This window comes from Rhinolophus ferrumequinum, chromosome 22 (genome assembly GCF_004115265.2).
Source record: "Rhinolophus ferrumequinum isolate MPI-CBG mRhiFer1 chromosome 22, mRhiFer1_v1.p, whole genome shotgun sequence".
Taxonomy (NCBI): domain Eukaryota; kingdom Metazoa; phylum Chordata; class Mammalia; order Chiroptera; family Rhinolophidae; genus Rhinolophus; species Rhinolophus ferrumequinum.
Genome location: NC_046305.1, coordinates 14,975,659 through 15,107,664, shown reverse-complemented (window position 1 = coordinate 15,107,664; position 132,006 = coordinate 14,975,659). Strand labels below are relative to the sequence as shown.

The following is a 132,006-nucleotide window of genomic DNA, read 5'->3' as shown; positions in this document are numbered from 1 at the left end:
AAATACCAGCATACTATACATAGTGCTTTTTCATTAACAATAGATTTTGGCAATAATTTCCTATCAGTATATAAAGAACTTCCTTATTTTTTATGACTGCATAATGTTCTATTGGAAAAATATACCATAATTCACCTAACCCTTTCCCTGTCGATTTAGGTCGTTTCTGATTTTTCGCATTTACAAACAATGCTACAGTAAATAACATCATACAACATTGCACAAGCCATCTTACAGATGTTGTAAGCCCATTTGTAGATAAATTCCTAAAAGTGGAATCTGAGGTCAAAGGGTGTGAATTTATAATTTTGATTGATAGCTATTGTCTTAGAAGTTCTATCAATTATGCTTCCTCTGACTATGTAGGAAGAGCGTGCTTGTTTTCCAACCCCTTCACCTTCCCTACGTGTTTGTCATCAAACGTTTTTATCTTTCCATATCTGGCAAGTTAAAAAAGAGTATCACATATATGCATCTTTTTTCATGTAAGTGAGGTTGAGCATCTTTTCATATGTTTAAGAGCCAGTTGTATTTCTTTTCTATATTTCTCTTATATTTGTTTGTATTCCTATGTATTTTTATATTTGTATTTCCAATATATTTCTATCTTTCTTTGTCCATTGATGGCCTTGTTCTTATTGATTTGTAGGAGCCCTTTTTATCATAACGATATAAGCCTTTTGCTTATAATACGAATGTCAAATATTTTCTCGCAGTTTATCTTTTGACTTTTTGATGATTTTTACTATGAAGAAAAATGTATTTTATTTTTATATAATTGAGAATTAATTTTTTTATAGCTTTTAGGGTCCAAGTCATGATTAGTTTGTCCTCATGCCGAAGTCCGACTCCTAATTGACTAGTTGCCTTTCTCAGAACTTGAGGGTATTTTTCTTAAGATATACAGCTAAAACTACCCAAAATATTTTATATGCCAAGGTAAAATTTCACTGTCATTCAATCAAATATCTACATGCCAGGGCTACTTAGAGTGTATAAAACACAATTCCTATTTTTCAGGACATAGATTCTAGGGAACAAACACACAAGCAATGACTAACACTCTGTAGGGAACAAGCTAGAATAGAGAAAGAAATAGTCAGGTAGACTATCAGATGGGGAACAGCTTTCTCTCCAAGAGTGAATGTCAGGGAAAAGCTGTGAGACTATAACCATGTCACTGGGTTTTGAAGGCTATATAAGAGTTTTCCAGATAGACAAGAATAGACAGGAAATATCAGGCAGAGGGAATAACATGATACCAGAAATCATATAATTAGTCAGCATTCTGAATCCTGTTCATTAATGGCATCAAAACAAGTAAATTAAGTGATACCATGGTACCACTAAGTGATTGAACACTGGTTCCAAATTTTCTTGGTCCTCAGATAAAAAGCTAAAGTTTTCTTTAGCTTGGATATAATATCCAGTGTTTATTCTAGCGAGAAGGAAAGCATCTGCTGCTAAGACACAGTCACTTATGAATGACATGCCACAGATGTTAGGCCAGGAAGTATGTACGCAAGGCACATGCTGCTTGCTGGTGACTCTCTGGAGTGCTATGCTGGGTAGGACACAGGGGGCCCAGCAGGAAGGCAGACCATTGTGGTCACGTCTGCCATGGGTTTTAGAGGGGTACAATTACAGCACACACGTCATTCGGGTATATTCTATACCTGAGTTAGTTGGGCCTGGCCTTTATCTACAGCTCCATCCCCAACTAAAAGAAGGACTGTCTCCTAGCATAATGCCAGGGGACCCATTCATGCCACGCAGTCATGTTCTAGAAGTGCCACTCATAGGGAATCGGTGTAAATGGTGCTTCCTGATACTGTACAATACAGTATCGACTAAAGCTCTGCTTCACTTTACATGACAAACCACCTAAAACTCATACCTACATTTCTCTACAGGCCTGTTCCATTCTTGTTTTTATTAAGAGCCAGCTTCCTCAACTTTACCAGTCACATGACAAAACACGTCCACCAGAAGTCCCCTCAGTTTCCCATCTTGAAGTTCAGGCACCCAGACCAAAACTGACTTCTCTCAGTTTCACGTCCAAAGCCCCAGGGAAGGATTCTGATTGGCCCAGCTTGAATCTAGACCCACCCTCTGGACCAATCAACTATGAACCACACTTTACTAATATGGAAACTTTCATTGTAATTCTGTGGATGGAACATAAAGGAAGACAAGTTCTCAGAAATGCGATTCTCATTACACAAAACAATAAATGTATATTTTGTATACAGTCACCTGTCACTTAAGGACAGGGATGCTTTCTGAGAAATGCTCCTGTAGGTGATTTTGTCACTGTGTAAACAGCATACAAAATACACACACCTAGGCTCAATGGCAAAGCCTATTGGTCCTAGGCTACAAACCTGTACAGCACGTTACTATAGTGAATACTATAGCCAATTGTAACACAATGGTAAATATCTGTGTATCTAAACATATCTAATCATAGAAAAGGTACAGTAAAAATGCAGTATAAAAGATAATGGTACACCTGGATAGGACACTTACCATGAATTCTGATTGGCCCAGATTGTATCTAGACCCACCCTCTTGCAGGACCGGAAGTTCTCTGGGTGAGTCAGTGAGTGAGTGAGCAAGTGAGGAGTGGTGAATGGCTGTGACGGCCGAGGACACAACTGTCCACTACTGTAGACTTTATAAACACTGTCCACAAGCCTACCCGCTGCTTCCTGCCGATAGGATCAGGAATAGAACATTGAAGCTGTCCATGCTGCTCCATGAACAGGGATGAGGGCTGGATTGACTGGCTGAGTAAGGTGTAGATCACCGTAATAAGTTGACTGTCAGGAAGAAGTGAAAGTGACCTGAGGGTCAGTAGGAATGAAAAATTAAGATGAAGAGATACAGGAACATAGGGGATTGTCATGACAGTGTGGTTTGGGCTATTGCATGTTGAAGCAGCGGTCAGATTAAGGAACTTGGTGGTAGTCATAAAAATATTTTTTTTAAAAAAGAGGGTGTTTAACATGGAGAAGGTACAGAACTGAGGAGTCCATATGCTGACTTTGGAGATTTGTTTTTGGTCCCATTGACCCTATTTGGCACAATGGGCTCTCTCTGGAATTGACATGATGGATGAAATAAAACTTATCGATGCTTTACATTATTACAACCTGAAAATATTTCCCAAGTGCAGGGACAGGCTGGCTCCGCACTGCCCCAGAAAGCTTTGACTCAAGTGGCCGTGGCACTTAAGGTAGCTCCTATGGACCCGTGTCCTTGTTATGGGATCTTAAGTCCTCAACAAAGAATGTCCACGAATGTTCTCTGCACAACCTCAAGTTACATGCGGGGGCTATAGTGTCCTGTGGGTATCTAGTGCCGTGGGTGGGGTGGATGGGGAGGCAGGGTCCTCTGCCTGAAGCGGGGCAGTGGCTGGCTGACAGGGATGTAATCTGTGCACTCACAACTGAGGTGCTGGCAGGGACAGAGAATCTGTGCTAGGCGCCACAGACATTGCTCCCGTCACAGAAAAAGATTCCCCCTGAACCCCGTATTCTTCCATTTCTTACAGGAAATTCAGCTGTATTATAATCTTATGGGACCACCATTGCATATCCAACTCATGACTGCATAGGTTCTTCTAGGGCAGGGTCTATGGATTATTTATCTTTGGTCACTTTATAAAACTTGCACATAAGTGGGGCCCCTCACATATTTTATGAAAGAACCAGGCACCTTTTGTTGGATGGTGAATGAATGAATATAGGTATTGTTGTTCCCATTTTAATGAGGTTAGCTCAGAGAAGTATATTGCCTGGAGAAATATATAAGTTATAGGGATCAACTAGAATTTAGGTTGCTGGTTATAAACAAGTCTTTTTCCACTACATGAAGGATGTCAAATGGAGTCTTATGAAAATGTAGGTGATATGGTAGAATCAAACGAGCTTATACTTTGGAACAAACAGACCCAGCAGCTGGCTTCCGTCAAGTCGCTTAACCTTTCTGAGCCTGTGTATTCATCAGTAAACTGAATGCAGCGTCCTCTACAGCATGAACATGTTATGGGGCACAAATCAATACGGGTGTCAGATGTCTGGCACAGCTATGAGAATTTCAAGAAATGTTCATTATGTTTCCTTTACGTACTAATTGACAGATTGATCTGGGGCTTGCCTGGAGCTATTTCTCAATTATCCAGCTATCCTTTATGTCTACAGGTCGTCCTAATTTGACCCTCCCATTGTTGATTTTTTTAGAAGGTAGACTCTGAGAGGCCAAAAATTATGTCTGTGTAACCTACTCTTTTTTAAAGAATACTAAGAAAAGGGACGGACAGTGCTTTGTGAGCACACTGTTTGATGATTCCAGCCCATTCTCTACAAATGACTTTAAATCAAAGATTTTTAAATCAAATTTACTATGTTTCTCTACTTCTTAAAAGGCTTCAGAGGCTTCTCATTGCTCTTAGTATAAAATCCAAAGTCCTTAACACGGCCACAAAACTCTGTGAACTGGCCTGTCTCCCCGCCTCGCTGCTCCCCGTCAGTCTCTGAGCCCTGGCCACAGTGGGCTCCCATCAATCCCTCTGCCCTGCTCCCTCCAGCACGGGGCTTTGTCACAGGCCACTTCCTCCGCCTGGAATGCTCTCCTCCTCCAGACCCATTCACCTAACTCCTCATTCAGCTTACTTCCTTAGGGAAACCTGACCTAATCCCTTTTCATCTAAATTCAGTCCCTCTCATAGCCCTCAGTAGTTTATAGCCCCTTTCCTGTGCTACTGTAACTTACATTTATTTATCTGATTACCTGTGTCACTACTAAACGGTCCACTCCATGAAAACAGGCACTGTGTCTGTTTTTTCTCACCGTCTGTCCCCCACATCGAGCACAGTTACCCGACACATCACAGATGTGCAGAAAATATTGGTTGAATACATGAATGTTGAACCAAAACATGACCACCAATGTATTAGTTACCTATTGCTGCATAACAAAATACTCTAAAACATGGTATCTTCAAACAATAATAATCATTCCTTACCTCTCGTAGTTCCTGTGGGTCAGGGATTGGGTAGTGGCTTACTGAGTGTTTTTGCTTTGAGTCATGGATGAGGTTGTAGTCAAATGTCAGTGGGGACTACAGTCATCTGCAGGCTCGTCTGAGGCTGGAGATCTGCTTCCAAGGTGGCTCCCTCACCAGGCTGGCAAGTTGATGCTGGCTCTTGGCAAGAAGTCGCAGTTCTTCCTCATGTGGGCCGCTCTACAGAGTTTCTTGACGGTCCTCACGACATGGCAGCTGGCTTCCACCAGAGAAAACTATCCAGTGTGCAAGCCAGGAGCTGCAATTTAAAGCCACATACACTGACCGCTGCAGTATTCTATTGGTCGCGCGGGTCAGCTCTGCTTCGTGGTAGGACTACGCAAGGCCATGAACACCAGGAAGCTCGGATGACTGCAAGCCATCTTGGAGGCTGGCTGCCGCAAATCCCTCTGCTCAACACTCACATTTTAAGACCCCTGATGTATGAAACAGCTGTACAAAGGAGGCAGGGCATCATTCCATTAAGCTTCTCTACCTCTCCTAGAACTACCCTTCCAGATTCAGAAACTCTAGGGAAAGTCTTAAAAGGTGACCTTCTCATACAGGTAGAGCTAATTAGGTTGGTGCAAAAGTAATTGCGGTCTTTGCAATTATTAACCTTTTAAACCACAAAAACTTTTTTTCCCATAGATAAATCTTTTCATTTATTTTTTAATTATTATTTTCAGGTGTACAAAACAATGTAATAGTTAGACATTTATACCCCTCACAAAGCGATAACCCCCTCCCCCAATCTACCACCCCTCTGACATCATACACAGCCGTTACATTTCCACTGTCTCTATTCCTTATGCTGTACTCCACATCCGGAGACTGTATATATATATTAAATTATAGTTGACATTCATTATGATTCAGCTTCAGGTGTACAGTGTAGTGGTCAGGCACCTACACAGTCCATAAAGTGGTCTCCCTAATAAGACACGTGTCCATCGGACACCCTACAAAATCTTTACGACAGTCGCAAACTGTCCTTCGTATCCCAATGGCAATCTTGTGGTTACCGATTGTGCTTTCTAAACCCCTCACCTTCTCCCTCATCCCCACCCTGCCTCCCGTCGGTAAATGACTGGATTAAGAAACTGTGGTACATTTATACAATGGAGTATTACTTGGCCATAAAGAAGAATGAAATCTTACCATTTGCAATGATATGGATGGACCTAGAGAACATTATGCTAAGTGAAAGAAGTCAGACAGAGAAAGGCAAATACCATATGATCTCACTTATATGTGGAATCTCAAGAATAGAAGAAATGAACAAACTAATCAGAAAAGTCTCAGAGACATAGAGGGAAAACTGAGGGTTGCTAAACCGCAATTACTTTTGCACCAACCTAATAACAAGTTGCTGCCCGCCAAAGCCTCTGCCCCATTAGAGTGAGTAGGAGGTCACATTCATTTTCCTACTATATCACTTATCTGCTGCTGCATAACAAATTACCACAAAGCGTAACAACACACATTTATCATCTCACAGTTGCTGTGGGTCAAGAATTTGGGCACAATTTAGCTGGGTCCTCTGGCTCAGGGTCTGTCTCGAGGCTACGATCAAGGCGTGGGGCTGGGAGCCACACTCATCTCATGGCCCCAGTAAGGCAGCTTCAGTTTTGCACAGGCTGTTGGGCGAAGGGCCTCAGTTCCTCACTGGCTGCCGCCCAGAGGCTGTCGCCCAGAGGCTGTCCTCTTGGCCACATGGGCCTCTCAATATGACACATCAGGACAGCTGACTTCATTAAAGTGAGCAAGTGACAGAGTGCTAGCACGAGGGAAATCACCAGTCTTTTGTGACCTAATCTTGGAAGTGATATCCCATCACTTTTGACGTATTCTCTTTCTTTTTCTTTACTGGCTTTTGTTTTGTTTTGTTTTTTTGTTTTTTAAGTTTATTTAAAATTCTTTTGTTTTGTTTTAGTTATTATTGGTTTTTCCTTATTTTATTTGCTGTATTCTCATCATGAGAAGCAAGGCAGTAGGTCCAGTCCACATTCAAGGAGAGGGGGTTATACCACAGAGTGAATACCAGGAAGCTGGGATCACTGGGGGCCACTACGACACCCACAAAGCTCCCTGAGTTAAGGAGAGTCTCCCTGCTTAGCAGAGACTTCCATTTCACATGTCATCCCAGTTTTACTCTTTCCTTCTCCTTTGGGACCGACTCTATAGATAGCCTAACCTAGAGTTTCAATTGACATTCAATATTATTTGATATTAGTTTCAGGTGTACAACGTAGTGGTGAGACATTTATATAATTTATGAAGCGATCCTCCCTGTTAGTCTGGTACCCACCTGGCACTACATAGAGTTATCACACTTCTTCTCTTTTCTTACAAGAACAGACCAAAAAAACTATAGTTTTTCTGACTTCAAACGTAATGCAGGCTCATGGTGCGATTCCAACAAGGCCAAGATATAAAAGCTATAAATACAAGTCCCCTAGCATTCCTCCCGTATCCCAGAGATAAGTGATATCAATACTTCCAATGCAGGTGCTGATAGCATATTATTTTTAATTTACCAAAACTGTATCAAACTCTTCAGGTTTTTGTTTTGTGTTGTGTTGTTTTACTTCACGTAGTTCAGCCATCTTGTGACATCATCACATAGATCTACCTCATTCTATTCCTGTACACATATATCATTATTTACTCACTCCTTTACACGGGGTCCCTTAGATTAAAAAAAAAAAAAACTCTTACCTATTATAATATAAACATTGCTGCAATGTATATATGTGCACATGTGTGTGGGGAGGGGGTATATTTGTATATTTGCATAGTTCAGCAGAACAGTTCTCTAGAAGAAGTATGCTGACTCAAAGCATATTACGAGTGTATTACAAGATGTTCTCCAAAAAGGTTGTACCAATTTCAACCGGTTCCAAAGCTGACAGTGAGCATTTCTCAGAGGGAAAAGTCCCTGGGTGAATTGGTCTGTTGCCTTTTGCAGGGATCCAAGACCCTATTGATTGTGGGAACATCTGAAAGCAGTAGAAGAAAAATTCCTCTGTCAAAGGCCACGGTTACAAACATAACACCTCAGATCAATTCTCAGCTGATTCTGATTCTGACTCTGCTTGGTGTCTCTGGAAGTTCCTGACGAGGAAATGAAGCTGTGTGGGCCTCATCTATGTAACTCAGCCCACACCACGAGGAGAGTGACACTGAGATGGCTGGGTGTCACAAGACTCCTCATCCAGGGCAGGACACTCATGTGACCAATGAATCTGGAACAGACCCACTGATATTCCCATCTGGGTCTTACAGACGTCATTTGGTGAGGAAGTTCTCTCCCAAGCAGATGGAGGGGACCCTGCCGGATCTCTGGGCTGGGCAGGTTCCTTGGTGGAGACTTTCTGACCCACAGTCTGAGCCAGAGTGGGAGGAGCTGAGGAATTCAAAAGCCAGAAACCCCAATAAACAGCTGGCACCTAAAGTGAGACCATTCTGTGTGCAAATGCAGCTTCTGTGGGTCCCGGTTACAAGAGTATACTCACCATCTCCCATAAAAAGGGAGCACTCTGGTGGTGGTGACACGGGGGGACACACGGGAAATAATTCACTGAGCTGTACACGTCCTATGTGTATATTTTACTACATGTAAATTATGCTTAAGAGACAGGGGGAGAAGGAGGGAGGGAGGGAGAGAGCATAAAAGAGAAAGAAAAAAGGGACGAGAAGGGGAGGCAGAGTCAACAGGGGACAAGGTCTCACAGGGCATCCTATCTGCCCTGCCCTAGCGCACCTCTCCTCAGGATGCGTGAGAACAAAGGACCTATAGACCCTCTGCCCTGAGTTCCAGCCGCTCCTGTGGGCCCTGAGTCCTTTACTCAGCAATGGTGCACCCATCGTCCAGTCAACAGTACTGGGGTGGAGTAACAGAACATGAGCATTGCACAATAACAGCACGGGGTTATGTAACATGGTGAAGTACTGATGGATCATATCCTCCGCTCATCCTCCTTTGTCTTTTGTGACCTTCACCTCCACCCACCCCCACCCCATGCCTGTAGGGAAACAGGAGGCTGCCATCAGTCTCGTAGGAGAACTGCCATGGTGGAGCCAGAGAAGAAAGACCAAATTGTTGGCTTTTAAATTCAAAAGCAACGGTCCTGATGTAACACTGAACGATAGGATGGAGGGAGGGAGAACGTTTGTTGAGCCAGCGGCCTCCACTCTCCACCATCCTCCCCCTTCCAAACACCTTCTTCCCTGCTCCCACCCTCCCCACCTGAGAAGATAAAGGGAGAGAGACCAGCTAGATGGGGACTCATAGGAGAGATGCTGAAAGCCATCTTCTCCAGGAAGTAGCTGGCTTCAAAGGGAGAAGATGACAGACTCTTAGAAAAGTTTGGGAATTTCAGAGGAGGGACACTTGAGCAAGTTTCAACTGCACATGTCTAAGTATGCCTAGAACTGAATAGGTTTATGCTTTCTGCCACCAAAAGAAAAAGAGAACTAAAAGTAGCGAGTTTGGAAAAATACAAACTTCTTTTTGCCTATCTGTATTAGTGGGAAGATGCATATTTGCTACAGAAGTACAATTCTCTGGAGTGGATGTTTTTGTGTTCTGTATCACCTTGATCACGAAAATGCATTTTTATAAGCCTAGAAACCATACATGTGTTCTAACTGGACAGTTAAGGGGGCAAAAGGGGGATAGTTATGGCTTAGCTCCTCTGGGGATTTTCATCCGGTGTCAGCTCAGACCCTGAATGGGAAAAATAAACGGCACTAGATTTTCCCCGCTACCCCTGCCAAGAAAGACGTTTCCCAGGCCCCCGTGCCCAGGCCTGCCAGACCAAATCAGGAAAAGAGAACCACCGGACAATGAGGTTCATTTCACAGCCCCTTTTCCTTCCTCATCCCCGAACGTGACTCAGGGCACACCCAGGAACTGGATGAGTGACAGAGGGTTCTGTTTGTTTAACAAGTGCCTCCAGATGGCCTGATATGGATGAAGCAAAAAGAGAGACTATGCATACGGGCTCCCCTAAGCTGAATCCACCACTTGGGCCCCTGGACCCCTTCTCCCCCTCCCTATCCCACATCCCAGCCTAACCTTGGCCTTCCTTATAAGTGGAAATGTCTGTCTTGTTCAACCTGGGCATGGATGGTTCAGTTCTGAAAGATGAACTAGGGGATCAATTAGCCAAAGGTAACAGCTAGGGCGTTTTTTTGTTGTGTTTTTTCAAGTTCACAGGGAGCAAATGAACTTAAGAGTGTATGGTTTTCCCCTCCCCAAATGTGTGCTTGGTGAACGGAATGATGGAGTAATCAGCTGGAGTGCAGAAACCTTACCTTAGATAACTTAAATGGTTGCGAAATAGTTTCTAAAGCAAGAGCCATGATGATAAGCAATCGAATGCTGGCTGGAGAGTTAGTAAACTTGACTGAATAGAGAGAATCATTTGAGGCCAAGACAGGGGTTTTAGTTTCACACCTTACAAGAGGCACAGAACAACTTATTGAAAGCCAGGTGGCGGCAAGACAGCCAAACAAGAAAATAGACTCCCTTTGGTTCACCGAAGATGACACATTGGGAACAGCCAATCTGCTGGAACACTTTAATTCCGAAAGAAGCCAGAATTAATTTGAATATATTTGCTCAGAGTCCTAAGAATTGAAGCCTAAATCATTTTCATATTCTGGAAATGGTGTCCGGCCCACACAAGGCAGAGCTTCTTTTCATATGGCCTGGTATGGTTCCGACTGTTTTATCCTAGCGCTTCTTCTCATCGCCAATCACAGATAAGCTGTTTTCAGGGCAAGGACCTTGACCTAGCCTTTGCTTATGAGGCCGCTAGAGTATGCAAATTGGGCTTTGTCATTATTGGAGGACTTAACTAACTTGACATCAACCCAATTTCAGTTCTTCTTTTCTTTGCCTCAGTTAAAACAACAACCAGTGTGAAGATTGATAAGAAAAGGATGATAATGTGGTTTAGAAGACAGTTAATGCGGAGATTCAGCGTCGTGACTTTTTTTGCCTGAACAAAATGAAAGTGAATTGCTGGACCTTAAATTGCTTAATTTAGAAGACGAGTAGGAGAACATGAAGAGCCAATTTGTTCATCATTTGCCTGGAACTGAGTAGAAAGCATCTGGTTTTGAAAGCTACTTTATGGTCATCTAAACACATTTTTTTATTCCTCAGAACTCTATCTTAAGAAAAAAACAAAAAACAAAAAAAGCCCTCTATAAAATAACACTTCCTCTTTGTAAACTGCTCACTCCTCTACCTCAGGCCTGGACGGCAGGACTCTGCTCAGTTTCTAGGTCTTCCAGCTGGTACCCAGGTTGCTATAGAGATCCTAGGAGTGGATTCCAGAGTGAACAGTTGTCTGAGGAGTCTTTGCTTGGGGCCTGAAAAAGAGCTCAGTGGGAGCAGCAGCAGATGACACAGATTTTTCCAGAGTTAAAATGAAAGCCTCAGGGAGCAAGGATTTGCCTGCTTCTTCCCCAGGCAGAGAAAATCTAGTTAAGAGTTGGTCTCCATCTGACTTTGGCAAATGATCTCAGCAGTACTCTATTTGTAGTTTCACAAATCATCTCAGGAAAGTCCCACCAGCAGGGATAATCTGCTCCCCTGCCCACCCTTCTGTCAAAGTACCTCAGCCTGAGCCAGGGAAGAATTCTGGGACCCCTCGGTTAACCCCAGGGTATTTGAGAAGGCCCTTGGGCCCAGAGTGATGGCTAAGGGGATAGACGGAGCTGCAGGCCCGGTTCCCTTCAACTAAAATGTGCTTAAGGCTGAAGAACATGGGACCAGCTCCTTGGGAGCCAAAATCTCCACAGTTGTCGAAGGAAGAACACAGGACTATGCCAGGGATTCCAAATTCCAAATGTCTCAGGTGTTTTTTTAAAAAGCTGCCTATTTTTGTATCTATTTTGATATTTATTTGCCTTTACAGAAACTTATTTGGGGATCACAAGATGAAGAAATATTTCCAGTTTATTTAAGTATTTAAAAAGTTCAGAGAACAAGGCTGTAAGGCAGAGTGTCCTGGCCGGCCCTCATGCTGATGGAAGCCCTCACCTCCCTGGCTCCCAGCCTCCTCTTCCCCAGCTGCTGAGGTCCACCCTTACTCCCCTCTGCATTCTGCCCGCTCCGGCCCAGCTGTTTTTGACAGGACTTGCTTGTCCCATGATCAGTTTTATGTCAGGGGAGACTCAGTTTTTGGTGGACTGACAGGTCCCAGACCAGTAACTTTAAAGCAGAAAGTGACAGCTTTTGTATTTGTGTCAGCGAAACTTGAGTCTATCACATTGTGGGTCAGAATTTTAGGAGACCTCTAAAGAGCAAATCATCCACTACCTCTAAGCAGCATAAAACCATTCCTGAAGGAAAAGATCCCTGTTTTTTATTGGTTTTGTTTGTTTGTTTTTTATTAGGAAAAAAAACAAAACAAGTTTACAGCTGAAACCTCTTTGATATCCTTTGGATTTTGAGAAAGAAAAAAAATTGCCCAAGAGTCTTCAGAATAGGTAAAAGGCTGCTGAGGTGGCAATTTCTCTTTCCCTCTTCTGTACTGAGTATAAATTGGTTTGGAGTCAGATAGACCTGGGTATAATCCTGGCCATTTATGAGCTCTGCTCCTTGAACAAGTTACTTAAACTAAGACTCAGCTTCGTTTACCATCAGTGGGTTTCTGTAAGGAGTAAACGATGCACGTCAAGTGCTTAAAGCTTCCTTGGCACATAGTAGGAACCCCATAGAGAGGAACTGTTAGTATTATAGTTGCTAGCACTGCTCCTACCTCTGAAGGATGTCAGCCTCTGCACCTACAGCAATTAGATACATAATTGTCCTTAAGGTGAACCTTGTGGACTCCTGCTCATCTCTGGTCAACCACAATGGCCGATAGGTAGTAACACGGAGGAGAGGTTGTAGGAGAAAGAGCTGGGAGGGTCCAGCTAACTTCTGATGAAGATCTGAGAACTATATACTCCCAGTTGGCCATTGGTTTCAGCCCTCTGTTCCCTAACTTTCTCTAAGATAACGTGGGAATGTGGTTGGACCCATGCCCTTCCCACTTTTAGATACCTGCTAGGGGAAGACTTTTGCTGGTTGGTGGCAGACATTAATTCTCTCCCACGTCTACACTGCCTTTCAAGCACTTCCGCCATCGAAACTTTGTGTTCACAGAAGAGGAAGTGCAGGTGGAAATATCTGGAAACCGTTTCCCTCAGGTCTCAACCCCTTGCAGTTGGAGTCTGAAGAACTCAGTGTCCCTGCTACTTGACACAAACCCCTTCCCTTGGACCCCAGGTGTATTTGACTTATTTGGTGAAGTTTAGGAAATGAGTTGGGATTTAGCCTAATTTGGCTGCTTAGTTCTGTTCAGGAGGAAGGCAGTTAGAGCTTATGCAGAAAGGAGAAGAAAAACACATTTCATCAGTGGGAAGCTGTTACTACAGACCAAGGTTTCAGAAAGACTCTTGAACCTGCATGGGGTTCAAGGCCAGTCAAGGAGTCACTCCAGCTGGAAACACCAGGGACTCCAGAGACTCTTATCTTTGATTCCTCCTCTCCTTTATCTCCATGTGCAAGACCTCCTTTATTCACACTCTTCCTGTCTTCCTGTGGCTGCCTTAGCGTTATTTCTTGTCTGAAATATTGTAATATTAATAGGTTCTTAATTTGTTTCATTGCCCTAAGAACCATATCTCTACCCGTTTGCTCGTCTGCTTTTCAGGATTTGGTGTCCCAATAGACAGGATGGAAGGAGAAAGCAGGAGAGAGTCTGGAAGAACCGTGGTATAAGAAATATGAGGTATAACCAAACAATGCGGTGAATGTTTAAATAAAAAAAAAATGATTACAGTAAAAGACATATTGCCATTAATCCCCCTCAAAATACTCCCCCTCGCTTCAAGCACACTTATCCTATCGTTCTTGCCACTTTCTGAAGCAGTTCTGGAAGTCCTCTTTCTCATGAGTATCTTTCGTTACGCTGTCGTGGTGCCTCGATGTCCTGAGTTGATTCAAAATGTTTCATTTTGACTTTGGGGAAGAGCCAGAGGTCATACGGTGCCAGGTCCAGTAAATAAGGTGGATGAGCACACCCGTAATGTTTTTATTTGACAGAAATTGCCGCACCAGAAGCAATGTGTGACATGGAACCTTTCTGTTGTGATCACAAAATAGGGTGAATGCTGCTGCCAAGTGCCATCCCAACAGAAAGGCAGGGATCTTCAATACGGGAAGCGGTGCATCGAAACTTAGTAACAGTGTGACAAGTTTCAACTTGTTCAGTGAAATCAGCTGGGTGTGAGCTATGGTTGAGAGAAGGTGTGTTTCAAAGTGTGCTGTAAATCATGGATCATGAACAACTCATTAACATGAAGTGGACAAATGGTTTCATCCTCCATCATGACAATGCTCCATGTCACACATCGCTTCTGGTACAGCAATTTCTGTCAAATAAAAACATTACAGTGTGTCCTCATCCACCTTATTTACTGGATCTGGCACCGTATGACTTCTGGCTCTTCCCCAAAGTCAAAATGACTATGAAAAGTAAACATTCAGAATCGACTCAGGACATCAAGTCAGCCACGACAGTGCAACTACAGACACTCATGAAAGAGGACTTCTAGAACTGCTTCAGAAAATGGCAAGAATGACAGGATAAGTGTGCTTGAAGCAAAGGGGAGTATTTTGAGGGGTATTAATGGTAATGTGTCTTTTACTATACTAATTTTTTTTAAATATTCACCGCATTGTTTAATCACACCTTGTAGATGTCCGCCTACGGTTTGTAAGCAGACAATCTGAAAAGATAGACAGGGAAGTACAAAAACTCTGGTTAGTGGAAAATTACAATAGATTCTAAAGCAGGAAGTTCAGTGTTTTGTGTAAAAGGGGACTTCCACAACACTTAACAACCCTAGACCGAGTGTCATGAATTTTATGTTTAATTGCACTCCAGTGTAATAAACCATCTGCAAAGCTTTTATGTGCTAGGAATTCTAAGAAATAAATGGCTACAAACTTGAGAGCAGACAAACCAGAAGCCAAGAAAAAACTGAGTGGAGCTTGAACAGAAATGGAATTGAGAGTCCAAGGATCTGGCTGAGGAGGTGGAACCCAGCATGCGCTGAGACTTTTGCTCAGAGCAGCCTGGAGTAGGAGGGTAGGAATGGCCAAACAGAGAATCAGCACCCCATGAAGCAAACAAAGACTACTTGTTCATTTTTCTGTCATAAATTTGGAAATCCAAAAGCACCCACTGCATTCAGCAGCTGGTTGACACTTTTATATAACATTTTATTTCAGTCTCAGGGTAAACCAACAAGTTAGGCACCGTTCTTATAACTATTTTGCAGATAAGGAAATGGAGGGTCTTGAGAATTGGAGTGACTTATGAAAGTTTGCTTAGGAAGTCCATGATAGAGCCAAGATGTGAATCCAGGATTTCTGGCCCCATGATGCTTTCTTGGTTAAAACGGGATGAGAAAGGACCACAGATGGCTAAGTGCTTCCATGGCACTCAGGGGCATGGCTGGGGGCCGAAGTCACTGAGGCACCTCCAAACCCTGACTCTGACCAGCGAAGGCTCCCTGGAAAACCAAGGGGGACTTGGAAACAGGCTCCCCAATGCTCTCCTCTGGAATGATGCTGGAATGTCTGCTGAGGAAGTCTATGATAGATGTAGGACAAGGACAGAAGGTGTCAGCAGAGGGGGCTCCAGTCCACAGCAGATGTGACCAGGATTGAGGCTCCATAGATGGCCACAGCGATTTTCCGGAGCAATAGGACATAATCTGTCAGGGGTGGTAGGAGGAGGGAGAGACCATCTGTGTCTGACATTTAATACAGGACTGATTACGGAATTTGCAGGGCGCTATGCAAAATGAAAATGTGACCTCTTGCTCAGAATTATTAAGAGCCTCAAGATGGTGAGAGCAGAGAATTAAATTAAACCAAGCATGGAGACATTCTAAGCCTGGGGTCCTGTGTGACTGCACAGGTCACATACCCTATTATATTTGCATCTGGCTTCACTTCCAACTGCCATTGTAACTGTGTTTCGGGACGAGGAGTGTTGAAAGGAAGAGATGCCAAGCAGAACAAAGATTCTGACTTCTCTTTCTTCCCCAAAGTCACACAAAATAGCTGAATTATAACAGCCACCTTTATCAAGAAGGCACTCTGTTCTAGGCACTTGACTCCTCCCACAAAACACCTTCCTACATAAGAAAAGTGAGGCTGCAAGAGGCAGTAAGACCCACAGCCAGCTGGAGGAAAGTCAAAATTCAAACACAGGCCTCTGGACTCCAGGTTTCCCCCACTCTGGCCATTTCCTCTACTTTTGAATTCTGAAATAAATGGAGATTTTAGGAGCTTCTGGCAGGGACACAAAAAGTCCCATACTAGGTCAGTGTTTATATACCTTTATATATAACTTTAATAATTTTTAGCCATATTTTCAATCCATATATGCTACTATTTACTTAATATTTTCCTTTCATTAATTTTAAATTTTTAAATAAACTTTAGCTTTCTTATAAAATATAGTAACTGTGACATGGTAGGTTTGGTGTGCCAGCTATACAATTTTTTTTCTTATACACATTAAAATAAATAAACTCTCTGTCCCATCTATTCTACTTTAACAAATACTTTCACAGATGCGTGAGCTGATATATACACAAGAAGATTCATTGCAATGTCGTTATGATAGCATATAATTGGAAAAGGCCTGACTACCCCTCAACAAGGATATATGAAGGAAACTACACAGCCATAGAAAGAAGGAGGAAGTTCTTTAAGTGCTGATAAGGAACTATTGTTGAGAGAAAAGAGCATAGTGCAAAATTGTATATGCATGTAAATGGGGAAGAGACAGGAGACAGGAGACAGGGTCTCCATTTTACATGCTTAAAATCTTTTCTGAGAGGAGAGTGCCAATAAACTAATATAAATGGTTCCTGTTGGGTGGGAAGAATTAGGCAGCGATGGAGGAAATTTTACCATATTTGTGGAACCATGTGACTGTACTATTTGTCCAAAATATTAAATGAATTAAAATAATACAATAATTGTTATGATAGAAATGTTCATCCATGTATGGCCTAAAATCATTTTAGGAGTCATCAGAAGTATGTGTCCCAATCTGGGGAAATTACTGCTCTGGTGGGTTGGACACTCCACTCCACACTCCACCCATGTGCTCACATGATTGGGGCGATAGCTTTGCTTTATCAAGCATGTGAAAAGTCCTGGACAGGGTAAGCCAACCCTAGTGCTGAGAAGAAAGTGGAAGAACCCTGCTACTAAGAAAGACTCTTTAGGACAGAGATCCAAATGGCAGAGCAGATAAACACTGTGCCTGCTTTCTTCCATGAACACATCAAAATTACAACTAAATTATAGAACAGTCAACCTGGACAGCAATTTGAAGTCTAGCTGAATAGAAATTTTATAACTACAGATTTAAAGAAGAAGCCATGTCGAGACTGGTAGGAGGGGCAGAGACAAGGAACAGGCTGGTCCGAAACCTCTGTGTGGCCATTGAGAAGCAGGAGGAATATTTCAGCCATGGAGGTTCTCACCCCTGGAGGAGCAAGGGACCCCAGCCCCACACCAGGCTCCCCACCCTGGAGTACTAGTACTGGGAAGAGGAGCCCTCACAACATCTGGCTGTGAAAAACAGTGGGGATTCCCACCATCTGAGTGGGATGGAAGGCTGCGGGAAACCCAGATGTCCCCTTAAAGGGCCCGAGCATAGACTCACTCGCTTGCAGGCACTCACCTTGGGCTCTGGCAGAGGGATGGTGACTCAGGGGGCATTGGAGGCATATCGGGAGCAGACCGAGGTGTGTGGCTGCAGTAAGAGGGCTGGAGGCCATTTTCCCTGTGTGGGGTCCTTCTCCCGTGCAGCTGGAGAGGGGTACCATCTTTCCTGTATTAAGCCCGCCTCACATGACTAAATCTGAATCAATCTGATTGGCCTGGTGAGCTCCACTCTTCCGCCCTGCTAACTTCGCTGGGATCACACCCCACCCAACTCGTGCACTGCTAGAGGCACTTTCTCCTAAGCAGCCAACGCCATCCTCATTGAACTTTTTCTTGGGAAACTATCGGAGCCTGTGGGCCCCAGTCAGGTGGTGACTGACTCGGTATGCACTGAGACTTTTGCTGAGTAGCTCCAGGCTCAGCACTGGCACCAAACCAGAGTCTACATTAACCTGGTAACCACAACTCTTCCCACTCTAGTGACTACCTGAGACCCTGCCTCATACAATTTGCATACTACAGTAGGCTTTATCAGTGGCTGAATCTTAAGGGAACCAGCAGATGGCAGCAGGTCTTGGGGTGTCCTGATATTTTGCAGAGCTAAAGTGAGGCTGAGTACTGGTGGTATCTGTCCTTGGTTCAGAGCATGGCCTCTCCCACACACCTCCAACATTAGCACAGGCAGCAAACAACTGCGGATCGCTTTGTAGCTCCTACCAGATAGTCCACAGCTGGTCACAGGCAGTGGCTGACCTGGGGCTACACCAGAGGCCCTCCCAAGAGGCCCCAGAAACAACATACTTATAGGTTGGCTTCAGACCACAGCAGAACATTGTCCAATTAGCTCCACAAGCAGCACACACAAAGGGCAGTCTCAACAGGCACTAGAGTTTGTTGGGGCGAATCCAAAAGTGGGGTAAGCTGCCCCTCTCCCCCAGCAACCCATAAGCTGTAGACATGGCCAAAACCACAGCCACTCAGCCTGAGGTTCAATACCACCCACTGACATGCCAATAGAAATCAAGGCTCAACTATAACAAAAGGGTACACACAACCCATACAAGGGACACACCTAGAACACCCAGAGCAGGTGACCAGGGGGACTATGCTAGGGCCCCACAGAACCCCTACTACTTAGGGCCACCAAGCAAGACTGGGAGACATAGAAGAGCTATCTATCTACTTAATACTAGAAACAAACACAGAGGGGCAGCCAAAAATGAGGAAACAAAGAAATACATCCCAAATGAAAGAACAGGAGAAAATTCCAGAAAAAGAACTAAATGAAATGGAGGCAAACAACCTACCAAAGAGAGAGTTCAGAACAATGGTTATAAGGATGCTCAAGAAACTTAGGGAGAACTTCACCAAAGAGATAGCAAGCATAAAAAAGGACATAGAAACCATAAAGAGAACCAGTCAGAAGTGAAGAATACAATAACTGAAATGAAGAATGCACTAGAAGGAATCACCAGCAGACTAGATGAAGCAGAGGATCAAATCAGTGATTTAGAAGACAAGGTAGCAGAAAACACCCAATTGGAACAGCAAAAAGAAAAAAGAATCCAAAAAGCTGAGGAAAGCTGAGGACAGTTTAAGAGACCACTGGGACAACATCAAGTGTAACAACATTCACATCATAGGGGTACCAGAAGGAGAAGAGAGAAAGCAAGGGATTGAGAACCTAGTTGAAGAAATAATGACAGAAAACTTTCCTAACCTGGTGAAGGAAATAGACATACAAGTCCAGGAAGTTCAGAGTCCCAAACAAGAGGAACCTAAAGAGGCCCACACCAAGACACATTATAATTCAAATGGTAAAGGTTAAAGACAAAGAGAGAATCCTAAAAGCAGCAAGAGAAAGACAGCTAGTAACTTATAATGGAGCTCAATAAGACTGTCAGCTGATTTCTCAACAGAAACTTTGCAGGTTAGAAGGGATTGGCACAAAATATTCAATGTGATGAAAAGCAAGGACCTACAACCAAGATTACTCTACATAGCAAGGCTATCATTTAGAATTGAAGGACAGGTAAAAAGATTCCCTGACCAGAAAACGCTAAAGGAGTTCATAATCACCGAATCAGTATTACAAGCAATGTTACAGGAACTTCTTTAAGGGGGGGGGGGGGAATAAAAAATATGAATAATAAAATGGCAATAACTGCATATCTATCAATAATTGCTTTCAATGTAAATGAATTACATTGAAAAGACATAGTAGGGCTGAGCAGATAAGAAAACAAAACCCTTACATATGCTGCCTAGAAGAGATTCACTTCAGATTGAAAGACACACACAGATAGAAAGTAAAGGGATGGGGAAAGTTATTTCATGATAATAGAAATGAAAAACAAAACAGAAAAGGCTGGGGTACCAGACAAAATAAACTATAAACCTTTTTGAAAAAGGCTATAACAAGAGACAAAGAAGGACCCCAGTAATCTCACACCTGGGTATTTATCCAAAGAAACCCAGAACGCTACTTCGAGGGAACATGTGCATCCATATGTTCATTGCAGCATTGTTTACAATGGCCAAGATGTGGAGGCAGCCTGGGTATCCATGATGGATTAATGGATAAAGAAGAGGTCGTACATATATATAATGGAATATTGCTCAGCCATGGAAGCGAATGGGTTCTGGCCATCTGTGGTGGCGTGGATGGACCTGGTGGGTATTGTGCTAAGTTGAGTGTCAGACAGTGTGATTTCAATTACATATGGAATCTAAAGAACAAAATAAACAAACAAAACAGAAGCAAACTTATACATACAGAGAACATTTTGATGGTTGCCAGGAGGGGGGTTGGGGGTGTGGGTGAAAAAAGGAGAGGGGATTAAGAAGTACAAATTGGTTGTTACAAAGTAGTTATGGGGATATAGGGTATGGCATAAGAATATAGTCAATGATAGTGTGATAACTATGTATGGTACCAAGTGGGTACTAGACTAGTCGGGTGTCATTTCTTCAATTATATAAATGTCTAACCACTATGCTGTACACCTGAAAGTAATACAAAATAATATGGAATGTCAACTGTAATTGAAAATTTTAAAAAGGGAGGAAAAGGTGAAGGGGAATAAGATGTCCAAATTTCCAGGTAAAAAACAAATAATTCACGGGGATGTAATGTACAGCATGGGGAACATAGTCAATAATACCGTGATAGTGTGGTACCGTGTCGGATGGTTACTGGACTTATCACGGTGACCACTTTTTTAGGTATATAAATATTGAATAATTCTGGTCTACTCCTGAAACTAATATAACATTGTATGTTAGCTACATTTTTAATAAAAATCTTAAAAAAACAAGAAATGTTCATCAGCCATATCACCTGCTGATGAAGCCCATGTTGCTGACCGCCCTGAAGCCCAGAAAAGAATCTGAGCCCCAAAGAGAAGGGACTGTGTTTCTTTATGAAGAATGTATGAGCTATATCTGCTCTGGCAGTTGAACTATGTCCAGATAAGAAAAAGGACTTCAATAGGGGCCGTCCAAGTAGTGTTTCCTCATCTCAGCCAAGGGTTCTGGGAAAGAGATGTGAACACCAGCCAGGTCAGGATGGGAGCCCTGGATGAGAGATACTAGTTCCTGGGGATTGTAGAGGATGTGTGAAAGTATGTTCTGAGTTGGGGGCTTGCTGCCAGTCCGCGGCTGGTGACCAGAGAGATTAGTCAGATCACTGCGTGAGTGGCTGAATCAAGAACCATCTCACAGAAGAGTTGGTTGCACTTCTGTTAACGCAGACTGCGATTGACTGCGTTAGCTATTTTAGCAACCATATGACTCTGTTAATTCATATTAAGCTTGCAGTCAACTCAAATGGCTAGGCTTCTCCAACACCTCCCTCTTAAGAGTTGTCTTCTTCCCATATTTGAGCAGTTGAGTTTTTAATCCTAGGGGTAAATCTTTACATTGATCCCTACCAAATTTCAACTTGGAATTTGGGTTAATCAGTACAAGTCGGGCAACATTTTAATTCTGATTCTGTTTATGATACATGTGGACTCCAGGCTTTGAGTCCTTTGTAAATCTGATCCAAGTTGTTTAGAAAAAGGTTAAAAACACAAGTTCACATTGATACATCAAGAAAACTGTGTGGACATAATATTTAGCCAAGAAAGTCACCTAAATTGTCATCTAAGGAATATCTTGGCCAAATATCTTTCTGGTCTTTGCATATGGCAACTTCCTGGTCTACCTACCAGTGAAGTTTTCTCAAAAAAGCAAAAGAGTTTGCTTTGACCCAACTTGTTTTAGTAAACTCACGCTAGTTCCTAAAGGTCCCAGCTTCCATTTTGTTTTTCAGTGACTTTGTTTACTAATCTATATTTTAGAATTCTTCCCAGGGATTAGCTGGCAAATCTTTGATATCGTTCTTTAGAATTCATGCTTTTTAGAAAAGTAAAATCACGCCATGCTGGCTTTCTAACGTCTGTCCCTGAAAGGTGTTACTGAAAAGGTTTTAGGGGTCATACTTCCAAAATCTTTGGGTTCCTGGGACTTAATGAATCTGGATTTGATAACTGGAATTTCTTTAAAAGAGCTATCAGCTTTCCCACCATCTCTGACTGCCTGTTCATCCCCTGTGCAACTCGGGAACAAAGTACGAGCTCGGGAGTTCTGCTTTCTCTTTGAGATCTACTAGCATGACACCATCTGCTCCAAGCAGTGACCCTCCCTGCTCTTCCTCTGACACTAAGGAGCTCTTTGTGTTGTTCTTGGTATTTTTTACAGCCTCAGTTCACTCTGGGCTTCAGTTTTCCCTATACTTTGCCTTTGATCTCTGGCCCGCATTTGGACTTTTCCTTGGTCAGGAGCCATGTCCTCCATCATTTGTGTTTGTCTGGCCTCCCCATGTCCTTCATCTCTGGGATCCCTGAGTACTACTATCTGGTTATGTTTGTTTCTGAGAATCTCTCTTAAGCAATCATTGTTTTAGAGCTATGGGCCAGGGACGCACATCTATTTATCTTTTATTAGCCAAGGATTGCTTTTTTGTTTTATTGGGGGAGGGAGTTATTTGGGTTTTTTGTTGTTTTGTCTTGTTTTGTTTTTTTTTTGGGGGGGAGGGCATACAACAAAACTAACTGAAACAAACTTAAGCAAACACTGAAATTTATTCTAAGGGACTACAAATGTCTCTCAGAGGCTACAGGCAGGAATTCAGGTGGGCCTCAAGAAAGGTTGGAATTAGGGACTGGAATGTCACTGGGTTTCACTGTCTCTGTCTTGTTTCTGATTCTCACAGGGCACCTGCTTCATTCTCTCTCTATGCAGACTGCTTTCCTGGACCTCATGGCCGGACATGGTAGAACCCTAGCTCCTAAGTTGACATATCCTGATTCTAGCTCCCCAAAGAGATGAGCCTGCTCTCTCTCAGTTTTAAATCCCGATTGATAGGAAATAGAACCTAATTGGTCCAGCTTGTGAGATGGTCCAACCAGTCCACCATGGTCCAATCAGCCGGGAATCATGCAGTTCAAATGTGACCACAGGGCCTACTCTCCTGCTATGGGTTAGATGGACAATTCCTAGAGAAGCAGGGGGAGGAATACAGTCTCACTGAGTGTCTACTATTCATTCATTCATTCATTCATTCAAGTATTTATCTTATGTCCAGACACTGTTTTAGTTGTTAGAGACACTACAGGGGAAGCAGAAGAGAATCTTCAAAAATCCTCTTTTGTGAAATATTTCTAACTCTTCTGTACCCTGCCCCTTTTTTATATTATGACATGGTCAGTTTCTACTTTTTTCCATATCAGTAACTGTCTTGTTTAGATCAGCATTTCTCCTTGGATACCCACTGACTCGGAAATCTGCCCACCTGCGGGAAACATGCTGAAGAAACACATAAATGAATTATCCAGTGACCTGACCTTCCTAAGGAGAAAGACCCATGGAGTGTTAAGTGTGTCCAAGGGAGACGCAAAGTGCAGCGCTGGCTCTGCGACTACAGCAAATTTAGTGGACGTGGACTATGGAGAGAAGACACAGGAATGAAAAGGCCGATCACATCCAAAAAGAGAAAGTGACAAGATGGGCAGAACTAGAATCAAATCAGATCAGCCATAGTGTTTAAAACATTTTTTAGATCAGTGCATATTTACTAAGCTTTTAATATACAATGTTAGGTGCTAGGCTCTATGGGAAATGTAGAGAAATAGCATACTCCATGCCTTCAGAGAGCTTTCAGCTAGCTTTCAGCTAGCTGAATAAAGTGGAAAACAGATAATGTAACACAGAGTGCTTGTGTTTTGGGGTGTGATCATAAATACTATAGGAATTCAGAAAAATGAAAATTGCTGAGACTTACAGGTCAGGGATGGCTTCAGGTAGGAGATGAGTCTGAGCTGGGCTCTTAAGGATTGGCAAGATTCCTATGTGCAGAAAAAAAGTCAAAGAACAATTTTATAGGGACGATCTTGTGTATTTACCTGTCCTACTCAGGGTTCAGAGCTTTAATCATTGTGTTCATGCATTATTCATTCATCAAACTTTTACTGAGTGCCCACCCATGTAGGTGATAGATATTCTGTGTATAAAGGGCACAAAGATGGAAATGATCCTGGTCTCTAGTGAGCTTTATGTGAGGGTTCTTTAAAAGAACAGGCATTCTACATGCCCTCATTTTGATGAGAGGATGGATACATGTAACCAACCCAATTGTGACAGTGACTTTAAAAGCAGCATTGATAGTTAGCACATATTTTGAAAATCTACCATAATTTAGGCACAAAGACAGGTTGGGAAAATCAGACATAAGTCCTGTACTCCTGGAGCTTACAGTCTAGGTGAGAGACAGTCACTTGAAGAAGTAATTACAATCGTGTATGGTTAACACACCTAAGAGATAGAGAGAGGCTGCTCTGAGAGCACAAGGCAGGAATAACTAACGTGGCTGGTAACTCACGGAAGGAGAAGACTGAAACTCTACAGCTGTGGCAGGCAGAATTCTAAGATGACCTCCCATGATCACTGCCCTTGTGAAGTCCCCTCACCGTGAGCGGGCAGGGCCTGTGACTCACTACTGACCCCAAGAATATGGCAAAGTAAAGGAAATTTTGCAGACGTAATTAAGATCCCTAACCAGCTGACTTTAAATTAATCAAGAAAGAGATTCATCCTGGGTGGGCCTGACCTAATCAGGAAGGTCTTTTAAAAGTAGGTCTGAAAGTCAGAGACTCAAGGAAATAGAGACTCTCTCTCCATTGCTGGCCTTGAAGAAGCAAGCATTGTGAATTCTACAGCTACAAGGGGATGAATTCTACAAAACAACATGAGGGAGCTACAAAGCAGGTCCTTCCCCAGTCCGGCCTTTGGATGAGAATGTAGCCTGACCAAAACCTTGGTCTTAGCCTTGTGACCTTGAGTAGAGGACAGAGCTAAGCCATGCCTGGACTCCTGACCTCTGAAAACTATGAGATAGTAAATGTGTATTATTTTAAGCATCAAGTTTGTGGTAACTTATTACACAGCAACAGAAAACTAATACAATGATAGATTAGACAGGACTAACTTATGATGTTTTCCTGGAGGAGGAAGACTTAACACTGAGGCTTTCAACTAGCATTGCTGACCAAGAGGACCCACATTGAGTTTTCTGTATCTTCCCTGTGAAATCCAGGCCAAGTTTTTATATAATAAATGAGGTCTCCCTGCCCACCTCCTGAGGATTTCCTGTGTGGTACCCAATGTAAATATCTACTTAATGTTAGAATTAAGGGCATAGAAAGTAGCGTATACTTTCCCCACCATTATAAATGTACCTACCTCACTCTATGCAAACAATATGATACAGACAAACTCTATAATTTTTTTCAGGTAGGATTCAATTTTCATCATTTTTGGTTCATTTAACCAATTAGCAAAAGCCTACAGGGCACCTGCCATGTGCTAAAAGTACGTTATGTGTGATGAAAGACTGAAGGAAACGACACATGTCTCTACTCTTTGAGGAGCTCGAGTGAGAAGCTTCACGTAGAAAAAGTTAAATAACAGGAGGTCCAAGATGGTGGAGTAGATAAATGTTGTGCTTGCCTCATCCCGTGAACACATCAAAATTACAACTAAATTATAGAACAATCATCCTGGAGAACCATCTGAAGTCTAACTGAACAGAAATGTTATAACTAAGGATATAAAGAAGCCATGTTGAAACTGGCAGGAGGGATGGAGACGAGGAACGGGCTGGCTCCAAACCTCCGAGTGGCGGATGAAAATTGGGAGGGATCTCTCAACCACGGAGGTTCCCCCCAGAGGAATGAGGGACCCCAGCCTCACACCGGCCTCCCCAGCCCAGAGTATTGGCGCCAGGAAGAAGAGCCCCCACAACTTTTGGCTGTGAAAAACAGTGGGGATTCTGACCTTCTGGGAGGGATGGAAGGCTGTGGGAAACCCAGATATCCTCTTAAAGGACCCGCACAGGTACTCACCCTGGGCTCCGGCAGAGGGACGGTGACTGGAGGCATCAAAGACACATGCGGAGAGACTGAGTTGTGTAACTTCCAGGCGAGGACTGGAGGGACAGTCCCCTTTTTCCCCATGTGGAGTCCGCCCCCAAGCAGCCGGCAGGTGAGCGCCATCTTTCCTGTGTTGATCCCGCCCCCACAGGCCAAATGTGAATCTGATTGGCCTGCTGAGCTCTGCTACTCCACCTTGCTGACTCACTGAGACCCTGCCTCACCCTGCTTGAGTACCACAGGTGTCTTTATCAGAGGATGAACCTTATGGCAGCTGGCAGGTTACAGCAGGCCTTGGGGTGTCCTGATATTTTGCAGAGCTACCCCAGACTTGCTGCTGGTGGCAGACAGTCCTCAGTTCGCCGCGCAGGCTCTCCAATGTACCTCCAGGGTTAGCACAGGCAGCGACCAACCATTGTAAACAATGCTGCCAGGTAGTCCGCAGTCAGTCACAGGCAGTGACAGACCTGGGCCTGCACCAGAGACCCTCCCAAAAGGCCCCAGAACCAACATACTTGGAGGTTGTCTTCAGACAACAGCAGAACATTGCCCAGTTAGCCCCACAAGTGGCGCACACAAAGGGCCGTCTCAACAGACACCAGAGCCCACTGGGACAAATCCTGCTACAACCAAGATCACTCTATAGCAAGGCTATCATTTGAAATCAAAGGACAGATAAAAAGCTTCCCAAACAAGAAAAAGCTAAAGGAGTTCATCTCCCCCAAACCAATATTACGAGGAATTTAGAGGGACTTCTTTAAGATGGGGGGGAAAAAAAGATAAAAAAAATATGATAATAAAGTGGTAATAACTACATATCTATCAACAATTGCTTTCAAAGTGAATGGGTTAAATGCTCCAGTCAAAAACATAGGGTGGCTGAATGGATAAGGAAACAAAACCCTTACATATGCTGCCTGCAAGAGACTCACTTCAGATTGAAAGACACACACAGATGGAAAGTAAAGGGATGGGAAAAGTTGTTTCATAGAAATAGAAATGGAAAAAAAAAGCTGACATAGGAATAAGTATATGATACAAAACAAACTTTAAAACAAAAGCTGTAACAAGATACAAAGAATGACCCCAGTAATCTCACACCTGGGTATTTATCCAAAGAAACCCAGAACACTACTTCGAGGGGACGAGTGCATCCATATATTTATTGCAGCATTGTTTACAATGGCCAAGATGTGGAGGCAGCCTCGGTGTCCGTTGATGGATAATAGATAAAGAGGAGGTGGTACATATATACAATGGAATATTGCTCGGCCAGGGAAGGGGCTGGGATCCTTGCCATCTGAGGCAGCATGGATGGACCTGGAGGGTATTGTGCTGAGTGGAGTGTGTCAGATGGAGAAATACAGACGCAATGTGATTTCGCTTATATGTGGAATCTAAGGAACAAAATAAACAAACAAAACAGAAACAGACTCATAGATACAGAGAACATTTTGATGGTTGCCAGATGGGAGGGAAGTTGGGGTGGTGGGTAAAAAAGGGAAAGGGATTAAGAAGTACATATTGGTTGTTACAAAGTAGTCATGGGGATGTAGGGTATAGCATAAGAATTATAGTCAATAACACTGTAATAACTACGTATGGTGTCAGGTGGGTACTACAGTTATTGGGGTGATAGATGGGAGGGGGGTTGAGGGTCAGGATAAAAAAGGTGAAGATGTTAAGAAGTACAAATTGGTATTTACAAAATAGTCATGGGGATGTAAAGTAAAGCATAAGGAATATAGTCAATAATATGGTAATAACTGTATAGTGCCAGGTGGGTACTAGATTAGTCAGGGGGATCACTTCTTCACTTATATAAATGTCTAACCACTATGCTGTACACCTGAAACTGATATAAAAATAATATCGAATGTCAACTGTAACTAAAAAATTCAGAAGTGAAGGGGGCAGGGTGGAATGAAAGGCAATAAGGGGTCCAAATTTCCAGGTATAAAACAAATAAGCCGTGGAGATATAATGTACAGCATAGAGAATAGTCAATAATATTGTGATAACATGGTACAGTGTCAGAGGTTGCTGGACTCATCATGGTGATCACGTCTTTAGGTCTATAAATGTTGAACAACTATGGTGTACCCCTGAAACTAATATAATATCATATGTTAACTATATTTTTAATAAAAAAATCTTTTTTTAAAGTTAAAGAACAAGGAAACACTAAACTCTAAAAGTTGGGGTGAAGAGATAATTGCTGAATGCCAAGGAGTAAAGAGAATAATGTGTTTGATTACACAGGCTCCTCCCTCAGAGAAAAAGGAAAACATTGGGTATGTTCTTAGCTTCCCGCTGAATGAATGCATGTAATAGGAGTTTGCGATCTGTTAGCTAATCACAGGTAAATCTTGTTCATTCAGAATTTTGGAATAATTTCGAAGACATTGAGCTGAAACTTGGAGTTATCCAACTAATGTCTCAACAAACTTTATTCACCAAATAATGTTTACGGAACACCTATGTCAAGTGCTGTGCTCGAAATTGAGAATACAGTGGTATATCTGTCAGAATATTCTAAACTGTAAATAACAGAAAACCCCATTCAAATGACTTAAACAATAAACAAATTTATTCTCACCAGCCAAGAAATCCTGGGGTAGGTCAGCTCCGAGATTGGTTTGTATAGGAGCTCAGCAACGTAATCAAGGATGCAGGTTCTTTTTAGTTTTGCATTCTCTTTCAGACAAAGGCTTGTTCTCAGTTGGCTTCCCTCATGGTCACAAGAGAGCGGCCACTATTCTGGGCATGTCATCACAATACAGTCCACGTGAGAAGGAAGTACTGCTTCTTCCTGTGTCTTTTTTTTTTTAGGAAAAAAATATGTGTTTCCCAGAAATCCTCAGCCGACTTCCCCTAACATTTATTAACCAGAATTATATCTCATGCTTGTGCCCAGGGAGTGGGGTTCTAACCCAGTGAGAACCCCACTCCCTGGGGCAGTGTTGGGGGCTTCTCCCTCCTGAAGCACGTGGTCTCAGGACAGTGAAGACTTGAACAGAGCCGGGGTTCTACATGGAGGAAGGGAAAAGAAGGATGGCTGGAAAGGCCGCCTACTACAGTATCAGTGAGTGTGGAGATTAAAGATAGGAACGACTGCTCTCGCCGGGGGATAAAAACAATCTGACGGAGGATATACCGTTACAATTGTGACAAACATTGTGCTGTCAGAGGATAGCAGGGTGATCACAGCTGGGTTATGGGTCAAGACAGGCCATTGAGAGGAAGTGAAAGATGAGTAGGAACCAGTCAGGCAGAGGGTTGTGGGGAGAGCATTCCAGGCCGAGGGAACAGGCCTGGCTGGCTTGAGAGCATGAAAGGAGATCACTGCAGGGGAGCCCTGGGAGGGAGAGAGGGAGAGAGGGCGGGAGAGAAAGAAGGGAAAGGGTGTGGAATGAGCATGGGGCCCGCTCGCAGGGTCCTTCCTGCACCACGGGAAGGAATGTGGATTGTATCCTAAGAGCAGGGCAAGGGCACTGAAGGTTTGCAAACGGGCATGACATGATCCAGCTCGTGTTTTTAAAAGCCCAGTCTGCTTGCTGTGTGCAGAATGGATGGAAGGACAAGAAGAGGTCAGGAGACCACAGGTCCATCTAATGGTGGTTTGGCAACTGGAGGGATGAGGGGACAATGGACAGAATTGAGTATGAATGGCATTGTCGTGCTCTGGGGCACACAAGGCTGGGGCAGTCCCAGGACCTCCTCCCCAGGTGCAGGGTCTGTCCCAGGGGCTAAGACATGACTGCATACACGGAACTCTGCTTGGGCGGAGAGCAGTGAAGTACCACGTGGGAGTTGAGAAGAAGGTGAGATCACAGCTTTGGGAGCTTCAGGGTCGGTCTGAGTACAAGGGCTGCTTCTGAAGGATGGTGGTATTTGAGCAGGGCACCAAAGGCTGTGCAAAGTGAGTTTGAAGGTGTAGACCAGGGCAGGGCAGCCCAGGGAGAGGAACGGCATGACCCAAAGCAGAGAGGCCTAGAGGGGGAGGAGCAAATAGTGGAGTTTGCAGGGGTTTGTGAAGGGACGTTCCGGAAAATAAGGCGAGGAAAGTCATGGCATCAGCTTAAGGAGAGTTCTGCGTGGCAGGCTATGAGAAACATAAAAGAGGGAGAAAAAGGTTTCAATCAAGTCTAACTTAGCTACAAAACCTCTTGGTTTGTCTAGAAATAATCAATGTGCTAACGGAGATTTGATGATTTATCCACCAGATGGACTCGCCATATCTCTTCCTGGTGGTATTGCCACTCCCTGCAGGTCACTTACCAATGATTTCTGACTTGTTTCTGAAATACAGCCCTTCATCGTTTGCTGGGGATTGGTGCTCGGGATTCTAGAATGAAAAGGTCTGGGTCCAGCCTCTCATCGGGTCTAAGAGTTGAGCAGATGAAGAGATAAATTGCAACAAAGGGAATTAAATGTTTGGGAGGAGGTGCTACAAAGGAGAGAAAAATTCTCTCTACTACCTGGCGGGGGGTCTAGATTTCAGAGAGGTGGTGATATTTAACCGGGCCTTGAAGGATGAATAGGAGTTTGCCAGGGAAAGAAGAGAGGTGGGACAGCCTTTCAAACACAGGGAATAGTCTGTGCAGAGACACACACACGTATCCTCAATTCTCACACCTTCAATCCTACAAGCCCTATGGAATATACATTTTTAAGTTTTATTTTCAGGCTCTTAGAAGTTTGGTGATAATTGATGAGTTCTTTCAGTTGCTACAACACAGGAGTTGGCATCTAAGTATTTGACCTTCATAAACATGCATTTTATCTCATATTAACAAGAAGTCAGGATTTTACAAGTGAAAGTGGTTATACCCTCTACTCACAATTATTCCTCAGGAAGGTTTTACTGATTTTTTACTTTTCCAGGGCAGCAAGGAAAGGAATCTTAAATCTGTCTTTTTTGGAGACTAGTAAATGCATCAGTTATCAATAAGACCCCCTGTCTCTTCAACTTTTCATACAAGGATGGGAAAATTCATAATTCACTATCATATCTGGTGCCTGCTTTCAGCATTTGCAGGAAATTGGTCGCCTCTGAGCTTCCTAAGTGTTCATAAAAGTTATCTCAGACCCAAATAGACGCCCCAGACGACCTTATCTCAGAAATGAGCCAATTATTGATTTTAGCTTAAGATAAAAACAAAAACAAATATTTCAAGACGGTCTATGAGGTTATGGGAAAGTGAGCATGAAATTTATGTAAGACTGGAAAGACCTATCCCCTCCTCCAACGCCCTGCCCTCATTTAACAAAGGTGTGGAAATGGAGGCCCAGGGAGAGGCATTGACCTGCCGAGGTAGCCCCGAGCCTGGGGAGAGCCCTGACCCGACGCTGCGGCCGAATGGGGGTGGAAGACAGACAGTACAAGCTGCGTGACAGAGCAGAAGCATTTTGGGGAACTGGCAATATCTGATGTACTTCCTCTCTCCTCCACACTCCGCCCCCACTTGCCTTCTCTCTCTCTTTCTTTTCTCTCGAAGTAGGGTCATGCACCAGTTGCAGAAAGGTGGGGACATTTCCTGACGCCTTTGCAACACTGGGAAGTTGTCTTCAGGGAGGCTGGACCCCATCCTGAGCACCAACCCAAGAAAGTAAAGGCCGGGAGCTGCCCTGCTGGCGGAGAGCCCTGCACTTTCTCCCTGCTCCTGCCAGCGCTCACAGCCTCCTGGTTTGCACCTGACCATGTCCCTGGCTGAGGCCATCAGCCTCTGGAATGAAGGGGTGCTGGCAGCTGACAAAAAGGACTGGAAGGGAGCCCTGGACGCCTTCACCGCCGTCCAGGACCCCCACTCCAGGATTTGTTTCAACATCGGCTGTGTGCACACAATCCTGGAAAACATGCGGGAGGCAGAGAAGGTGAGTGGAGGTGCCTCTCCCTGGGGGGCCTCCTCATGCCCTTGTAATCAGTGGCTCCCACCCCTGGCGGCAGCTTAGAAACCTCTGGGGAGCTTTACAAGAACAAAGCTGCCCAGACCCCACCCCCAAAGGTCCTGATTTAATTGGCTTGGGGAGGGGCCTGGGCAAACTCTCCAGAAGGTTCTAATGGCTCACAGGGCTGAGAACCACACGCTGGGAGTTACCTCTCCTTTCTTCTCCATCTATTCAATTCACATCATTCTGGAATCATTTTTTATCCCCTTCATGAAGACTCCCCGAGTTATGTTTTCCTCTGTAAACTCCTGCTGGCCATAGGATTTCCAGCTCATGCTTCACCGCTGATGATAAAGCACCACTTTGGCTTCTGAAGGCATTCGTGTGTGTGAGCTTTGTCTGCCCAGGAGATCGAGAGGAAGCACTTAAGAAAACGAGGCTTCACATCGAATGACAATTCTGATCGATTACGTGAGGCTGGCAGGAGGAAACCATACCATGATTGATTTATGATATCTGCCGGGGGCCCGGTGTGGGGTGTCTCTGCCTCTTTTTCAAATAATTTTTCTGTCTGAACATTCCTGAGTTTGGGGTTGAGCATTCAAACATCACCTTTTGGATTGGTCATGGTGAGCTGGAAAGGGTATGGAGTTTGGAAGCAGATGTAGAATCAAATCCCAGCGTTGGCTCTCTCTGGACCTTTGGTCGGTCCTCAGCAAGTCCATGTAGACTTCTGGCTCTCAATTTCTTGAGGGGTTAAATATCTTGAGGATTAAGGGAGGTACCAACTGTTAAAGTGCTGTCACTTCGCACCACCACTCACCACGGTGTAAATGTGAGTTCTTAGCTTTACCTTTTACTGCCAGTCTTTGTAAGGCTGAGTGGACAGATGACTGACTCCCCGGCCCACTTAAAAAGCCAGTTCTTCCCACAGCCATCCTCACTGTGGCCAGCAGTGAGCAAAGACGAGGGAGGAGAGAAGCTGCTTAGAATACCTATGCAGACTGATGAGTCCATCTCAGGTCCGGAGTGGGCAGACAGGAGCACAGGAGCCCCGTCTCCCCCATGTCTGGCTGGAGGGAGGACCGTGGCCTCTTCTCAAAGGCCTGCCAGGGGCCTGAGACAGTAGCATCCCCGATTCCAAGGGCTGCTGGAGACAGTGCACATTGTTGGGGAGAAGAGCTTGGCAAAGCCGGGCAGCCAGTCTGGGGCAGCTATGCGAGCAGGGGCTGTGAGCTGCCACCTTCGCGGGGCCCGTGGCAGGGCTGTGCCCAAGCATCTCTGGGTTGAGTCCCTCCACACCTTCCTTCCTCTCACTACTCTGGATGTCTCCTTGCCTTCTTCTGCTTCTGGCCTCCTCGTTCTCTCTGTCTTTCTTTGGTTTCCGATTTGAGTCCTCACTCCTGGTATTTTATATGCATTCTTATTTGTTATTATTTTACTTGTGTAATATTTATAGAATAAACAAGTACCATACTGTATATACATTTGAATTGTTATTTCCATATTTAATTACTTTTATTATTTTAATCCCGTTCGTCATCTTGAAAGGCAGACAGTAATAGCCTCCATTTTACAGAGGAGAACAAAGTTTCAAGGAGATTACGGTAGGTAACTTGCCTCATGCCATGGCACCAGGAAGTGACAACACAGAGCATTCTGACCCGGGGTATCTGACTCCTAAGCTTCCTGCCACCTTCAAGACACTTCTTGCCTCACCCTCTGGCTGATCTCACACTTCCTCACGGCCTGGTTCCTTGGCCACAAACAGACCCTTTCTCCCGGCAGGCCTTCTCTAGAAGCATTAACCGAGACAAGCATTTGGCGGTGGCCTACTTCCAACGAGGGATGCTCTACTACCAGATGGAGAAGTAAGTGGTCCAGTGTTGCATGAGCTGGGCAAGTTCGCAGAGAAACCTGGAGGGGTCTCAGTGCTGCGAGACTGGGTGTTTGATAAATATCCTCCTAGCCTTCTCTGAGCAGTTGGGACCTTCTCTGAGCAGTTGGTTATGCAATAAATCAGCACACAAGGCAGAAGCCCTCCCCTGGGAGGGAAGACAGGCCTGCCACCTGGTCGTGAAGCAGCTGTGTCATAGTTCGCAATGAGGCTGGTAGCCACCACAGGCCCAGGATTCAGCCTATGTCCCACCCCTACCAGCATCCTTAAAAGGCCATAGCCTGGACAGTGTGGGTTGTAAATTGTTGACAAGGGAACACCCCTGACGGCCCACCACTGTGGGTGTGGAGCTGTCATACAATGAGGATTATCGTGAAACCACATCAAAACCTTCCTTCTATGAGAATGTGTTTTCAAAAGCCTGGTTTAATCCATTCAATGAAATATAATTCAGCCACCAAAATGAGAATATGAACTATTAACATGTACAAGAATACATTCATACGGATAAATAAGTAGCACAGGTAGTAATAGAGAAAAAAGTTCGCAGTAGATGTTAAGTTCAAATCACAGGTTTCGAAACAGGATATACAGCACAATCCCATTTGTTTCACGGAATCGTCTGGAAGGCCATAGACCAAAACATTGTCAGCAGTTCTCTCCAGGTGGTGAAATCATAGGGGTTTCCATTTTCTTCTATAAGCCTACTTGTATTTTTCGGTGTGCTTACAGTCAACACAAAATAATTAGTAAAAAGATAAATAAATAGAATACCAAAGTTAATCTCAATTTCACTCCCCTCCCCAAAATACCCCAATAACAAACATACAAACATACAAAGGAAAAATATTCTAAGCATCAACTTAGAGTGTTTTAGGGGATGGCAAACTTTTGTAGAAATTGTTCCATTAGTGTGTGTCATGCAGAGTGTCATGCAGGGTCTCTGCTCCCGCTCCCCACATAAGAACGCAGGACATGGCAAGGCCAAAAAGGAACACCCACGGAGCCATAGGTAGGGGAGTCATACCACTATAGTCTCGCTGGTGGCTGGGTTGGAGACACAAGAAGCAGGCGCCACACTATCCACAACCTGCTGTCCACTTTCTCTCTCTGCCAACCAACCCCACTTGCTAGCTGCAATCTGCCGTGCTAACTGCAATCCGCGCTTGCTAGCTCAGCCACCATCTGCTTGCTAGCCCCCATTTTTCTGCTAGCGTAGCCACAGCAGTTATATTAGTGGCCAATGGCTCACTGGTTACAGCTGACGGCCAACTAGCCACAGCTGATGGCCATCCGATCACAGTTGATGGCCATTTACTACCCGAGTGAGCACCTGTCCACGTGAGGCCGAGAGCCTGGAAACTGCACTCCTGGCTCTGTCCCCACAGGGTGCACAAGCTGTAGGGAAGATTTCCACTCAGAACTTTTAGTGAAAATGGTCAGAGCATGATGTGGGCGGTGTGTATGTGTGTGTGTGTGTGTGTGTGTGTGTGTGTGTGTGTGTGTGAGAATGTGTGCATGCACGGATGCCGGCAAGTGAGGCAGGGTGCTGGTGGAGCAAAGGAGAGGCTGCAGAGGACATCCAGACCTGGGAGTGGGGGCTGGGCTCTGGTCCTGTGCAACCTTGAAAGGCTTGGATCCTAAGGTTTGGTCAGACTCACAGCCTGTAAAGCCGCTGGGCTCAGCTGTTGCTAGGGGCAACAAGAAGCTCAGAGGACTTCCAGGATGTAGATGCAGTCAATTAATTACCTGAGTAAGCAAGAGAAGTGAGAAAGAAAAACCACAGAGGCATCCTGGGGAGAGACAGCCTGGGATTGGGGGAAGATATGCAGGCGTTCACCTTCCAGTGGCATCAGGCCTCTGGCTAACCACCTACGTCTTCCTTCGTAACCTGCTTCTTCTCGCTCCCCGCTCCCTTCATCCCCTATGTTCTCCAGATGTACAGAATGTACAGGAAGCCTGAGCGCAAATCCTCCAGTTGATCTGTAATCTTAAAAGACAAGCTCCAAGGCCATCCTTTAATTAGCTCTAACAGCCTGTCCTGAGGAGAGACGCTGGCAAGAGAGAAGGCTCCCAGCAGAAATTTCTACATGAAAATGCCCACAAGTCCCTGAGTCTGAAAGGCTTGAAAGATCTAGCGATAAGATCTAGGATTCAATTAGTCCACGATTAGTTACAGAGTAGTTAAATCTGAGAGAAAAATCTACCAAATTTTTACCGACAACTACCTATGGAGAAAATAATATAAGTGAGGCCTTATTCTTCGCTTTTGAGTTGCCTCCTTGTCTCTTCTCCAGCCATAGCCATTGGTGTCCCCCCTTCAAGGTTCTGCTCTTGACCCTTTTCCCTGTTGTCATTATAGCAGTGGTTGTTAAATGGTGAGATGTATGGCTTATCTTCCCAGAAACACACACACAAGGATATACATCATTTTATGTGCAATTTCCTGGGGGTTCAGTGTCCTCTGAAAGCCCATGTATGAACCCTTAGAGATCCCACCTGCTCCTAGAGCCTGTCCTGCATCTGTAAGCAGCTGATCACTAAATCTCTACCTGGGATCCACCCAGAATCTCTTTTCCTATACCTTGTCAAGTTGACCTCTTAACTACGTCTTACATTCACCCATTCCTCCCCTCCCCTACCAGCACTGCCCTGGTTTAGACGCTCCGCTCGCTCGTTTTTCACCAGGACCATCACTTCTAAGTCAATGGCCCAGCCACCATTACACCATTACTTCTCTACCCGCATTACAAAGTGACCTTCTTTAAAAAGTCAGCGTGATGCTACTTAAGAACTTCCAATGGATCCTATGAGTGGAGGACAAAGGCCACATTCCCTTGCCTGTTCCTGTGTGGCCCAGACACTGCCCGCCCACTCACTCTTCTTTGTGCCCGTTCGCTCCAGCCACACTCAACCACTAGAGAGCCGACAACTCCTTTTGGTGCCATTTTTATAACATCTGTCTTCTCTAGGACAGATATTTGCACACATATTTCTCTCCTCTCCTGCTCTGTGAGTTTCTTGAGAGAAGAAATCTTTATTTATTCACTCCTGTATTTCAGTATATAGGATAGTCATTAATAAATCTTATGGAATTAAACTAAAGTGAGAAAAATACAGCCTCTGCTTTAAGGAACTTATTCATTAAAAGGCGCAAACCCACGAGGGCATGAACTAATAGCTATCATGCAAGGTAGAATGGGGCAAGTGCTATAAGAAATATTTTAGAGTGAGTGCCGTCGGGAACTAGAAAAATTACTTCTTAAGGAGTCAGTTAGGAATGCCTGCAGGTTACAGTGGGACTTGTTTCAGGGTAATAATGTTGTGGGTGTGGTTTTTGTCTCGGTTCTCCCCGCTTTCATACGTCATTGTGTTGCGGTCCTGTCACTATAGAGTTCCACGGGACAAAGTTAGAGAGCATTTCTAAGAAAGCAAGTGGCGTCTCAGGGTCACTGTCTCACCTCTCTGACCCCAGCCAGTTATCTCGAAGGGGAAGGAAGCTCTAAGCTCTGTTTCAGGTCCTGGGCCGTTTATGAATCTTAGGGCTGTGACAGATAATAACAGAGAACCCTTTAGATGTTGCCGGCCCAAGGAGGCAACACACAGCAAAGCCGTTTCCTGCTATCTTTGCAACCGGGGAGGGCATGACTTGCCCCTGTCACAGAGCTGTTTGGCATTTTGACTTCTTTCCGCTGCCAAAACCCTCCATTATCCTGGACTCTACACTGCCTGGGGCATGGGTAGAACAGAAACAATCAGGAACGTCAGCGGTTCCTAAGAAACCTTTACAAGGAGTACTACAAAAATGGAAGTTATCAACCCTCTCAGGCTCAGAGCTTGTGAAAAGCCCCCCCAAGGTTGCCACTGCCCTGGTGAGGCCCTTCCTGGGGGACGTGGGGGCTGCAGGTCCAGCTCAGCCAAGGTGCTCCACCGGGTGTCATTCTGGAACCCTGCCGGGTGCTCCCAGCACCTTGGCGTCCTAGGGGACACTGTGTGTTCCAAATGGCACTGAAAAGAACTGAAGAAGGGCTGGAGGGAAGCGGGGGCTGCCACTGCTTGGCCCACCGGCACACAGGGCTGCACGCTATTTGGGGATTTCAGGCGGAGCTGATTCAGACCCTGGGCAGCAGGCCGCAGAGCTGTGTGTCAAAGTGGATACCCCTGGGGTGCACCCCGGGAAACCAGCAGGGGTGATGGGGGTGGCTGATGAGAAGCCCACTGCCAGGGCGAGGCTTTTAAAGGCATGTTTAGACACCGACATATAGCGGGGGTCCCTCACCCTGCTTTTTAACACAAAGAGAGAGCTTTGAATAATTTGTCAGTTCTTTCTCTCTCCGACCCACTAGGCCCAGATCTTTAGATATCTTGATGGCCTGGAGAATTATGAGAAGGATTTTGTTGGGGGTCATTCAGTACCTGGTGACACCGGCAGTGTCACTTCATAGATGAAATTCATCTCCTTCACCAGCTCGCCAGGGAGGAAGGTACAACTGTAGGTTGAAGCTGACAGGACCTAACGTGTGCCCTCTGAGGACGTTCGGCTCTCACACACAGGCAGGGGGACACAACGGCCCTGTGTGTGCCGGTGGAACAGGACACCTGCGTTTCCACCTGCCTCTCCCTTCTTGGATCTGTGATTTGGAGCCAGTCACTCAATCTTCCGGCTTAGAAAGAAGCAGCAGAGATGCCTGAAAGGATGTGTAACCATCTTGAAATGCTTCTTAAGGAATGGCCTGCAGGCTTTAATAGGTTTTACAATCGTATTCGTTAACAACAAGGATATGTCAGAGAAAGCCATCCTCCTGTTTCAAACCCGGGCTGCCTCGTTACATTAGTACACAGCCACTGCTGCCGTGTGACTTACTTCCAACCCAGTGGTGACAGATATCCAGCTTCTCCCCCAACCACCCTGGGGACTCCTTCCTTAGGATTCTTTCGGCCAGTCCACCCTCCTGGTCAGCGCCAAGCTTCCCTGAGATCAGAGCACCAGCTTGGCAACCCTGGATTTTTGTCTCTTGATAAATAGAGAGGGTTAAGCATGTACTAAATGATCGGGATACGAATTTAACTGCCAAAGCTTTAGAGCTTAATAATAATAATAATTAATAGTAATATAAATTACTACGTGTGCCGGGCATGGTCCTAAGCCCCTGAACGCTTCACCTCGTTTAGTTCTCACAAAAACCCTGGGAGGCACATGCTATTGTTATTCTCTAATTCGGAACATGAGAAGAGAGACTCAGAGAAATTAAATAACTTGCCCTTTGTCACTAGATAGTCAGTGGCAGAGCCAGGACTCAAGTCCATGTGGCTTTGACTCCAGAAATTAGATCCGGGACCACATCCTAGCAAGCTCCTCGTATTATATGCTCCTCGCATATAATATGCTCCTTGTACACAATACACTCTTTATATTATCGATGCAGAACCGGAGGCCAGGGAAACAATTTGCCAGGGTCTCCCAGTGAGTGGCAGAGCTGATGGATCTCGTCCCAGCGCCCTGGCCCCTGTCCTAGGACGCCTTCACTACACCACACCACACCCGGGGGTCCTCACCAGCCTGAGCTCAAATTCCAGGCTTGCCTCCAAGACAGGCCACACATGGCAGCTCTGGGTCAGACAGCGGCCTGGAGGCCTGCGGTTCAGTTCCCCGGGTAGGAGCCACAACCAGCAGTCACATTTGTTCCTGCCAGGCCAGGATGCTGAGGGGTGGGGGTAGCTTGGCTTCTGCTGCTCCCCCCAACCCCTGCATGCCCCACCTCACCCCACTTCCGCACCCTGCAGCCCAGCAATAGCTCCCTCCCACCAGGGCTTCTGAGGAGGTCAAGGTCAGGCCAAGGAGCTGTGGGTGGTCCAGGTCCTGCTCACACCACGGTGGGCACCGTTGATGAGACCAGCCCCGTTCTCTGCTCTGAATCCAATGCCAGCAGCCCTGATACACCTTGAACCAGTCCGCACAAGACCAACGCAAGAAAGCACAAGGCAGTGCCAGGAGCAGTGTTAGAAACGCGACTGGGCTTCTTACATGGTGGTTTCTTTTTTCTGTTTTTCAAAGCATGTGGAGGAGGAGGGAGAGGACAGCAGACTAAGCAGGCCACAAAACCAAGAGCTAAGCTGGACTCCTACAAACGAAGGAGAAGGCCCCGGGCTGGAGGGGTGTCAGCCGCTGTGCGGGGGGCGCCCCCGGGAGGCCCGTCTCTGTGTCGAGCTCGCCTAGCCTTCTGCTGGCAGTGAGCAGAATTCAAAATGAGCTCTCAGAGTACAGGGACCCGCAGGGACTGGCTGGGCATGGAGCTCTCGGGAGAGAAGTCTCTTGGGCGAAGTGACACACGGGTTGTCAGAACGGTGGGTGCGTTGTATTCAGTCAACAGAGTAGGAAACAGCTGCGACTGCCTGAGACTAGGGGCCCTCGGGTGCAGGGGGCACCTTACACACCGAGTTCTGCAGAAACCTGGGGTTGGAGGAAAAACTGAAGCAGGTCAAAAGGGATGGGAAAGGCTTCTTGTCCCAGGGAGTTGGAGGGATCAAGGGACGCCATCACACATGTGATCCCACAATTTTCCCTCCAGGCCCTGAACTGGGTTCTTTTCTCCCTCTGTCCTGCAGATACGACTCAGCTATAAAAGACCTTAAAGAGGCTTTGACTCAGCTTCGAGGGAACCAGCTGATAGATTACAAGATCCTGGGGCTACAGTTCAAGCTGTTTGCCTGTGAGGTAAGGAGGAAGGGCCCAGCCTGGACACGAGTGTGTTGGCCTGTGAAAGTATCCCGAACAATTTGCATCATTCAGGTGGATGCGCTATCTGCCAGCATTATATTAACAAATCCAAAATCACGGACTCGTTATCCATGCAGGATCTGCCGTAACCTCGCTCAGTTCCCCCGTTACAGACCACGCTCTTTGCTGTCAATGGTCTGGCCTCGTGTCCTTGGTTGATACCCAACGAGAGAGTGAGGATAATTTGGCACAGATCTGTCCCCTCTTGCTCAAAGAACAGCTAGCTCAAAGCACACATTTGGGAGCGGTTTCCATAGAAGGATAGCTTACTTTCTGTTTTACCAAAAGGGAAAAAAATGTGACTGGCTTTGATTTCACAGCCAACCCTCCCCACTCCCTTCCTAAACCTCAAATACCCCAGTCGCTTTAAACACTAAAATCCCTCCAAATATCTTACATTTTTATTTAGAAGAATCGCTGAAACAAGTCCTCTTGCTTTAGTTTCTCAGGGAGGAGAAGCCAAGTGTTTCCAGGGTCGCCCAGGCCTAATAATAAGAGTCTTCAGCTGTCCAGGCCCCCGGGGACGTGTGTCCCCATCCAGCCCTGCAGCAGGCTAGCAGCTTACACCACTGCTCCCAGGCTAAGGAAATGAGGCTGTGAGGTGGCAACTGGTTTGCGTTTGGCCGGCGTTTACAGCAGGGTTTCTCCACTGGGGCACTTTCGATATGTTCGACCAGATATTCTTTGTTGTGTGGGCCTCTCCCACGCATTGTAGGATATTCAGCAGCATCCCTGGCCTCTACTCATTAAATGCCAGATGCACCCCACCCCCGGTGTGACCACCTTAAACATCTCTACACATGGCCAGTCACTGAGAACCGCTTACATAGATTAAAGGCTTGGTGGACCAGGTAACTCTGGAGAAAGGATCGTAAAACAGTGATATCAAAGCAGAATTCAGTGGGAGGGATGGTCCCCTAGAAGTGAAGTTGAAATAACCCAGGGACAGGAAGTACTGGTTGTACGGGCCTCTCTGCACGTGAAACTGGACTTTTCAGAGTCTGACGCCGCTCTGCCACATGGGACCCTCCTGTCATTTCCCTACTTATAATGCCACTCCTCCCTCCCCACGGGGGTCTAACCCCGGCTCTGAGAAATCACACCATCCCTTTTGAAAGAAGGCTCAGGCTTTTCCAGTCACAGAGGCACCAAAAACCTGCTGTGGAAAAAGGGTCTGAAGAGAAGGTGGCTTAGAGCTGAATAAGGCGGTGAGCTCTCCTTTCTTCCTGCACACGTGGTGGCGGGTGGGCTGGGCCAGCCAAGCATGGATGCAGAAGACATCAGCTCACCGAGGCTCAAAAACAACCAAAGAAGGGAGTCGAGTTGTATTTTGTACTTTTTTTTTTTTATCTTGCCGATGCATCCAAAAGACTGGATTCTATGTGTAAGTTGTGGAGCATGAAAACAAAACAAACACTCATGAATTTACCGCCCAACTCAAGGCTTTGGGTGAACGTGCTGCGCCCTCCTGCCCCAGGGGAAATGCTGCCCTGGTGCGTGCCGTCTCTTTGCAACTCCACCGGACTTTTGCCCACGGAGTTTCCTCATGCCCGTGTGACTGTATCACGGTCTTGTTACTCCCGTGTTCCGGACAGGACGATGCCGCTGGAACCCTCTCTCTCCCCACCCCGCAGCTGTCCCGTCTTTCAGCCTAGGCTCAGTGGCAAGAGCTGGTCTGGGAGGTGACACACATGTAGTTTACTCCCAGCTCTTCAGTGGGGTCTTGAGTGTGTCACTCTTCTTGATACTTAAAGCAACACAATAGTCCTTGTACCCTCCCAACTGACTGGGTTGTTGAAAGAATCACACGATGTTGGATTTATGTAACACAAGAGGTTTACTTAATACCGTCCTTGTGCTGGACATAACTAGGTAGCAAGATGGATTGTATTATATTTTAGATATTCCCAGGAGAGCTGGGAAAGGGACAAAGGTCACCAGGCAGCATTCCAGGAGCATCATACAAGCTCTTCCCTGGTACCTAGATTCGGAGCAGCCTCTCATTTTATGGTGTGGCCTCTGCTGTTCCAGGTGTTATATAACGTCGCTTTCATGTACGCCAAGAAGGAGGAATGGAAAAAGGCTGAAGAGCATTTAGCATTGGCTACGAGCATGAAGTCTGAGCCGAGACATTCCAAAATTGACAAAGCCCTGGAATGTGTTTGGGTAAGCCTGTGGGTGAAGTGGGTGGTGAGAGGATGTCACTGGAGTTTTATGTGCTGCAGTGGCCAGGCGGGTTGAGAAACCATACACGTGGTGCTTTGACTTACTCTGAACTTGGTGACAGTGATGTGGGTGATAGTTCCATGCCAGATCTTGAATCTGGAAGCACCAAGGAGCGGACGCCTGGAGTATGGGGACAGCAGAACGCTGCTTCAGGCCAGCCCCAAGTGGGGCTCCGTGGCAGCACATGCAGAGCAGGAGGCTGGAGGCTGGAGCGAGCACCCGAGGGCAGAAGCTGTGCCCACCTGCTCCCTGTGGAGTCCTCGCAGCCTGGCACAGTGCCAGGCACACGACAGCGCTCAACAAAAATGCATTGATTATATGAATGAACGGTGAAAATATCCATAGTGTGAGCACATTGGAGATGAAGCTAGTTTTCAATCAGATTTTCAAAGCACCAGGAACAAGTGGGCACAAGTCAGTCTTCGTGGACCTGTCCATGTCAGTGACACCGAGTTCAAGAGAGCCTTGTTTGGGTCTTGTTATGGGCCTTGTTTGGGTCCTGGGCCACCCCTGTGGTTGTGCTGCCTCCTGTGCTGAGAGTGACAGCCCCACCTGAGCTACACAGAGCAGGAGAGGAGCAGCTCCCCTGGGAAAAGAGGGTGCTGAGCAAACAACACCGACAGATGTTCACACAGCCTCTCGGTGTAAGGTGATATTGAAACCAACTGTTCCTTCCTTGGACACTCTGAAATAAGTCCAGTCATTACCCGTTTAGGAAAATGTGCTCGTGTGAGGTTATCGCAATGGATCCTTGCATCCATTCAGTGAGGGAGGCAGGACTAGCCTCATTGCCTCCATTTTACAGGTAAGGAAATATTGTGGTGTCTGTGTTACAGAAACAGAAGCTGTATGAGCCAGTGGTGATCCCAGTGGGCAGGCTGTTTCGACCAAATGAGAGGCAAGTGGCTCAACTGGCCAAGAAGGATTACCTAGGCAAGGCGACGGTAGGTGGCCTCGCAGCTTCCCCAGAGTCTCCTATGGCGTGGGCCAGGCAGACTGAGGTGGCGAGGGGGAGCTCTTGGGAAAAGAGCACCCCCGCACCCCACGGTTCTGCCCTGGGAGGGCAGCGAAACTGTTTACAGTCTGGTCTTGATGAAAGATGGGCAAACGCTTCTAGTTTGTTTTCTCCAGGCCTCTCTCATTCCTCCCTTCCAGCCTGACCTTGGGCGAGGGTGGCAGGGTTACTCACAGGATGCTGGGTGTTGGGGATTGAGCCAGTGGAAGGAAAGCACAGCAATGAGGTGCTCACCAAATGTGGACAGAACATGTTAGGGAAACAGACCGGCATGGCGTCCCTTTGGCTTCATGCTCCTTGTGGTCCCACTTCCACAGCCCGGTGATCAGCCTCCTTCTTAAATTGGATTCCTTCTGAATCCAGGGCTGAAATGGTTTCAGAAATGATCCAAAAAGAGTCAACAGTCCCCTCCCAAAACAGTTCAAGTCCCCTTAACTTTGATACATTTGTAGGTTAAGGTTGTCCACTAATGAAACAGCTGGCTCTGGCACCATAGAGAGCCTGGATTAGTGGAAACACCCAATGTCCATCAACAGATGAACAGATAAACAAAATATGATATAGCCACACAATGGGAAAAACAGGAATGAAGTACCAATACAACTTATAGCACCGAAAACCCTTGAAACCATTATGCTGTGTGAAGGAAGCCAGACACAAAAGCCATGTTACCCGATTCCATTTGTATGAACTGTCTAGAACAGGCAAATGCACAGACATAGAAAGTGAATTGGTGACTGCCAGGTGCTAGGAGGAGAGGGCATGTGAACTCACTGCTGAATGGGTGTGGCATTTCTCTGGGGGTTGGTGACAGTGTTTTAGAACTAGAGGTGGTGGCTGCACAGCATTGTGACTGGACTAAATGCCACTGCACTGTCCACTTTAAAATGGTTAATATGACACTGTGTGAATCTTGCCGCAATAGAAAAAATTTTGCAAAAAAGAGAAAAAGAGAGAGAGACAGGGGGCCTGCTGGGTTAGTGTGGGTGGCCCGGTACCAGCTTCTTCAGTTGCTGGAACAGAGAACCCAGAGGGTCAGCAAGCCAGTCCTCAGCCACTGTTCACCTCTGGAACCAGGCCGCGGGGAGGATGGAGCCAGCGTGTGGGAAAGGCGGGGGGGGGTCTTGGGGGAAAGCACAGAAGGAGGGGAGCTGGTGCTGGCAGAGCCCTCACACCGTCCTGCCTCCGTTTCAGGTGGTGGCGTCTGTGGTGGACCAGGACAGTTTCTCGGGCTTTGCTCCTCTGCAGCCTCAGGTGAGGAGGTGCCTCCTTCTCCACGTATCTCAGTCTCCAGAACGCTCTGTGCAACATCCAGCTGGGGAGAATGTTTCTGCTGAGCTGCCTCCTTTTAAGTGACCTCTTAGTGCTGCCGAGGGAGCCTGCCTGCCGTTCCTGGTCACAGGTTCCAGGATTGGTAGAGGAATAAGGCAGTAGGAGGCTTAACCACAAGTCCTCAGAAATCAACCTTCCAGCTTCCCCCGAAAGGCCAGTCTTCGCTTCTCTCAAGTTCTAAGAAAACTTGATCATCTCTCCCCTCACCCCTCTCCCCAAGCCTCAGAAAATCGAAAACGCAAGCCTTTTTAACAATGCGTCTTTTCAGATACAGGGGCTAGGAGGCAACTCCCGTGGGGGTCCGGGGCCTGAGGCCATGAGCTCTCCTGGCTGCACCCATCTGCCTGTGTGCAGAGGATTCCCTCGGCAACGCAGGCAGGGTGCCCCAGTGGACCAGCTTTCTGCCTAAGCCGGGCTCAGAGACACGGTTCCAGGTGGACTGGATGACAGGGGGGCTAGAAATGCGAAGACAGAGCTTTTTTGCGAAGGGCAGAGGGTGAGACAGGCTGAGGAGAATTCAGGCTGTGTTGCAAGAGAACCACGACGGGCAGGAGCGTTGGTCAGCACTAGCAGGGGGAGAGGGGGTGTCTGAGCATGGCGCCTACGGGCCAGTCTGCACACCCCTGGCCACTCCCGGGAATAGCACTGGCATTCGGACCAGGGTCACAATAATGACAGAATGACTGCAGGCCCAGAACGTGACCGACGCTGGGGCTCTGGAGAGCGGGATGAACAAAGGAGGACAGAGCGAGCTTCCAGATTCTTTGGGCTGTCTCACCGAAGACCTTGCATAAGTCCCTTGGGCTTCAGAGCAGCCAGAGGGGGCAGAAGCCCAGAGAACTAGGCTCCATGGTATTCAGGATAGAACAAGGAACACGCATGGAAAGGAGAGTCTTGCCTGGTGCGTGGGTCTTGAGTTGATTTTAAATATCCACAGTGTCATGTGATACAGTCGACATTAATTATAGAACAGAGCTGTTGGAAAGCGTCCTGGGACAGAGACAGAGCTCCAGGTCAAAAGCACCCTTGTGGCGCCATGTTGCTCTGTGACAGCTAAACTTCTCCGAAAAGGTCTGACTGAAGACCATTGCTGTACTGGTGAAACCTGTATGGAGGGAGCTGGTGGGAGGTGTTCTTTGCCAGTGTCCAGTCCAGGTCTGCGGTCCCCTCTCCCTAGACAGTGTTCTGATGCAGCCGGAAATGCATTCTTTGACTTTTCTAGCCTGGAAGAAGGCTCGAATTACCACTAACAGTCTGTTCTCTCTCCCCCTCCTGTCTTTATTGCCCTGCCCTCCTTCATTTCTCTTGAATGTCCAATAGGCGGCTGAGCCTCCACCCAGACCCAAAACGCCGGAGATCTTCAGGTAAGTTACATGCAGAACCATATGCAGAAAATCTGAGCTCCAAGCCTAAACTGATGGCAATAGACGGGGGTGAAGAAGATGAAGCTGGGGCCAGGGTCTAAATCTTGTGGAATTCAGCCTAGTTTGTTGGCTCCTCCTGTTTCAAGGTTAGAGTGAAGCGATGTGGTGAGGATGGCAGTCTCGTCGGTGGTGGGATTGACCGTGGGGCCCTGGCTAGAGCTACATGGTGTCTCTGTGTCCCCATGTCAATGTACACATATAGTGAGGCATTGTGGCTGAACTCAGCCCCCTCTCCCCCATGGGGGCCGGAACACTGGCCTAGGGCTGAAGAGCAATTCTGCTCCACTACGGCCTCCCCTTGGGCTCCCCTTACTCTCTGGAGTCAGGCGAGCAGAGTGGGAAACGAAAATGGTCTGTCCTTTCCTTTGTGTTTGTTTTTCACTCCCTATTGGCACGTATTTTCTAAAGAAGTAAGAGGAAGGACTCAAGAAAAAGAAGTCGTTCTTCTGTAAGATGAGGAGCAAAGAATGACATAACCTACAGCTTCCTTAAGAACTGTCTCTAAATAAGGAAGCAGGGCAGCTCCCCTACCCAAGAAAGAAAGGTTTTTAAAAAGTGAAAAAGTACCAAAGCAACTATGAAAAACGAGAGGACTGGATTAGCTCATTTCTACACTCTGTCTGCTGGAGGAGTCTGTATCCCCTACGCAAATAGACACAATGTTTGGAAACAGAAAGAAGGGCTGAGGGGAAAGGAACAGAGTGGGAAGTGGGAGGGAGCCAGCAAGCCCCAGGTGAATGGAGGAGTGTGAAACTCCAACACATCAGGCCTCCTTGCAGCCAGCCTCTCGGTCACACATTCCAAAGTGGCACACGGCACACATGGGACGCCCCAGAGCTTTGAAGAGCAAGGCCGGTCTTGAGAAAATGGTAAAGGGGAAATGACACTGCCTAACTCAGAGCAGGCAGCCTCAGCACCTCCGCACACACCTCCCTCCCCCTCCCACACAGCTCATCCGCCCAGCACCAGTCCCCTTCCCTCCCTCCGTGGGCCTACCTGACCCAGCGCTGGCTCTCCGTGCTTTCTCTTCCCTCCTCCCCAACTCATCTTCCTCACCAGCTGGCGCTCACCTGCCTTCCCACCTGAGCCATTCCCGGCCACACTCACTTGATTCACTCCAGCCTGGAAGCTGGAGCTGACCAAGCATGTCCGGGAAACGTCCTTCTCAGAAGGGAGGGGAGGCCAAGGATCACAAGGCCTCACCATCTCCTGTTGTTTTCTTTCGTTCATTCTTGCCTCCCTGTGTAGTCGGTTGTGCAGCACGTTCACGTGTGGTTTCCGACCTTGTCCCCTCAGGAGACTGGGCAGGCATGGCCCACTCTGGGTCACATGGGCGGTGAGATGTGGAGTCAGAGGGTGTCTGGAGCGCATCTCCCGGCTCCAAGTCCATTGTGCTTGTCTCATAGCGCTGTGGGGGATGCGGTCCAGGCCAGACCGTGAGGGGGACTCGTGTCTACCCCCCTGCAGGGCTCTGGAAGGGGAGGCCCACCGCGTGCTGTTCGGGTTTGTGCCTGAGACACCGGAGGAGCTCCAGGTCATGCCGGGGAATATTGTCTTCGTGTTGAAGAAGGGCAATGACAACTGGGCTACGGTCATGTTCAATGGGCAGGTATTCAGGGGGCCCGGGGGGGGCTTTTCGAGCATGGGATCCTGGCAGCAAATGGCAGAGCTTTCTGAGGAGCTGTATCTGCTACCTTCTCCTGTCTGTAACCCTCTCCCTTCCCCCATGTCTCTGGGCTGGTCTGCGCTGCGGGTATGGATGAGTGCCATCTCTATTCCCCCGTTCTGATTCCGTGGTGTCGCCTGCAGAAGGGGCTTGTGCCCTGCAACTACCTTGAACCAGTGGAGCTGCGGATCCATCCTCAGCAGCAGCCCCAGGTAATGGAGTGCCAAGGCCTCCCATCCCCCCGCTCCCCAACCACTGACAGACCTCTCCACGGAGGGGAGAAGAGCAGTGTGGAAAAGGTGCCGTCACGATCCCTGAACCTGCCTTGCATTGGCACCAGCCGTCCAGAGCTGAACCTGGGGATGAGGGAAAACAAGCCCACGTGTGCTGAATGGATGCATCTGCTGGGCCCCTTGGGCCCAGCCACCTCTGAGATTCCTCCTGGTCAGCGGTGACCTGAGACCCAAAGCCTGTAGTATATGAAGGTTAGGTCTTCCCAGAAAGGTCCTCTTCACCTGGAAGAACAGTCAATGTGTCGGCTGGTAAAATGCCATTAAAAAAAAAAAAAAAAGGTCTGCTGTAGAGCAATGAGTTAGGCCTTGCCTGTCATGGCGTCTGGAGCTGCCACCACGCCCTCCAGCTCCCTCCAGCAGCCTCCCCTCTCGAGCCTGTGCCACCCGTTATCCTCCGTGGGCATGGCCCTCTCTGGTCAGGCCAGTACATTCAGGAGATGTGAAACGTTTTCAGCACCACACAGAGAGGTAGAAGCTAGCACTCCTGTTTCTAGTGGGGTGTGCTTCCACCAGACCCACCGTGCCTCCCCCTTTAGGCCACACTTTCCTTAGTCTCCCCTGAATGTCTCCAACTTTTGGATCATTTGCATCCTTTCCACGAGGGTCTGCAGGTCTCCCCCCCCCAGCCCCTCACTCCTACTCCTCCCTAAGAACTTTGTCTGAATGAAGGTTCTCCGCATCCCTTCCTGTTACCTCCAGGAGGAAACCTCCCCCGAGTCTGATATCCCCTCTCCTCCGAGTTCCAGTGCTCCTGGAAGACCGCCGTGGTCACCAGGTAAGTGTCGCTGGAGTGACATCCTAGGCCGGGGTGCAGGAGCACTCCAGGCTGCTTCCTCACGGACAGCTGCTCTCCCAGCCTTCCAGGGAATTCTGGTTCCTCTTCTCAGCTGGCCACTCTGCTAATGACTGCAGCCCCTGAGCTCCCCTCCCTGCACCACCCACCCACCCACGCACCCCAAACACAGGAGGCAGATGTGCCATTGTCCCCCCCTGCTCAGAACACTCATGGGGCTCGGGTAAATGTAGCTGCTTTGGACGGGGACGGGGGGCAGTGAGTGTCCCAGCTCACGCAGTCACCGCACCCCTCAGTCATTAACACTGAAACCCTGTCCCAGGAGGAACGGTTGAAGCAACGGCACAGGTTTACCTCAGAGGGGGACGGAGTGGCTCTTTTCAAAGGTCTGAGGAGTTCTATCTGGAAAAGGAACTGCTCTGCAGAGCCCCGAGGGACAAAACCAAGAGGCAGATGCGAAAGGGAGACCCTCCCCATGTGTGGAGACGGCCGCCCTGGGGAGTAATGCACTTTTTGTCACTGATGCAGTTTAAGCCGGTTCTGAATGAGTGTGTGGTAGAGAGGCACTGACCAGTGGTTTGTCCAGATTCTAGATCAATGATTGTCAGGCCCACCCGATCAGTAGAATCGCTTGGGATGCTCCCCACACCCATTAGTATTTTAGAAAATGTCAAACCCACAGAAAAGCTGATAGTACGAAAAAACACGAGAATACCTTTCGCCTATTTTCACTAATTGTTAACATTTTGCACCATGTACTTGGCCTGCTCCCCTCTTTCCCCGTAACTTTTTTCCAAGTGGTTGACCCGCTTGAGTAAGACTCATGACGCGTCACCCCCACTTCAGCATGTATCTCCTCAGAAGGACGATTTTCTGTATAACCCGGATACAACTGTTATATCTAGGACATTTAACACTAAGATAACGTTATAGGATGTCTATTTCCTATTCAAATTTCTCCAAATGTCCCCTCAAATATCCTCGACAGGTTGTTTTTCTGTCTAGGGGCCCATCAAGGATCACATGTTAACCTAGGAAGATCTTAAGAATATAGATTCCGAGGCCTTTGATTCTGATTTTTTTAGGGCTGGAATTGGGCTTAGGAATCATTATTTCTAGAAAAACACCTCCCAAGTGATTCAAATGATCAAGGTGGGTTTGAGATCAGTGGTTCTTTTAATCATGAACCCCTTATAGTAAATATCTTTATGCATACTTCTCTCATAAATTATATGCCATATTCATATATTATGCACATTAGAAAACATACACAAAAATAAAAGATGAGGTAAAAATAAATTGTTCTAACATTTCTTCTTATGGCCCTTGGCTCATCGCTCAGTTTTTCTTTGCTTTGGAGCCCACTGATTTAACTGACCTTGGGGATCTCTGTTGACCCCATGGGTTGGAGAGGATGTGACAGTCCTTTGATAATTACCCATGTGCTCCTTAGAAGCAGAGACTGGGTTCCTTTGTGTGTTCATGGCTTTGCTCTTCACATTTCCCTGGAGTGACATTTTCCCCAGGTTTCTGAAGGGTAATAATCACCCCCGAGATTAAAGGGTATGAAGTTGGGTGCCCTGTGCTAAGAGGTTTCATTCTATGTACGTCAGAGACTGGCCAAGAGTGTTCATTCATCTTTTTTACTCCTCACCTTCTCCATTTAGGTCAGAAAGAAAAAGAAGAGCCCAAGGTAACATTTTTCCCTTGTATTATTTCAAGTGGTAGGGAGTGGAAGAGCGTGGGTTGTCCATCGTGGGCTTGTCTACCTGGATTATAGAAACATTCCCAAAGAAAGGGCAGACCAATTGCCACCATACACAGTCCATGAGGGGGCTAGGCACCCCCACAATGTCCTCCCCCAACCTCATGCACACAGTTCCTGCAGGCCCATAGATAGCTGGTGGGCCAGATCTTGCTCAGTAGGAATTCCTGTCCAAGCAAGAGCTGGATCAGAGGACTTCCGAAGGCCCTTCACGTTACTTAGAAACCAGTTACTTGTTGGTGTCCCCCGAGCTACATACTGTACCCCCTGTGCTGCCAGTAAAGCTGTGGTGAACCGGGATGTTGCTAAGAGGAACACTTAAACAAGTGACTCAGACACTTGTGATTCCCTTCGTTTCCTGTCCCCTCAGGAAATAAAGCTCAGAGTCCCCATGCCCTACACACTCAAGGTGCATTACAAGTACACGGTGCTCATGGAGACTCAGCCCGGACTCCCCTACAGCCAGGTCCGGGACCTGGTGTCCAAGAAGCTGGAGCTCCTGCCAGAGCACACGAAGCTAAGGTGAGGTCCCTGCAGGTATGCAGGTAGCAGTGCCTACAGCTGGGGACATGGCGCCGGCCTGGAGGACAGAAAGGGCGGGGGGGGCGGTTCTGCACTGATATTCTTTGACTTGAGTCATTACTCATCGTTTCCCCAGCTATCGGCCACAGGACAGCAATGAGCTGGTGCCCCTTTCAGAAGACAGCATGAAGGATGCCTGGGGCCAAGTGAAAAACTACTGCCTGACTCTGTGGTGTGAGAACACGGTGGTGAGTGCAGTGGGCCCAAGGGCAGCTCAGGTGGTGTTTCTCTTGGGCCACTTCCTCAACAAAAATTCAACCTTTATCAAGCACTCATTTTATCCTCCTAGCCTCAATTTCCGTGAGGAACCTGAGGTTCAGAGGTTACACTGGTGGTGAACAGTGGAGCTGGGTGGGACACACACCTAAGTAGGTCTTGGGCCTCCCTGGGGCCATTTCCACCTTGTTGTGTGGCCTTTCCCTGAAGACAGTCTGCCAAGGTTGGAGCAAACAGCACTAGGAAACGAGAACTTTTAACACTCCGGCATTTAGCCTCGCAGGATTTCTAACGTTGACTTCTTAGATCCTATGATGCACAACTCTAGAAACTGCCTCCTTCTTCAGTATTCGTGGGTCAAACATGACCATAATGGAGATTACGATGTACAGTTATATGTACAAGAAAAGTCAAGTCTTTTTCGTGGCCTTAGAAAGCTAGTATGGCTCTGTGCCGTGTTCTCAAACTTTAACAACTATCAGAATTACCTAGAGGACTTGTTAAAACAGATTGCTGGGTCCCACCCATAGGGTTTCTGATTTAGGTTTGGGATAGAGCCGAAAATTTGCATTTCTAACAAAGTCCTAGCGTTGTGGGTGCTGGGGAAAGGGTGTTGGACTTGAGTTGAGACCCAGGTGTGACTTTGCATTCTGTCACTTACTTGTGACTCAACCTGTTTCTCTATCTGAACTGTAACAGTAATGCCTATTCTACCTTTTTCAGGATTACTCTAAGGTTTCAGTAAGGTTTTAAGACTAGATGGTCCTGCAGACCTTTTGTTTCATGTATCCAGTCATCCAGTATCCAGTACGTCAGGTCTATGCTAGGCACTGATCACAAAGATTCACAAAAGATGAAACCTTTCTGAGTTTACATCCCAGGTGCTATGCTGACATTCCACCGACTGCTTCCTTGAGTGGTGAGGTTCCCTGGCCAGGAAGTGAGGGACACTAACAGGCCTTTCATTATTTCAGGGTGACCAAGGCTTTCCAGATGAACCCAAGGAAAGTGAACACTCTGATGCTAAAAACCAGAAACCGGAACTTCAGCTTAAGGAAGGGAGCAAAGTGGTAGCCCTCTTCAATTACGAGGCCACCCAACCAGAAGACCTGGAGTTTCTGGAAGGAGACATCATCCAGGTTATATCAATGTGTAAGTGCTACTCTTGAATTATGGAAACTAATTCACGTAAGCAGAAATAAATTCAAGGGCAGAGGGAAGAAAAGATCACTAACCTACAAAGCAAACTTTAGCCAGTGGTTTTCATGTCCTTCCTAACTTTCAGCTGGAGGGAGCAGCACTGAACGCTCATCCTTCCCATCTGTTGCTGTAATGGGCAAGGAAGCAAGATCGCTGACTTAGATGACATTTCAGTACATTTACATTTAAAGATGGGTACGTTTTAGAAGGCATGGATTCTCATTCCCAGAATTAATGAATTGGAAGGTGGCTGGAATCATTTTGTCATTGCACCAAGCCAAAGGATACTTATCTTCTGCAAACCATAGTTCTTTGAATATATGACCTTCTCAAAGATGAGGGTAGAAGGGGGTCCCTCATTTTGTCTTAAAAGCTCAGCTATTCAGAATTGCTGTCTCTCGGGTGACTTTCTTAATTCGGGTAGGAATCAAACACACTGAAAATTGAAACAGTGTGGAGAGTTCTAACGTAGTGCTTCTTAAACTACAGCACACCCAAGCATCCTTTAAAGAGTTTGTTAAATACAATTTCTTGGCCCAGTTCCCAGAGATGTTGATTCAGGTTTGGGATGGGAACCACAAAGTTGTATCTCTAACAAGCTTCCTGGAGATTCTGGTCTACTGACTATCCTGAGAAGTGCTGTTCTAACTCAAGGTTTGACAGTCTTATTTCTCTTCCTGGAATCAAACAAGAGTCCCAACAACAGCTTTGTGCACATGACTGAAGTGCTGAGCATTAGAAATGCAAAGGAGTAAAAATCTAATACTATTACCAGGTCTAACAGAAAATCCACCAGATCAAAACATGAGAGCAAGGGACTTCTAGGTTAGGGGGGTGAATGAGTATACAAGTATGTGATAAGGAACGCAAAATGTGAGTAATGAAGTGTAGAATCCAGGTGCACTGCCAGTGCGTAGCTCCGACAAGGGAGAATGGAAACGCAACGGTAAGAATTGGCTCTAGTAACTCCGTGCGCCATTTTCTTAGTGTCACTATCAACCAACCAGCTAAATTGTCCAGAGCTTTCGGTGGTGGTGGTGGGAAGCGGGGAGGAGGCTGGGGATAAAAACAAGGGCACACACAGGAAAACTTCTGGGTAGATATGGAGATAAGATGGTATACTCCTGATTATATGTAATGTACACGTGTAACGTTGGTTTAACTCTGCAAGTACCCCTGTATTTTAAATCTTTATCATTCACACTTAAATAGAAAACAGAACGCAGCATAAATGTTGGGTGGGGCTGGGGGTAAATTCAATTGTACTCAATAGCTGAGATGGTTTTATCACAAAGTTCCTCAAACTTGAACCTGAATCACCCAGGGAGCTTGTTAAAATGGATTCTGACTCAGGGTTGGGGTAGGGCCTGATCTTTTGCATTTCTAAAATGCTCCCAGAATCCAGGACAAGCAAATGCTTCCAGTCCATGATTCTCGTTATTACTGTAAGTAGGAAAGTTCAAGACAGTGGTTTGTAATCAGAATTACCTTGGGAGAACTTTAAGGCCCAGCCCTACCCCACACCAACTAAGTGTCTGGGGTAGCAGCTCTCGCGTCTCATCAAGATGTGTTACATGCACAGATGACTTCTGACTTGGGGTTGTGGGGTCTGGCGGATGAGCTCTGGAGTACGTCATACCCAAGCTGTCTGGTATTTATCAGCAGAGTGAACCCAAATGAGCTATTAATCTCTCTGGGTCTCTTTTTCCTTAGTAAAATGGAGGTAATATCTACAAGAGAATTATGATGAAGTGAGTGTATGTATACATATCCTAGTACAGTGCCTGTACTCGATTTACTAAAGGCTCAAAACAGGAGCTATTAAAATACTTGTAGCACAAACACGGACTGAACCCATCACCAGTTCCAATTCTCAATTCTTTGATCTTCCACTGTGGACAATCGTAAGCAATATATTTAACCAATGGCATGTCCCTTTCTTGTAATCAGAACAAACATTCCCAGCAAAGCTCAGACAAAACTCTCTTCTGTTAAAAAAAATCGTATCTAAAGAGTCATTGTTCAATTTCTTTCATCTAATTTCTTTAAAAAAAAAAATCTAATTCGTTCTTCTGCGTTCTATTCCTCCATTATCATGTCTAAGACAGACATGCACAATAAGATGGCCAAGTCCTATGTTCACTCTTCCCTCACATCACTTTCCAACACTGACTTTTCTCTGTTAGCATAACAGGGGGTGGAGTGCTGACAAAAGATCTGGGTGGTGTGTCGAGATGAGGTAATTTTCCTACACTGGTTTTAGAAATCAATGTATACTTTTCCAACTTTATCAGTGAATGAAGAATGGCTGGAAGGGGAGTGCAAAGGGAACATTGGCATTTTCCCCAAGGCGTTTGTTGAAGAACGTGCCGCTACAGACCTGGAAAGCACTGCTAGAGGAGTCTAGGATGTTTCACAGCAGACGAAGTTGAAGAAGAGACTATGTCACTTGTAAGTTTTAGAATGCCTCTGCAGTACACTGTCCTGAGATCATTACGGTTCTGAAGTGTTAACTCATCCATTTTCCCTGTTGAAATGCAACCTATTAGACAACGATGAGAGAATTTGGGGGTGGGGTGGGGTGGGGGAAGTGGTAGGAAGTGTCTAGAAGGGCATGAGGGGTCCAGGGTGCTGATCACGTTTCTTGCTGAGTGCTGGCTACCCAGATGTGTTCACTTTGTGAGAAATTCACTGAGTTGTACAGTTATTGTTGGTACGCTTGTCTGTGTGACAAAAATAAAACATGTAGAAAAACAAGCCACTCAGAGTGCAGGTCTCAGTGTGAACAACTACGGCTGTAACAGTCGGACTCCGGGGGCCTGAGGAAGCCTGCACGTCATTCAAAAGGCGCGCACACGAAATGAACGTTTCTTGTTAAGTCTCGTTGCTTAAACGGAACCCAGGCTGAGTTCAGTTCCCATGGAATACAACTTTCAATTCCATAGAGAATTAAAATCCTACTAGAATTCCATCCCTTCGTGCCTTCTCAGACAGGAACACTTGTTAAAAGTTCAATACTGAGTGTCTGCCACTAACACAAGTGACGAAAAGAAGCTGTGTTCAGGAAGCCAGCTGGTTTGTAGTATCCCATTAGTTAACATTTTATAATACACATAACACCAGTACCCACGATAGAACGCTTTGGTTTTATTTTGGTTATCACCTAACCAAATGGCCTGTTTCTCAGGGTTACCTTGGGAGACAGATTCCTTAGGGCTTGGCCTCAGTCCCGCGCCTCCCTCCCGTCTTGTAGAGTATACGCGGCTTTGTTAATTTTCTGGTGTAGGTCCTTGTGAAAAGCAGAGTTAGGAAATGAGGTGTAGACTGAATCAACACCGAGGCAAAGGATAGCTGGGCAGTGTGAACGCGCAGACTGGAGCGCTACGGCATTGGTTTCCGACGGCCACTGCTGACGATTCAACTCCAAACAGGCTAAGAATACTTACTGTTGCTCAGACTTAGTGCATTTTATGGGCCAAAAGGATAAACTATCTCTGAGTTGCTTATAAACAGAGACAACAGGGATAAAAATGGTGGGTGTTAACTCCTTTGCATAAGCCATTCTTTATTTATTAAATAAAATCATTTTGACAGTTTCCTTCTACCCATCCCTTTCCGTACAATGCATACTGGTCTGGAATGCTACTGGAAGCAAAAATAACCCTGAAGCATGTTTGAATTCTGACCATCTTTGCTTTCTTCTAGATGACTTCTGAGTAGTTTAAATTCTTGCTTTTCAAGTTGGATTTTCTTTTAGGGTAGAAAAGAGACCATCTCTACACAGATCTGGTTGGACAGAACGTGGTTTAATTAAAGGCAAAGCTGATTTCAGCAGCTGCAGGTCTTGCACAGACAGACCAAAGCAAAACAAAACTAAACAAAACCCCAAACAAAACAGAACACAAAGGAAAGCTGACGACACAAAACCATTTTCTGATGAAGATTCTCCTCTCCCTCATTACTCCACACTGAGGAGGAGAAGCCGAGGAGCCCCGCCCCAAGAGTCAGAAAACATCCCAACACCAACTTCTCATGCAGAAATGGGGCTGCAGATGGGTGTGGGCGCTGCTGGGAGTGAGATGGGAACCTGGGTAGCTAGCGGGTCTAGGGTGCAAGACTCAGTGACAGTCAGGAATGTTGCAGCTGCTGAATGCAGAGCTCAAACTCACACAGTAGGTAAAGGTAGCAGGACAGAGGCTTGGGAGGGAGGGATGGGGAAAAAGGTGGACACAGGGCTGGGGACGGAGAGAAGCACAAAGGGTTGCATATTGCCATTGGGTGGGGGGCAGGGGGGCTTCACCTTTTTAGACCTTCCAAAAGAAACAAAAAAAAAAAAAACCCCAAACAAAAACAAAAATAAACCCCAAACACCACATCAAACTAAGAGCGCGATAACGCCAGCATGTGGGACTCCAACCACTGTCTCTCTGAAGAGCAACAAGCATGAATCTCCCCCCTTCTCACTGCTGGCGTGGCCCAGACTCCAGTGACACCGGTGGCTCCTGGATGTGCTTTGCTCTGCAGCCGTTTTCCAGCTCTGAAGTCCCACAGTAACACCATACAGTCAGACACACCACCCCGCCCTTCCGGGAGAGCAGACAGGTGTGTGCGCACACACCAACACTCACACACACACAAAGGAAAGACCTCGCAGAAAAGAAACCCTACCACTAGCACAGCAATTGGACATTTCGATTGTTTCCATAATTTCCCCTTAAAATATTACTTTTCCAGGAAATGACTAACAGAAATGCTGTCCTTCGGTTTCTACACGAGAACCTTTCAGTCCTCCTTCCTTCTAATAAATATCAAATAAGTTTATGTTCCTTTCTTCCGCCTTTCCCAGAATGGACTTCATTGTGTTTTCTCCTGTGCACGACGCATGCACGTGTCCGCGTTGCCTTGAACTTCACTCTGAAAGTGGAGGTTGGAAGACTGCAGCTGGGCGGGCGCTCGGCCCCTCTGCGGGCCGTGCCGAGGCCGCCGCTTCCTTCCTCTTCAGACTGTCGTGTGGGCCCCAACTGCTGGACCCCATGCTGCCGCTTCTTGGCGAGATGTTGCACACATGAGGAGTAAAAACAATTACTGGCATACAGCATAGGGCAGGAAAGGGATGGGGGCAGGGCCAGGAGCAGGTGGGGAGGACAGGGGCACAGAAACCACCCAAACAAAAAATAACCACACTGAAAGCTTCTACCTATGAAAACATCAGGCCATACGTGGACTGGCCTGCCTTCTGTGAGACTGCTTGCTCTGCTACTGCAAAATGTACAGGAATCAAAAATGTTCATTTAAAACCCTACAGCAGTCGTCTGCTAGCCCGGCCCAGCACCACCACCGACACTGCCTCCTCGATTGGGGCTCGAGCACCTACAGAGTGAAGGGCATTTCCTGCTGGAGTCTCCAGGCCAGAGGAGGGCGTACTAGAACCTTCTGAGCGAGAGCTGAGGCCTTGGACTCGCCCTTGTGAAACACTTCCACTGGCTGAAGAGGTCCGTTTCCCCATCCTGTCACCACCAACCTCTCAGGGGCAGTGAACGGGGCTTTCCTTGCTACACACTGACTAGAAGAAGCACATCTGTGTATGGAAGAATTCAGTGTGATTTTTTTTTTTTTTTTTACTACTGAGAGTAATAACAATAATAAAAGATGTTTAGGAATAATTTCTACTACATTCTCAGTCAGCAAAGTAATCATTAATGGATTCCTATTTTATTCCCCAAAGAGGAAAAAAGGACGACTGAGAAGTTCCCATTGGCTTCTCCCATCTGCCTTCCCTTCTCAGCTTTCACTTCCCATGTGGCTGGGGACATGCACAGTGGAGAGGTGAGAGGCGGTGATATCAGGTAACCGAGTGACACAAACAGCAGTTCCTCTCTCCCTCCGGAAGGCCCCGGGGGGACGGAGAGTTCCTGGTGGTTTTACTTTTTGTTGCACTGCGGACATTTCGTGCACACTCAGCGGGCTGGTGGAACGCTTACACCCTCTCGACAGCAAAAAACAGAAAAGAGGGCTGCCACCTGCAGGGGACTGTGTGGGCCAGTCCTGCAAACCCAACATGCCATGGTTTATGGAGCCTCCATTCCCAGGGTTGCCACTGTGACCTCAGTGTGGAGGGTTCATGGTGCCTTGTCCCCGCTGCTGTTTCTGCTTCTGCTGCATTAACAGCTGCTCCAGAGCGGATGGTCCAGGATGCATCATGGAACTGGACCAGATAGACTGAAAAACAGCCCAGAGCTCGTCAGCGGAGGGCAAAGGCCTGCTTGTCTGAAAGGATTTGTTTTTCAATCCCAGCCAAATATAAAGGCATATATGTCCCAAGATCCCCACCCCTAAAAAAAAATTCAGCTATTAGAAAAAGTCACTGTGAGACTGTCGTCGACACTAGTTATTTCCCATTGAAGACCATTTTACACCTGAAACGTCTTTTTAGTAAAACTCAGCTCCAGGGGGGCCAGATGGCTCAGTTGGTTAGAGCGCGAACTCTGAACAGGGTTGCCGGTTCGATTCCCACATGGGTCAGTGAGCTGCGCCCTCCACAACTAGACTGAAGAGGACAAGCTGCCACTGAGCTTCCGGAGAGGTGACCGAATGGTTCAGTTGGTTAGAGTGCGAGCTCTTAACAAGGTTGCTGGTTTAATTCCCGCCCGCATGGAGTGGTGGGCTGCACCCCCCCGCAGCTAAAGATTGAAAATGGAGATTGGACTTGGGAGCTGAGCTGCGCCCTCCATAACCAGATTGAAGGACAACGACTTTTAGCTGATGGGCCCTGGAGAAACACACTGTTCCCCAACATTCCCCAATAAAAAATTAAAAACAAACAAACAACAAAAAATAACTCAGCACCATAAGGGACCACAAAGTATTTACACTAAAGGTTTTAGGCAAACAAAACATTTTTAAAAATTAGATACCCTTCTTTTACTTGCTCAGAAAAGGCTGAAATCAAACATGCCATGATGAATCAGAATTTTCTTAACCTTAGAATGCAACTAAGACCTCTGCGTTTCTATTCCCCTGAAGATAACTGCTTTATCACTAAGTGAATTCACAAATTACAAAAATAAAAAAAGAAAATCCTGTTCAAGAATCTTGTAAGGCAAGCTATGTTTCTAGAACTTTGACTAGCAATCAGTTCTAAGGGCCTTCGGAGCAGGCCTAGCTCTTTATGTAAACGAAAGCGGAGACATCTCTGTGGTTCTTGTTCCTGAAGCCCACTCACCTTTAGGCTTTCCATGAGGACAGCAGAGGAATCCTCCATGGAGGGGCCATGGCCTGTCCAGGTGCCACTTGGAGTGCTGGTCTGATGCCAACTGCTCTCAGAGGATGATGTCGCCGAGAGATAATCAATGCCAAACCCACCCATGGCTAAGGGATGAAAAGAGATGAGAAGGATTCAAGAAGATGTTCCTTCACTGCCAAATGCCGAAAGCCGGGGAAAGACAGAGTAAGTTGTGTCACTCCTGCGAGGCAGTGAAGTCTGGATCTCACCTGGCTTATCAGTTTTCCACCGATCTGCGGCTCTCCTATCCCTGTTATCTGGAGTCCCAATGGGTCCAAAATTGGAGAATGGAACAGAATTATGGTTGTGGGTTGGAGGGGAGCTTGGCAGGCTGCTTGGGTTAGAGGAATGAGGAGATTGGCTGGCTGGTGTTGAATGATCTATTAAACAACAGCAAAATAGGGCACTAAATAGACAAGATGTTTCACAAACATACCGAAAACTAAAGTTTCCTGTAGCACTTCAATTCTACTAAAAATAATCACAGAGCTTAGGAGGAAAGGCGAAGTAAGGGCCCAAAAGGGAGTCTGCCAGATGCACACGTGTGTTTCATCGCACACATCCAAGGCACACTCCTTGCCCTAGAACAAAACAAAACAGTAGACAATTTTGTCTAGGGCATGCCCTAATGTGGCACGCCTGTTTCAGGTAAGGTCTTCTTTGTCAGAAATAGAATTGCTGAACCTTAATACTATTAGATCAGACTCCATGTATAAAATAGGGATGGAAAAAAAATTTCTATTTTAAAAAGTGCAACTTTTCTTGCAAAGAATAAATATCTACAAACAAAACTAAAAAACAGCTGAAAACCTTAAGACAGAATCCGTATTTTTCTGCCTTACAATTCTGATGGTTTACTGAGGACGTGAAAAAGCTTTTCTAGTGGCATCTGTTACGTAAACTGCCTCATCAGGCTTTTTATCTATTTTCCTTCGAAGTTACTTAAAAAAAAAACAAACACCTAAAATATTTATAATTACAAAATCATAGTAACTCTTAATCAATGGGAGTGCAGGGTCTATAATTTAAAGACTAGTCCAATACCTGAACTGGCAGGAAGTGATGGAGACCACGGAGTCCCCTCAAAAAGGGAGTACAGTGATGTTTCCTGGGGGGCCATTGAAGGATTAAGTTCCGCTTTGGAGTTGGTTGTCAGGTTTTTCCCATATACCTCATTGAACACACTGCTATTGGGGTATCTTTCCTGAAAGACAACGACACACAAGTTATAGACACACTCCAAGAAAAACGATTTAAGAAAATGCTACGCTCATTTCACGGATGCTTGGTACACCTGAAGCTTTTCTTACCAAGACAAACTTTCGAAGGCTTTTGTTTTTAGTTTTCCTGTTAAATTCATTTTCCCTTACTCATTAATTTGGCTCCGTCAATGTAAACCACCCAGGTTAAAAAGTTTAAATAATTTATTTGGCTGAACAGAGGCCTACGCATTTCACTATTAATGATAAGTTAAAGGGTTCAAACTTATACAAGTCTCTAGTGTACGCCAATCAGAGGGAGAGGGGATACAATCCAATATCCAGGAGATGTCAGTATATGAATGAGAAAGGAAAGAGAAAAACAGATGTACTTAAATAGCACAGAAAGAAAAGATGAGCCTAAAATGAAAACAGGACCCTTCACTGTTTACTCACCTGATTGAGAGAGAATCCGGTGAGTGACAGGAAAGAGGATGAATGTGACATGAGCTCGGAGGGCTTCTCCAGTAAGGATTTCTTCATAGTCCCGGAAAACAAAAGGGAGTTAAATTATGCCTTCCATTTTCTATTCATCTTAAGAGTAAGAGACTACTATTCACCCAGAGTAAGAGACTACACTTTAAGCATACTTGTACTCACCCCTTGTGTACAAGGTAAGACTTAAAAGATGTGAATTTCAAATCTGTTAACACCATGACACCAGCTAAGTGCCATGGCCACGGACAAGTTGGACAGAGCCCTCCCTCCTTGATCAGTACCTCGAATCTAGCACAGAGACCCTGGCAGGGACCAGAGACCCTGGCAAATGGCAGTTCTGAGCGTTTACTAGGCACAAACCTCAGGAATCCCCTTGCCAACCAATAGTTACATTTCAAATACTCTCAAAACAAGAGGCTGAACTGATCTGGCACTGTTTTCTCCCCAAGTTTTTAAAACTGTGACATTAATGACTTTGAAAAAGCTGAATCTCCGATGTTGTGAGTAGTTGATCAGCAAAGCACTTATTAAATACCTACTACACGCAAGGCACTTTTGCACACACACTGTATCTTTAACACTGTTAAATACAGGAAGGGGAAGCGCAACAGGAACTAAGGGATTAGGACACAGGTGGACAGAGACACTCCCCAGGCTCCCCAGCCAGGCCGGCAAAACAGAGGCAGCAGCTGGGCAGGTGGGCCCTAGGTGCTGTCAGGGCACTGCTACTGTTTCCGTTTTTAGGGGATCTTTTACTTCTGCTAACTTGGGGGAAAAAGTGGTAGCTCTCTATGGCCACTCACCCAGGCAAATTCTTAAGGGAGCCTCAAGGGCCAGGGAAACTTCTGGGTACCATTAAGCTTTTGTTTCCCTAATACTAAAATCAATGCATTTTAATCTTATACGTAAATGTTTTCTTGCCTCGGGTTTATGGGAAAGAAACAGCAAGAAAGTTAAAACTCAGAACCATTTTCCATTTTATTATGATGGAGTGAAGGAAGGAGGAAAAAACCTTACAGTATACATTTTTCTTATACTCCCTCATCTTAGTAAAATATAAACCCTGACAGTCATACAGAGTGACATGCTTTGATGTGCAGACTAGGTTCTAGAAGAATATTTTTAAAATCCGCCAGTAATCAGCTCTTAGATTTTATTTTGTGTCATTCTAGTTATTTATCTCTGTATTCACTCATTTATGGCACCCGAACACCATTTAGCAATAGAATCCTCTTCATTTTTACTCATTCTGTTTATAATTCTATCTCTTAATTTAGATTAGGGCTCTCAGTTAATCAAACAGAAAAGAGCTCAATAATGTCAGTAAAAAAATCTAGAACATTATTTCACATCATAACTTGAGTAGAAGAGGAAAAAATCTCACTGTTCCTAAATAAAATTAAATGACACTTGAAATTCCTGGGTCCAGATGGAAGTGCCACCTGAAAAGTAAGCTAATTTGCCAGCATCACATCCTGTGTGTGACCAGTCCTGCAGGAGGCTTTCTGGTAACACTTCTAACCAAGCTATGACTCTAAGATTTGGGGGAACTAGGGAGTCAGAAATGTTTTGCCATGATCTACTACCATTTGAAGGTTAGCTGGTCCTTCGGGAGATAAGTTTTACAATTCTGTAAAGAAGGAAAAACCCCCAAAAGAAGAAATCACCTGTTCCAAGTACTACATAAGCTCAGAAAAGGAGCTGGGGTTAGAGCAAGAAGAATTATGTCAAATACATACAAAGAGGCTTCTTCCAGGAAGAGAGGCGAGAGGCCCCAGCAGAGCTGGGTAAAGATCAGGAGGGTTAGAAAAAATCAGCTCTTCCTCTTCCTCCAAGGCAGCCAGACTCTTTAACAGGTCCGGAGGAAGCAGAGGGGAGCCCTTGGGGTCCTAGTGACAGAAAGGATCACAGTGAGATGCAATAAGGGGTGACAAAAGCACATGATTAGGGGGATGAAGGCAATAAAGTCGAGAAGGAAGAAGTAATTAACAGTGAGACAGTATTATGCAAAGAGGAAACGCCTCTGAAACACAGAGCAAAGCGACACAAGGACAGTGGCAGAGAAAGATCAAGATAACACAAAGCAAAAATACCGACAGAGCAGAACATAAAAGGTTTATGTGTTTAGTGAGTAAAACAACACAAGGGAGCGGTGATGAGCGTATCTTGTGCTAGCAGAGAAACAGCTCTTTTTAAAGTTACAAACATATACCTGTTTCTCCTGAATAAAAAGGACAAGGGAGGGGAACTCCACTACCAAAGATAACTGGTTGAGTTCGTTCTTCTCAAAAAGCAAATTGTTTAAACCTACTTTTAAACTGAGATGATTCAGCCCAAGGGAGGGGACCTTTGTCTCAGAATTCTCTAACATGCGGTGTTAGAGACTTCTGCATCTGATTTCTCTGCCAGACCATCACAGTTCAAAACCAGTTCTAGAATTCTTCCACTCCCCCAAATCAAACGTGCTGTGCCAGTGTGAGGAGGAGCCCGGGGCTCAGCAGCATTCTACAGCACTGATGAGTCACAGTGACCTTTACAGACAGCTCCTTAAGAAAGTCAAGATACACAGCCCCATCTCAGACGTGCCTGGTGATGGGAAAGACACACACCTCGAATGGCATCCTGGGTACAGGGTCCTGCTCTGGACGGAAGACTCCGGGAGACCGCTTGCCCCTGCGGTCCATGTTTGCTTGCTGGGCCATCACAGCTCTGTTATCAGCCATGCTGTAGGAAGAATCCCAGTAGAATTCTGGGATCTTGACTTCTGAGGGATTATGGTTATATGGCTCCATGGGAAAAGGCTTCATTTTTTTCTCTAGAGGCTGCTGCTGCATTACAGGAGGTTGCAATGCCGGCTCAAACAGTTTTATGGGGTCTTGGGTCTGAAGGTAGTAGGGCTGTTTCACAGGCATGATTTTCCCTAATGGGCCTTGAACCTGAGGGGGGTTCCACAGTTGTTTGGAGGCATCTGCCTGCTGATACTAAAAAAGAGACGCCTGTCAATAAGACGAGGATAAAATGCAGTGCTACTTACGCTCAGTACTCAGAAATCACAGAATGAACTGAGAGATTTTACCATCAACAAAACTCTAGGCCATGAGGCAGTTTCCTTCACCCTTTAGGTTTTTTAATTCACAGAGCTCTCTGGGGACAGATAATGGCTACTGAGCCCATGTTCTCTTTCAATTCAATTATTTAAGGGGTTTAATGAATAAATGAATGAGTGTGTGTGTGTGTGTGTGTGTTGTCTCCTCTCTGCTTCAAGTGCCGTGGGGATGACAGTATTACAAACTGATGTCACTTCTTTCTTAACACTTCAACATTATGATTCGACTTCCCTTCTATAGTTTATGTTCAAATGGGAGAGAATTATTTACAGAAAATCCTTTTCAAAGAATGGTAGTTAAGATCTACTATCCTTTACAAAAGTAGAAAGGAAAACATCGGAACTTTCTAAACAGCAAAAAGAATTCTTCTGTATTACCAGGATCATTACAAGTCTAAGCAACTAGGTGAAAGCCTAACTGGTACTGAATTAACCAAACACGGAACAATTTCAGCCTCCTCGTCCTATTTCAGCGGACGATACACATGTATGACCTACCTGCTGGAACCCTGAGTGGTGAGGAGGGCTTTTCCTCAAAGCTGGCGCGGCTTTTGTGGGGGACTGTTGTTGCTGAGCGAGAGCTTGAACCTGCAACTGGCTTGCAGACTGTGCTGTCGGCTGAGCTGGTAAAGATGTAAGGGGTTGCTGGGAAGGTGGCTGTGGTTGTTGAGGTCCCTGGTTCATTGGCCCTGGGCCAGAGGGCCGTTGCTGGCTGTAAGGAATGTGGGACTGTTTCCCAGCTTGCACCTGGTTTCCTGCTGGAGAGTGAGCTGTAGGCTGAAGAAAGGTTCCTGGGACAGAAACACCAGCTGGGAAGGTGTAACCTGAGCCCATAGAAAATGCCACAGGAGGGGGGATAACATATGCCGGCGGCGGGAAACCTTCAAAACAGAAGAAGACAGATTTAGTTCTTAAGAAACTTCACAAAAGAAAGGCAGAAATACTAAGTCATTTGGGGGTAGGGTAGAATAGGGAAGAGGTCTTCTCATAAATTATAAAAGGTAGGGATCAACCATCAAGTAACACTGATCAAGTGAAAATCCTTAACTCCCTTTCAAGTATAAATATACACCATTGGCTGCTACTTCTATCCAATGAAGTAACTGGAATGTTCTAAAGGTGGTTTCTTACATGCCATGTTTAGTGATGGGAATTCCTTCATGATAACAAATATGCACTTGTATGTAAACTGCAGAGAAATGGCTCAAAAATAATTTCATAAGCATTAGGGAGAAGAAAACTTCCTTCTACCTTTTAACATTATGGCATAGTAATATCAGTCTGGTAAACGCATAAATTACTCAATGAATGAACAGGAACTCCTATACAGATGGCATCAAGTAGAAGAAATGACAAAACATACTTACCTGGCCGGCTGGGAAGAGGAGGGAAGGCTCCAGGGTGATGAATGGGGATGAACTGGGAGTTACTTGCTTGACTTGGGGTCTGAGTTACAGGTGTTTTCCTGGCTTCAGACACTGGAGTCTTTCTTAGTTCTGTCTGGGATTTTACCTATGACCAACAGAAGCAAAACTATGATAATTCTGAAACTCAAAATTATTAGAAAGAAGCACCTACTGTAAGAAAGTATCTAAAATACCATTATGTCCAAAAAAAAGTATATGCTGAAGATAGTTAAATTCACCTAAATTAAAAAGAGGAAAATCAAAATAAATTATTTAATTGTCCAATAAAAGACAGATATGCTTTGTTTTACTAGTGTAATTATTTTGCTTTCACAAAATCATGAAAGTAATAAAATGCAAAGGACCTCGGAGCTCATTTGTTTTACAAATGAGATACCTGATGCCAACAGGTTAAAAAATTTGCCTATGATCGATCTTAAGCCAGCTGTTATGGGTCCCAGGGCGCTTTATACTCTAATTCATTATATAACATATATAAATGAGGGAAAACAAGTACCATTTCTAGAAAGCTAAGGATGAGGTAGAGGGTGGTAATGTATTGCCCACTGTCAGGCTCTCTTTAATCATCTATAGGCAGATTTAAGAGGGATGAGTGACAGGGAAGGAGATTTTTTTCAGTCTGGACCTTGTTGAGAAACAGTTGTAGAGAACAGAGGTAGAGCAGGCAGGAAAGGCTGAGCTCTTTATCCCTAAGACACTAATTCTTCAGCTTTATATAGTTCACTTGGTTATCCCCATGCTTTTCCCCAGCACCTGTCTCTCTTCATGCCTTTTCTCAATTTCTACCATGTCTTTCTCTCTTTGTTTCTCCCCTACTATTAATCTTAAAAGGGAACTATTATGTTCTTATTTCTCCCTTTCCCAATAAAAATCCTGTAAGGGAAATACATTGAAGGTACCGTTTATTTACAAGCAGCCTTCAAAAATGGAGGGTTTCTCCTGCTTACTGCAAACAAATGTATTTACCAAAATGTGTTAAAAAATCAAATGGCTACTCAGGCACTTACTCAAACATTAATGGTAAGTATTAATAAAATCAGCAGAGTAAAGACCCTTTTATATGTAGTCACAAACAAACAAACAAAACCCCCCAGGTCTCAAATAATGAGCAGTGCTTATCTGTTCCCAGCAGGAGACTTGGGTTCTTGCTTTAAAAATTCCCATGAGCCAGGGTACCAGTGAAGTGTTATAATGCTACTGCTGGGACAGGTCTAAATGTCAAGGAAAAGAGCCTCATCATTTTCTAAGAATGTATTTTTTTTGTATAGTGAGAAAAACTGTATAAGCCTTAATATACTCTCGGTTCTACTGGATCTATAAAGACCCTGAATTTCTCACTATGGCATTAGCAAATGGTGATTATACCTTCCAAAGAAAATAGGTCTTTGCTGAACTGACAGCTCTGCAACTGGTCATTTCAAACCACTTCAACTGAAGAGCACTGACAAAAATGTCAAACAGGTTGAGACTCTTTTCACTCCCATGACAACTCTCAAGAGTTGATGAAGTAACCACCATGTTTCCCCGAAAATAAGACCTAGCTGAATTAGCTCTAAATGTGTCTTTTGGAGCAAAAATTCATATAGTAAAATGTTATAGTAAAATGAGACCGGGTCTTACATTAATTTTTGCTCCAAAAGACGAATTAGAGCTGGTTATCCGGCTAGGTCTTATTTTCGGGGAAACACAGCATCTACTGTAGCTCTTACACAACCTCACTAAGCAACACTCGAAGAATGCAGTCAAGCTTCCTGAACAGCCAATTCTCCAGGCTTCAAGAACAAAATGAAAAATCTTGCCTTTTGTGGGAGCCTTCCTCTACCTGCTTTATAGTTCAAATACAGCTTACCTGCACTGCCACATTCTGCTTTCCTGTTTCCTGAAACTTTTCTAAGGTGCATTTCTTGGTTTCTGTTTTCCTCTTGTGGTTGTCCTTCTTTCCATCATTCTTAGTTACAGTTATTCCTTTGCTATAGTCCCTTCTCACCTCTTTGGGAGGAAAACTTCTTCCTTGGTCTCTGTTCACTTCTCGTGGCTTAATGTTCTCTTTGAAGGTAACCATGGGTTTCTCTCCCGTGTCACAGTTGTTGCTTAGATTTCGGCCCGTAGACAGCACTGATTTCAGTCCTGGGTTCCCGTCCGCAGTCAGTGACTCTATCGTGGACGTTTCTTGCAGAATGAGGTTTTCTTTGGCTTCACTAGGGTCTTCCAGAATTAATTCTGGGATTTCTGTGATAAACAATAATTTCCCTACCTCATTTTCACACTGAATCAGCCTAAAAAAGTAAAAATAAATCCATATATGAAAAACATAAACCTACAAAACAGTAACAATCGAATTGTGTATGGATCCAATAGTCCTAAAATTCCCAGCCCAAAAATTTTGGAAAAAGCAGGATGTAACAATGTGCATTCAAGTAACACAAAAAGTAGTTACGTAGAAACTCAGATTCTCATCATCACACTTAACATAACATCACAACACATTCCCGTGCCCTTGTAATGTTTTCCATAATTACAGCTACATTTACTGAGGATGTTTTAAACACTAGATTAGGCCCTTGAAGTAGCTATCTATAATTCCTATTTTATAGATGGGAAAACGGAAACTTAGAGGTATTAAGTACATTCACACATGCAACCACTCAAGTGCTTATAGTATGACAGGAACCTCAGTACAAAAATGAGTATGAATTAGTTACCAACTTTGGAAAGCTTATAATCAACAGGAGAGATCCCAAGGACCCACACCTGGGAAAGCAGCAGCAGAACCAGAAACTGAACTCAAACCTATCTGACTCAAACTTGTGCTCTCTCCACTACACCACCTACTCCACCTGCTTTGTATTTAGTCTCCAGCCCCATCCTGGTCCGCCCTAACTGCAACTGACCACCAGGACCCTGTCAATACAAATCACTATGAACACACGACTCATATTTACATAGATGTTTATATATTAGAGCAGAAGCTCACGATAAACAAGGAGGCAAGGCCAACTTCTCTACAATAGGCAGTGTCATGAGGAGAACAGAGATGTAAGAGTATACTAATGATCACCAAGGTCATAATTTGTTGTTACCAACATTCTGACCTCAGAGTTTATAATCAATAGCATTACACCAAAGCCTAAAAAACAGGTGGGTGTGTATGTGTGTCCGATAAGGAATACCTGGGCTGATTATCAGCGATCCATTTGCCTACAGAGATCAAGCGCTGCTGTCGGATCTGTCGTTGCTGACCCTCTTTGTCTCCTGTAATACCCTGATGGCCTTTGGAAAAATCCAAGTTCCTAAAATTGATATAAGCAAGTCAGAGATTATTAAACTGCTAAAGCTATTTTCCAGGCAATCAAGATCACTTAATTAACTGAAATGGCTTCAGATTTTTCCATACAGGTTAGCTACTTTAGACTGTATTTGTTTAAATTTATATTCCCAAAGATTTTAAATTCAATGAAGCAAAGCAGAAAAGACACTATGCAAAGAATAAGCGACTATAAGTTAAAAAGGAGGGTCAGTTCCTACTGATAAGCTCTGAAAAGATTTCACAGAGTGACAACCTCAGCTAGACGTTGGCCAGGCACAGGTCAGTGCTTCAGGTTGGTAAGGGAAGGCAAAAAGGAAAAGGAAATGTTCTAAGCATAGCATGGATGAAGTTTTGGAGGAATGAAAACACAGAGCTATTCAAGAATAGGACACAGTGAATGTAGAGTAGACGTAAGTATTGGCGGGAAGGAGTGTGGAAGTGGAAACTATGGTTGAAAACACAAGCATTGGATAGTGATAGAAAATATACTGAAAAGCGAAGCATTTGGATATCAAGCTAAAAAAGAACTGGAACAACTGGGGGCATCATCAGGTCTATAAAAACGTAACTGTGGAAGCAGGGTAGCAATGGACTATAGAAAAGGGACTTTCCATAGGGAACTTGATTAGGAAGCTTGTGTATACTCCAGGTTAATGGTTATAAAAGCCTGAATTATGAGTAAATAAATGGGAGGAACTGAATCTAAGAGGCATTTTGGACACAGAATTACAAAGACTTGGTGAGAAAGATTAACAGAAATAAAAGTTTCTCAGATTTCTAGCTTGTTTGTGTAGGTGGATAATGGCACACAGATAAATACAGAAAGGTCATATTTTGCTGACCAAATAAGAAAACATAAGCTCATTTTTGGTCCCATTGAAATTTAAAAAGTATAAGGGGGATCAGATTGTTCGAAATGTAAGTCCAAAACTCCGAAAGAAGTCAGAATTGAAAATTTCGGACTTAACTATCCAAGACAAAGGGATGGATTTGATCACCAGCCAGAATGTAGAGTGGGAAGGAAGGGCAAGAACCCGGAGAACATCAATATTCCAAGGCACACAGTACAAAAGAACGAAAGAGACTGAGTGTTAAGGGTAGAAGAAGAGGGGTGTCATAGGCTAAAAAAAAGGTTTCATGAAAAAAGGGACCAACAGACTCAATGTCAGAGAAAATTAAATAGGATGAAAACTGTAAAGAAGGCAATAAAATCTAGGTAACTAGGAGAGCACTGAGAATTTCAGTTGCAGGAGGCTGTGAAGTAACTGGGAGTGAAGCAGTCAGTAAGATTAGCCCACACTGCTCTTTTTGGTGATGAAGAGAAAGGGCAATATTAGAGAAAGATGAGATTGTGAATTTTACTTTTTAGAAAGAACAGGGCATACTTGAATGTTGTTATACTACGCTAAAAGGAAGTAATTGGGGGGCAGCCGGATGGCTCCGTTGGTTAGAGCGCGAGCTCTCAACAACAAGGCTGCCGGTTCATATTCCCACATGGGATGGTGGGCTGCGCCCCCTGTAACTACAGATTGAAAACGGCGACTGGACTTGGCGCTGAGCTGTGCCCTCCACAACTAGATTGAAGGACAACGACTTGGAGCTGAAGAAACACACTGTTCCCCAATATTCCCCAATACAATTTATGAAAAATAAATAAATTTTAAAAAATAAAAGTAATTGGTTGTTTAAAAAATTAAAAGATACTGAAAATATTAATACAATGTACAGCGAGATGGACAGATGGAGCAAGGTAAAGGTTCTTGGGGGGGTAGGACGGGATGGAATCAAGGACGCAGATGAAAGGGTTTGACTTGAAAAGGAGTAAGAAGCTATTCCTCCGAAACGAGCAGGAAAAGCGAATGATTAGAAAAACAGATTGCTTTATCCTTATTACTGATAAAAATGTCAAGCGATATCCTTCGGGTTACATTTCGTTCCCATTCCTGAGACTCTCCCTGTAGCTTCAAGAACAGCATGAAAGGTAGAATTAAGTGAATAAATACCACTTGGAAGAAGCAATTTTCTTTTACTCCCTATTTTTTAAGCACTTAGTACTGGTATTACACAGGAATTAAAGGCATGACATTGTACAAATCCATTTTACATCAAAAAACTTTCACTATTAGTTGCTGTTGGCAAAGTAACACAAAGCTGGGAAAGACCAAAGGTGTTTCTACACCCAAGCCTGATTCCTGTTAAATTTTTAATACTGCAACCACCACCAACAAAATAAACCTCCTTCAGCTGCCACCCACCTGAAAGAAGGTCTCAAAGCCAAGAATCCTTGTAATTCAAACTCCTCCGGAAGTGGTGTTGCTAGAGAAGGATAGAAATCAAGATTTGTAAAAACTTTAATTAAAATACTGTTGTTCAGCAGAATTCTGCTCACTAAAACCTAACAAACAACAACAAAACCAAGTACCTTCTATACAGAAAGAAACTATCTATGATGCCCACAGTTCTCTGCTCTTTATAGTATCCCGATAAAATAACATACCTGTCAAAGCCCTGCATGTTGCCTTCGGGCTCTAACCATCATCCTAATACCTACCATTCAGTGCCAAGGAGGATGGATACGAAGGACTGTTTTCCTAGCAGTTTCAAGAATTCATAGCCTCAGACCCGGTAATGCCCACGTACTGAACAACAAGACTGACATCACTGGGAGCTTGTAAGAAATGCATCATCTTGGGCAATATCCCAAACCCCCTGAATCATAAACTGCATTTTCACAAGGTCCCAGGTGATTCATTTGTAAATGAATGCTTGAGAAGCACTGATCTAATGGAGGAAAAATAATCAGAAAGGAGTCAAGTACAGACGGTTCAGTGTAGAATTAATTATTTATAATGGGGAAATTTTTAAAGCAAATGGACACTGACTAAATAAATTATGCCATATCCACAGCATGGAATATTATGCAGCCAGTAAAAAAATATATATTTCAACATGTTTAAATGACAAAGGAAAATGCTAACAATATAAAGTTAAATTTAAAAAGCAAGTACAAAGCTGAATTTGATACCAGTCACATACAGGTGTATGTATGCACACCGGAGACAGAGGCCCATAGAAAATACACTATCATGTGAGCAGTACAAGGTATCTCCGCACGCCAGAACTATGGGTCACTTGTGTTCTTTATATTTGTATGTCCTACACGTTCTGTGATAAGCAGGTATTACTTTGATAGAGTAATTTTCACATTAGTTCTTTTTAAGAAAATAATAAGAACAAGGAGAAAGGAAAGAAGAGGGAAACAACTGGAAGCTGTTGCACTCTGGACTCCTATATTCAAATGTAGCTAAATGGGAGAATAAGTTGCTGAAAGAACTGGAAGAACATTACTTCCACCCACCTAATCAGTGTAGAGTTCAAAGTCACTGCTGGGATATTGAATTTAACAGCAAATATGTAAGAACAAAAGCATTTTTCTCTGGCCTTCAGCCCACTGTTGGTGGTGGAGAACAATGTGAACAACACAAGGTTACGGTAGCCCTTACCATTAGTACTGGAAAGATCCTCTTCATGGGGATGGAAACTATTTAGAAGAGAAATTAGCCAGGGCCAAATGCTGTAAATTAAAGAGATAGTTCACACTTTATTTTTATTTTTACGTAAGAGAAACCAGAACACTAACAAGCCACGAACATATTATCTTATTGGACTTAGACTTTATGTATTTTATGTTTGCTTCAGCATTTGAAAGACTGTATGATTTCCTGAAACATATTTCCAAGATGCCTAAATAAAAGATATACCAGAAGGGTCAAATTTCCATGACAGAGACCTGCTACTGCAGGTCATTTCCTAGGTTCCTAATTTAACGAGTGAAAATAATTTTTCAGTTTTAAACACTGAAAATTGGTATTTCCTGGGAAAACTCTGACCAGCGATTTTGTTTTTATAGAGCGTTTACATCCATTATCAGTTGTGGAACCCACTGCTGGTTGTTAATCTGGGAAAGGGTACGGTGACACCAGTCAAATCAACTTCTCTGTTCAAACTGATGAACGTGCCTTTTTCTTTATTAAAAAAAAGAAGTACACACATTGTTACAATATCCCTACCTTTAAACTCGGTTTCCTAAAACACAGGCAATTTTTGTGAGAGTTTGTGAAATATTAAAAATATATTTGTAATATTTAACTTAAAAGATTGAAAATAATCACGTTCTACTTAAGATAACATTAAACTTTTCTTGCAATATGTAACAACCAATGTTCGTGAAAAGTGTGATTTAAAAAAAAGGCTAGGGTAATGTGCCCAGGTTAGAGAAACTGGATGTAAATAATCACATCATGGAAAAAAACTGAAGTTGACAACTATTTCTAATAATTGTAAATTGAAATATGTGAACACATTACTAAAAAGAAATACAAAAGAATATATACTGAAAAAACACATAAGGAAACAAACATTGAAGAATAAATGTCTGCTACAAGCATTTGGGGATATAACAAATTACAAGAGAAGGTTGAAAAAGAAGGTTAATAACCTAAAAAGGAATATTAAACTAGAATGTCAATGCATTTACGCAACAAATATGAGATCTCAAGAAAAAAGACTGCAGAAAAAAATGAGTAGATGACTTAATGATATATTGCTTTACCCAATTTGGGGTTACTTGAGTCTAATTTTGCTTTCTACAAAGGAAAAAAAATACAACACTACTTCATATATATATTAGATTAAGATAACATGTTCTCAAAAAAGTACAGGAGAAAACAAGTTCTAAAAATGGAAAAGGTCTAGAAGCCAGAAACTGTAGATTGTTTATGTAAAATTTTGAGTTCACAAAGGGAAAAGGGATTGTTTTTTTCATTATTTCAAAGACATAAATGAAGACTATTACTTTAATGTATCAAACATATACGGAAAATCTCTACTTTTTTAGAGAAATACCCCACACTAACTAGTCTTTAAAACGAGTAGTAACATAATTTAGGAATGAAATAAATACCTGCAAGGGCGTAATTTTAAAGATTCTGATATATCTGATGGGAGGAAGGGGGAAGAGTACATAATAAGGAATAAAGAGGGGAAAATGGTTGGTAAATAAAGTTATTGCTCTGGCTGAACATCCTTTGTCATAAGGAGAGGGAATGCACAGAATGGACCAAAAAGTGGTACAAGAACCAAAAACCAGAAAAACCCATCCCTGCCCATAAATAGGAAAACTCTGTAAGCAAATGCAAAACACAGAATTCTTCTTTCACAGCATTTCTGACACAATTTACTGAACCAAACACAAGTTTGGGTTCTCAAGTTTCCTTCTACACAAGGGAAGGAAAACTCGAGCCTCTGGGTCAAGCAGTGAGAATTTTGTACCAGGAAGCAATGTCTGTAAGTAGGCATGACTTTGTGACACCCACACTGGCATCAAAAGGTGACATGCTGTGCGATGTTGCTAAACTCAGAACAATGTGAAAAGGGAAGGGGCTTACAGGTAGGCTTAAGGGGAAGAGTAAAGAGTTTTAAGAAATAGAGCGATCCCAGTGTCTCAAATGTGGCGATGTCATTTTAATTTTCTAGGTAGTGGCTTTGGTCACTGTGTGGCCTTCATGCTGGGCCACACAGCAGAAATTTCAGAGATCCTCCTCATATCCACCATCAAAATATGCAGGCAAGGAACTTCCACTCACTGCAAAGCCTTACTGGAAGTTTTCCTACAATCAACGGTAAACTGAAAGCTTTCATTTGTCACTCTAAAATCAATAGTTCCTAAGAACTGTAAGAACTGTTCAGAGAAGCAATTACGGAGAAAATGGTGAGAACCAAAATAACCTCCAATCTTCTTTGCTTAAGACAAACAAATATAACTCAAGTGGGTATTACTATAAGGCAATATCAAACAGCTTATATAGAAAATAATGGAAGAAGTAAAAATCTCTTCCCTTTAACCCCTAAACAGAAAGTTGGGGCCTATTGTAATGGGTAAGAAACAAACTGGTTTTATTTCAATTTCATTTTGGAATGTGAAAAATGCCTTTTCCCCAGGATAGCAACCAGGAATGGGGGTGCACAAAGGGAGTCAGAGAATCCTTTAGATTGTGCCTCACATGAAGAATTCAAACAAATAAAGGAAATGCATACAAAGAGGTCTTCAGTTCAATTTCCAAAGAGTAGGTGGAAAATACAAAGTCTCCCATTGTTCAAATGTTGTATTTAGAAGGCAGTTTCTACGCATCTATGAATAGCAGAGACAAAGCACACAAGCTACCATGAAATTCTAAGATACTTACTACTGCCTTTCATCCACCACCGCCTCCTGAAAGACCCTGGGTCTGAGTCTCAGCCAGTCCATGGAGACCTTGACTGCAGGAAGCGGGTAGGCATTGTAGGACTCCTCCTGAGATTTGTTTTGGAGAGGACACTTGCACAGGATGCCAAGAAAAGACACTTAAAAAAAAAAAATGTATTCAGAAAGTGTACGATATTTGAATCTGGGTACCAGTCGAAATTAAAATATCATTGTGAACCTTCTGCTGTATTCTACTTAACACTTAACTATCTTACAGCTTCTTTCTAAAAGGATAGTTCCCTTCCCATGTTAAAAATAGTATAGAAACAGCTGATGAGAAGGTGTCAGCAGATAAAGGACAGAACTTAGGGGTTGGGCCTCCTGGTTCAATATTAAGACATACAGGACTTTCTTGTATGTCACTAATGCTTTGTTACATTGATGAAAATGTCTAAGGTTATGCTTTCCAAAGAAGATGGTACAGAAAGTTCAATGACTTCATACTCACTAAAGAGGGCCAACAACTGTGTCCAACACAGCTGCTCATCTTGGCTGTAACTATGCTGTTCCGTTTCATTGCTAAAGTCACGAAGGTGATGAAGTTGAAACAGGTTAATGACAGTGACGTGAACTAACTGCTGAGAGTTGAAAGCTTTTTGAAATAGCAGCCTCTGTAAAAGAAGACAGGAATTCTGCGTGTTATTTTCAAGAACAGGAGCCCTCTCTGGCTCAAGAATTAAACCGGCAGTCTACATTTAGAGCCACGTGGGTGAACAGCAGCATTACAGAGGAGTCAACGGTTCCATTCTTAATCCTAGTATTTTAATCCTGTTGAACGTGGTCAGGCATTTCTCACGCTCACTCTTTACCTTGAAAAGAATTAGCTCAGACACCACAGAGCTGTTTTTCACAATAGTTTTATCCCCTGAGTAACCAGGTATTTTTTAACATGGTCTGAGGAAAGTTTGGGGGATCCATCCACAAATGTATACACCTCCATCTGTTTGAAGCTGTTTTGTAAGAGATGCATACATACTAAAATAGTAAATTGGGACCAATGACTAGAAAGTAGATGCACATAGTGAGAAACAAAATTTCCAACAAAAAGATTCAAAACGTATGTTTCTGAACTCTTGTACGTAACGCATGACTTCCAAAATTTGTCGTAACACTTACTTTCACAGGCGTGACACAGTTAAAGAAACTTATTTATACACGAGGTAATTAGCATGGACATACTTTGGAACACATGGCAAATGATACACTAAAGCAATCAGTGATGTGTGTTAGGCATTTGTACAAATTATGACACTAACATTCTCCCGAGAGGAAGGTGCGTGCACCATCTTCACCATCAAATCCTTTTCTTACCACGCGCTCACCGTGACCTGCTAACCAGCACTAGAAGGAAGGACTCACTGAATCACCCTCCTACCTGAATGTCTGCTGTACATTTAGATTACTCCCACATAAAACAGTTTTCAAACACAAGTTCCTAACAAAGTTGATAGTGACCAGAGATGGTGTGCTGGCTTTACTCTACATTTTAGCCAAAGTCAACCTCCCTCCCTCCCCCGGGAAGTTTTGCAGACAGTGGAGATTCACTGCCTTATGGTGGGAAACAGATCACCTTACTTGTAGTTCAACCGGCAGTGACAAGAAATCCTACCATCTCACAAATTCTGAGCTGCCTTTGAGATTTTTTTCTTCTATTCACACAAAGAATCTGAAATATCCAGAGTAAGTTCTATGATTGTCTTAGCAAGTTCTTTCACATCATCACTGGAGAAAACACAATTCTAGTCCACTCTCCTTTTCCTATCATGTCTCTCGGCCTCCTTGCATCTGCCATTCTCATAGCTACGTTGAGAAGGCTGTCTTTTCCCAAAGGCATCAGCATTCTTCTTTCCTTTCCTCAAAATGCCCTGAAATCCTATTCCTTCTCCAGAATTCCTCCACAAAATTTCTCCTTCCATCTCTATATTCAACCTTCTAGATAAGCAGACTATTTACACAAATGCACAATATTGGCATGAGAATAATTTGTATTTTTCAGAAAGCATTTTCTCTTACAAGTATAATACAGCAATGTATGCCTTGTATCTACAGATGCACTGGCATTTATTTTAGAAGGCAATGTTCCACAGAGCAGCATCACAACCCTTTAAAGGATTTCCTAGTGTGAGCACAGAAGCATTACGCATATGCATGCATCCTGAGTCCTAGCGAACGTAAGCTAAGTTCATGAAGGCACAGACTTGTCTTGTTCTCTCCTGTATCTCCAAGAGCCTAGAAAAGTGCATGGTACACAGGAGGTACTTGATCAACACTTTGAGACGGAACAGCCCACACCTTTAGAAGTAAATGTGTAATCGTTCAGTGTAATTTCGTAAAATTTAGAATGTACCATAGTAAGCAGAGGGCCTCCGTGGGAACAAAATCAGATCGGAATGGACATAATGTTACTCAGATACTACTTTAAACAGCAGTTGAGAAAAACACCGAACTAAATACCATTAAGAAAATCACACCTTTAACAGACAGAACAAGGCTTGCATCTCAATTCCTAAATCTCAGGCCTTAATCCTTCAATGAACCTCAACTTGGGAAACGTCTCTGCTCAGTAGCTAAAGATTGCTCGTCAGACAGACAACGCTGACGTTTACACTACTTACGTGTGCTATAGAAATACTTTTGAATATTTTACTCAACGATGCTAAAATTTCACTCCGGAAAAGTTCTTCTGATTATTTCCGTATGGGGTAAGGTTTAAAATAGATCTGTCTCATACTGTGTTTAAATTGAGAGTGTTGGAATGATACTTCAAACTGTATTTTAGCAACTGCCCACATACACCCACCAGAACTTCACATACAGAAATACGTATCTGAAGAGAATATTAGTGTTTGAGGTTGAACCAAATGCAAAACTGACTAGATTCTAGACTAGACTGACTTACACAGAGCAGCTCTCATTAAGGTAGAGCCCCCTCCCCGCCCCCCCAATGTAAAGAGTTTATTTTTCACAGAAACAGAGCTGGAAGCAAGCTCAAGAGGCAACACCCTTCAAATCTCTACTTCAATTTTTAGTTGTGATCACAGGAAAGACAAAAATGTGTTATTTTAAAATAATCCTTCATATATCTGAATACTTATAATGAAGCTATTTAGGCTTGTTTTGTTCTTTCCAGGCTAAGTAGCAGAGAGCATTAAAAGTTAATTGTTCCTTTCATGCACCTAACTTTACAAATCATGGGCTAAAGTTGAAATAGGCCGCTAAGAGAAGCAGGAAACAGCAGGAGACTCTTACTTTAGAAGTTTATTTTAAACCAAACTATTTCTATTATAGTTATTTAGTGTAATCATCTCTTGCACATTAAAAAAATCAACTAAAAATGATTATCTGTAAAAACGATTTCACATTGACTATATTTGGCTAATTTATGTCTCTTAACTCTCTAAGTTCTACAGTTTCTGGAATGTGAGACTTTTATAATACTTATAAAATTGTCAAGCAGCTATGAACAATCCCTCAGGTGTACAGATACCCAGAAGTAACCAAGAAATATAAAGTGTTCCTTCAGGCTGTTTTGTTTACTGTTGATCCCAGTGACTCCAGACTGCCAAATATTTGTTGAATAAAATGAATTAAAAAGTTAATAATTAATTTTGACTCCGCCTGTATTTTACATATTATACTATATTAAAGTGCTAATTTAATATACTAACAAAAGATCATTTTCACATATATAAATAGAACAAAGGTTACTTAATTTTATCTCCTTACACAAATTAGTGAAATATATTACTGTTGAATGAAATTTCTCTTTCTTTTCCTTCAAACTACCACAAATCCTGATGGATCAAAGCACAAGAATAATGAGCTTGATTTGCAGAATGACCATATCTATAAAGTTGGTAACAGAATCATATCTGAGAATATAAAAATCATCAAAAGTAGTACTTTCAAAATTGAGAAAGAAAGGTACTTAGTCTGAGAAGAAAGGAGTAATTTACTCCCACCTTAATACTTTCTGCCAAATGGCAGCTATTTAGTGAAATCATGGCTGCTGTACATAAATTTCTTTATGTAGACGGTACCACAGTTCAAATTGAGGGGATGCTGTATGCAAGAATTTCATATGCTTCAAAGTTAATTTTTACCAACAGTTCACAGCTTCGGAATGACATAAAAACTGGGAGTCAGCTCCTTCCAAAACGTATGCTTCCTGATTTAGACAAGACAAAAAGAATTATCTATTTTTGAAATCTAACCTTAAATTGTTCTTCCAATTTCTCTCGAAGAGGGCTCAATTTTTCCAAGCTCTTACTCAGGTACACATGACCGTGGAATTTAATAAAGGCCTTGATGAAATCTGAAACACCCCATTTGGTTTTCACCTCATCCCGGCTGAAATGAAAGAAAAACTTCCATGAATCTTAAGCAGCAAAATGGCTAAAACCTCTTAAAGGAGGCTTCAGTTTGCAAAAACACATGACTTGAGCACCTGATACCCAAGGAGAGACTTCTGCATCTGACTGACTTTTCAAATGCAACGCCCTCAGGTGACTCAGTCAGTATTCAGCAGCCTGTACTCCTCTACTGGGAACAAATCAGATGCTGACTGATTGAAACTCAGGGACAATTACGTGCAAAACTGTTATGATTCTTTATAAATTTGGTGAACAGAAGAGAAGAGAAGCATTATTCCTTGTAAGCCCCGATTTGAGGGGTGAAGGCTACCTTCCGGTTACACAAAGTCTACTTGAAACAGTCAAGCCTACCTTTCCAGTGCTTTAGAAAGTGCTTTTTGTAGATTAGTGGAGGCAGCTGGGAAAGGGAACTTCACAGCAATGCTTCTGCAGTAGTAGAAAATTGTGGTCAGATGGTCTCCCTTGGAAGAAGCTAAGATAGCCAACTGATTGTAAGGCTGACCTGGAAGAGAAAGTTAAGATTCCAAAGTACATGAAGAGGCAAACAAGACTTGCTATCAGAATACAAATGATTGTTTTTTAACCCTTTAAGTTAATGCAGAGTATTTTATAAAGTAAACATCATGACTACCTCATTACAAATGGGCATAATGTAAAACATCACGATCTAATATTTAGGTGAAAAGCCAAGTAACTAGGGTGAAGAACACTATCTAAGACTTCAGAAAGGGCTAGCTAGTAAATACTTCATGGCTTTGTGGGCCAGGGTCTCTGCCATAAACAACTACCCAGCTCTGCCACTGCAGTGGGAAAGCGCCACAGACAAGATGAAACAGACAGTGTGCCCGACTGCCATCCCTGCTTGAGACTCTTTCAAGGGCCTTCTTTTAGCATCTAGAGGAATTTCAACATGGCTTAACAAGACTCACCAAACACCTGCTGTAATTTCTCTAATTCAAGAATCTGAGAGATTACACTGCTAATTCCTATTCCAGGGCCATTAAAAGACAAAAGCACTACCTTTCAGATCATAAGAGATAATTTTTCTAGATGGGAAAGGCTGGTATTAAAGAGATCATTATTTTATTATGTAATTAAGGAAGCCAGAGTTGTTGAAACAATTTTCGATCCCTTCAGGGGATATTTTACTTATATTGCTTTACCTACTCCAGTAATCTTATTGAAAAAAAATTAATTTCTAGCTATATAGAATGTACAATTAATACCAAAACTCAACATCTTTTGCTTTCATAAAACGTGACAGGCGAGCCTTGAGTTATTTTCCACTTTGCTGTGAAAAATAAAGTGTCACTGTCAACCCCAGTTGACAGGAGCGGCCCACTCACCATTAGAGGGGACAAGCTGAGCTGCGTGCCTGTAATAGGACTCTGCCTGGCTGGTCTGGTTTCTGTATCGAGCTGAGAGGAGGAAGAAGAAAATTCAGTTTAAAACCAAACTGACACATAAAACAACAACTAGGGTAATGTTGCCAAACAGCTATAATTCTAAATTCTAGAGTTAACAAACACATGAAAATGAATTTAAGAGCATGGAAGACAGAAAATACTTTAAAACAAATTAACTATAGGATTATGTGTGAAGTGTCCATCGGCTTTCCCTGTTTGGGACAGTCAGCATGTAACCAGTTTGAAAGCTTACCTAGCCCCCATTTTCAGGTCCTCCAGGGTCATGCATCACCAGCTCCCACTACGGACTATGCTGGTGACCTGGAGCCGGCCCAGAAGGGGTGAGTTATATGGCACTTAAAAACAAAACAAAACAAAAAACACTATACAATATGATCTGCAAATTAGGTATTTTTCTTCAATCTCTTATAAAGTGATTTTGTAAAATGCCTCCTACCTACTGCAATATTAAGTATGTGTGTGCAAAGAATACATGGAAAGGAAAACAACCTAAATACACTATTCCTTGACTCTCCCTGCAAAACTTGGTGCTTCCTCTGATGTGACCCCTCCGGAGTCAATGATGTATGACATCGAGGAGTCTACAATCTTTGAACTTAAAAGCAGTAACGTACCCTGCTCCTTGCTATTGGAGGACAGCAAAACATAATCCTATAGTTAATTTGTTTTACAACCTTGTTAGGTCACCTTAAAGGAATGAACAAGAATAAGTTACATAACATTCCCAGATAAACTACATAAAATGGAAACAGAAATTTAACTGTAAACAGAAAATAATTCAAAACGAGCTTTCAATGCACTGGTAGGAAGGAAAGAAGGCAATCTAGCTTCAGAAGGAGTGATTTGTGAACACCGCAATTCCAAGAGTATAGAGTTTTAATTTAGAAAGTGTTATGGCACCACTTTGAAAAATTTAGCTTTGATTACATTTTTGCTTATTATTTGCCCATATCTGCATAAGTCTGAATAAAATTTAAATCTTTATATAAAAGTTACTTCAAGATCCTTTGCTAATCCCCAAACACTGAGAAAATCTAAGTTCCTTAAGATGTATTTCACAGTTTCCTCTTATGACAATCTAAATTGTGTGCACACGCTCAGTTCAAAGGGAGGTGCTTTCTCTGACTTCTCCAAAGAAAAGGATGAAAGTGTTATCAATTCCTTCACACCAAAGGCTCACCAATGTCTCCAAGGTGAACGAGGCAGTGCTGGCAGATATAGGAACAGGAGCTGGACTGTGGCTTCACTATGGCGCTGGTATGCGTCTGTTTATTGCTGATAATTCCCAACTGGGAAGACTTCACACGGCATGGTAAATCTACATTAAACACTGTACACAGTTCTTGTAATAACTAAAAGGAAAACATGAGCAAGATTTAGTATTAAGTCAGAAACGGTAAGTCAGAAGTGCTCTATAGGAAAGCGTGCACACTTGAACATATGTGCGTCATACCACATGCAGCTGAGACCTGAGCAAGGACTGTAAGAAAACTTTATGGTAACTACTGTTCATCACAAACCGTCTCTCTTAAATTCTCAGGTATCAGAGCAATGTAGGATGTGCATCTAAAAGGAACAGCAGCATTATTTAAAGACTTCAACCAAGCACCTTCAAAGGAGTCCACACGTGTCATATCTGCTGTCTCAATTCCTATCCCCTCCTTAATCCATTAAAATCTGGATGCCACACAAGCCCCCGCTGCCCATCCCACCACCTACCACCACTCTATTGAAACTGCTGTCAATATGACAACTGGTTGTCTCATAAACAAGCACAATGGACATTTTCCAGTTACCATCTTATTGGACCTCTCTGCCGCATTTAAAACATCCGATCTTATGGTTGCTCCCTGAGCTTTTCTATGTTCTAATTCTTATCTCGCCAATTATTCCTTTTAGTCTCCTCCATTTAAAGGCTTTTCTCCTCCCACCTTGCTCCTGAAGGGTTTTATTCTTGGTCGCCACAGAGTTCTTTGCATCCTATTCTCATGCATTCAAATATTTACTTACAAATATTATGCATTCAAATATTTGGTTACTGTATTAGACACCATGGTATGTGTAAGAGACACAGGGATGAATAAGAAATCTGCATCCTTAAAGAGCTCACAGCCAAACAAGCAAGATGGGTACATAAAATAGGGAGCAGGGGAAGGGAGAAAGAAGAGAAGGACAGATGTCAAACAACAGAGCGTATGCCAATAGAATATTCTAGTTACAATAAACCTCATCCGCTGGTTATTTGATACACTTGTCTCACTTTGTCATTGTGATAAACTAGTAGTACATGTAGGTGTAAAGCTCCGGTTTTTTTTTTTTCAGAAGAGGATGAAAGCAATAGAAATATCAAGTGATTTGACTAAGGTTATAGAATTATTAATAGAAATACCTTGATTCTATCACCACTCATTCTACCATGTGGAGAATTCACAATACAAAATAAGATACCCTGAGGACCCGACTCAGAAGGATTTGAAATATCCCACATTTTTCCTAAGATAAAAACCACCTCCATCACTTAATATAAATTCTGTGTACCTTTCTCACTAAGCATAGAAATTATCTACTTCTTCTTTACTTATACCTGTACATTTGTAATGAGCAAGAAATTTGCTGACATAAAATTCAGTTAATGCCCAGAAAGGCTAGAGTCAGGAAATAAAAAGGCAAGAAGTACAAAAAAGGAACAAAATTGGGGGAAAAAAGAAACAATAAAAAAAAAGCCTAGATGACCATGAAAGATGATAAGAAACATGAGAAAGACTAAAGAATTAAGTTCCACAGGTACTGAAAGAACAAACTGGAAAACTGGAAGAGGCTAAACATCTATCAAGAAGAAGAAAGAATATTTACAAAAAGTAAATAAAAGATGGTTGAAACATCATGTAGAATGTCTTATAATAAAATTTTTGCCTGTACACAGGAGTTGGACGTGGAGACAACAAAAAAGTTCCCGCTGGCTCAAGGATTTTGGGTGAGAGAATTCTAATGCTAGTTAGTTTCAAGGCAGAAACAAGGTGAAATTAAAGAAGAATGTTTCCGAAGTTGAACAAAAGTTATTTGGCAATTATTCTGTGAAAACTCTATTACATTATTCTACTGCTCCTTAGCTCTTCACTCTATGATAGGAATGGAGAACTATGAGGCATATGTCACCTTTTAAATTCCTGCAAAAACAATAACAATGCTTTCTTTTTGGCTTCCACTTTCTTAGCGTAAGGACTACTGTTCTTTGATGTGTAAAAAAAAATCTTAAAGCAGAATGTTACATCTTCACTTTGATCGGGAATTTGGTTCTGGCTGGAGGCACCGAGCTTTAAATGGTTAACAAAATCATCAAAATCATAGCTAAGTCAAAAATCACCTTCACAGAAAATACGACTGAGGACCCACTCCAATCAGATTTCCATCCCTCCCACTCTACGGTAGTCACATTGTATTGAATCTAAGATATCATAAATTATAAGATTAACTATTATTTTATATAACATTGAGGGGAGGGGAAACTGCCAATTAAATGGCGATTTACCATCATTGAGAAATTTATCCCTATTTCAGAGATGTTGAACTATGAAAACATTTTTAGAAATGAAGAAATACAGTATTCATTAATTCCACCAATGACCTCCATGTTGTCAAATCTAATTGGTCACTTTTTAATCATTTTACTTGACTTCTTAGCAGCAGTCAACAGGGTTGACCAGTCTTTCTCCTTACTGAAGTGCTTTTCTCTTGGCTTCCAAGGTACCACTCTCTCTGATTTTCTCCTATTGCAATGGTGGCTCCTCTTGTGCTAAACCTGTTCCCACCTAGCTGTGGGTCTGAATGCTGAACACTGTGCTGTGCTTCCTTCAGCAGTATATATACTAAATACTAAACACTAATGTCTGACAAAGTCAGGGTTCTTTATTGTAATCATAAAATGTCCTATGGCCCTGACCTTGTCACTGCACTGAGCTCCAAGCTTGTTTATCCCATTACCTATCTGATATCTCCCCTGAGATGTCAATCAGGTACTCCTGTAATTGAACATGGACAGAGCTGCCTTCTCATCAGCGTTCCCTACCTAAGTCTACGGTACAACTAGTCAACCATCTGCTCCATCTGACAACTCAAGTCATCTGACTTTTCCTTTACTCCGATTCCACACATCCAATCCAATCCGCCAGCAAGTCCTATTGGCTCTACTTCACCAATCCATCAATTTCTTTCCATCACGACAGTAGCATGCTGACTAGCTTCCATTCCTGACCCCTAGTAATTCATTCTCTACACAACATTTAGAGTAATCTTTAAAAAATGCAAACCCTTTCATGTTATTCCGCTGCCTCCTCTCTAATGGCTTGCAACTTAAGATTAAAATTCCAGGGGATAGAAGGAATGGGTAAAAAAGGTAAAGGGGATTAAGAGGTACAAATTTCCAGTTATAAAATAAATCAGTCACGGGGATGTACAGCCCAGGGAATATACTCAGTTGTATCGTAATAACTTTGTACAGCGATGGAAGGTTACGAGACTTGAGGTGATCACTTCATAAGGTGTACAGCTGTCAGATCACTATGTTTTACACCTGAAATTAATATAACATTGTACGTCAACTACACCTGAATAAAAAAGTTAGAATTCAAAACTCACGTTAGTCTCTAAGGTCATACAATGCTCTGAACTTGGTTTACTTCCTCAATCTGGTAGCTTAGCCTACACGGCATGTTATCAAGAAAGATGTACAGAAAGATCCTTGTCAGCAACCCATTAACTGTTTCAATTATCAAACCAAGACAACATAAAATACAAATGCAAGTAAGAAGTCCTATTCATGTTGAGATCTGAAAAAATGTGTATCGAGGCTCATTCTACTACTGTTATAATTGCTCAACCATTGCCTATGGAATGCAGGTGGGGGGGGAAAAGTCAATACTTGTTATAAAAATTTCAAAAAGTAAAGTTCAAGACTGGATTACGCACCTATTTTTTTCCTTATATAACATTTTGAGACATTTGAGTAATTTTACTCTTCACTTGCTTATAAAATATTTTTATGACTACCATGCCCCCTCAATAAAAATGATGATTCTTGCTTTACTTCCTTATAGATTTGTTTTACCATTGTCCAATTAAACCCTTGGAAATGTGTTACATGTATGTCACATGGTAAAAAAAAAAAAAGGCTAAGAATCATTTCTGACGATGACAAACCATCTGTATCATGGCGATTATAACAATGGCAGATGCCTCCCCCCGCCCCCCGCCAGATCCAGCTGCACCCGAACTCCACAGCGCCCCCTACTTCAGCTGTGTTCACAGTTCCAGTTTCTTCTGCATGGGGGAAGGAAAAGAGATTTGATCAGAAATGAAACTGGAGTTTCAAAACTTGACTACGTTTCGAACTCCTAAAAGCAACCAGCGTGTTACAGAATCTGTCCATGTCCTTGGACAGACTGTGATGAGAATCTGGAATTCAACGAAGTAGTGGTGGGGGCGAGGCGCAGGGCAATGGGAGATACCGTTTTTGTTAATACCCCGCTGAGCTAAGCCTACTCAGTTAACATACAGATTCAAACTGCATACGTAATTTTTTATCATGATTTTTCAGTTAATAACAATTTTCTCATCTCTAAAAATCATACTAAATATCATGTGTAATCATTTCATATGTCCAATTTACCAATAAACCATAATTTATTTAACCATTACACTACTGTACAATATTGGTATTGCTTTCAAATGTTAAGATTTAAATGATGTTTGTTCCTTTAAATATAATTATTACTGTCATTATTGAATAACCACTGATCTATGGGCAAAGATTATATTGCCATAAAAAACAAACAAAAAAACAAAAAACAATCTAATACTTCTGTATTTCAAAAAACTCAATAAAATCGGAGGGCAACAGACGACACTAGAGAAAAAAATGTTTACCAAAAATAGTAGGAAAAAAATAATGTCCCTTTATATATACAGAGCTCAGACAAAGCACCATGGAAAAACAAGGTCCAAACTCTGAATGGGAAGTCAATGAATAGATTATTGATATAAAATACAAATATCTAGTAAAATATTTAAAAAGTTCAATACCACTGGTTAATTCAGACCTTAAATTTTAAATAAAAAAATTTTCCGTCTATTAAGTATAAGTTATTCACTTAATCATCCACTCACTACTACTGAAATAATTACCACTAGTGAGTGTGCATGAAGATGGGTATTTGCATACAGTACTAACATAAATATAAAAATATAAATAACATTCTGGGAAAAGAACTGCATCAACAGTATTAAAACTGCACTCATTCAATTGTTTCATTTACCATCCAATGAAGAATTGGTCCTCAGGAAATAATCCAATATTAGAGAAAATGCTTTATACACAGAGATGCTTATTTAACTGCTTAACAACCCCAGGAAAAACTGACATGTTTATAAAGCAGATAAAAGACTGGGTAATGAACAACTATATATGAAAGTGTAAAAACACCAGAAGGATATATATTAAAGTAGTAACTTACCCTGAATGGGGGGATTAATGAAAAAAACTTTTGACTTTTGTATAATTTTCAAATTTCTTGAAACTAGTATATGTTGTTTTTATAACCAGAAAGCAAAAAATATAAATAAAATAAAGTAAAATAAAATCCCTACACCTATTAATATATCCACTTCTTCATTTAGGCTGTATATTCCCTTGAAGGTAGATTGTCTCTTTTCCTCTGTAACAGCCTGTGCCTTACAAACAGGCTTTTAATAGCTACTTGTACAATAAATTAATCTTTAAAATGTGGTTTAAGAACTAGTTAGTGGCACACCTCAATTCCTCTCTCCAGAATTATCAACTTTTACTTCTAAAAGTTAGCATCAATTTGAAAATGAATTTTGAGAATAAGAACCATACTTGAGTTCTTTCCATGGTGAACTGTGATGAATGCTTTAGTTTAAGTAAAACAAATAATGTCTATAAGATGATGGTTAACTATTTCACATCTTCCAACACAGTCTTCTTTTTCTTCTTTCAAAGAAATCGTAAAATTTTAAAAAGCCAAAATACAAGTAGCAATGGTCTAGCAGCAACAGAGAGAACTGGCCAAAGAATTCTTTCAGTGTAAGATCCCCAAAACCTTGTCATTATAAGATAAACATTTATATACAAACATTTAAATAAAATTATGAATGTCATTACAAATGGATGAGATTTTAAAAGGATTCTGCTTACAGTAAAGAAAAATCCATTGTTCAGAAAGAAGAGTTATTTATTCTCATACCTTGCCTGATTTCGAAGTTTTGTCAGAATGTAACTAAAGACAAGGAAAGTCTGAGGATGATAGATAATAACTTATTATTCAAACTGAAGAAAAGCTACCCTACTTCTTAGGTAGTGCACCAGCATTTGAAGCTCCAGACAAATTCTACTGCACACTGTGAAAACTCACTAATAACACAAACTTTGACTACTTCTTACCTGGCACAACATGGCTGGTCCTTTCATAATGACTGTACCCATACCCATACATTCACGTTTGCTCTAATACCACTTGTAACTGACTACTTCCGCCGTTTCTCTAAGGCACTGCTCTCATTACCCTTTTTCTGTTTACCCAATTATACCTCCAACCATTAAGCTGAAATATTAACCTTTCAGAGTTTTTATTGTTTTAAAGGTCTTATGGTAAACAACGTGGGACATTTTTATTCATTTGAGATTCTAGGTGATTATCTCCTCCGGGAGGGCCCACATAGTGGTTACATAAAGTGCTTATATGAACAACAAGATGTATCCAAAGAGAATATTCATCACTAATTCTATGAAAAGTGGCAGACAATGCAGAACTCACCTGAGTATAGAAGCCACTAGCTGCCTCTAGGAACAGAGAAAGGTTTGCCTGAACTTCACTCCGATTCGGGTTTGCTCGATTCTTTGCCTGGCCTTGTAGTGTTGTGATCTGATTCTTAAAGGCATGATTCCAGCTGAAAACAAAATGTAATTCTATTTGGTATAGCAGTGACTCACTGGGCAGACACTGGTCCCCCTGAGAACAAGAAAGAACTGTTTGTTATAATTATAACACACTAGATAGTAAACCTGCATTAAAGTTATTTGCTTATTTAAATAACTTTATGCTCCCCTTTGAACAAGACCAGACATACAGTGGAATCCAAATGACCTTAGTAAACACTTACCAAATGTTCGAATAATCAGACTGTGGCTTCAGCTTTTAATTTTTTAGAGCTATTAATGTTAGAGCCTATTTAGGAATCCCAGTACAAAATCAGAACTACAGTGACAAGACCAAAGTAAAAGGAAGCTATTAACAAATTTCCATATATTGTGCCAAAAAGTAATTGAGTGTACTCTATCAAGTGACAGGTACAGGGAAAAAAAGGTTTTTTGTAAATATTAAGCTATAGCTCTTATTTCCCTAAAATCTGTTTCCCATAGTTCTATTTCCGCTTAACAGTTCCTCTTGGGATTAATATTTTCTTTAGAGCTTGAAATATAAATTCATTTTTTGACATTTCAATTTTGGCTATTTAAAACAAGAAACAAACACAACACTGAAATACGGCACCAACATCCTGTTATGTCTTTCATTAATTAAGTTGGATAGAGAATCATTTTAAATTCTGTTATGGTGAAATACAGCCACTCCTAACTTAGAAATCACAGGTAAAAAGAAAAAAAAAGAACTAGGATGATGGGAAGATATTATTAGCTTGATTAAAGGAAGCAAACAGACAAAAAAGGTTTACGACCTACCTGGAAAGTACCTAATTCTTTATCAACGTCAACTTTTAAGGCTCTAGGGCACTGGAGCTTTTAATGATTTATGAGGTCAATCACTCCCTTAGAATTTTTGATGACATCTTTATCTTTGACTCTAAAACCACAGATATATGGATTTTGAGTGGTTGTGATTAAGCTCTATTACTAGATTTTCTAAAAATTATCCAAGAAAGGTGTGGAAGATAGGAAGTATGAATCTTCACTACAACTTAGTGTAATGGGCGTTACTAAACAGAATATTCTTAACTGATTTTTAATTTTCCATCAGACTAGTGTCCTTGTTTCACTTTGTAAGGCAAGGCCTTCCACGAAAGGTATATATTTACTCACTCGGGCATTTGGTCATCTGTCATTTCACCCCTCATAGAAAGAATGAGTGGAATAACCTAAATACACAAAATCTTTCTTCAGTCTTATGGAAAAAAAGGGAAATACCTATGTACTGATTACAAGGAAGAAATTTCCTTACAATGCAAATATATTTTAATTTTGGAGAAATTTAGATTCACATTTACCAAAGAAAGATTTATCTAGAGCCTACTCTTGAATTTGTTTTCTAAATCATGGCTTGTATGTAGGACTGAATACAATACAGAGAATCGAAAACACTTTCTCTTAGTATTCAAAATTTATAGAGTTGTTTTTATGATATGCCCTAACGACATTAATAAGCATGAACTCTAAACATCTCAACATTCCTCCTCTTACCACCTAAGACTATCTGAAGGTAATACCAATGGTCAAATATTTTGCTCAAAATGAAAACAAAACAAACAAAAACCCCACAAGCATTAGAATGTCTTTCTTCTTTTTTTCCCCCATTGGAAAAGCTTACGCTGAGATCTAGGTTAAAAAGAAACAACCAGATTGTTCTTTTCTATTCTAAAGTCTTGGTGGGATTCTTGATCTTAGCAGGGCCATCCCAAGTAATCATACTTACAGATCCTGTTCTACTTTCTTGTCTAAAGCATATTCCAAATCAGTAACTAGCATTTTCTGGTACAGGTCCTGCAGAGCCTGCCTGGATGTCCAGACCTCAGCTGGACCCAGCTTAGAATCTGAAAAACAAAACAAAAACAGAACAGGAGATAAATAGGTAGTTAAGGCCATTACACCACACCAATGATCCTGTCCTTCTCCAGTCCCCAAAGCAAAAACCTGCTGTAAGTATAGACCACAGATTGCCGTGGAAGTTCCATACTACTGCGTTGCAAGTGACTTTTGCCTTTTGGCTAATGACTAAATCTGCATGCGTCTAATTGTCTTTCAGCTTTGCAAAAACACCATGAAATGGAAAAGGCTAACAGAATGAATGGTCTCGTCTCCCCTTGGCTGTTGGTTTGCATTTCTATGTACTCGTATCACAGGAAGCCATATGCTGCATACCAGTCACCCCGTTTGAAATGAAGGGCGGCCAATTTGGTCTGTTTACTCTCACAACGATACCTCTTGTCCAAAGCAGCTTTTTTCTTTTTCTTTTGAGTCATTCTCACATTGTCCTCACATCAGCGCATAATCCAGCAGTTGTTTGGGCATTCTGCTGTCACTCCTACTCTATACAAGTCAAGCCAAGCAAGCCAGGGCAGTGAGCATTATTTTAACGATTGGCAGACTGCTTGCCAAGACATTTTCGTGAGCAATCCATACTAGCTATTTAATGCAAATGTTGACTGGTAGCAGACAGTGATTAAACTGCTTAGGAAGCCAAATAAAGGTTAGGTGTGAGATGAAATCAGAAAGTCAGGCTATGACTATACATATACCAAACTGGGACCACGCTGTCTTGCCAGGGTTCTACAAGACACATTAGCCTTTCTGATCACTAGGCTTGTGAGTGCAATATTTGACAGTGAGCTGCTTCAATAGAAGTTAATAATGGTCTTTTCAATCTATTATTTCCACCTGCTAGCGAGGCTGTCTGGTTGTATTTAGTATTTTCCTGCTACACAATGGCATAATCTTCACTCTTGAGGGCACAGCTCAGCGCCCCCCATGTGGGGATCGAACCGGCAACCTTGATGTTATTAGCACCACGCTCTAACCAACTGAGCTAACCGGCCACCCCTCTTCACTCCTCTTTAGGTCTGCTGTTAGTATCTAGAGCCACCACAATCCTATCCTGAAAATAGAATATTCTGAATATTTGAGATAATCCTTGTAAGAGTTTGCTGGCCCCTAAAAATAGGGTCTGGTATCAGCTTCTTGGCCCCTTACCAAGTTTTTAATGATTAATAAATAGTTTATACATTTATTCAACTCGGCTTCAATTCGTCAATGGCAGGGAAAGGACTGTAAGGGATCATTAACTCTGATCTATCAGAGAGACTATCATTTAAACGAGCAGAATTCATGTTAGTTAACATTTCTGGGCAGGCAAAGGTCCCCTACAAAAGGCAAACCCTAAGCCTAACTCCTAAAGGTGTTTAATATTATGCTTATCATGCCAATAAAAGAGCGTAATACAGCAACTCAAAGCTGGCACTGATACCCAGAGTACAGGAGACAACTATGCTAATAATGGGAGGGATTGAGGTGCAACACCAGTAAACCTAGAACAAGTGTTTTTGGTGGTTTTTCTGCTCTTTTCCCTGAACAAGTTTACAATGAGATTATTCACAAATTCTTAGAGAACATTAGCCTGTAATTCTAGAAGTTGAGAAAAAGACATCTAAACAATCCATTTCCTCTTGAATATAAATTTTTTGGCAGCTGTGCTGGTTACCACATAGCTTGAACTTTCCTTTGTGGATGTCAGTGCAGAACTTAATTTCTCAAAAATCAGAATGAGATCCATCATCACATGTCTTTTACATTTTAGGATGGCATACACTGTTGTAGAGAGCATACTGATCACTACAGACTTACTGCCATATATTTCCTAATTTTGGAGTTAAAATCTGCTCCATTTAGTGACTAAGTCCAGTTACTCTTTCAAAAACACGTTGGCTATTACTCAAAACAAAAAAGATAAAGGAGAAAAGAAAGGAAGCGGGCAAGGTAGCTCACTCAACTTCAAGGACTTTAAATTGAGTTTTCCTGCAAATAGTTTTTCTGAATTTACCTATTAGTCAAGTTCGGGGAATTATAAAACAGGAAGCTATGAACCTAATACCATAAGATATTTGTGTTTATATGGCATATGAATTATTTTTCTGTATGTCTTAAACTGTTGATAAATAGTTCATAAAAATTGAATGATCACATGTACTAAACTAGGTAATATTCAATTCAATGTAGCACAGATTATATAAAATTCTTGACATGGGTCATCTAAGTAAAAACTCCAAGTATAAAAAAATAAATATTTAAAGCAAATAGTAAGCTATTATTCCTTTGGCAACTAGGACAGTGCTACAAGTGATAGAGGAAAGATGAATACCCTTAATTTAATGGTATAAAATAAGTTGTAAAAAACAAACGAGCAGCCAATACCTGTCATGTCAGCCTTCAGGACTTCTGCCTGCCTAAAAAGGGAAAAAGAACATCAGTCAGGAACATCCTAGGCCTGCACCACGTGAGTAACACTAAAAGCTAAACGTTACGTGAAACCCCAGACGACAATAAGAACGTGCAGCAACTCTATTCGCGGCAGTACCTATTCGCATCTACTGGCGTCTCCTATCTGAACATCCAGGACAGCACGAGGTCTGCGCAAACTGATGCCACCCCTGCAAGTTTACAGGGCATCATGAACTCTTCTCCTGAGGAGCGTTCCCTTTCTTGCTGTTTTCCTCCAAATCTGACGTGTTTAAGATTCCACTGAATGACAGTCATTAAATAGAAATTTTCCCTCAGCGTGACCAGGAAATCCCATGTGTCTCCATTCACAAGCCACTATAACTATTTCCAGTTTCCATTCTCCTCAGCTGCTGATTTCTGCCTCCTTCCTCAGCCCCTAACTCCTTTCAGCAAAGGACAGAACTGCACCTCAGGACAAACAATGCCCAGTTACTAGATACTTACTGCACTCACAGACCCTCTTCTTTCTTTCTCTTGTTAAAACACTACAGGTGGGTACTGCACCGCTACTTTAGTACCAGTAACTCCCCTCACGTACGCTCTCTGGCCTTTCTTAAGGGTGCCTGCTCCTTACATTAACCCCTCCCCTCTTCCAATCATTTTAAAACTTCCCTTTATTGGATCCTCCTTCTCTTCAGTATTTAAACATGCACAAGTCTCTCACAGATTTTAAAACCTTCTGCTCCAGAGTCTCCTCTAGCTGCTGCTTTTCTCTCTCCCAAACCCTTCAAGAACTGCCTGCATTCAAGACTGAACTCACAACCTAGTCTCACCCCCCACCCCTGCTTCTCTTTCTAGCGTCTTTTTTTCACCCGAACAAAAGTATCACAGCTTTCCAGCTGTGAAGGACAGACACCTGGACTGTGACAAATTTCTCCAAATCCCCAGAAATCTATCAACTCCAGAGAATTTCACCTACTACAAATACCTTGAATCTGTTCGTTTCCTTTTGCTTCCTCCTCAGCCACACACATTCAAGTTACACCATCCCTTGTCTGGATTATTGCAAAGGTACCAAATTGTTTCCTCCATTCACTCTTGCCCCTTCTCATTCTGTTCTCCCTACCTCTGTCAGAGGGATCTTTTAAAAGTGCAGGTCTGATCTTACCAATTGCCCATTTAAAACCCTTGAATGATTTCCCACTCTTAGGTTAGAAAACAAAATCTTCATTCAAGTTTCCTACAAAGTTCTCTGCACTCTAAAAGAGTCTGCACTCTACTTCCACCATTGTTCTCTTTTCTCCTTGATCTCTGTGTTCCAGTCACTGGACTTCTGGTCTCTCTAGTGTGGCTGCTCCCTTCACACTCACGGTATTTGGAAAGAGTCCTTTTGCTAGGACGCCTCCTCCCCCCTTTGTCTGGCTCATCGCTGCTCGTTCTTTGTCTTGGGAGACATTACTTCCTCAGGAAGCCTTACTTGAAGGACATTCCTGTTTTACGAGTATGCTTTCAAAGCACTATTTTGATGTAGATGAAGGATATTCATCTATTTTTTTTCCTATTACATAGATTTAAGAATGCTCACCGTCACAACCCCTATGCCTACTAACTCACAATGGGCATTCAACAAGTATTTTTTAAATGAAGAAAAGGAAAAAGAATAAATCATGTTCATACACTCTAAGAAGGTTAAGTATATAAACAAGAGATTCCCACATTTAAAAAAAAATTTCACATAAAAGCTAGAAAATATTCAGAGATTCTAAAATTTTTACTGGAAAATGTTTTACATTATTAGGTATTTAGTATCAATTGTGAATATTAGTTTCATCAAAATGTAACATGAACTTTATTTTCTTAGCCTTTAGAAAGATACTTCTGTTTTTTTAAAAATTAAGCTTTCAAACAATAGAATCATAATAGAGCGCTACAGAGGTAACCACAAACCACATGAGAATTATCAGTATAAGTGAACAATACTCAATAAACAGCTACACTTAGTTCTAAAATGTAGTATCATGTTAATTTCCATTATCCAGATAGCCTAACTTCACTGTTTGCTTTGGGTGTTAAACTTTTGCCATTAAAAAGAAATCAATTTCACAAGGTTGTTGGCTTACGCCCTTAAAACCTAACATCATACAATTTAATAAAGAACACCACATATTCTATCCTACCAATGTCACAACCACCTCCTCTCCTCCCCCCAAATCCTACAGGAGTACTAATTTATGAACTTTATACTGAGAAAGCCAGTGCTAATTATGCATCTTTACTGGATTCAATAACCTTTTCATTTTGTCCCTGAACTATAAAGTTATAAAAGATGTATTTTACTATGTTTCCATAGATTAACCAGAAGTTCATACTCAAATGTATATAAGACATGTTATACTTAGAATCTTGTGTCTAAAGGTTGTTTTCTCATTCCAAACAAAATTTCCTTGTAAAAATGGACAATATCATTTTGGTATGCTAACGTCTGCCTAATGAGGACACCAGCTTCCAGTCAAACGAAGATTATATTGAGCGTGTAACAAGAACTGTGTACAAATAACCTGCTTCTTTTACAGGCTGTCACTAAGAACTATAATTCTGGCAGATTCTGGAGCAGGCGTCCATTGACAAAGAACAAAGTTTTACACTATATTTTTATATACTATTACCTGTCCAAGAAAAACTGTAAAACTAAAAATTCAAGAACGAACAAAAGTGCAAAAATGTCATAAAAACTATCTGACATAAATATTAAAGCATTCTGAAATTCCAGGAGTTTCGATTTCTCAGTAAGACAGGTGCTCGTCTTGGTGCAGAGTTCTTCTCCAGGTTCTGAAAGAGACATGTTAATGACAAACAATCTTGCTAAACTGAAATGATGAAAATACAGCTAAATAAACTGAACCATCCTGGGAGACAGCTACTCTTATTTCCATTCTATAAACAAGGAAATTGAAGCTCTGAAGTGTGAAAGCAATTAGGTACAATTAAGTACAAACTTAGTTCTTCCTGACTCTGAAGTCCAAGTTATTTATTTCTATTTCTTTCAAATTAGAAAAAAATTTATGACATAAAAAGCTAACCTAGGTTTATGTTATCTAGGTTTCGATTTTCGCGCTGTCGGTCAAACACTAACATTTAAGGTAATAGGTCTAAATTACAAGATCTGCTCATATTATGAAATAAATTACAACTGAGATGTTTATCAGAAAGACCAGAACAAGTAAAATTCATATTCCAGTGCAGTGAATTCCCTCCTTCACCCTGGATCAATTTTTGTAAATAATTTTTATTGGAACACAGTCATGCCCATTCATGTATGTACTGTCTACGGCTGCTTTCTGCTACGAAGGCTAAACTGAGTAGTTGAGACAGCAAGGACATGGCCCACCAAGCCTAAAACATTCACTATCTGGCCCTTTACAGAAAAAGTGTGCCTCTCCTGCTCTAGGGAGCACTTGATCAAAAAATGAGAACTAAAATATCTGTCAGTTCCCAAACAAGTTTTCCTATATGCGGAATGATCAATAATAGCTTCCTCAGAGTACAGATATCAATTTTTATTAGCTAATATCGTAACCTTGTCACAAAGAGAACTATGTTAAAAAATACAGTCTCATGTAATCAGAAAGTTAGTACTTATAGGCCATGCTCTATTTCTGATGGAATTAATTTGCAAACTGTTTAAAACATGGTTAGGTTTACATATCATTATCCACTAACTCTTCCTTTTATCTGTGTACCGAAAATGCCCATTAAACATGTGAGAAAGAGGGTTAAACTAAGAATTGCTATCTCACAAAAAGAGGAAACCCCATCTTACCTCCTACATAATTATTAGTTTTCTTTCTATAGTGCATAATATACAAGAAATCAAATCAATAGATAGGTGTGATCTTATACCAACTTTCATAAAGATTAGCACAAAATTGGCTGTTTAATTTACTTTGTAAAGAAAAACATACACCTCAACTGACCTACTGGTTTTGTTAAAGAACAATATTGTTAAAGATTAATATCACAGGGCAGTCGGATGGCTCGGGTGGTTAGAGCACTGGCTCTTAACAATGAGGGTGCAGGTTCGACTCCCGCATGGGATGGTGGGCTGTACAGCCCGCAACTAGACTGAGGACGGCGACTGGACCTGGAGCTGAGCTGCGCCCTCCACAACTAAGATAGAAGGACAACGACTTGGAGATGATGGGCCCTGGGAAAAACAGACTCTTCCCCAATAAAGTCCTAGAAAAACACACCGTTCCCCTTCTCCAGTATTTAAAAAAAAAAAAAAAAGACTAATATTACAGTTTATAGCCAATGTTTACATAAAGAGATGAGGTTTAAAATGTTTTTTCTTGGTAGAAGGCATGGCAGCATGACTTCCTTTATATTCCTACTTTAAGCTGAAGGAATCAATGAAAAGAACGCATGAACCAAGAATCCAAGAATTAAAATTATCATGCCTTCAACAGTAAATTAGCACCATTAGTTATAAAATATAAAGCTTTCAAAATACTAAATAGATTATCTCAATTAATAAATAAGAGAAATTAAGTACATATCAAACGATGAAAAAGAAGTTATCAAGAGCTGAATAAAATCTGAAACATTCAGTGATAATCAAATATGTTGAAAGCTAACCATGTGAAACAATACTCTTGGAGACAACGTGATCAAGATCTATAAATACATTTAATGCATTCGAATGCACCAGATACTGAAATAGCTACCACTATATATAGCACTTACTACTGCCAGACACTGTTCTAAGGGCTTTAACCTAAAGTAATCACTTAATTCACACTGAACTATTACTGCCCCCACTTTACAGCTGAAGAAACCCAAGGAGACTGAGGTTAAATAACCCCAGAGACTGGGGTCACCAAGTTAGTAAGTATGCAGTAGAGGTAGCATTTGAACTCACTCAGTTTGGTTCCAAAGGCTAACTCCTAACCATTGTATCATAGTCCCTCCTATACAAGATTGTAAGCAAAAAAATAAATCGGGAATGTTTGCCCACGGAACTGGGGCTTTCAATACTTAACATTTTATGATAATTTTTTAAATAATGTCAGTAGAGGAAATAAACTAAAGTTAATTGTCTTCTTTAACAAATATCTTGATTAGCACTTTTATAACAATGCAAGGTAACAGATACAGGATAATCTCTTTTAAGAACACACATTAAGATTCATAGTTTAAAAACAGAAGGCATTTCCAAATCAGGGGCAGATACAATGGAAGATTCCCTCTGCCTGAACTCCCAACCCCCTTTTTCCTCCTATGAGCAGAACAGAAATATGTGTAAGCTAACATCCTCTCAACTCACAGTTGCTAAGGAAAGGTGAATCTGTCCCCCTTGTTTTGGGAGACAAGACTAGAGTATTTTTCTTTTTAATTTAAATAAAAGCCATGGCAGGTTTTATTTCAAGTTAATTGGTTTACTTATTTTCATAGAGTACTAAGGAGTATTTGGGATAACAGCATTCATCAATTATAATCATAAACATAATAACCTAATCATATTTGTGCTAAATAAAAGGCCACAAACTATAGGTGAATGTGTTTACACATGCAGGTACACAACACACAATCTATATAGATCCCTAACACATCAAGTCTCATGGAATTAGAAGAAAATAAACCATATTGCTGTTCTACTATTGAATTTCACGTAGAAAAGAATATCTAGGGAAGACGGTGCTCCTAAAAGAGCTTTTCTCAGTAAGAGGTAATAAAAGTACTAACTTGCTTTCTCTCTGTGGCACTTTACAGGTTGTCATGCATTTTCTAATCTCCTGACACTCCAATGCTCTGTATTACATTTACTCTACAATCTGTATTATTTGAAAATGTGTACCTAGTTTATTTAAGGGCCTATTCTGGTATGGAAATCTCAAAGGATAAGGACTTATTCTTACAGACAGAGAAAAACAGCGTACCAATAAAATCAAAACTAACCCAGTGAAGGAAGTAGACTAGAGAAAAACGCAAGGTAGGACATGAGCTGGAGAACCACGGCACACAGCAGCTTGCGAGGCTTTGCATGACATGTCAAGGAGCTCCGATTCTGTCTTAACAGGAAACCAGCACTGAGGGTTAAGCAGGGGCAAAGCACTGTCAGATTGAATCTTTAAAAGATTACAACAACCAGATGCATGCATGGTGGATTTTAAAAGGGCAAGACTGGAAGTGAGCAGGTGACAATACATATGGACAGAAAAACCTAAGAGTCAAAACTATCTCCAAGTAAAATCGGCAGAAGGAAAGATAAAGCAGAGGAAATGGTTTGAAATCCCTCCCAGATTGTTCACTTGGACAGCTGGGTATGTGAGACAGTGAAGTGTAAGCAGGCACTAGAGACGCGTGTCAGGGACAGGGGAGGTATCAAGACGAGGCATACAGTGCTGGATTGATCAGCACATGGGTGGTAGGGAGGACGAGGCATACAGCGCTGGATTGATCAGCACATGGGTGGTAGGTGAAACCAGGAGAGTAAACGCAACTGCCCAGAAAGGGCAGATGAAAGAAAGAGCCCGTGAAGAAAAGAAAAAACGGTCAGCAGGTATATGAGAACAAAAGAGTGGAATATGGAAAATAAGAGGATAGAAAGAAAAGATCAAAGGCAGTGAGAAAGTACAAGGACTGGACAGTGTGTTGGATTTGGCGAAATAAGGGTCAACAACAGCCTTGCCACAGAAACTGTCAAATTGCAGGGGCTGAGGAACCAATGAGAGGGAGAAGTTTAAGTCCACTCTTAAGACTCTGGGCAGTGAAAGAATGAAAAGGGGGTCGTGGGTAAAGAGAACGTTCTTGTTCTCAGTGGGCGAGGTGAGCATGTTTAGAACAAAGAAAAGAAGCTAAGTGAAAGGAACAGGTTGAAGATACAAGACTGAGAACAAACCTTAGAGAGAGCAGTTCTGGAAGAGACGGAAGAACATGAGAATGTGATTAGTAAGGCCAGAGGCAAGACGGGCTTTGAAAAAGAGGCAGGATGAATCAGAGGGAGTTATGGTTAGGGAGAAACGTACTAGGAGAAGCTGAGAGGGGTGTGGGGTGGAGAAATGTCCTAGCTCTAAGTGTCACTGTCATGGTATCAACTTCTAGGAGCAGCTCCTACTTTTCATTGAAAAGCCACATCTCTGAGACATGCACTGTCACTGACTCTGCCATTATAACTCATCCAAGTTGCTGTGACGAGTTAACTAGTCCACAGTGCGTGGTTAGAGGCTTCTGCAGCACACGGTCCCATCTGGTCCTACAGGTGCAGAGGAGGACTGACGGTGTCGCTGGCGACGCAGAACGAAGAGCTGAGGCTCCCTGCACTCAGAACCACCATATATGTAAACCCAAAACACAGAAACTTTCATTCTGAAGGATAATCTATCAAATGGATCACATGTCCCTATGCTTATCATGAATATTCAGATATACATAAACAAAAATTTCTTAAATTTAATGTAATAAATGTCTTAAGAACTTCCTTGGACTGTAAGATATAAATTCTCATGACAAAGTAAACATATGCCAAAGTTCTCATGAAGCCACAAAAGTTAAAAAACAACACAAAAATCGTTAGCACTCCTCTCTCCCATCTTGGCTAATGGGAAATGCTTCAGAAAGTCTCTCATTCTCCTACTAGTGCTCATAAAATATGCACAGTTTAACATACGTCTCTAAAAGGAACACAAACATGTACAAATCCCTTGTAATTTTTATCCTACCTAATATTACTTGATTTCAGATGCTCCTCTGATTTCAAGTTTCCGGTCCTCATCTGGGACTTAAATGAAACGTTTTCTCCCACAATGACTATCTGCAAGAACATCCAATTTCTCATAAGGTAGAATGGTCTAAGACATTCTAGATAGAGGAGAAGAGGAAAATATGAGTTAGCCCACAACAGACAACCCCGTGAAGAAAATTAAATTATTTTCTCTTTATTTGAAATGATTTAATGTCAAAAATGAAGGAAAAATATCAAAGCTTTTTTTTTCCTTTTTGTAGTTATTTTCTTAGAAAACACATTTTAAAATTCTGTTTTTTGTATTTCTAGCATCCTAGCTGTAGATAAAAATCTTATCCTCATCTCCCTCTCTGTCTGAAAGCTGAGTGACCTCTACAGAACAGATACTGGTTACCCAGCAGGGTTCCTGTAGTACCAAGGTGAGAGTGCCTTGTAGAACACAGGAGCAGATGGTTGGTCCAAACTGGACTGTTCACCGAAGGAAAACCATGTAAAGCAATTAAGCTACAGTTGTTTAAGTGGTACAAATAATGTTTATGTCGTAAGATCAGCTGACAATGGCAGGTTTTGGGATCTTCACACACTGAACAAAGATTTGGTTACTTCTATAGGCTAGACATAGTGTTAAGAACTGGACATAAAATGGAGAACAAAACAGACATGATCCCTGCCAGGGATTTAAAATCGAATGTGGAGACAGCCCAACAAGGAAGGAGGCGGCAGTGGAAGGTAGTAGTTAAAAGCACAGGTTTGGGTGTCGCACTGTCTGCATTCAACAGCGTGCTGGGGTAAGTCAAGACAGGAAAACCACAGCACAATTTCTTAGAAACACCAATTTAACTCAGAGATTTAGACAAAGTTAAGTAATTGTTATTGGCTACTGATAATTGTTTAGTTACAATTATTACGTGGCAGATTCTATGCTGAAGGTTCTAAATACACAGAATGGGATACAATGCAGTCAAGTGTCTTGTATTCAGATGGTCGGTGTTCAAACCAAGCTCCACCACTTACTACGTAGGTGAGGCATCTTAGGAAAATCACTTCTCTGCGCCCGGTTTTGTCAGAAGAGAGAGATAATGAAAGTACCTACCACACTGAGATGTTTTGAGGAGTAAATGGAGTACTAGAAATAAAATACCTAGGACCACTCTGTGGTAAGGAAGCCCTCAAAGAACTGCTGGCTATGACGTCACTGGGATCATGACTACCATCATTACAGTTACCATGACTCCTCCCAACAATCCTAAAATGTAAATGCTACTATTATCCTCAGTCTATAGATTAGGATTGAAGCTAAGAACCCACCTTAATCAATTCTAGAATAAAAGACACCGTTATTCATAATTTTTAACAATAAACATCAGTCTTAAGAGAAATTCCAAACATGCAGGTCTACGTGAACTTTTACCTCCATACTTCCAAAGCATGTATTCAATTGCCTGACTTCAGCGGAAAGACTGATAGAAAATACCTCATGATAAAACCCAGGCTCCTTTGCACACAGCATGTAAGGTCCCACGGCTCCCCACTTTATACTTTATGACCCAAGAAAACTAAATTCCTTTGATTTCCTTGCTATTTTGCCCCTCGGTATCTTTTTCATGTTCCTATACACACCTGGCACGCAGCCCTCTTCCCTCCTGGTCTGGCGAACCCCTTCTCTGAGCTGAAGACTCAGCGACTCCAGTGGGGGCGGGGCCTTGGCTTGGCCACGCCCTCCCCGCACACCTCATGCCCACTTACCTATTACAGCTCTCACCGCACACATTTCCTCCACTAAGACTGTCCTAGTCGACCTGGTGGACCCAGCGCCTAACAGCCCCCGCCAGACCACGAGTTGCTCAAATAAGCTTATGTGCATTTGGTCTAAAAAGTCTCTCACAAGGCCAAGATCCCCAAAAGTCAAGGTTTCTCAAAACTGCCAATAGTTTCAAAAGCCTTCCAGGAAAACAATCGGAAAGGTTTTTCGTCTGCCGACGAGGAATAACATACTTCCAATTCAGAAAAATCGACCATTTTATACAGTTGATTAGAGAAGTCCATGATCATTTACTGGGATCTCTGAAATTCAGGTTTTGTTTTCTTCACATTGGGATCTACAATTCTGTACAATCCAAAATCTGAAACCTCATAGAACATGGCTAAGTTTAACAACCCAAGTGAGTTAAATACGAAATTTAGATTAAGCCATCAACAACTGGAAGGCTATTTCTCCTCATCTCAATTTTTACATTCGATGAAGTATAACAGAACAACGGTTTCCAACCCTACTGGACCCAGTACCTTTAAAAAAAAAAAAATTTCATTCCTTGCAACAACCCCTGTACCCTCCTGAAATAAATAAAAGATAATATAAACCACTTATTTAATGCATTAAAAATGAATAACTAAATGTCTTACAGGTAATAGGGAAAAATAAAAGGAAAGCAATTTTTAATAAAATTAGTATATCAATATATAAATGGACAGGTAAGACTACCCTTGAAGACATAATGAATTAATCACTGCTTGCACATACTTACCATGGTAAGAGAAGGTTAACAGAATTCCAAACAAAGATAAAAAGGAAAGCAAAAATATGAGTAGACACTAGAATTAAAACAAATGTTAATGTAAGTAATAACAGATAAGACTTGTTGGAAAGAGTAACAGGAGAAAAATAACTGACATAGGAACAACACAAGACAGTGGATTTGAAGAAAGCAAGGGTTTGACTATGTCCTTTGATAGGTGCCAAAAGAAACAGCAAACAGTCTTTCATATAATTAGAGTGGAAAAAGAAACAGCAAACAGTCTTTTATATAATGTAAATTTAGGCTGGGGAAAAATAAAGTACAACTTTCCAATTTGGAGTAGGGGACTAACATAAGAGAGGGGCAAGTTAATTAACACAAACGACTAGCAACAATATTTAAGAATACTGTCTAATTTAACTAAATAAAATAATCCAGAACTTATTACGGTACATATAATATTCTCTACTTCCAGGTGGTCTCTGAAATTTAAAAATAAAAGATACTCTACAAAAGTCAAGTCTGATTTTTCCACCAAAGAAGCATTATTTAGCCTGTACTTCCAGATATCAGTTTTATCTAGTCAGGTTCCTGCTTTATTAGTTCCTTATCTGACTAAAGAAAGGAGTGCTGTACTATAATCAAGTAAATTAACAAATCAAACCTGACACAGATCACAGAAGACCTAAGGAAGACTGTTATATTAATAGCCCCCAATGAATCATACACCGCCTGGATCTGCACCCTTGAGAACTCCCTTCACACACTGAGCCTGAGCTTGGCCATCTGACTTACTTTGGCCAAATGGACTTCGGCAAACGTGGAACGAACAGGCTTGATAAGCACTTGCGCATTTGGGCCTGCCCTTTTGTAACACCATCATCATGTTATGAAACCAAGGGTGACAGACCACTTGGAAAGAGGAGACCCAGTTTTCCCACCTTTCACAGCCATGCAGACACTTGAGGGTCTAGACCTTTGAGGGAGGCTGTCTTGGATCATTCAGGTCAGGCTGAGCCATTGGATGACTGAGTCATCCAACTTGACCTAGATGGTCTGAGAGATGGGAAACCTTCGGAGATTTTGAGCAAAGAGGTGAGCTAATCTAGATTTTAACAGGTTCTACAGGGATATCTCAGAGAATTGACTGGTTTTGACCACTAGGCAGCAGTAGAGATGGTAAGATGTGCTCAGACTCTGACCAACAGCATTTGTGAATGGGGTGAAAAAAACAAAAAAAGAGAGAGAGAAAATAAAAAATGATTCGTGGTTTTCAGGTTAAGCAGCTGGAACAGTGGATTTGCCATTTACCAACAACAGGAAGATGATACAAGTAGATATGGGGGAAGAATCCACTTGGGGACAACAGTGACTGGCAAATGGTGTTATGTAAGCACTTGCTGTTATTTTCTATAATGATGATGAGTTTGAGATAATTATTATACATCCAAGTGAATGTAGCCAGTGGTTAGAGAGACTGGAGTTGAAGAGAAAGGTTTGAGCTACAGATACTCATTTGGGACTCGTGAGCATTGAGGCTAGAGATGAGATGGGAAACTCATAAGGCAGAACCGACTTCCCGTTACAGACTGACCAGTCCCCTGCAGCTAGGGTGCAGGCACATGAACCAGACCTCATCAATGAGCACACCAACCCCACAGCTAGAGAAAGAGGGACTGCGGCAAAGCCACCATGGACAGTAGCAGCAACCACCTCCAATTCCAGTGGCAGTGGGCCATCAGGAGTGTCAGGGATGCACGCGTGGACGGATCAAGGTCCGGCACAGCAGTGTCCTCGCAGGCTGAATTTTATGGTCCCGGCCTGCAGCTGCTGTGGGGAGCAGAATAATGGCCTCCCACCGATGCCCACACACCCTAATCCCCATAGCCTGTGAATTCGTTACCTCTGATTTTAAAAGGGACTAATGTTATGTCAGATGTGATTATGCTAAGGATTTTGAGAAGAGATTATCCTGGATTAACAGCGTGCCTCAAGGATCCTTGTAAGTAAAAGAGGGAAGGGCAGCAGAGTCAGAGAAGATGTGATGAAGGAAGCAGCGGGTAGACTGGTGTGATTACTGGTTTTAAGGATGGAAGAGGGCCATGAGCCAAGGAATGGGAGCAGCCTCAAAAGCTAGAGAATCAAGGAGATGGATTCTCCCCTAGGACCTCCAGAAGGAAGGAAACTTAGATCATAGCCTAGTGGAACCCATTTCAAACTTTGGACCTCCAGAACTGTAAGATAATAAAGTTGTTTTAAGCAACCAAATTCATAGTAATTTGCTGCAGTGGCAATATACCGTGCTTCCCCGAAAATAAGACCTAGCCAGACAATCAGCTCTAATGTGTCGTTTGGAGAAAAAATGAATATTAAGACCCAGTCTTATATAAGACCCGGTATTATATATTATATTATATTATATCATATACCATATTATATATCATATCATATCATACCCAGTCTTATAGTAAAATAAGACCGGGTCTTATAATGATTTTTGCTCCAAAAGATGCAGTAGAGCTGATTGTCTGCCTAGGTCTTATTTTTGGGGAAACACGGTAGTAAACTAATACAGCTACTGAGCCTAGGTCTCTAGCCCTCTCCTGCTTACATAAGCCAAAGTTGTTTCTCTTTCTCACAACTAAGAACCTAAATGACATAGTCCAGTCCCCTTATTCTTCTATCCTCAAACCAATATAATCTATTAGCATTTTTATAAAAAGATGAGTTTTTGCTTCTTTTCTTTGCCTAAGTGTGCTTAGTTTTGTTTATATCACAATGGAGATAATACTAGTAAATCTTTAGACTTCACCATTTCTTGAAGACTGAGATATGTCAATTATTTTGAGAAGTTCATGTATTTCAAAATGTCTGCAATCAGTATGATCTCATACATTATTAGTCAACATTTACCAAGACTCAGTATTGCCCTAAAGTTATACCAAGATAATTAAGAGAAAGCCCTTTCCTCAAATACTAGGTAACAGGGGAACAAAATGGTACACAAACACAAAATAATGTGACCAATTAAAGTACTGAGAATAAAGACAAACATCTGGTTTGACAATTACTTGACAAAATTCTAGGTTGACCCAAAGACAGACTTTCTGGAAGAAGGAGCTTTTCAAAAACAATGTGAAGTCACATGAAAAGAGAAGTTTTAAAAGCGTAAGGTAAGTAGAGGAAGGTCGATAACTCTTACCAAGTCACTAAAGAAAAGGCAATCCCAATCTTCTGTACTTAAGGTACAAAAACTGGCAAGTCATTCGCCACTTGAACGATTGGGGGGAGGGGGGAAAAAGGAATGGGGGGGTGTCCCAGAACAGTTTTTCCCATAGAAGCTGGTTCTCAATATTCCCAAGGGTCCCGGGAAACAGACTGTATTTACGTAGCAATACTAAAGGCAGAAACTGCAGGAAGAACAACTATAATTAATGAGAGAAGAGCAGCAGGCCAACTAGTCAGTTACATAGTTCAAAGCAGTCTAAATTAATTTATTTCAAATATATAGAAAAAACAACCTTCCCTGTCTATTCTCCTTAATGAACTTTCTGGCAAAATTATCCTGGCCCTCTCTCTTACTATTCTACAAAACCTAAACGCATTAGGAAGTTTGAGACTGATGAGAAAAATCTGTTCAGATTATACATACGTATATGTTTACGTGTATTGTTATATATATTATATAAAAGTAAATATATAAATAAGCAAAACAAAAATAAAATCCTACAGTCCTCAGCAAGTAAGAGTATAAAAGTATAAAGGTAGAGTCCATATGATGTAGAGTTAAAAGCATGGATTCTGGAGCCTGACTCCTGGGTTCAAATCAAGACTCTGCTACTTTGTATATATGACCCTGGGCTTAACTATTCTGCCTCTATTTGCTCTTCTATAAAATGAAGCCAATAGTATATACCTCACAGGGTTGCTGAGAGGACGCAGAGTTAATAGATAATGTTTGGAATAGTGTCTGGCATAAAAATAAAATGTTGGCATATTATTAATCATGTCAGAAGGGTAAACCAGCAGCCTCTCTCCATAAAGTTATCATACCTCGTTGCTACTCTATGCAAGCCTCAAAGTTAGAACTGAAAAAACAAAAGGCATGTTAGCATCACCAGACTACAGCTGACCGGAAGCTAATTCAGGACCCATATGGCAGAGGGGCTAGAGCATAATCATTAAGTCCTTTAAACAACAAGCAGGTCAGAATGATTCCTAAAAATATTTTCTTCAAAATCGTAAAATGACATACCAAACAATTTAAAATAAAGGGTATTAACTCAAGATACCCTTTCCAAGTTTCACAAAGATTTATATTAAAGGGTATACCTATATGGCTGCAGAATCAGGATATACTATACACATCTCCCAAATGAAACACACAAAAAAGTAAATCCTGACACAAAAGAAAGCAATTCCCTCTTAGCATTTAAAGTGAGAATTATTTCTGGTGATACATTTTTGAGTACTGTCATCACTTGTAGCTTCACACCAGCTGCCAAAAATAGTGGAGTGGAAAGACTAATTGTTATTGCAGGTCTGAAGAAACAGTGGAAGTAACAAATAGGGTGGCAGAAAACAAAAAGGTTATTTTATTAGTTTGGTATTGCATTATATCATTTTCGAACTCACTTCACCGTACATGGCCGTAATTCCCAGATTCTAAATTGTTCTCCCTTTTCCATCTTACCTCACTTGGGAATCTGGGGATCGGAAATGAGTAACAACGTAATAATGTCCACATTTGGGTCTAAAACCAAGTAACTCAGGTCTTAACAAGAAAAGCATCTCCTTCAACAGGGTTCTTGTACGAAGATGAACGGGTACCCTAGTCACTCGGTCAGGCTCCATCATTTCTCACCTGAACCTCCTAATTAATCACCTCTTCTAACTGAGTTGTGGTCTTTCTCGCTCTGGTGCCAACACACAAGATAGAAGTCTTGAACAGAAGCAGTGGGACTAATGGGGACATAGCTGTGCTCTAAATGGGATGGATGAACTTCAGATTTTAGAGGGAGAATTTTGAAGAATGACAATGTCTTAGAGATGATGTGGGCATATATGAAAGTCACTGTCTCATATTAAAGAGAAAGGTTAAGAGATAAAAGAGGAGAACAAAGGAGAGCCACATTTTCAAATGAGTGTTCCAAGAAAATACCAGTGTTGTGAGATGTGACATAACTTTGGGAAACACCAAAAACTATCTCTCCCTGTTGGAGGTTTCATAACCCACATTAGCATGTTACAAGCTATGAGAAATCCTAAATAAGAATCCAGTTTAACTCGGTATTCTTAAATTTATTTTGCTTTGGATGTGTTGAGAATCTTAACACCTATGAATTTCCCAGAGAATTAATGTTCAATGGTAAACTCTCTGGGAAATGCTAGGCAAAAAGACACCAAGGAATCCGCTTCCAAAAAAAAAAAAAGTCAGAGGCACGAGGCCTTCAGTGCTATGAGGATGAGAGCATGCAGGTACTTTTAATCACTGCTCAGGCCAGAATAAACAGTGCAAACTTTCTGGTGCCTTCTGGCAACATCTACCTGTATGAGTTCCTATTGCTGCTGTAGCAGATTACCACAAACTTAAAACACCACAAATTGATTATCTGACAGGTTTGAAAGTCGAAAGCCTCCATGTGTCCCAGTGGGGTCAAATCAAGGTGTCACCATGCCTGTGCTGCTTTCAGGAGGCTGCAGGGAAGAACCCTGGTTTCTGCCCTTTTCTGGTCCTTGAGGCTATCTGCATTCCGTGGCTTGTGAACCCCTCCCTTCCAACAGGACTAGCTCCCTGGTTCTGAGGCTTCTGCCTCCCTCTTCTACACCTAAAGGACCCTTGTGATTTCATTGGGCCTACCAAATAATCCATGGAAATCTCTTCATTTTAAAGTCAGCTGGTGAGCAACCTTAACGACCTCTTGCTGCTAACATATTCATAGGTTCCGAGGATCAGGACATAGACATCTTTTGCGGGTTGAGGGGTGCATTACTCTGCCTACCACACTTAAAATATTTTTAAATGTGCATACCCTGTCACTCAAGTAAGTGTACATACCCAAGGATATGTGTGTTTATTATAGCATTTTTTCATAATAATAAAGTGTTGAAAACAACACATTTTTCATTGTTAGGCAGTCAGTCTAGAAAGTCACAGCACTGCCATGTAACAAAAGAATACGTCATTATGAACACGTCTCAGACAAAATGTTAAGTGGGAAAAACATTACAAAACCGTCTGATATAACCTGATCCCAGGCTTTATATGCATACACATGTATATACCAGTAGTGAGCATGTTAATACACATGTGAAAAATAAGTGGAAGGCTACACGCCCCAGATGGTAAGGTGACCGAAGTTCCTGTGTGCCTGGAACAGTCGAGATTTGTGCCTGTTTTCCTAGCAATGATTGGCACTGTCTTTCACTGGCATATGATCACTCTTAGTTTTCTGGGTTTTGTTTTGTTTTGTTTCAAACAAATATGTATTACTTACCTGGATGCTAAAAGTAGCAAGAACCAGTTCTATATTAGCACTTGAAATTTTAAAAAATTAAAGCTATGTTTAAGAAATATGCTTTTTAACACATGAATTTGCAACCCCTAATTGTGAACCATCTAAATTACATACATTACACTTGACAACATCAATGGCAAGCGCAGCTACCAAAAGGGAAATTTTCATTTTTAAGAGCACTGCCTAAGTGGGTGCAGTGGACAAAGAGAGAACAGAGTAAGGCCAATCGATCCCAACTCTACCACTGCCACAAATTAAGTACCCTGAGTCTCATTTTCCTACAAAATGCCAATCCAGTTATACAAGGTTTGTACACAAGAGCTTAAGAAGACAACTATGTCAGAGCTTTTGGGAAGTATAAAGCACTAGTGAAATGTGAAATGGTACCCTTGAGGAATACAGCAGAGCACTTCGTGTTAAAGACCCCTCCACTACCCTCTAGCTATTTAAGGCACAACTGCTCCCACTCAATTTAAAGCCCACATTAGCAAGTCTGTAAGTTAAATATTAGTAACATGAAGAAATGCAGGAAACGAATACTATGTATAAATGAGGGTAAAATTTACCCACCTGGAACTATGTTGGGTTTTATATATACTTGTACGTCTTCTCATGTCATTCTCACCATAATTCTATCATTGTCATTTTACAGACAGGAAAATACAGAGCAGAAAACTAAGACTAGGGAGTTTCAAGGTCACACTGCTTGCTATACATAGCAGTGCTTGGATCTGAACTCAGGACAACCTAAATACAAATTAGGCAAATTTTAACTCAAAGGTCTTGCTCATTCAGCTCATTACATGTTGCTTTCTCAGGACGCTACAAAGACCCCTGTGTATGAGTTTACAGACAACTGAATTAATAACGTTTTAAAATTAGAAAGTAATTAATGTGCTAACATTTTCTTTTCCTCTCCTTTTATGAAGCAGAATTTATGACCAATATGCCTTAATATCTGGGTGGTGTTTTTTAAATGTTCTGACTTTTTTCACTAAAAACGAAACAAAGCAAAACAAATGATTAGTTCAGACAAACAAATAGTATGATTATTTTGGTCATTTAAACTAAGAATTTGAGAAATATGTATTTTACAGAATTTAATATTAAAATACAAAAAATTAACTTTAAAATATCTTATACAAACTGTGTGTGTGCACGTGCGCGTGTACACGCACAAGTGAAAAATTTTGCAGATGCTCCAAGGTACTTTTTTATATTCAATTTCATCCTGTCTATAGTGGTTCTCTTAACAGTATGTTTTTTATCTTTTTCCACCAGCATTAAAAAAAATTTTCAAGTAAGCATACCTTTAACTCATTTATTTTTTGAATACCACCTTCCAATTGCATTTTACTCTGATTATCTTACTACTGATATCACAGCATAGCATCTCAAGAATATTTGGTTAGGTTGTCATCTCATAAAAAACTAATTCATGACCTTTCTGAGAGACAGTATGAGTAAAACACATTCTAATATACTGTATTCCAACTAACATAGCAATGAAATACTAGGACTTTGAATATATTAACTTATGTGGTTGGTGAACCAATGGAGTTTTAGAAAACAGACTGAGGATATTAATGCATCAACACAGCAGTTCTTTAAATATAATAGATTTTAGAATCATGCTTGTCACTTAAGACAGACACTACAGAAGGAAAAATGCCATCAAGAACTGTGAAAACAAAATGTTAATCAAAAATGGTCTGCAACATTTTTTTTTCTTTATGAGAGACTTGAAAAAGTTAAATCCAAAGAGTCTTCACTGAAGTCCTGATTTCCACCCCCAATGCTACAGAAGTCCTTCCCTCACCTCCACCTTCACTCCATGTCTGATCTCAACAGGTGACGGTTCTATAAAATAAGTCCTATGAACTCAAAGATACTTTCAGAATTACATGTGTTCACTAAAACTCGTCTGCTACATAACAATTTAATAATGTTCCAAATAACTAAGTTTTGCCTAAGATGAAGCTACTTTCAAAGGAAAGGAAATTTAAATATTTATGTACCTCAAAGGAAGTACTGTGGGCACTACATAAATATCTTTATCTTTTGCCTCCCACCCCAGTAGGAACGCGTACAATCAACATCAACCGTTCAAACATAAATTGCTCCCGTAAGATTAACGATCAGGTTTGTAGAAAGAAAACCTTAGACTCCCAAAGGAAACACAGAATGAGAGAGTGACTAATCAAAATCTCTTTAATTTATGACATAACCTGACCGTCAGTTTGACCTGATCGTGACGATAACCAGATCCTCATTCTTAATACCAAACCTTTCAGAGTTCCTCAAAACACTGCCTCATGCATTGACTCATTTCGTTTTTCCGCCTGCTACTATCTCCGTTCTTCACCTGTCTAATCCTACTCATGCTTTAAAACTGAGCTCAGGCGTTCAACTCCAGAAGCATTCTCTGAACACCCCGGACAGTGAAAGTTCCCCTTTCCTCAGCATACTCACGGCATCCCTTAAATGAAAACATATGCCATAGTATTTACCACATTACATTGAAATACATGTGTGACCCCCATTTCTCCCAGGAGACCACTATTCTAAGGAACAAAAATCAGTTCCTTTGTTTTTATATTCTCAGAGCCTAGCACTAGTATTTGTAAGTATTCCATAAATGTTTGGCAAAAAGAAGCATGAGAATTTTATTCAACACCTATTATGTACATTGTGCATTTTAAAAATGCTAAGGCATGGTCTCGATCATCCTCCATCTAGCTGCAGAGATAATTCACTTCTATCAAAGAGATCATCACAAATTTAAGAAAGTTTAAGCACTGAATGACTAAGGACAGCAAATGCTACAAAGTTCAAAGAAAGTAGACATCACTGGGGCGGACAAGAAGTCTTCACAGAGAAGGTGAAGCTTAAGTTAAGATAGTAGAGGATGGTACTTCGTACAGGGGAAATGGCCTGGGAAGTGAGAACGAAGCAGGAATGGGTAAACCGTGTTCAGAAGACAATGAAGAGATTGGGGGAGGGGCAGACAGTTGTTTCCTATCAAAAGGTAAAGAGATATCATGTGGCAGAGATAGATGGGGGTCATTTTATGGAAGGCCAAGGCCAGGCTAAGGAGTTTACAGCAAGGTAAAGCCATAGACTAAAGCTTTTCAGGAATATTAATACAGAAGCACTGCACAAAATTGGCAGGGGGACAGGTGGTGGGGAGTTTGAAGGAGAACCAGAATTTGTTAAACATGTGTAATCCTTCGTCATTTTAACACTGACAGCAATTTTATGAGATCAATGTTCCTTTTTAAAGAAATCAAGACCCAGAGGTGATGACAGTTCCAAAACAGAAAGCGGTGGACAGTGCTTACGAGTGAAAACCCGATCAATGCTTTCTTCTTGCTCCTGTGAGAACAGCAGGCGAGGCAGACTATTGCAACAGTGTGGGTATAAAGTTGACAGTGCTAGAAGTGAACAAGAGGAGACAATCGGAAGGCAACATTTCCACAATGGTGTACGCATGGAAGAGGGTGAAGAAAACTGGGAGAACTCAAAGATGGCTACGTACAAGGTTTCAAACCCGCGTGGGAGGAGTGGCAGCACCAATGAGGAAAATGAGAAAACAGGAGGAATCAGGTGAAAAGAGGAAGGATTAAGAGTTTCCTGCGAAGACTGTGGGGTTTGCTATGACTGCAAGATTTCTAAAATTAGGACTGTGCAGAAGGCAGAGGTGCAGAATGACCAGAACAGTCCTCGCCGAGCACTAACTTCCAGACAGTGTACGTAGCTGACACTTACAAAGTGTGGACTTTGGGCCAGAACCATTCCCAGCACTGTACACGGTGAACGCACTTGACCTTTATCTCCATGGCGTAGATACCACTGTTATGCGTACTTTTCAGATGTGGTAACTGAGGTACAGAAGCTGAAGTAGCTCGCCCAGGTAACAGTTATCTAGTAAGTGCTGGCGCTGCGAGCTGGCTGGAGGCAGGCAGTGCTGCCTGAGACCCAGCTAAGACCACTGTGTTCAGCTGCGTTTGGTTCTGTGTGATTTTACCTTTATAAAATCAACATTTTTTTCAAAGAAAACTGAGGTTAGTCCTCAAAAGAAGATTAGTAAAGGAGAGAGACAGCACAGCTGAAGTAGGTTCTGAGAAATGGTCTGTAACCAAGAGCGCAGGGGAAGGCAGGAAAACTGCAGGACCCCATGTAACCATGCTTTTCCCTTTTCAACACCGATACCAGCCATCAAGCCTTCAGAACTATTGCTTCCACGTCTCTGTTTCTCTGTCCATAACCTAGCTTGTGCAAGAACAACTTAGAAAGGCTGGCCTGAATGTATTAAGTGGAAGTGAACGAAACTTTTAAAACCATGTTTGGAATAAAGGAGCCGTGAGACGTTCTTCCTGTCTGAAACGTCAATTTGCCCAATATCCACTTTTAAAAGTCCCATCCATCTTTCAGAACCCAAAACAAATCTCATCTCCTCCAAGGTACGTACCTTCCTTACCCACCTCCACCTCTATTCTTCTCTGTACTCACACAGTATTTCTGCTTCTCCTAATATAGTTCATTTGCTATTGGTCACTTAAACGTCTTTCTCCAGTATCTTTGAGTTTTCCAGAGGCAAAACCCCCATATTGCGCTCTGCATATAGTAAGTATTCAATAAGTGCCAGTAAAACAAAACACAGATTAAGAAAAATACATTTAAACATGTATTCATTTTTATGGGTAAAGTCTAAACATGGTAACTAGCCTATTACTATAAGAATAAGAAGCTGTGGCTTAAAGGAGAAAAGAAAACGAATCTATGCTATGCATATATAATATATCATCCCATGTATATTTTCTAAATCAGTGGTTCACAACCAAGAGTGAATGTGTACCCACAGGGGACATTTGGCATGTGTGGAAACATTTTTGGTTGTCACAAGTGGGGGAGAATGATACTGGCATCTAGTGGCTAGAGGCCAGAGATGCTGCTACACCTCCTGCAACGCACAGGACAGCTCCCCACAGCAAAATACTGTGTCGCCAAAATATAAGTATGTGCCAAGGTTAATAAACACTGTTCTAAATGAAGCAGAGAAGGGTTAAAAAAAAAAAAGAACACAATCTCTACGTAGTCCACCTGAGACCCCTAAAGTTTTCTTAAACCATTATGTAGTAGTCATCTACTCCCACGAGTACAAATTGGGTCTCAGGGAGGGTGAAAACCACCTTCCTAGGAAGCTCCACTTACATGCTAACAAGAAAGGAGTTGGTTACAAGTTCTCACTTACCATATGTTTGTTTGCCAAAACTCCATCCCTGTATTTTTCTGTAACTGCAGATTAACCCTTCTTAGACCACTGATAAGTCTATCTAAAACAATTCAGCAACTAAATTAAAATATAGCTTGATTACAAAACTTAAATGGCATTGTGTGGTGACCATCTGCCCAAATACCCACATACAGATGAACAATTCACTATCTGAAAGACATCTGCTTAATAATTTATTCTCTGAACAAGATCCATCAGTTAAACTAACCCACCTAACTTTCAGGTACGCATTCATGCCACCAACAACAAAAATATGAAATGCTAGCCAGGGTTGGAGATAATAGTTGGTGGCAAATAATATTTCTCCACTATAAAACAAACTTTTTAAAAGTCCGAACCACCCTCTACCCCAAAATTGCTTCATGCGAAACTTGCTCTACTGTGTCTACTACTTACTATATAACATACCTTAAAAAGGAAAACTGTACAAAAACTCAGCAACTGCGTCATGTACCATGAAGGTAGAATATAACAGCTGTTAGAAAGCAATGAAACAGGCTAGGACAGGAAGTACACGTTTTGAATCCAACTGAAACCACAAGGGAAGCAGAAATTAACTGCCAAAATAATTCAGCCAGTCAAAATCCAAACAGGTAAAATGCTATTAACACCATTATAACAAAAAATAGACTTATAAGCCTCAAAAGAGTGTCATTTTTTTTTTTCCAAACAATTTTACCATGTTTGGTATATCAGCCATGTTTGGCCGATTTTCTGGGACCGAAGCTATTTTAAGCCCCGTACGTTGGGGGAAGGGGTAGCAGCAAATGGGTCAGGGAGAAGACTTCTGACCATGTGAATTAAAATGAATTAACATCAGGATGTGCTATCGAATTTCTTGAAGCTTCCAGAGATAGTGAATACCCAGGCCAACATTAACAGGCAGAACCTGGAGCCCACCTATTTAGTATACAAATTCCTCCCAAATGCTCCCACAAACATCCCTGCTCTCTCCCTGAGCTACGACAAGGCTCTGCTTGCTACTTTATCCAGCCTCATCTCCAGGCTCCCTTTACCTCCCTCTGTCCCAAGATTTACAGTGATACATTTTAGCTTATTGGATATTTGGATATTTTAATTAGTATTTAAATGAGAATCATTTTTCTTCTGTCTCAGAAAATAATCTTTATGGCTATTATATTATTTCTACCTCCGGTAACAAAGTTTTTGACAAAGAAGTGTGCCACTGGAATGCAGCCTCTTCATTAACAGGTACTGTGTTTCCCCGAAAACAAGACCTAGCCAGACTATTAGCTCTAATGCGTCTTTTGGAGCAAAAATTAATATAAGACCCGGTCTTATTTTACTGTAACATATGAATGGGTATAATATAATGTAATATCCGGTCTTATCTTACTATAAGACCCGGTCTTATATAATGTAAGACCGGGTCTTGTATTAACTTTTGCTCCAAAAGACTCATTAGAACTGACTGTCTGGCAAGGTCTTTTTTCGGGGAAACAGGGTATCCTGCAAAAAAAGCTCTAACAAAATGAACAATTTGTAGGCCTTGCCTGTAAAGGGCACTAATACCAGGGATCAACTTCAAGTGGATCTCACTGAAAAACCTACAGCACAGGAAGAAATTAAAGACAAAAAGAGGAGACTAGTAAAGGAAGGAGAGGTGGAAAGTTGGAGGGAGTACAGAGTATGAACAGCAGATGTCATTCAGTGGTACCTGTGCCACCCTGTACAAAAGGATTTGACCTGTTTGGTATTCCCCCCCACTACGGCTTTGACTTTTCTACTTTCTCATCTTCCAAAACAACTTCAAGGATGTTTTCTCTGTCTGGTACTTCCACGTCTTCCCTGAACAAGATCCATCAGTTAAACTAACCCACCTAACTTTCAGGTACCCATTCATGCCACCAACAACAAAAATATGAAATCTGCTTTTCCAACTTTGATATGTTAATTTCCATATTTCTATTCTTTCAAATGCAATCCTATTAAAGCACGATATTATACCTCACCTGCTACGTCACCCGTGGCCTATCCTCACCCTTCTCTCACCCTTATCAAATGAATATATTCAATATACCTTTTTATTTTACTCACAAGGGTGCTAAAAATAGTCTTTTAAAATCTTTCCATGTTGTCATAAATCAAAAGAGAAAATACTGTGTGTGTTTTTCAAATTAGGTAATAAATTTCCATTGTCAGTCTAGAACCCTCATATTTAAGACCATTTCTTATTTTTATAAAATGTAAGAAAGTATTCTCCACTTATTCATGTGGATAGGAGTCTTGTCAGTCTGCTATTTCAAAAAAATGACACTTCCCTTCTAACAAAAAAGTGTCATCAGCCTTTCTTGCCTAGGTTACCAACACCTTCTTTCCCAGATAGAAATTAGGGTTTTTTTCTTTCATCTCTGCTCTCTTTCTGCAACTCAAGACAAATTCGGTCCACTTGATGCTGAATTCCTTCTTCATCTTACTGATGCTTCTTACCTCGTATCACCATTTCTTACTCTTTTCAAACTGCCATCTTGCTCCCTGGTTTGCCACCACCCCCCATTTCAATACCAGATACCCCAGTTCACTTACTCTAAGACATTAATTCAGCTGAGACAAAACTAATTTGCATCTAGTGAGGGAAGATCTGTAGCCATGCAGTTTAAAAACTGCCCAGTCATGGTCTTACACCACTGTCAAAGGTAGGCAAAATAACTCTTCCTAAAGTCAAGGTCACAAAAAATAACTGCGATAACTCCAACCACACTCACTCAGCAATACCCAGCATCCTTACCGAGTTGTCTATAAAAACCAACAGTTCCATTTTCAAAGAAAGTGAACATAATGCTTACCTAAAGACACTCTCTGGTCTCCCACAGCAGACTTTACATAGAATGATTACCTTTGAAAAAGGGGGGAAATTCAGGCTAGTTTACGCCTCTCTTTATCAGGAAGGCTTGTCCCAGACTACTATTAGCCGTAAGGCTTGTTTTATGTACTTAGGACAGATGTGCAAGATTGAGAAAAGACTGGCTCCCAGGAATCTCTTAAGGGACTTCAAGTCCTGCCCCTGTTCAAGTTTACCTGTTCAACTTAAGCTGGAAAATATAGGTTATTCAAACATTGTGTTCATTCTTACTCTTTTCTCCCTTCTGCTAAGAACTAAATTCATCTCCAGCTGTGTACCGTTAATTCCCCAACTGAATGGTAAGTCTTCCTGACCATGGTGAATTACAAAATGTAATATATATTAACACAGAAGCCTCTCAAAGCCAACTGACCTTCCTGTTAAAATGATCACTACTCTCTCAGTCTGCTTTTCATCGTACTTTTCCTGTCCCACTGGCACCCCCTTATTTGGGGCCTTAACTGCCCATTACAGTACCCAGGTTCCTCTTCCTAATACACAACTATGAACACGTGAACTCCCTTCTAAACAAATCTCAGATTGTCTACTGTCCACCCGTTTTAACTATAAATTACAGATCATGATATTCAAGACCCTCTCAAATACCTTATGGAGTATTCTTTCCGTGATCACCCCGACTATAAAACAGCATGTCCCTGCTTTGCATTATTTTCTTCCTAGTACTTGTCACCACCTGATAAACATATCATTCTGTTCATTTTGTTCTCCACGATATCCTCAATGCCTAGAATTACCGTAAGCTTTCAACACATATTTGTGGGAAAAAATGGATGAACCCAGACATGTTGCACAGAATAGCTGATTTGGAATTAGAAGACCTACATTTGAGTTACAGAGCTTCCAGCTACATGGTCCTCAACAATTTTAACTTCTTTGGGCTATACTTCCTCATCTGTAAAAAGAAGGGATCAAACTTAATAACCTACAAAACGCTATACGTTTTTCTAGCTGCATCACCCTGTCTTCTTGTGTACATGAACTAAACACCTCCCCTGGCCCCCAACATCCACGTCCTACATAGCTCTGCTCGGTTTCCTTCCATTTGGAACCCCCTTTTCTCAATCCACCTGTCAGAATATTGTTTATTTTTCAGGTCCAGTGTAAGTGTTATTTTCTCCTTGAAGCCTAACAAACTGTAAACTCTGTCAGAGGAGAGTGGAGTTCTTACCTTTCTATTCTCAGCAGTTGGTACAATGCCTCATATAGGTGATCAACAAAATGACTGACGAGCAGTGAATGAATGAGCACATGAACAAAGGAAGCTTTTCCTGCTTCCCCCCAACCGCTCAGATAATCTCTTGCCTTTGGACTCTTATAACACTTGGCATCATGTATGATACTTACCATTTTTCCTCTGTACTGTTGTTATTTACTTGCCTAATGTGTACTAAACTGCAAAGTCCTGAAAATTAAGGACTATCCTGATGGTTTCCATATCCTCCCTCTACACCATCTACCATACATCTTTGACACAGTTGTATTTATTGTTTATCTGATATATTAAACAATAAACAGGCAAGAGGAGAGAAAAAGGAGCTTGATATATACAGATGGCGTTCCAAGTGCCCTATAGTCATTGGGCTCACGTGTTGCGTGGATCCTGTGTCTGTTAAGCTCAGGCATTCCACCATTAACTCAAAGATTTCATCATTCTCTCTTCTCCACTCTGCTTAATAAAAGTATAACTACTTTCAAAAGTAGAATAGCCACCCTCATGTATCACTATCTACCTTCTCTTGCGATGTCCATATAGGGATCCACTCACACAACAACACTTTCACTTCACTAAACAGCTCAAGTGACTTTTCTGTTCTTTTCAGATTTCTACCCCGTCCAATTTCCTCCTCCACAAGGTATGAAACCACTTTTTAAAACATCTTCCCATAAGCCTGCCTTCTTAGTTCTGCTCCTGAAAGACCAAAAGGATCCATTTTAAGATCTGCCTTCCCCTTTTCTAAGAAGTCGCAACTCCCCAATTAACCTCAGACTCTAACAATCTGTCATCAAGATTTTGACCCTCGTTTCCTTCTACCTTCAAGGTCTTAACTCAGCTTCTGCGGAACCGTCCTGGCTGCACAATAGCTGGTGGCTTTCCATTCAATATGCTCTCGCCATCCTGTACTTGCTTCCAAAGTGTCTGCATCTTCTCCCTCCTAAAACGTGTATCAATCGTCCCCCCACCCCCTACCCCACGCACAGCTCATACTCGCACACTGTACCCACGCGTCCCTCTACCTTCCACATACAAGTTCCTTAACATCACTCTTAATGATGGTATCTCGCGACTACACTGATTCTAACCCAGGTTCTTTAGGTGAACCCAAACCCATCCATTGGACCTCCCTCTTTCCTCACTTCCTCATCCATTCCCCCTCTTTATGCCCGCACCCCCACCCCGCCAACTAACTACAAATGACATTATTCCTCATTACTTCCCACCAAGAATGAAGAACAAACTCCAGTTTCCCGCGGTCTCTTCCTCCCCAACCCCCCACACACCCCAGGTGTGTAGACTTCCACGGTCTTCTGGTCATGCACCGCTCCAGCCAATCCCACACCACACCACGTTTCCCCCGCCACCGGGGATCAGCCTCCTCCACACCCACCTCCACTCGGGGTCGCCGCCGCATCCCCGGGCACCTTCCCCCACCCCGAGCCAGCGAGCCCGCGACCCCCGGCGCGCGCGCGCACATTCTCACGCTTCCCTAACCTCCTTCCCGGTACCGCGACCAGCCGGCTTCGCTGGAACTCAGCCCGGCCCGCGGTGGCTAGGCATCCCTGTATTTGCCCGCTCCGCCGCCTCCCGCGGAGCTCCTAGCAGCCCCCGCCTCCCTGCCGGGGAAGGAAAGGACACAGCAACTCCCCCGCCACCCCGGATATACCACCTCTGTGTCTGTTTCTCCAAGCCCCAACCCTAGGCCCGCTCCCCCTACGGACGGGGCCGGCCTCGGCACTCACCGGAGATACTGCGCGCTCTGCAGGCTCATCCTCCGCCGCCGCGTCTTCCCGCGAAGCCTCTGTGGGTTTCTCAGGCTCCTCGGAGCGGCCCCGCGGTACCGCGGGTGCTGGCGGCCGCCGCCATCTTCCTCTCCTCCGACTCCTCCTCGCTCGGCGGGGGGGTGAGGGTGAGTGAGGCAAGGGGGAGGGAGCGGGGAAAGCTGCTCTGACTGCTGCTCCGGTCTGTGGGGCGCAGGGACACTCCGACCCGGGAGGAGGGAGGAGGAGGGAAAAGGGAAGGGGCGGGGGGAAGAGGAGGGAGAAGCAGAGGAAGGAAGTGGGGTGCCTCTCGCGATATTTCAGCGGCGCCGGTCCCTCTGGTTGGTTTCCGCCTCTCTGTAGCGCTCCCTCTTGGGATCAGATGGCTGTGCATCGACTGTGCGGCTGCTGAGCAGCCAGCTGAAGGCGCTTGGCGGCTTCCTGCCAATCCACCCCTCTCCTCCCGCGCGAGGGGGCAACCCCAGCCTCACTGGGAACATCGAGCCCAAATTTACCGGTAGTTACATTCAAAGTCTTCCCCCGTCTTTCCACTCCATCCAACTTTCCCCTTTTCCACTCCTCCACTCTTCCCTACCGGAAACGCCGACCCTTCCTCCTACAGTTCCGCCCTCTAGTCCCTCGACTCTTGTCTTCCCTCGCGCCCTACAGTGACGCTGAGGACCCCCCCTCCTTTCTGCGGTCCCTCCCTCTGCACGCAGGGAGATTTGGAGGGGATGAGATGGAGCCCAGGGAGGAGGAGAAAGGAAACCAATCGGATTGGATAAGCAGCTGCTATGGCAACTGGAGGCTGTAGTTGTATCGTCATAGTAACCAATGTGCGCCGAGCGGGTGACCCTCCCTTTGCGAATGGATTCCCAGGAAGGTGCCCAGGATTCCCCCCCGGCTTCCCTTACATCTAAAGGCCTCCCCCAGGTTGGGAATCCGGGGTAGTTCTCCCTGGCGGTGAAGTTCACTTCCTCCTCCCTTTCCCCTTCCCGCAGCGTTGGGGGAGACCCCGAGGCATTCACCATGGGCTTTTCCACCAGCCTGAGGACGGGAACCACCTCCATAGTTTCCTCTTATTGCCGGGCGTGGAGAGGGCCGGGCCTGCGAAGAAGATGCGGGGCCTGAAGGCTGGCGGGCGAGGCGGAGGCGCTGGGCTGCGGGGCGGGCGAGGGGTTTCCCCACAACTGCCTCGGGCTCTGGGAGGCGGGATCCCGCCAGGACGGGGTCCCTGAGGGAGGAGAACGGCACACGACAGCCGCGATCCCTCTCCTGCCGACTGGGACATCGACTTTACCCAGCGGGTCGACCGACCCCTTATAGAAATCCCCCAAACCCCACCCCACATCCACCCTCAGCTAACGAGCCTCCTCGGAGTTAACCCGGGCGGCCTTCCAGAGCCACCTCCTGCCGCAAGGAGGCCAGAGTGAGCGTGGGAACACATCCTAGAAGGCTAACGTGGGTTTACAGCCTTTAGAGCCGAGAAGGTGGCGAGACGCTAACGATTGCCATCTCAGAGGCACCCCCCCAGTGGGGGTCCCACTTGGTTATCAAAAGCAAACCGAGTTCCTCCCTCCTCTGCAAACTTCTTCCTTCTCTGATGGGTCTGCAGTGGTTTAGAACTTGTCACTCTTTGTATTTTGGGTTGCAGAGGAAAGCGTTGGGTAAAATAGGATTAAGAAAAACCTAGGTACTGGCGCGAAGTTCCGGTGAAAGGTATCTAAGATTTTCATTAAAACAACTCTTTGAATGTCTACTATGTGTATTTTGTGTCAGGTTTGGGGTTAAAAGGCAGAAATAAAGAATGGGGTTAATAGCATGGAGTTGTGTGAGAAGTAGCTGGGGAAGTCATCCTAATGATTTGAAGGAATTATTTGACTTTTCATAAATTATATTTTCGATTCGTACTGAGTCGTTTAAGCAGCGATCCCAAAGTACTTTGGGATGTGTAACAATATAAAACCCTCCAGAAATGTAGCCCTCTTTGGATATTTAAAGTGAGGGTTTTAATGGGCTATTTTTGTTTGACTCAGTTTGGGTACTTGATTCCTGCTGTGTTCTGTGCTACGTAGGTAAAGAGGCGCTTTCGAGATCCTTCCCCGAGACCGCCCCTGTTAAAAGAATGAACCAATGTCCATTTAGAACATAATGTGTAAGCCTAGAAGAAATGAAAGCACAGGCTACTTTGAAATAAATCCCAAAGACAGATTTTCATTGACGAAATAGAAATTGAACTTTGCCCTTCCTGCTGCCAGCGCCTACTGTGATGCAGTGTGACGGTGACAGCAACTGTAAAATGCCTCCAACATCCCCTGCTCGCACCGTCGGGCCGCCCACTGGGGGAAAGAGAGCCCCCTAGTGAGAGATTGTTCTCATCTCTGGTTCTTCAACCCTGAGAGCCCAAAGATGGAGATTACTACTACACCTGACCTAAAACACCCTACATTTCTTTCCTGAAATGTATTTGCTAGATTTTTAAAGAGATTTAGGCCAGAATAAAAATCTTATGTAAAATACTTACCCCCTCAGTACTCATCATAATAACGCCTTTTATGTCTGTGGCTCACATCTCCGGGAAACAGTACGTGAGCGCGTATCATGACACTCCTGAGAAGCAATCTAACGAAAAACTGGGGTCTTCTCATTTTGGAAATAAGGAAACTAGGATCAAAAAGTTGAATCCATTTGTTGTGTTGTTTATTCAGTAAACATTTACTGAGCGCTTACTACATTTCAGACATTGCCCAGGTTACTATGGATACTAGGGTGAAACAGACTTGGTCCCTGTCTTAGAGGAACCCACCTTCTGGTAGAGATACCAGAGAGTAGAGAAGTGATTAGGATGAAATATGAGTGTAGTAATGAAGGTAAGAACAAAGTACGTTAGGTTGACAGATGAGGGTCAGAAATATCATCTTTGTATTTCATACCAGCTTTCCTAAGAATTTTATAAGATTCTTCAATGGCTTTACAATGTCAAGCACCAACTGGATAAAATAGTAACATTTACGTTTTACAGCTTATAAGACATTGATGCCCATCTTGAAAATAACTTTCAAAAATCAGTAGGACTCAGAAAAATTGACCCAGAACTTACATATTGCTTAATGTACATTTTTCCAGTCTCCTCTTTCTATTGCCACGCCATCAACTGACTTATAGAATGCAAGCATCTTTCTGCAATGTATTTATTTATTTTTCCTCCTGAGGATAGAGATTACATCTAAACCAAAAGAAATTAAAGAGAAGCTGTCTCATTTTGTTTAATCCTGCCTGACATTAAGTTTTTCAGTTTGCGCTTAAGTGATTTTTATGGAAAGATCATAAGCTAGCCCATCTGAGTGTGCATTCCAACTCTGCCTGTCCCAGTCTCTGAACTTCAGTTTCTTCCTTGACCAAAGTGGCAACATTACCTATTATAGGTTTCCTGTGAACTTTAATGGTGATATATGTGACTGAGTACATGGGTGCCTGACATACCACACTGGCACTTGAGAAACGTTAATTTTCTTTTTATCCTCTTGCTCTCTTATATATCAAGCTAAAATGAATCATTTAGCACTACTATAGCATAAAATTATCTTTTGAAATAATGGTTTATCTAGTCTTTGTCTAGGAACTCATAGGTCTGGTTACACACCCGAATCTATTCTCATTCAGTGCTAGAAGATAGATTTCTTTATCCTTGACTCTGATTACAGAAAAGAATACAGTATTAGGACATTGTGAGTCAGATTCTAGAGAGTTGAAACTTTAAAAAAAAACACTTTTTCTCACTAAAAACAGCCCAGTATAACCATATTTGTGCACAAGTAAACAGAGATACTTTCTGAGAAGCTACTCTTAACATTCCTACCAAATTTACCCCGAGCTTTGATGACCTGACAATAAATACATAGCAAGCCTCCTCCCTCTTTATAATAATAGACATCTCACCTGTTCCATGAAACCTTAACAAGTACTAATTTATTTTAATATTTAGCCTACATATTCTAAATGTTTTGAAATCCTGTATATAATTAGGTACTTCATAAATGTGTTTCTATTTTGATGAGAAGAATCAATTATCAATTGCAGTACTCAAATACACGATGTGTATGCAGCTGCCCTGTGCTCTCTTCAGCACCACACCTCAGATCGTGAAGCTCGGTGATTCAATCAAATGAGTGATTCATTCTCTTCAAATAGTGAGTCAGATACAAACTGACATCTAAACTCAGGTTTTCTCTAGTTCATGATTTCTTAGACCAAAGGTCAGCAGGCTTTCTCAACACAGTTTGCCAAATGTACATTTATTCATTCGCTCCTGAGAGGGAGTTACCAGGCCTGCAGAACAGTCAGGAAACATTGCAGTCTAAGATCCAAGAACAGAAACTTCTGGCTTGAGTAGCTGTGAGATTGGAGAATGCTAGTCAGAGCTCTCTGTCCTTCCGTGATTCTCCTAATATTTACCAAGGGAAACTACATTCATCTTCAAGAATTTCTTCCAAATCCCTGTAAGAATCCCAAATTCTTCCAAATCCCAAATCCTCTGGGAAAGAAACACACCTTAAAATCTTATCTGTTAGTTTGATGGACATAGACCATCTGGAGAAGACAAGAAGAGTATTAAAGGGGAAGATGGGGGAGTATTAAAAAAAGAAAATTAAAACCTGAATCTCTTATACTCATATTGTCCAAGGGCCTTAGTGTTCATGGATCTCTCTACTTTGCCAAACAGAGTACTACCAAAGCCACCTTGGGGCTCCCTAAAATTAATATATTTCATTTCGAAATCTGTTGTATTACCCAGAAGCTACCTTTTTTCCCCTTAAAACAGTCAACTAAAAGAGAAAAAAATCTTTTAATATTTTGTAGTCTTCAGTTTCCTGATTTCTGGAGGGTAGACTATTATTTTTGAGCACAGAGGATGTGATACTGACATTCGTTGCCGTCAATCTGCTCTTCCTCAAAACCATGGGAAACCACATGTGTACACACGCACATACATACAGCACACCTTCCTCCTTTCCCTGCCTTTATTGTTTTACCACCTCCACTTGCAGTTCAAGTTCAAATGTGATATAGATGAAAAGCAAAAAAATTTAGGCCATACGTTCGTCACTTCCAGGCACAGTAAGGATATGTACCCAAGTACTATTCTGCTTTGCTTAAATATCCGAGGGCCTTTTCCATTCTCAGAAAAATTCTACATTGTAGAAATCTAGATAGTTTGTCCCACATTTATAAAATTTGTTAAGGTCATTGGACTACGGCATGTCAGAGAACATTCCAGAACAAATTAAATGTAAATTAATGTATTCTTATTTTTAACCATAGTAAGCTTTTTAAAATTTTTTTTTTACTTCCCAGCTTAACGTTTCCATTGGCTTTCCATTGCCCTTAGAATACAGTTCCCCATCCTAAGGATGACATGTGATCTGGTCCTTGCCTGCCTCTTCTCTCACATTTCCTGGCATCACCACTCTAGCCACAGTGACCTTCTCTTACTTTGAATAGGCGGTGTTCTTTTCTATTCAGTCTTCACACAAGCTGTTCTCTTATCTATATAACTTCTGCCTAGACCACTCTTTTCTTACGATTCAAGGCAAAATTTGAACTTCTTTAGGATTGCTCCCCAATCCTAATCAGGCTGGGTTAGCTACAGCTATTACCCATTCCCGTAGCACCCTGACCTCCTTCTTCATGGAATTTGTCGTATTTCTAATTCTTTGTTCAATGTCTTTTGCCTCTAATTGTCTGCAAGCTCTGTAAGGGCAAACACTGTGCCTATTTTACTCACTAGCTTGTTATCACTCCCCTAGTTGGGTGCCTGATGCAAGGTGTGCTCAATAAATGTTGAGTCAATTAATCTTACGGGGGAAAAAATGAATAGAAATTTAGACCATGAATCTCATATAAATGCTTTAAATTCCCGACCACCTTACTATAGAATATCGATGTAATCCCTAAGCAGTAAGAAATTATTTTTACCGGACCTTCAACCCATCTGGGGTATTGAAATCTGCTATTATATTTAACAAGATGAAAGTTTTACTTAAATGAAATTTACTTAGACAATGAGTAAAGAGCATACTTAGAAGATTATGGAAAGCTCATCAATTATCTCACAGCACAGTCTCACACTTCAGTGTAGGAAAAAAAGTCTTCAGTATCCAAATCAGTTTTATTTAACTTTTATATTTTCTAATTTGGGAATAGGGGAAGCAGTTAACGCTTTTATTGTATGGTAAAAGAAAAACACACTGCTGGGGAAATGGCAAGAGAGAAGAGAAGCTATCACCTACCTGAAATATAGGATAGAAAAATTAGACTTAAAAATTCAGAAAGAAAATTGGATCAGAACATTGAATGGAAAGCTCAGTGATCTTTATATTTCTCACCAGAAAAGTGTTTACAAATTCTGGCATTCTTACTATTACTGTTTTTCTCCTGTAGTGGGGTAGGACTGACTAAGTTGAATGTAAGTTTCTTAAGGACAGAGTCATATACAATTTCAAAGTCAATGAGATGTTTAAACTATGTTTCTGGAGGCAGGTTCTCCAAGTCCAATTAGATAAAGTGTGTAACAGACCCAGCAGTGCATGGCACTTAGACACTCACAGGTACTGCTGCTCTTATTATGCATATAGAGTGAATCAGAGCTTCACACACTCAACTTCACACTCTGAGTAACGTAGATGAGACTTGTTTTTAAAAAGACAAACACAACATGTTACAGAACTGCATTTGTAGAGAAAGCAGTACACAGCACACTACCTCAAAACCACGTGACCAGTTGTGTCATGACCGAGTGTAAATTGCCAAGAGAGAAAACCGCTTTCATCTACTTACAGAGGATGTCTCAGTTCATTAGCAGTTTTCAGTTTGAGTGAGATGAGATCCAAGATCTGTCAAAGCTGAAGGGGATAAAAAGCCTCACAAGGAACAAAACCAGCTGCTTGTGCTTTTCCCCCGTCCTCTGTCAAACTGAGATCTCTGGCCTAGCTCTCTGGTTCACTCTATCTCAGTCTCTCTATCTCAATCATTGACTGTAACCTTTCCATTATTGTCCACCAAGTGATCCAATCCTTTGTCCAAGAGGACAAGCATGGTGTTAGTTCTTCTTTACAATGTCCATGTAATGGGACCAAGCCTATAGTCCATGCCAAATATTAGAATGCCAGCATTTCCAAAAATGTCGGCCGCCGTGGCCTAGATGGTTATTAGCTGTAGAAATTGAAATTAATTTTCCATACATATTTGTGGGTCAGCTGAATTTAAGCATTAAAGCATAGTAGAAATCTTAAGTAGAGTCAAGAGTTTAGGGTCTATAAGGGATATTCAACTGATAATCAATTCCTATCTTTCTCTGCTCATTCAAGACAAATCTAAATCTAAACCAATACTCTACTTCTGGGAACCTTAATCTGGATGTATCGTGATACTAAGGAGAAAGCTTGATGAGTTATGGATCCTCTAGAATTTTAGTATTTAGTTGTTTACTTATCCTTTCATCCATTCATTCTTCAGAAATATATTGAGAACTTTTTATGTATTGGGTCGTATGCTACTAGTCACCAGAGTGCAAATGGTACGTATACTCTTGCCCTCAGTTTAAAGTTAAGAGGAGAATTGAGTAAATAGGGCACTTATATTATAGAATGATAAATCTGGGGTGGAGGTCTCTGGAACCATTCCACCTTGAGATCAAGTGCAGACATTCAATCAGATAATCTGCTTAGTTTGTGTCTCCGTCATCCACAAATCCTTCAGAATGAAACTTTGTGGAGTTTACTTTTTCAAATTCTATTTCCTCGCAGAGAAAAGAACATATAGGGTTCAACTGGCCAGAAAAGTGATGGAAGACCATGACTAAAAGTATTCTAGACTAAAACATGCCTGAAAGATACAAAACTGTATACATCAAGTGTAACTATGAAATAGAAAAGCATAGGAAATGGTCAGAAGTACAATAAAATATTAACAGCAGTTATTTCTGTGAGGTGAACTATTTATGGATGCTTTTATTATCTTTCAAATACCTCCCACCAACCAAAAAATAAAGTAGATTTTCTTGTTGTTGCTATTGTGGTTAGGAGTTTCATTGTTTGTCATTGTTTTTAAAGAAGGCCTGAATTGTCTCCATTTTATAGGAGCCTGAAAGTAACATTGGAAATTGAAAGGAGATACACTGAAGATAAATGTAATAGTTTTTCACATCCTGGTGACTGAAAAAAAAGATCTTATAGTCAATTCCTATGGCTCACTCTAATGCAGTAGCAGGTACTGGTACTTGTGTACAAACAAACACTGATGAGACTGACCATCTTTGAATACAGCATTACTGACCCTCTCGGGTAATTTTGGATCTACTGGGAACCATCAGAGCCTGAGAAAGATGGAATGCCCTAGTGGGATTAAGGAAAGAGCCTGAGAAAAATGGAATGCCCTAGATAGGATTAAGGAAGGAATCATTTTAAGTAATAAAAGTCTAAAATGAAACCTTTATTTAACCTTTTTGCCTTCTGCTACCTTTATAATACTCTTGTCCTTTTCCTTCAACTTTAGGTCACACCCCCTGACCCCTCCCAGTTATATAACAACCTGCATTTCCTCATTTCTCTGGAATGTAACTAGTCAGGAACCTCAACATTGTTTTTTTTCAACTTATGGGTGAGAAAGAAAAAGAGGCAGGACAACTAAATTGAGAAGGAAGAAAGAGGAGGGAAAGAGAATAAGAAAAAGGAACACCATGAAGCCTAAAGGAAGAAAATAGTGATGGACAAGCAAAACTCACTGTAGTGCAATAATCTATTAGAGTCTACTTTCCAGGAGAGAGATTGAGAAGAGACTAGATCCCATTCTACCTGAAAAACAAGAAAGGGACTTGGTGACTTCTGAAATGTACTTCCAGACTCAGCAGTCTCTGTCTTCTGAAGAGATGTCCTGGTTCTTGCTGCCTATAATCGGTGACAACTGGAGATGATTCCATTGAATGATCCAATTCAAGGAGGCTTGTATACACCACGAGAAACTTTGTATTGCCATTTTAAAGATGAATATTCTCCAAAATAAAATAGATCATTTGAATTTGAGCTGTGGTACAAAGTGTAATGTCACCCGACTCTGAACCCATTTTGGTAAAAGTGAAAACGCCATTTAAAACAAAACAATGCAAAATAGTGTGATTCAGACAGTTGTTAAACTATAATATACTCTAAAGAAAGTTCCTCTTTTACCCCTCAGGTGACCTTGAGATCACCAGGAACTTTCTAACTAAGTCTAACAATCTCTTGTAAGTTCTTATTCTTTCAAACTTGATGTTCCACTGGGCGATATCAATCATGTTTTCTTTACCAAAACTATTTTTACGTTAAATCCAGTGATTTTAATTTTCTTATTCTACTTCCTTAACCTCATCTTTAATTCATTATATTGTGATGGCTCCAGTGATACTTAATAAATGCTTGGCTATAAAAATTCCTTAGATGAGAATATAATGACAGGACTTGGTCACTTATTAGTTATGAGAGAGGGAGAGGAAG

The 132,006-nt window shown here is 42.5% G+C and overlaps 2 protein-coding genes and 1 long non-coding RNA gene across 8 annotated transcripts; 1 reads left to right on the top strand and 2 right to left on the bottom strand.

Annotated features, from left to right (window-relative positions):
• Window positions 1-5,035: 5,035 nt before the first annotated feature.
• Window positions 5,036-29,038, bottom strand: LOC117014311 (uncharacterized). The gene is made up of 3 exons (XR_004421484.1): window positions 28,905-29,038; window positions 24,160-24,223; window positions 5,036-5,327 (listed from the first exon to the last, which is right to left on the bottom strand). It is a non-coding gene; the product is annotated as an uncharacterized LOC117014311 (long non-coding RNA).
• A 2,768-nt stretch (window positions 29,039-31,806) lies between these two features.
• Window positions 31,807-55,948, top strand: NCF2 (neutrophil cytosolic factor 2). Its single transcript, XM_033093719.1, has 15 exons — window positions 31,807-32,182; window positions 33,986-34,068; window positions 40,701-40,809; window positions 42,904-43,038; window positions 43,935-44,042; window positions 45,308-45,367; window positions 46,766-46,809; window positions 48,337-48,478; window positions 48,679-48,747; window positions 49,528-49,603; window positions 51,289-51,314; window positions 51,757-51,908; window positions 52,045-52,156; window positions 53,159-53,336; window positions 55,679-55,948. The coding sequence occupies exons 1-15, from the start codon at window positions 32,009-32,011 to the stop codon at window positions 55,789-55,791; spliced, it is 1,581 nt and encodes a 526-aa protein (XP_032949610.1). The 5' UTR covers window positions 31,807-32,008; the 3' UTR covers window positions 55,792-55,948.
• Window positions 55,949-56,917: 969 nt separating this feature from the next.
• Window positions 56,918-122,687, bottom strand: SMG7 (SMG7 nonsense mediated mRNA decay factor). 6 transcript variants are annotated; one of them, XM_033093755.1, is made up of 24 exons: window positions 122,459-122,687; window positions 102,264-102,402; window positions 94,519-94,550; window positions 92,027-92,144; window positions 90,137-90,269; window positions 83,488-83,659; window positions 82,227-82,298; window positions 81,232-81,382; window positions 80,722-80,857; window positions 76,956-77,118; window positions 76,449-76,605; window positions 73,707-73,777; window positions 72,459-72,519; window positions 70,067-70,186; window positions 68,746-69,172; window positions 66,837-66,981; window positions 65,968-66,350; window positions 64,973-65,344; window positions 64,103-64,252; window positions 62,322-62,402; window positions 61,711-61,870; window positions 60,876-61,046; window positions 60,607-60,752; window positions 56,918-59,603 (listed from the first exon to the last, which is right to left on the bottom strand). In XM_033093755.1, exons 2-24 carry the CDS (start codon window positions 102,377-102,379, stop codon window positions 59,490-59,492), a joined length of 3,651 nt encoding a protein of 1,216 aa, XP_032949646.1. In that variant the 5' UTR covers window positions 102,380-102,402; window positions 122,459-122,687; the 3' UTR covers window positions 56,918-59,489. The 6 variants fall into 6 exon arrangements, with proteins under 6 accessions (XP_032949646.1, XP_032949648.1, XP_032949649.1 ...); XM_033093757.1 differs by having other exon boundaries at window positions 68,884-69,172; XM_033093758.1 differs by lacking the exon at window positions 64,103-64,252.
• Window positions 122,688-132,006: the final 9,319 nt, after the last annotated feature.

What these genes read in the sequence shown, in the direction of transcription:
- NCF2 (XM_033093719.1), top strand. Translation starts at nt 32,009, where the DNA reads ATGTCCCTGGCTGAGGCCATCAGCCTCTGGAATGAAGGGGTGCTGGCA. An exon ending in AAGACCGCCGTGGTCACCAG is followed by an intron (nt 49,604 to 51,288) that starts GTAAGTGTCGCT and finishes TTCTCCATTTAG; the next exon opens with GTCAGAAAGAAAAAGAAGAG. An exon ending in CATCCAGGTTATATCAATGT is followed by an intron (nt 53,337 to 55,678) that starts GTAAGTGCTACT and finishes CAACTTTATCAG; the next exon opens with TGAATGAAGAATGGCTGGAA.
- SMG7 (XM_033093755.1), bottom strand. Translation starts at nt 102,379, where the DNA reads ATGAGAAATTGGATGTTCTTGCAGATAGTCATTGTGGGAGAAAACGTT. An exon ending in TACCCAGGATGCCATTCGAG is followed by an intron (nt 64,253 to 64,972) that starts GTGTGTGTCTTT and finishes TTCTGTCACTAG; the next exon opens with GACCCCAAGGGCTCCCCTCT. An exon ending in ATCACTTCCTGCCAGTTCAG is followed by an intron (nt 61,047 to 61,710) that starts GTATTGGACTAG and finishes GTTGTTTAATAG; the next exon opens with ATCATTCAACACCAGCCAGC.